Source organism: Bombina bombina, chromosome 9 (genome assembly GCF_027579735.1).
Source record: "Bombina bombina isolate aBomBom1 chromosome 9, aBomBom1.pri, whole genome shotgun sequence".
Taxonomy (NCBI): domain Eukaryota; kingdom Metazoa; phylum Chordata; class Amphibia; order Anura; family Bombinatoridae; genus Bombina; species Bombina bombina.
Window position 1 is genome coordinate 104,363,859 of NC_069507.1, and position 144,179 is coordinate 104,508,037.

At 37.9% G+C, this 144,179-nt stretch overlaps 1 protein-coding gene across 1 annotated transcript; it reads left to right on the forward strand.

Annotated features, from left to right (window-relative positions):
- Positions 1 to 1,004: 1,004 nt before the first annotated feature.
- On the forward strand, positions 1,005 to 103,555 carry LOC128640001 (cobalamin binding intrinsic factor). The gene is made up of 9 exons (XM_053692292.1): positions 1,005 to 1,157; positions 5,591 to 5,779; positions 8,936 to 9,085; positions 21,267 to 21,401; positions 24,167 to 24,342; positions 54,485 to 54,665; positions 65,402 to 65,546; positions 97,078 to 97,196; positions 103,240 to 103,555. The coding sequence occupies exons 1-9, from the start codon at positions 1,088 to 1,090 to the stop codon at positions 103,299 to 103,301; spliced, it is 1,227 nt and encodes a 408-aa protein (XP_053548267.1). The 5' UTR covers positions 1,005 to 1,087; the 3' UTR covers positions 103,302 to 103,555.
- The last annotated feature ends 40,624 nt before the right edge of the window (positions 103,556 to 144,179 follow it).

The window sequence follows — 144,179 nt, forward strand, 5'->3', positions numbered from 1 at the left end:
CATTATTCAGATAGAGGGTGCAATTTTAAGCAACTTTCTAATCTAAGGAATGTAATCTTAGGAGCCAGCCCATTTTTGGTTCAGAACCTAGATAGCGCTTGTTGATTGGTGGCTAAATGTAGCCATTAATCAGCAAGCACTACCCAGGGGGCTGAACCGAAAATGGGCTGGCTCCAAAGCTTAGATTTGTGCTTTTTCAAATAAAGATTCCAAGAGAATGAATAAAATTTGATAATATGAGTAAATTTGAAAGCTGTTTAAAATTGCTTTCTCTATCTGAATCATGAAATAAAAAAATTGGATTAAGAATAAAGGAACTGAGGAAATATATGATTTTTTTATAGACACATTGGGGGTGACTTATCAAGCTCCGAATGGAGCTTAATGCTCCTGTTTCCGTGCAAGACTACAGGCTCGCGGGAGACATCAATCCACCCAATCCAATACGATCAGGCTGATTGACCACCCCTGCTAGCGGCCAAACCTGCAGGGGGCGACATTGCACAAGCTGTTCACAAGAACTGCTAGTGCAATGATAAATGCAGACAGCGTATGCTTTCGGCATTTATCCATGTGCGGTGGACATGATACGCACCAGCAATCCATCCACCAATCAGCAGCTTGCTCCCAGTAGTGCACTCCTGCTCCTGAGCCTACCTACATATGCTCTTAAAAAAAGGATACCAAGGGAACAAATCAAATGTAATAATAGAAGTAAATTAAAAAGTTGTTTAAAAATACATGCTTTATTTGAATCATGAAAGTTTAATATTGACTTTACTGTCCCTTTAATAAAGTATTTTAGATAATGGGTCACAATCCAGCACAAACACAACTCAGTCAAATAAATAGAATGAATGAAATGTGTTATGCATTTATTTTTCTACCACTGCTAGTATTTATGTATTCTTATCTAAAGTTGTTTAAGATTTGCAAAACTTTTCAGTAAGTTGTTGTAAGGTGGAGGAGGATGTAATACTTCATGTAATTATTTGATTGTGACATAGAAAATGGCTAAAGGCCAAATGCTGCAACAATATAAATAAAGGAAGCAGGCTTGTTAGAATTAATTGTATAACTACTAAAGATGCAGTGGCTCGCTGTGTGTGCCGGGATTCTCCTATTCATCTGTTCTACCAGAGCTGATGCAGTCTGTAGTGAGTATTCTGCTATCAGGTTCATGGGATGGGGTGTTCATGGGATGCAATACTACTTCTATTTGCAGATTAGGTCACTGTAGCCTCTAATGAATAGCCCTAGTGCATTTAGTGTATTTATATAGGTTACAGTACATGTATATATACTGTATATGTTACGGGTAAAGTCCGAAATCCGGGTAATCCTAGGCTTACCCAGGTAATCCTAAAATTACCCAAGCAGCTCTGGGTAAAGCCCGAAGTAGTGAAATTCCCCAACTACACTCTGCTTTTTTGCTGGGAGTTCACTTTGCTGGGAGTTCAAGGAAGGCCCCCGTCGATCACAGTCACGTGGTCAGGGGGCTGGAAGAAGTTTCCTAGATACAAGGTAATCACAGAGGTAAAATGTTTATTAATATAACAGTGTTGGTTGTGCAAAACTGGGGAATGGGTAATAAAGGGATTATCTATCTTTTAAAACAATAACAATTCTATGGTAGACTTGTCCCTTTAAGCACTCACTGGTCTTCAAAACAAATGTCTTTATTCCATATGTAATAAAGACATTTTGGAATATAGAATAAAGACATTTTGTTTAGAAGACCAGTGAGTGCTTATTTCTACAGTTATATATATATATATATATATATATATATATATACACATACAGGGGCAAAACTACAGGGGGTGCAGAGGTCGCAATTGCGACTGGGCCCCAAGGGTGGGGGCCAGCTTTTAAAAAAAATATATATATATATATATATTTTTTACAATAAAAAACGTTGACCTGGCACTGCCTGTACTGATATCATGTGAATGTGACATGATGCTTCACTAGTGTCTCTGACTACAGAGGTTAGTGTTTCTGTTTTACCCATTGGTGTTTATGTGTGTGTGTATATATGTATGTGACTGTGTGTGTATTTATGCATGTATGTGTGTGTGTGTGTGTGTGTGTGTGTGTATGTATGTATGTGACTGTGTGTATATTTATGCATGTTTGTGTGTGTGTGTGTATGTTTGTATGTGACTGTGTGTGTATTTATGCATGTATGTGTGTGTGTGTGTGTGTGTGTGTGTGTATGTATGTATGTATGTGACTCTGTGTGTATTTATGCATGTATGTGTGTGTGTGTGTGTATATATGTATGTAACTGTGTGTGTATTTATGCATGTATGTGTGTATGTTTGTATGTGACTGTGTGTGTATTTATGCATGTATGTGTGTGTGTGTATGTATGTGACTGTGTGTGTATTTATGCATGCATGTGTGTGTGTGTGTATGTATGTGACTGTGTGTGTATTCATGCATGTATGTGTGTATGTATGTGACTGTGTGTGTATGTATGCATGTATGTGTGTGTATGTATGTATGTGACTGTGTGTGTATTTATGCATGTATGTGTGTGTGTATGTATGTGACTGTGTGTGTATTTATGCATGTATGTGTGTGTGTATGTATATGACTGTGTGTGTATTTATGCATGTATGTATGTGTGTGTGTATGTATGTGACTGTGTGTGTATTTATGCATGTATGTGTGTGTGTGTGTATGTATGTGACTGTGTGTGTATTTATGCATGTATGTGTGTATGTATGTGACTGTGTGTGTATGTATGCATGTATGTGTGTGTATGTATGTATGTGACTGTGTGTCTATGTATGCATGTATGTGTGTGTGTATATGCATGTGACTGTGTGTGTATTTATGCATGTATGTGTGTGTGTGTGTGTGTGTATGTATGTGACTGTGTGTGTATTTATGCATGTATGTATGTGTGTGTGTATGTATGTGACTGTGAGTGTATTTATACATGTATGTGTGTGTGTGTATGTATGTATGTGACTGTGTGTGTATTTATGCATGTATGTGTGTGTGTATGTGACTTTGAGTGTATTTATACATGTATGTGTGTGTATGTATGTATGTGACTGTGTGTGTATTTATGCATGTATGTGTGTGTGTGTGTGTATGTATGTATGTGACTGTGTGTGTATTTATGCATGTATGTGTGTGTATGTGACTTTGAGTGTATTTATGCATGTATGTGTGTATGTATGTGTGTATGTGACTGTGTGTGTATTTATGCATGTATGTATGTGTGTGTGTGTATGTATGTGACTGTGAGTGTATTTATGCATGTATGTATGTGTGTGTATGTATGTGACTGTGAGTGTATTTATGCATGTATGTATGTGTGTGTGTATGTATGTGACTGTGAGTGTATTTATGCATGTATGTATGTGTGTATGTATGTATGTGACTGTGAGTGTATTTATGCATGTATGTATGTGTGTGTGTATGTATGTGACTGTGTGTGTATTTATGCATGTATGTGTGTGTGTGTGTGTGTATGTATGTATGTGACTGTGTGTGTATTTATGCATGTATGTGTGTGTATGTGACTTTGAGTGTATTTATGCATGTATGTGTGTATGTATGTGTGTATGTGACTGTGTGTGTATTTATGCATGTATGTATGTGTGTGTGTATGTATGTGACTGTGAGTGTATTTATGCATGTATGTATGTGTGTGTATGTATGTGACTGTGAGTGTATTTATGCATGTATGTGTGTATGTATGTATGTGACTGTGTGTGTATTTATGCATGTATGTGTGTATGTGTGTATGTATGTATGTGACTGTGAGTGTATTTATGCATGTATGTATGTGTGTATGTATGTATGTGACTGTGAGTGTATTTATGCATGTATGTATGTGTGTATGTATGTATGTGACTGTGAGTGTATTTATGCATGTATGTATGTGTGTGTGTATGTATGTGACTGTGTGTGTATTTATGCATGTATGTGTGTGTGTGTGTGTATGTATGTATGTGACTGTGTGTGTATTTATGCATGTATGTGTGTATGTGTGTATGTATGTATGTGACTGTGAGTGTATTTATGCATGTATGTATGTGTGTATGTATGTATGTGACTGTGTGTGTATTTATGCATGTATGCATGTATGTGTGTGTGTATGTATGTGACTGTGAGTGTATTTATGCATGTATGTATGTGTGTATGTATGTATGTGACTGTGAGTGTATTTATGCATGTATGTGTGCATGTTTGTGTACCAGCATGGGGGACGGGGGGTAAACAGTGTCACTATAGAGTACCACTATATACATTACGGGGGGGCTGGACCATGTCACAGACTACTGTGGTCACTTTATTTTTTTAACATTTTTATTAATTTAAAGGAGTAAGAAAGCCAAAATTAATGGGATATAAAACCCAAACATTTTTTTTCTGTGATTCAGACTATGCAATTTTCCATTTTACTTCTATTATCAAATGTTCTTCATTCCCATGGTATTCTTTGTTTGAAGAGCTACCTAGGTAGGTGTCTGAATCACTTACATTACAGGAAATAGTGCTGCCTTCTAGTGCATCTCTTGCAAAACTGCTGCCATATAGTGCTCCAGACACATGCATACTCTTGAAGGTTTTTAAATAAAAGATATCAAGAAAGAAAATTTAATGATAGAAGTACAGTTGTTTAAAGTTTGGTTTCATGTCTCTTTATATTTGCCTGAATCAGAATCAGCAGGTCGTTTTAAGATAATTTTACCTTCACTCAAATTTAATTTGTTATCTTGGTATCCTTTGTTGAAAAATAATATGTACATATCTTGCACTACCAGGAGTTAGCTGGCGATTGGTGGCTAGGCACATTTGTCTCTTGTCATTGGCTACCTGGTGCTGGGGAAAGCGCAAACTAGGTCTTACTATAATACTGAAAAAGAGAAGCTCACACACGAGAATGCAGTAGAATAATAACAGTGTTTATTATGAACTTTTTAAAATAACAAAAAATCAGTTATCAGCTTGTAAATGTATTAAAACATAATGGCTATACTAAGCACTTAATAAACTGTAAATGCATTACTTATCTTTGGTTTTTTGAATAAGGCATTAATGGCAGCGTACAGTGCCACACAGGTAGGTTAGCACAATAGTTTAGAGAATCATCATAATTCAGTAAATACAGGCAGATAATCTTACAGATGTTGTATGAAACTTCTTTCCATGATATTATCTAGCAGACTCCTCAGCCCCCCTAAGATAGTCTAATAATTAAACCTACAGATGTGTCTAGCGGTATGGCGATCATATTATTTTATTAAAAAGGTATTTCAATTAGCTAAGAGTGTTTTTCATAACAAACAAATATTTTCACACTAGCCTAGCACTATCTGTCTCTGAATGTTACATCCCACTTTTTCTAGATAAGCTCTGCTATGAAAACAGAAAAGCAGAATACAAACTTATTTCTTAAAGGCAATACACACACACACACTATATATATGCATACTATGGGGTAGATTTATCATAGTGCAAGCAAGAAGAAAAATCCAGGGAAGGCCGATACTCCCCTTGTACCTCCATGTACATTCCCATATTTGCAATACTGTATGTTTATTTTATTTCTTTTGTTCCTCAGCTGTACCAGATGTTAAGAAGGGATTGGTTAGTGCCTTGGAGCTGGACTTAGCACATACTGTGGCACCATGTATTGCACCAGACCCAAGTGTCCTACTAGCATTGACTCTAGGAAAAAACTTCAACAGCAAAGCCATCAAAATGTTAAAAGAACAACTTGTGGAAGATGCAGTGAAAAAAGTTCAGCAGGGTAAGGGATTGTAAAACCGATACACAAGTTCACTCAACTCTGCCTCTTATCTATCACACTGGTCATTACATATACCTCAATAAAGTCTCATGGATTAAAGGAATAGTCTAGTCAAAATTAAACTTTTATGATTCAAATAGAGCATGCAAATTTAAGCAACTTTCTAATTTACTCCTATTATCATTTTGTCTTTGTTCTCTTGGTATCTTTATTTGAAAAAGCAAGAATGTAAGCATAAGAGGCAGTCTATTTTTGGTTTAGCACCTGGGTAGCACTTTCTGATTGGTGTCTAAATGCAGCCACCAATCGGCAAGCGCTACCCAGGTGCTGAACCGAAAATGGGCTGGCTCCTAAGCTTACATTCAAATTAAGATACCAAGAGAATGAAGAAAAAATGATAATAGGAGTAAATTAGAAAGTTGCTTAAAATTGCAAGCTCTATCTGAATCATGAAAGTTTAATTTGGAATAGACCATCACACTAATATTTATGTACTTATTCTCTTTCCTGTAACAGTTCTAGAGCCTGTGCGGTCTATTTATCAAGCTCAGAACGGAGCTTGATGCCCTGTGTTTCTGGCGAAAAGACCTAAAGACCGCTGCTCCATAACCTGTCCGCCTGCTCTGAGGCGGCAGTCAGAAATCGCCACAAATTAACCCGATCAAATACGATCGGGTTGATTGACACCCCCTGCTAGCGGCCGATTGGCCGTGAATCTGCAGGGGGCGGTATTGCACAAGCAGTTAACAAGAACTGCTAGTATGCTGTCGGCATTTATCGATGTGCGGCGGACATGGTTCGCTATAGAGGATCATGTCCGTCTGCACAATGATAAATGAACCCCTGTGAGTAATGCTACTTTAACCATCATAAATATTCATGCCAAAATATTAATCCTAACACAGCTATAGTTACATTCATATAAATGAATATGAAAGAAAAAAAAAAAAATTGATATCGTAATTTATAAAATACAATACACTTTCATTATGTATTTTGCCCCCTTTTCCTGTAATTTAAAAGGGAAACAAAAGTCCTCATCTAAAAATTCTCTATTATGTATAATACAGTATATATTATTTTAGTGCATTTAAAGAAACAGTCTAGTCAAAATTAAATGTTCACGATTCAGATAGAGAATGCAATTTTAAATAACTTTCCAATTTACTTTTATTTAAATCAAATTTGCTTTGTTCTTTTGGTATCCTTTGTTGAAGAGTAAACCTGCTAGGAGGTTAGGAGTGTTCAACTCTGTAGCACTCTATGGCAGCAGTGTTTGCAACAATGTCTAACATTGCTATAAACATTGTCGCAACCACTGCTGCCAGGTGGCTAAGGACATATGTGCACGCTCCTGAGCTCCCCTAGAATGACTCAAAGCATACCAAGAGAATTAAAGGGCCATAATACCCAAATGTTTAAACACTTGAAAGTGATGCAGCATAGCTGTAAAAAGCTGACTAGAAAATATCACCTGAACATCTCTATGTAAAAAATAAAGATATTTTACCTCAAAAGTTCCTCAGTAGCCACCTCCCATTGTAAAGGATTTCTAAGCAACATTTTAGTGTGTCTGTCCTGGGACATCTGAAGGGACTAGCATCGTGCACTCTCATATTATTTCACCAATCAGGTAAAGGAAGCTTACTATGAAATCTCATGAGAGTTATGTCAAATCTCATGAGATCACAGTAAGAGTTCATGACCTCAGCAATGCTGATGCTGATTGGCTGCTGTTCATTTCTTCATTTTTTTTTTATTTTTACCTGCAGCTGGGCAGTAACTGAGTATAACTTTTTACACAGAACTTACTCTGCTGAGCTGAGGAGATTGTGAGGCAAAATATCTTCATTTTTTACATAGAGATGCTCAGGTGATATTTTCCTGTCAGCTTTTTACAGTTATACTGCATCAATTTCAAGTGATTTAGCATATGAGTAGTATGCCCCTTTAAGAAAAATTGATAATAGAAGTAAATTGGAAAGTTGTTTAAAATGTCATGCTCTATCCAGTCCAGAATAGTTTAACATTGACTTTACTGTCCCTTTATGAGGCTCCCATTGGGTAATGTAATTAATGTTAATATAAAAAGTTTGCTATATCAGCTCTCTATGTCTCTCTCTGGTGTTTTTTTTTTTTTTTTCTTTTGTCCAATCATGGCTGTACAGCTTATTTGAAACTGCAATGATTACATCTGTTGTTAATTGAATGCAAGACTACCGAGAAACCTTTTTATTACAAGGTTTGCTGTCCCTTTAAATAAGCACTAAGGTGCAACATATCAAAAAGCACAATTGTCAGAGGTGTCAGGAGTATTTACAGCAAAAGCAAGCAAAATAAATAATAAAATATGCAAAACAATGTACATTTGTTAAATAAGATATGGGAAATTCATTTTTGAGTTTAATGTTCCCCTAAACTTTATTCTTGCCATATAAATTACCTACTAAGTTATCTAATGACCTAGTACAGGTAGCCCTCAGTTTACGTCGGGGTTAGGTTCCAGAAGGAATGGTTGTAAATCGAAACCGTTGTAAATTGAAACCCAGTTTATAATGTAAGTCAATGGGAAGTGAGGGAGATAGGTTCCAGGCCCCTCTCAAAATTGTCATAAGTAACACCTAATACATTATTTTTAAAGCTTTGAAATGAAGACTTTAAATGCTAAACAGCATTATAAACCTAATAAAATAATCACACAACACAGAATATATAATTAAACTAAGTTAAATGAACAAAAACATTTGCTAAACAGCATTATAAACCTAATAAAATAATCACACAACACAGACTTCACTTGCATTTTTCTGCAAACAGTTCTTTCTATGCATTCCAATCTGGACTGATTTATAGACAGGAAGATCTTGTTCCTTTGAAATCTGCTCGATAGCTCAGGTCTGATTAAACTGATTAATTTCAGCTTGCTTGGCTTTACTGCAACACAAGCGGACAGCTCCACCTACTGGCTATTTTAATAAATGCACTGCTTCTCAATGCTTTTCAATAGCAGTCACATGACTGGAAAAAAAGGTTGTTATTCTGAAACGGTGTAAATTGAACCGTTGTAAAACGAGGGCCACCTGTATTTCTAATAATAAGTCTTTCTATCTCTACACTAAAATATACGCATGCTTAAAAAATCTTCTCATTTCACAGGTTTGACCTTCACGTCAGGAAAGGTTGCACTCTATGTCCTCGCTCTCCGTTCTACCTGCTTTGATCCCACTAATCTACCTTGTTCCAGCGGAAAAATTGATCTTGTTCAAGTTCTTAAAAGGAAAACCCAAGATGAGATAACAAACATAAGTAAGTTGACTTACAGATAAGATTGTGCTAGCTTAAACGCTTACTAAATAAAGAATTAAAGCCCAGTATCTAAAAATACTCTTAAAAATAGGGGCACTTTAATTCATTAAACTTTACAATCACACTTTTTTGAAAAAAAAATACCATTTTGTTACAGTAAACAGACCGCCGATTCTCCACCCACTTCTCCCTCTGTATTTTGCATATCAATGACGAATCCGGCTTCCTCCAATCGTTGCGTGCCACATGAGCTGGACGTCAGTGGGGACACGCAGCAATTGGAGGAAGCCGGATTCGTCATCGATCTGCAAAATACAGAATGAGAAGCGGGCAGAGGATCGGTGCTCTGTTTACCGTAACAAAATGGTAAGTATTTTTTATTTTTTTTTAAAGTTAAGAAGTTAAAGAGTTAAGATTTAGAAATTAAAGTGCCCCTGTTTTTAAGAGTATCTTTAGATACTGGGCTTTAATTCCTTAAATTTTACAATCATTTTAATTGTGTATATACATACCCATACTAACTATTAATTTTATTGTATCCAATTGAGTGCTAATATATATATATATACTATATATATATATATATATATATATATATATATATATATATATATATATATAGTGTTCTCCACAAACAAAATGTTGCCAGCAGGGTGGCAATGTACTACTTTGCAATACTATAACCTTTTTCAAGTATTTATAAATGTTATTTAAGATATCCAAAGCACAAATTAATTGCATTATTTAACATAAATTGATTTAAAGATAATGGGCTAGATTAAAAGTGGTGCGCTAAAGTATGCACGCAAGTGATTTTCGAATATTGTGGGCACATTAATTTGCTTGCGTATTACAAGTTGAAAGTAAATGAGTTAACTCGAGCGCAATCGAATTTAACGCTGGTTAGCATAAAGGGGTAGGGATTAAATAAAAGTTGCACCAAACACAACATAAATACATTAAAATAAATTATTACACTCATATAAACACTATCTGATGAAATTATTCATATACATATTAATAAAAAATAATCATAAGATTTCTTGGTATATGGCCATGTTTATGACTGCAAAGGGCTATAATATTTATATATATACTAGTCCTAAAGCCTGTTCACACGGGCCATTTTTTGCAGTACAGCGGTCCCACCTCTTGCGCTCTCTCCCTCCCCCTCTCTTTTGCTCTCTCTCTCCCCCTCTCTTTTGAGCTTTCTCTCTCCCCACTCTCTTTTGAGCTCTCTCTCCCCCCCTCTCTTTTGCGCTCTCTCTCTCTCCCCTCTCTCTTTTGCGCTCTTTCTCCACCCTCTCTTTGGCGCTCTCTCTCCACCCTCTCTTTTGCGCTCTCTCTCCCCCTCTCTTTTGCGCTCTTCCGCCCTCTCTTTTGCGCTCTCTCCCCCTCTCTTTTGCTGTCTCTCTCCCCCTCTCTCTTTTGCTGTCTCTCTCCCCCCTCTCTCTTTTGCTGTCTCTCTCCCCCTCTCTCTTTTGCTGTCTCTCTCCCCCCCCCTCTCTTTTGCTGTCTCTCTCCCCCCTCTTTTGCTGTCTCTCTCCCCCTCTCTCTGTTGCTGTCTCTCTCCCCCCCTCTCTTTTGCTGTCTATCTCCCCCCTCTCTTTTGCCATCTCTCTCCCCCCTCTCTTTTGCTTCTCTCTCCCCCCTCTCTTTTGCGCTCTCTCTCCCCCTCTCTTTTGCGCTCTTTTTCCCCCTCTCTTTTGCGCTCTCTCTCCCCCTCTCTTTTGCGCTCTCTCCCCCTCTCTTTTGCGCTCTCTCTCCCCCCCTCTTTTGCGCTCTCTCTCCCCCTCTCTTTTGCGCTCTCTCCCCCCTCTCTTTTGCGCTCTCTCTCCCCCCCTCTCTTTTGCGCTCTCTCTCCCCCCTCTCTTTTGCGCTCTCTCTCCCCCCTCTCTTTTGCGCTCTCTCACCCCCCCTCTCTTTTGCGCTCTCTCACCCCCCTCTCTTTTGCGCTCTCTCACCCCCTCTCTTTTGCGGTTTCTCACCCCCCTCTCTTTTGCGCTCTCTCTCCCCCCCCTCTCTTTTGTGCTCTCTCCCCCCTCTCTTTTGTGCTCTCTCTCCCCCTTCTCTTTTGCGCTCTCTCTCCCCCCTCTTTTGCGCTCTCTGTTCCCCCTCTCTTTTGCGCTCTCTCTGCCCCCTCTCTTTTGCGCTCTCTCTCCCCCCTCTCTTTTGCGCTCTTCCCCCCTCTCTTTTGTGCTCTCTCCCCCCTCTTTTGTGCTCTCTCCCCCTCTCTTTTGCTCTCTCCCCCTCTCTCTTTTGCTGTCTCTCTCCCCCTCTCTCTTTTGCTGTCTCTCTCCCCTCTCTTTTGCCGTCTCTCTCCCCCCTCTCTTTTGCTGTCTCTCTCCCCCCTCTCTTTTGTGCTCTCTCTCCCCCCTCTCTTTTGCGCTCTTCCCCCCTCTCTTTTGCTCTCTCTCCCCCTCTCTTTTGCTGTCTCTCTCCCCCTCTCTCTTTTGCTGTCTCTATCCCCCCTCTCTTTTGCTGTCTCTCTCCCCCCCTCTCTTTTGCTGTCTCTCTCCCCCTCTCTCTTTTGCTGTCTCTCTCCCCCTCTCTCTTTTGCTGTCTCTCTCCCCCTCTCTCTTTTGCTGTCTCTCTCCCCCTCTCTTTTGCTGTCTCTCTCCCCCTCTCTCTTTTGCTGTCTTTCTCCCCCTCTCTCTTTTGTTGTCTCTCTTCCCCCCTCTATTTTGCGCTCTCCCCCCCCCCTCTTTTGTGCTCTTCCCCCCTCTCTTTTGCGCTCTCTCCCCCTCTCTTTTGCTGTCTCTCCCCCCTTTCTCTTTTGCTGTCTCTCTCCCCCTCTCTCTTTTGCTGTCTCTTTCCCCTTGTCTCTTTTGCTGTCTCTCTCCCCCTCTCTTTTACTGTCTCTCTCCCCCCTGTCTTTTGCTGTCTCTCCCCCTCTCTTTCTCCCCCCTGTCTTTTGCTGTCTCTCTCCCCCTCTCTTTCTCTCCCCTCTCTATCTCTCTCCCCTCTCTCTATCTCTCTCCCATCTTCCAACGTGCGACTGCGCCCGGCCACGCCCCTTCATGCCAGGCCACGCCCCCTCACAACCACTCACTCCAGGCCACGCCCACTGGCACGCCCCGGCCACGCCCCCGCCCACGTCCGGTCACGCCCACTCCTACCGCGGCGCAGATCGGATCACCAGCAGGAGCAGGAACTCAAAGGTCAGGTGTGTTTGTCCTCGTGCTGTCTGTACTGCGCATGACAGCTTCAGACAAACACACTTGGCCTTTTATATAATAGGATATGTGGTGTGTAGCACAGTGTTGGGCTCTTTTATGAGCCTATTAATTCAGCCTTTTTTGTTTTGTTAAGTAAAAATATTTTTTTTTTCTATGTGCTGTGTAGCACATACATAAGTCCTAATCCAATTTTTTTTTTTAACTAAAATATGTTTTTTCTATGTGCTGTGTAGCACATACATAAATCCTGAGGCAATTTTTTTTTTTTTAAACTAAAATATTTTTTTTCTATACATAAGTCTAGAACAAATGTATTTTTTTGTAAACTAAAATATTATGTGCTGTGTAGCACATACATAAGTACAGAGCAAATTTTTTTAAACTAAAATATAGCACAGTGTTGGTCTCTTTTATGAGCCTATATGTGCTGTGTAGCACAGTGTTGGGCTCTTTTATGAGCCTATTAATCCAACCTATTTTTTTTTTTTTATAATGTAAAAAAAAAAATTTCTATGTGCTGTGTAGCACTTACATAAGTCCAAATCAATTTTTTTTTTTTTTTTACTCAAATATGTTTTTTCTATGTGCTGTGTAGCACATACATAAATCGTGAGGCAATTTGTTTTTTTTTTAACTAATTTTTTTTTTCTATACATAAGTCCAGAACAAATGTATTTTTTTTAAACTAAAATATTATGTGCTGTGTAGCACATACATAAGTACAGAGCTTTTTTTTTTTTTTTTTTAAACTAAAATATTGAGTAAAATATTATGAGCTGTGTAGCACATACATAAGTACAGAGCAAGACCTTTCTATACATATAAGTCCAGACCCATTTTTTTTTTTTTTTAAACTAAAATATTATGTACTGTGTAGCAAGTTCTGTGTAGCACAGATAACTCCGGAGCTTTCAATGGAGTGTGTTGGAGTGTGTTGCGCAGTTTTAAGTTTTGTTAGGCTCGCGACGCTTTGAAATGGTAGTCACGCGACTAGTCGCGCCTGTGTGTATTGATCTTGCGCTGCGATGGTGCGAGGGTGCGCGTGCGCGTGCGGGCAAGTCATTTGTGGAGGGTGCGCATGCGCGTGTACGGCCAAGTTAGGTGTCTATTCATCTGGCGCTGCGTGCGGGCAAGATCTGTGTGTGGGTACGAGGGTGCGCGTGCGGCCAAGTTAATAATAGGCTGTGTGTGGGTGCGAGGGTACGCGTGCGCGGGCGGCCAAGTTAATTTTTGTGGGTATAATAGGCTGTGTGTGGGTGCGAGGGTGCGGGTTTGTGTGTTAAGGGTTGCTGTGTGTGGGTGCGAGGGTGCGCGTGCGGCCAAGTTTGTGGGTGTGTGGATGTGTGAGCTGTTAGCTGTGCGCGCGAGGTGTCTGGGATCTAAGGCCAAGTGTGTTTGTCTCTACTGCGGCTGCGCATGACGGCTTCAGACAAACACACTTGGCCTTTTATAATATAGGATATTTATATATATATATATATATATATATATCAAAATAACAAGAGTATTGCATTAAGCAATGATACTTTTTTTATTGGACTAACTATACATTTATAAGTTGACAAGCTTTCGGAAGAGTTTCTTCCTTTATCAAGTCTGAAGCAATACTGACCAATTCAATGGAATTTACAGATTGTATCTTAAAACACAGAATAGCTAAGAAGACAGAAAGTGCAGGGAGAGGAGGAGGTGTCGTAAAAATCATGAGGGGGACTTAGGTAACAGGCAGACAGTGTCCAGTGTAGGAGAACAGACAGGGGAAATATATAGCTTTACATAGAGCATATACTGACATAAAGTTATATATCAACATTGAATCAATATCTATAAAGATGTGAAATTGTATATACAGGGGGAATACAAAAGTTAAAAAAAGACAAAAGTGTGGACATAGGCTTACCTGTGTACCTATGTATAAAGAATGTATAAAGAATATATATATATATATATATAGCAGGAAATGAGGATGAACTCGCCACGGTTTTCAATGCTACCCTTTTAATGTAACCTTTCAAGGTGTTACCGCCTTCCTCAGACAATACAAAAAAATTTTGTTATTTTGTATTGTCTGACAAAGGGGGTAACACCTCAAAACGTTACATTAAAAGGGTAGCATTGAAAACCGTGGCGAGTTCATCCTCATTTCCTGTTACTATCAATACCATGGAAGCACCCTGGGTGGATGAAACTATAACTGTGAGTGCTGGCCTACCTGCTATATATATAGTCAAAGGAACAAAAGTGGCGCCAGCACAGTATCGTTGCTGTTTTTACCTTTATGTCACTTGAATAAAGATTACTTTTCTATGAAGATACTGTGCTGATGCCACTTTTGTTCCTTTGACTACATATGTGTGGAGCTGCAGGACGCTCAGGCTTGCGTACACTTAAGTATAAAAATTGAATGTTAACCTGTGAATTGGTGCTGGACCTATTACCATACCTCTTTTTAGGTTATTGTTATTTTAGATAGATATTTCTAGACATATCTGTATATACCTATATATCTATTCCTATATGTATTTTTTACAGTATCTATTAATATTTTATATTTAATATTAAAGGGACACTGAACCCAATTTTTTTCTTTCGTGATTCAGATAGAGCATGCAATTTTAAGCAACTTTCTAATTTACTCCTATTATCAAATTCTCTTCATTCTCTTGGTATCTTTATTTGAAAAGCAAGAATGTAAGTTTAGATGCCGGCCCATTTTTGGTGAACAACCTGGGTTGTTCTTGCTGATTGGTGGATAAATTCACCCACCAATAAACAAGTGCTGTCCAGGGTCTGAACCAAAAATTGGCTGGTTCCTTAGCTTGGATGCCTTCTTTTTCAAATAAAGATAGCAAGAGAATGAAGGAAAAATGATAATAGGAGTAAAATAGAAAGTTGTTTAAAACTACATGCTCTCTCTGAATCACGAAAGAAAAAAATTTGGGTTCAGTGTCCCTTTAACATAGCACACTTTAAGATAACTAACGGCTAGATTTAGAGTTTTGTCGGTAACGACCCGCGTAGCTAACGCTGCCTTTTTTTTGGCCGCACCTTTAAAATAACTCTGGTATTGAGAGTCCACAGAATGGCTGCGTTAGGCTCCAAAAAAGGAGCGTAGAGCATTTTTAACGCAACTGCAACTCTCGATACCAGAGTTGCTTACGGACGCGGCCAGCCTCAAAAACGTGCCCGTGCACGATTCCCCCATAGAAAACAATGGGGCTGTTTGAGCTGAAAAAAAACCTAACACCTGCAAAAAAGCTGCGTTCAGCTCCTAACGCAGCCCCATTGTTTGCTATGGGGAAACACTTCCTACGTTTGCACCTAACACCCTAACATGTACCCCGAGTCTAAACACCCCTAGCCTTACACTTATTAACCCCTAATCTGCCGCTATCGCTGACCCCTGCATATTATTATTAACCCCTAATCTGCCGCTCCGTAAACTGCCGCTACTTACATTATCCCTATGTACCCCTAATCTGCTGCCCCTAACATCGCCGACCCCTATATTATATTTATTAACCCCTAATCTGCCCCCCACAACGTCGCCGCTACCTACCTACACTTATTAACCCCTAATCTGCCGAGCGGACCGCACCGCTATTATAATAAAGTTATTAACCCCTAATCCGCCTCACTAACCCTATAATGAATAGTATTAACCCCTAATCTGCCCTCCCTAACATCGCCGACACCTAACTTCAAACATTAACCCCTAATCTGCCGACCGGAGCTCACCGCTATTCTAATAAATTTTTAAACCCCTAAAGCTAAGTCTAACCCTAACACTAACACCCCCCTAAATTAAATATAATTTAAATCTAACGAAATAAATTAACTCTTATTAAATAAATTATTCCTATTTAAAGCTAAATACTTACCTGTAAAATAAACCCTAATATAGCTACAATATAAATTATAATTACATTGTAGCTATTTTAGGATTAATATTTATTTTACAGGCAACTTTATAATTATTTTAACCAGGTACAATAGCTATTAAATAGTTAAGAACTATTTAATAGTTACCTAGTTAAAATAATAACAAAATTACCTGTAAAATAAATCCTAACCTAAGTTACAATTAAACCTAACACTAGACTATCATTAAATTAATTAAATAAAATACCTACAATTACCTACAATTAAACCTAACACTACACTATCAATACATTAATTAAATACAATATCTACAAATAACTACAATTAAATAAACTAACTAAAGTACAAAAAATAAAAAAGAACTAAGTTACAAAAAATAAAAAAATATTTACAAACATAAGAAAAATCTTACAACAATTTTAAACTAATTACACCTACTCTAAGCCCCCTAATAAAATAACAAAGCCCCCCAAAATAAAAAAATGCCCTACCCTATTCTAAATTACTAAAGTTCAAAGCTCTTTTACCTTACCAGCCCTGAACAGGGCCCTTTGCGGGGCATGCCCCAAGAAGTTCAGCTCTTTTGCCTGTAAAAAAAAACATACAATACCCCCCCCCAACATTACAACCCACCACCCACATACCCCTAATCTAACCCAAACCCCCCTTAAATAAACGTAACACTAAGCCCCTGAAGATCTTCCTACCTTGTCTTCACCATACCAGGTTCACCGATCGGTCCAGAAGAGCTCCTCCGATGTCCTGATCCAAGCCCAAGCGGGGGGCTGAAGATGTCCATGATCCGGTAGAAGTCTTCATCCAAGCGGGGCAGAAGAGGTCTTCCATCCGATTGAAGTCTTCATCCAAGCGGGGCAGAAGAGGTCTTCCATCCGATTGAAGTCTTCATCCAGGCGGCATCTTCTATCGACATCCATCTGGAGCGGAGCGGCAGCATCCTGAAGACCTCCGAAGCGGAACATCCATCCTGGCCGACGACTGAACGACGAATGACGGTTCCTTTAAATGACGTCATCCAAGATGGCGTCCCTCGAATTCCCATTGGCTGATAGGATTCTATCAGCCAATCGGAATTAAGGTAGGAATATTCTGATTGGCTGATGGAATCAGCCAATCAGAATCAAGTTCAATCCGATTGGCTGATCCAATCAGCCAATCAGATTGAGCTCGCATTCTATTGGCTGATCGGAACAGGATGGATGTTCCGCGTCGGAGGTCTTCAGGATGCTGCCGCTCCGCTCCAGATGGATGTCGATAGAAGATGCCGCCTGGATGAAGACTTCAATTGGATGGAAGACCTCTTCTGCCCCGCTTGGATGAAGACTTCAATCGGATGGAAGACCTCTTCTGCCCCGCTTGGATGAAGACTTCTACCGGATCATGGACATCTTCAGCACCCCGCTTGGGCTTGGATCAGGACATCGGAGGAGCTCTTCTGGACCGAACGGTGAACCTGGTATGGTGAAGACAAGGTAGGAAGATCTTCAGGGGCTTAGTGTTAGGTTTATTTAAGGGGGGTTTGGGTTAGATTAGGGGTATGTGGGTGGTGGGTTGTAATGTTGGGGGGGGGTATTGTATGTTTTTTTTTACAGGCAAAAGAGCTGAACTTCTTGGGGCATGCCCCGCAAAGGGCCCTGTTCAGGGCTGGTAAGGTAAAAGAGCTTTGAACTTTAGTAATTTAGAATAGGGTAGGGCATTTTTTTTATTTTGGGGGGCTTTGTTATTTTATTAGGGGGTTTAGAGTAGGTGTAATTAGTTTAAAATTGTTGTAAGATTTTTCTTATGTTTGTAAATATTTTTTTATTTTTTGTAACTTAGTTCTTTTTTATTTTTTGTACTTTAGTTAGTTTATTTCATTGTATTTATTTGTAGCTATTGTATTTAATTAATTTATTGATAGTGTAGTGTTAGGTTTAATTGTAGGTAATTGTAGGTATTTTATTTAATTAATTTAATGATAGTATAGTGTTAGGTTTAATTGTAACTTAGGTTAGGATTTATTTTACAGGTAATTTTGTTATTATTTTAACTAGGTAACTATTAAATAGTTCTTAACTATTTAATAGCTATTGTACCTGGTTAAAATAATTACAAAGTTGCCTGTAAAATAAATATTAATCCTAAAATAGCTACAATGTAATTATTCTTTATATTGTAGCTATATTAGGGTTTATTTTACAGGTAAGTATTTAGCTTTAAATAGGAATAAGTTATTTAATAAGAGATAATTTATTTCGTTAGAATAAAATTATATTTAACTTAGGGGGGTGTTATAGTTAGGGTTAGAATTAGCTTTAGGGGTTAATAAATTTAATAGAGTAGCGGTGCGGTCCGCTCGGCAGATTAGGGGTTAATAAGTGTAGGCAGGTGGAGGCGACGTTGTGGGGGGGCAGATTAGGGGTTAATAAATATAATATAGGGGTCGGCGGTGTTAGGGGCAGCAGATTAGGGGTACATAAGGATAACTTAAGTAGCGGCGCTTTGCGGTCGGCAGATTAGGGGTTAATTATTGTAGGTAGCTGGCGGCGACGTTGTAGGGGGCAGGTTAGGGGTTAATAAATATAATACAGGGGTCGGCGGTGTTAGGGGCAGCAGATTAGGGGTACATAAGTATAACATAGGTGGCGGTCGGCAGATTAGGGGTTAAAAAATTTAATCGAGTGGCGGCGATGTGGGGGGAACTCAGTTTAGGGGTACATAGGTAGTTTATGGGTGTTAGTGTACTTTAGGGCACAGTAGCTTTATGAACCGGCGTTAGCCCAAAAAGCTCTTAACTCCTGTTTTTTTTCTGCGGCTGGAGTTTGGTCGTTAGATTTCTAACGCTCACTTCAGCCACGACTCTAAATACCGGAGTTAGAAAGATCCCATTGAAAAGATAGGATACGCAATTTACGTAAGGGGATCTGCGGTATGGAAAAGTCGCGGCTGAAAAGTGAGCGTTAGACCCTTTTTTTACTGACTCCAAATACCGGCGGTAGCCTAAAACCAGCGTTAGGAGCCTCTAACGCTGGTTTTCACGGCTACCGCCAAACTCTAAATCTAGGCCTAATTCTTCATGTGTACTAACCTGATACCATGTTAGACCTAAAGCGCAAAACCTGAAGCACGTAATGCATATTTTACATTCCAATGTTCTTCAGATATAATTTTTTTTAAAATGTATTATTGTCTGCTAAGCCATTTCCCACCTGGGTGCTAAGCTGGATTAGAGCTTTTTTTTTTTTACTTTTTTTTAAATGTATTTATTTTTTACCTTTTTTTCCAGATCCCCAAGTCTTATACCATTGGAAAGGTTAGGCGATTAACCAGATTTCCAACTGTGGGTCTTGGGGGTCTGTAGCTGCCCCCATTTCCCTATATTGTCCATTGTTAATTTTAAATAAAGTTGCGCAGTGACGTCATCACATCATTGTGCGTGTCGTCACTGCACAAATCATGAAGCCCCGGCGATGCCTCTCACTATTCAGGCCAGCTCGCAGGTGTGGGAGTAGGTGGGAGCTCCAGATTGCCCTCAAGGTGGGTGAGTGCTAGCGACGGCTCTGAACCATCGTCCGCACCTGACTGGGACAATTTGCGACGGCTCAGAGCTGTTGTTAGCATTCAAAGGGTTAAATATATATTTCTACATATCTGATAATGTTAATGTAAAATATTTATTTATATCTATATATCTATAGTATTAGATATATTGGTATAGGTGCATATATTTTTATTATTATTTTTTTGCTACAGCAGCCTCTAGCTCTGAATATTTTTGGCAAATACCTTTTTTCTAGCACAGATCCTAATATATTATTAACAAAATTTACATCCTATTGTACCACGCTCATATCTAAAATCGCAACCTATCCAATCAAGTGTTTTATCAGCCCTAGTTTTTTAGATTTTAGATTTTTATCAACTACGAATTAAAGGATTTTTTAATAACTACGAATTCCAAAAAGTACTGTTTTTTTAACATCCTCTATATCTTTTCATAGGAATCATTAATTTATAAATATATATATATATATATTTGTATTTTTTTTTTTGCTATCCCCAATTAGTTTCATATTTATTATAGGTTCATATACAATTAATTTTTAAAATGTATCTCTTTTTTATCATATCTGATATTTTGTATCTTTTTTAATCTTTTTCAAGTTTTAATCAATTTGAATTAAATCAAATATTTTTTAATACCCATACACACACACACATCAGCTCATATTAATACAAACTACGCCTTCCACCCACCCTCTGTCCACATATATGGAGTGGAGCAAGAAAGGGGGGATCCTACAAAACCTTTTCAGTCCCAATTAGACTGTCTGGGTGTTATACTGCACCTAGGAGGAAGTTAACATCTGGATGAAAATATCCTAGTAGTTCTACATTGTTGATCACTGGTCCCTGTGATCCCACAGGTGAGTTAATCAAGTGCATTTGTCGTTACTGCCAAAATTCGGTTTCACTCACCGGGATATATGTACTTTTCTTTTGTATTTCCTTCTCTACATGCATATGAGGAATTACCATTGTAAGCGGTATTAGAAAACCCCTTTCTACTACCAACATATATATATTTATATATAGGAATAGATATATAGGTATAGATATATACAAATATATATATATATATATATATATGTGTATATATATATATATATATGCATTTACAATAAAAATAACATTGTCCTGTATGTGAAGAACACTGGAATGTGAAATATCAATAACTCCTGTTGGGTTAGCACGTGAGCGATAGGTGTTCTTCTGTGCTCTTCATTGAAGCTTATGGGGAGACCTCTGCTCCTTAATTAGTCCGCCTTCTCTGAGGCGGTGAACAGCAATCCGCCTGATCGAATATGATCGGGTTGACACCCCCTGCTAGATCTGCAGGGGGCGGCATTGCACAAGCAGTTCACCATTGCTTGTGCAATGATAAATGCCGACAGCGCACGCTGTCGGCATTTATCGATGTGCGGCGGACATGATCCGCTACAGCGGATCATATCCGTCCGCAGGATAATATATCGGCCCCTATAAGTCTATACATTTTTAAACGGAAGGTATTTTGCATGTACAAATGAAGGTAATATAAACCATTAATCTTTCATTTGCAGAAAAAAAAGGCTCTCCGCTGACCACCTACTATCAGGTGTCTCTTGATGTTCTGGCTCTGTGTGTGATGTCTAGCCCTGAAGCTTTTCAGGCTGGGGAAGCACTGGCTAAATATATTCCAAAAGATCCTGGTGTTGGTAAGTATCACAATATACAATTATTTCTTACACTATGAAGCTATGTTACCTCCTGAATCACACACAGGAATACCCCCCCCCCCCCTAAAAAAAATATCCTTGTAAAGTCTGCATGTATATAGGCCACAAAAATAGGTGTAAACAATAACTTTCTAATAACAAAAGCATTAATGCTATTAAATATTCCAACACACACATTCACTACCTCCTTTGATAATGAGTTCCACAATTTTATTGCTCTTACAGTGAAAAAACGTTTCCGCTGCAGGAGATTAGGGGCATATTTATCAAGTATGGAGCTTGATGCCCCATGTTTCCGGCGAGCCTCCAGGCTGCTCCATAATCTGTCCGCCTGCACTGAGGTGGTAGACAGACATCGCCAGAAATCAACCCGATCGAATACGATCGGGTTGATTGACACCCCATGCTAGCGGCCGATTGGCCGCGGATCTGCAGGGGGCGGTATTGCACCAGCAGTTCACAAGAACTGCTGGTGCAATGATAAATGCCAAGACTGTATGCTGTCAGGATTTATCGATGTGCAGCGGACATGAACCGCAATATCGGATCATGTCCACTCGCACAATGATAATTCGCCCCCCTAAATCTCTTTTCCTCCAACCTTAAATTGTGACCTCTTGTTTCAAACAAGTTTATTAAATTCATTTTTATCTCAATTTTACCGATACAAATTTGTAGATTTAATATCATTAGAATTCTATCACATTATTACTTTTAACATTTATGTATATATAGCCGATATGCAGAGCTATATATGAATACATTACATGCATAGGAGAAAGACAATACATATTTATGTAAACATGAACTAAAGTAGAGAAGGACTTTGTCCTTAAACAACAATAATTAGTTAATTACACAGAATGTGTTCTACATTCAGAAAGGCTCTCAAGCTTAGAGAGACAATGTATCACAGTCCAATGGGCAACAGCAGCTGTATCATAGGAACCTGAAGTGCCGATGTAGACAGGGCATGTGCCAATACCCCCAATGTAATAATTTGTATAGATGGGTCCACAGCACAGATGATAGAAATCTTTTATTTTATTTATACATCAACAAGGTACAAAATAAACGTGACGTTTTGAGACAAGGGGTCCTATTTATGATGGTGCGAGCAGAAATGATCAGATACAGCGGATCATGTCCGCTGCACATCAATAAATGCCGACAGCATACGCTCTCTGAATTTATCAATGCACCAGCAGTTCTTGTGAACTGCTGGTGCAATACCACCCCTGCAGATTTGCGGCCAATCGGCCACTAGCAGGGGGTGTCAATCCTCAGATACAGGTTATGAAGCAGCGGTCTTTAGACCCCTGCTTCATAACTTCTGTTTCCAGCAAGCCTAAAGGCTCACCGGAAACATGGGGCATCATTCTCCATACGGAGCTTGATAAATATGCTCCCAAGCTCTTAATCCTGCATGAGGCAAAATATCCCACTTTAATAAATACAAAAAAAAGAAAAAAGAAAAAAACAAGACACCTCGTCAGCTTTGAAAAAGCTTCAAATATAAGATATTTCACAGTAACAATACAGTCTTTGTGAATTTGGTATGTTGGGCCAAGACGTAGATGAATAATCTCAACTATGCCTCTAGGATATCCTGGAATGCACATGGAGTCTCTTTCTTCTATTCAGTGAGACTACTTTACCGTAACAAAAGACATTGAAATATTTTACAAGTGCAAATATTTACATAAACCGTTCTGCATTGTTTCTAAGTGCACTGTAATATGAATACAAATATCATAGGCAAGCTGAAAAACAAAAAGGTCAGGACTAACTGCTGTACATGTTTTAGAAAACAAAGATCCCTAATAGTAGGTTACCCCCCCTTACCTTGCCTCAGTTACCTGCCATGTCCTTTCTGTTCTATTGGGCCACTGATCTGCCCCCACCCCCGGCTCACACATCCACAGCAGGAATGTAGCAGCCTTTAAATATATAAGCTATTCATGCACACAAAGCTCGCTCTGTGAACTCCCGAGAGGCTCCCTCCCTCTGCCCAACGGACGTGGCCCTGCATTGCTGATGGTCCACTAGCTTACCAAGAAAATTCCCGGTATCCCTGTTGGCCAATCCAGCACTGAGTATTAAATAGAGTAATGTTTTATGATAGTACAGGTACAAATCACCAAATCAGGAATTCCAAAATCCAGACTTTTTTCATAAAAACAAAATTTATTTCACCAGTAAGATTTGATTGTTGTGTTTTAAAATGCAAAGGCTAGTCTATATTTATTTACAATTATAACTATTACCTTTCTGATTACAGTACTGTACTATTTTTCTGATGGTACAATGTATGAAAACTACCTTTAGGTTGTATGAATAAGCTGTATTATGACATGTGAATATTGCCTAAATGACATAAAGATATTGTTGTTTAAAATTGGTCCCATCCCCTTTCCAAGCTGTCCCATTTTACAGATGCAAATATGTAAATATTTTGAAATCCAAACTATTCCGAAATGTAAACCAGTTCCATTACCAAAGCAGTTTAGATAAAGGTAATGTAATAGGTTTATTATTATTATTATTATTATTATTTATTAGTATATGTAATACATTTATTATTATTATTATTTATTAGAACTTGTAATAAGTTTATTCTCAAATCAGAGAATCAATGGACAGTAATTACTGTTGCATGTGGAGATGTCATCTGTAGATGTCTTCTAATTATCTAAGTGGAGATAAGCACAGAGAATAACCACAGCACCATACACATTTCACAGATACAGCAGCTGTGGCAGTGATGGCATGTACCTGTGTCCTTGGGATGGACTCTCTTACTAGTAAGACGATGCAAGCATTGAAGTTGACTCTTTCACAGCTTATCACTTTGATTCTAAAAGCACAGAAGCCTGATGGAACCATTGGGAATATATACAGCACTGGCTTAGCTGGGCAGGTAAGAGATGAAAGTCACTTTTATAACACCTGGGAACTAACCTAAATTCCAATCTTTCTATTAATCACAGATGGTATTTTTTCAGACATGCTAGTAAGACAATACTCTATTCTAGGGATGGCCTAATGTTTTGCAAATGAAATTCATTTTAACACATTAGTTCATTCGTTTCGAATTTCAAATGTTTGCACAACATTCTAACATTCGTTTTATGTAAATAGTATTTCTAATGTTTTCTTTAACCCCTTAATGACCGGACCATTTTTCAATTTTCTTACCCTTAATGACAATGGCTATTTTTACATTTCTGCAGTGTTTGTGTTTAGCTGTAATTTCCCTCTTACTCATTTACTGTACCCACACATATTATATACCGTTTTTCTCGCCATTAAATGGACTTTCTAAGGATACCATTATTTTCATCATATCTTATAATTTCCTATAAAAAAAATATAAAATATGAGGAAAAAATTGAAAAAAACACACTTTTTCTAACTTTGACCCCCAAAATCTGTTACACATCTACAATCACCAAAAAACACCTATGCTAAATAGTTTCTAAATTTTGTCCTGAGTTTAGAAATACCCAATGTTTACATGTTCTTTACTTTTTTTGCAAGTTATAGGGCCATAAATACAAGTAGCACTTTGCTATTTCCAAACAACTTTTTTTCAAAATTAGCGCTAGTTACATTGGAACCCTGATATCTGTCAGGAATACCTGAATATCCCTTGACATGTATATATTTTTTTTTAGAAGACAACCCAAAGTATTGATCTAGGGCCCATTTTGGTATATTTCATGCCACCATTTCACCGCCAAATGTCATCAAATAAAAAAAAAAAGTTCACTTTTTCACAAATTTTGTCACAAACTTTAGGTTTCCCACTGAAATTATTTACAAACAGCTTCTGCAATTAAGGCACAAATGGTTGTAAATGCTTCTTTGGGATCCCCTTTGTTCAGAAATAGCAGACTTATATGGCTTTGGGGTTGCTTTTTGGTAAGTAGAAGGCCGCTAAATGCTGCTGCGCACCACACGTAAATTATGCCCAGCAGTTAAGGGGTTAAATTAGGTAGCTTGTAGGGAGCTTGCAGGGTTAATTTTAGCTTTAGGGTAGAGATCAGCCTCCCACCTGACACATCCCACCCCCTGATCCCTCCCAAACAGTTCTCTTCCCTCCCCCACCCCACAATTGTCCCCGCCATCTTAAGTACTGGCAGAAAGTCTGCCAGTACTAAATAAAAGGAGTTTTTCTTTTTTTTAATAAAAAAAAATAAAATGTTTTAGCTGTGATGGACTCCTGCCTTAGCCCCAACCTCCATGATCCCCCCCCAGCTCTCTAACCCTCTCCCCTACCTAATTGCCACCATCTTGGGTACTGGCAGCTGTCTGCCAGTACCCAATTTGCCCCCCAAAAAAGTGTTTTTTTTATTATCTTTTATTACCATTTTAATTTTTTCTGTAGTGTAGCAGCCCCCCACAATACCCCAACCCCCTCCCCCTCCCAGATCCTCATATATTTACTTTTTCCCCCCTCTTCCCACTCATTGGTGTCAGTGTGGGTAGGTAATCGCGCGCGCACGCGCACCCGCACGCTCCCGGCACCCGGCGTGCACATTGCACTAACAGGAGCCGGATGCCGGGTAGCGATGGGCCGCCCACCCGCCTCCCTGTTGCGCTCCCACCCACCAACGAACCGGCACCATCGCTACCGGTGCAGAGAGGGCCACAGAGTGGCTCTCTCTGCATCGGATGCTTTCTAAAGGGTATTGCAGGATGCCTCAATATCGAGGCATCACTGCAATACCCTGAGAGCTGCTGGAAGCGATTGCGATCGCTTCCAGCACTCTCTTAGACAAGTGACGTACCAGGTACGTCCATTGTCACTAACTGCAAGTTTTTGCAGGACGTACCTGGTACGTCACTTGTCATTAAGGGGTTAAATGTAATAATCCGATTCGAATTATGCAAGATTCAAATTCAAACATTCAAATCTATATATTTGTAATAGTATTTCTAATGCTCTCTTTAAATGTAATACTCGAAATAGAAACATTCAAATTGATATATTTGTATCTATTAGGTATCAATTTACTAAATTCCCTATCACATGAACTTTTGAACTTCTGAATAGTATTTGTTAAATCGAATGTTACATTCAAAATTTCGAATGTGGATATTCGATTTCATTATGAATATTAAAAAACAAACGGAACATTTGATTACTGAATTTTAATGGATTTTCATTCTTATCAACATTAGATTGTCCAAAAGGAAGGTCCATAGGACTATTCGTGCTACCAAATGAATTACACTTTTAGCACATTCGCCCATCCCTACCTATTCTTCCTGCTGCATTATTCATTGATCCTTTTAGTGTATGTGGTTAATTAATAAATTCAAAGGAATTTCTTGCTGGTGTTGATGAAAGCTAATTACAGATGAGGAGTGATGTGTTCACACTGAATTTCTTAGTTGAAGCAAAGTGGCAAATCAACAAAAATGGACACATTTTGAATCCTAGGTGACACCAAGTTTAAAGCCTCATTTTGATAGAGGAGCCCAACACCAAGCAGCTGGGTGCTATTAGATTATATTAGAAACTGTTACTGGCCCAGATTATAAATGGAGAGCTATTGAATTACCAGATAATGTTTAGCACGGCCAACATCCCTTAAGTTCGTCTTATACTTTCAATGGATATCACAACTGCGCTAAACATTGCTTATATAACAAGTTGAAACTTATGTGTGGTGCTTGAGCGCAAGCCAAAATAGCACTAGAATATTTAGTGCGACTTGAGACCTGGGGGCTGATTTATCACGGCCCAAATGGAGCCGTATACCCCTGTTTCCACGCGAGCTTCAGGCTCACCCGAAACAATAGTTAAGAAGCAGCGGTCTTAAGACTGCTGCTCCTTAACTCGTCTGCCGCCTCTGAGGTGGTGGACAGCAATCCACCCAATCGTATACGATCGGGTTGATTGACACCCCCTGCTAGCGGCCGATTGGCCGTGAATCTACAGGGGGCGCCATTGCACAAGCAGTTCACCAGAACTACTTGTGCAATGTTAAATGCCGACAGCGTGTGCTGTCTGCATTTAGCGAAGCAGGGCGGGCATGATTCGCTATAGTGAATCATGTCCGCCTGGGGTATGAAAAATCTACCCCCTGAAGTAAAGTGTTAGGGCTAGAATAAAAGTTGTATAAAACACATGTAAAACCTATTAAAAAAAAGTATTTTCTCATATGTAATGTAAAATATAACAAATATAAGTTCAATATCGATAACAATATATAAAAAGGGTTTAAAATGGTTAAAAAGGATATGGTATATATCAAGGTGTCAAGGTAAGACTGGGTATGGCTCATAAGTATATATATATATATATATATATATATATGTTTACATATTTTGTATTTGCATATGTATACATATATAAATATGAGCATACATGTTTAGTTATGTGTTTATATGTGTAAATATGTATATACACACATACATATATAAATACGCATATATAGATATGTATTCATATGTATATATACCTGTGTATATATATATATATATATATATATATATATATATACACACACACTTTTAAATACTACCCAGTCTAATACCTTGAAATATCCAATATATTTTTAAAAACAAATAAATAGAAATACTTAACTACCTATGTATGTTCTTTTTATGTTTAAATATATCTACATATACCTAGACTTGTGCTGCACCAACCCCTTAAAGGTAATTTAAAGAAATCCAATAAATACTAATGAATTTTGTCAGTATTCTTTTGTTTTCTTTAAATTTCATTGGTGCTTTCCTTCGGATATTCGTTAAAATGAATGTACATCTCTAATACACACACATATATATATATATATATATATATATATATATATATATATCCCAGACAAAGTGCACTCCAGAATTTTAGCACAACAGCCTTGGGTACGGCCAAAAAGATAAGTATAAAAACAGCGGGAGGCGCACTCCAAAGGTCTTCAATAATCAAAGGTCACTTTAATTGTGAACGTTTTCGAGTCCAAACAGACTCGTCCTCAGACAAACAGTGTACAATTGCACTTACCACCACCCAAAATATAACAGTGTCACAGCAAGATGTCACGTTCTCCTTAGTAGACACGCCCCCAACATGGGCGTCATCATCTAAAGCAGCGTGAGTCTGCATCTATAAAACCTATATGTGAAAAAGACATTAAAATACTTTAAGCGTCATAACAAAATTAACAGCAAGTAGTTGACATTAGAACAGGACAATTATGAAAGTACTTAAGCAAACAATGCCTGTGTGTATGTTCTCACTCTCCATTTCCGGACTCAAGGCGTTTACCATAGTAACAGACGCTGTTGGATCCTACTGTCATATCGGCAAATTTTGGGATTGTGTGATCATACGATCGGACATCGTTGCTAAGTCAATTCAATTAGCACAAGATAAGACGGCAAGGAGGATATGATGTGCCCCATGTCTGAGTCTCATATTCTCAATGGTAAATTCAGAGCGGTAACTACAGTAACTGACGCTCACAATTACACGGCAGGAACTGTAAGTGCCGGAGATATGAGAATAGACGGCCAGTCATGTTGGCACAGCCCAATCATATGTTATACATTGCAAATCAAACCGCATACAATCGGGACAATGTCCCTAGTCAAAGGGTAGATAACCACAGGGATGCACATGGAAAAAAGACATTACCTCTAAGTACAGGGAATTAATAATAGGAGACCCGGGAAAAGGAGATGTATAAACTATCAAAATAGAGGCTACACCTAAAAATAAGGGATGAATATCTATTAAGTGATGGAAATCCAATGAATTTAATCAAAGGACCCTGGTAATATAATTATAAGGATACTATTTGAGGCAATGTAAAATGGATCATGGATCGCAAATAAATCAATATGAACTATCACAAGAAGACCTGCCAATCTAAATGGGTATTGAGACCCTTTGGCATGACTGTTTCCAGATGGAAAGTCGACTTGGCCTATCTTTGTAGCAATGTTTTGTTGCGGTCACCCCCCCCCTATTCATAGGGGGGACGTGATCGATGATGGTATATTTAAGGTCAGTTACTTTGTGCTGGTGTTCCTGGAAGTGCCGGGCAACTGGTTGTTCCAATGTGCCCTTCTTTATAGCTGTGCGGATGGCTGAACGATGGTTCGCCATCCGCGTCTTCAAATCGTCCGAGGTCTTCTCCACATAATAAAGTCCACATGTACAGTGTAATAAATACAGGATGTAGGTTGTTGTGCATGTTAAACGGTACCTATGCTTATAGATCTTATGCCTATGTGGATGGGTAAAGGAGGGCCCTGTAATGAGCCCCCCACAAGTTGTACATTGCAGACATCGGAAGACGCTTGGCTTCTTAGTGTCCAACCACGTGGTTTGTTTATAGCATTGAGTCTGGTCAGTTTTAATTAGAAAGTCCCGCAATGATCCTGCCCCCTTGTACCCTATTCGTGGAGGTGTCATCTGGAACAGAGGCAGAGCTTTATCCATTTTAATGATATCCCAATGCTTATTAATTACATCCGTTAGTGTTCTTTTGTCACTAGTATAAGTGGTAACAAAAGTCATTCTGTTAGCTTCTGGGGTTCTTACACATCCTTGTTCCTCAAGCAGTTGTTTGCACTGGGTTTCCAAAAGTCTTTTGGGAAAATCACGTCTATGAAAACGTTGAATCATCTCCCCAAGTTGCTCATCTCTGTTTGTTTCCTCTGTGTTATTCCTCATTACTCTTAGTAATTTGGATTTGGGCAATGCTTTTTTGAGTGCCGGAGGGTGACAGCTGGTAAAGTGCAGTAATGAATTCCTATCGGTTTCCTTACGGAACAGTGTAGATTGTAGCCTGCCCCTGTGCTTGTAAAGATGAACATCAAGGAAGTCTATTTGGACTTTATCATACTGCATCTTGAACTTTAACGCCGGATTAACCAAGTTCAAATTTTGAAACCATCTTTCCAAACCCTCTGGGGTGCCTATCCACAACACAAAGAGATCGTCTATATACTTCTTAAAGAATATAATCTCGTCCACCATCAGTAGCTCAGTATCAAATTCTTCAAAAAAGGACATGTACAGATTGGCGTAGGATGGGGCCACATTGGACCCCATCGCCGTCCCTGTTAACTGGAGATAGAAGTGATGTTGGAATCTGAAGTAGTTTGTCATTAAACAGACCTCCAGAAAATAAAGTAGAACTTCTGGTGGTGGTCCCACATATGGATATCTCGCCAAATGGAAAGCAATAGCCTGTAAGCCCTCTTGGTGAGGGATCACAGTATACAGGCTCGTCACGTCTAACATGACCAGGAGGACATCCTCTCCTATCCCTTCCATAAGGGCATGTCTACTAAGGAGAACGTGATGTCTTTCCGTGACACTGTTATATTTCGGGTGGTGGTAAGTGCAATTGTACACTGTTTGTCTAAGGACGAGTCTGTTTGGACTCAAAAACGTTCACAATTAAAGTGACCTTTGATTATTGAAGACCTTTGGAGTGCGCCTTCCTATATATATATATATATATATAGGGCTTTTTTGTGGCGGTACTCACTGGTACCGAGTGCCACCACCTCTGCCATCTCATAACAGGTAATATTTGTAATCGTCAAATAAATACTCTAGTTTTCACAAGAAAGGGCTGCAAAATACTTCAGACATTCGGCTAGATTACAAGGTTTGCGTTATGGCTTTTAACGCTGAAAAATTGCCCATTACGCTGGAATGGCCAGGAACGCATATTACGAGTCATGTCGGTATACCTATACCGCAAGCATTTTAGTCTGTAAAGCAACGTCCATTCCACACTCAAAAAATTATGTTTTTGTGTGAGATTTTTATAGGGCCAGTATTAAAGGTTGTGCGTTCAGGCTAAAAAGCTTGCATTACAGCCTATACCGACACGATCCATACCGCCATCTGAGACCAGTAGTTATGGATTTTGCAAAACAAAAATGTTTCTCAAAACTCATAACTAAACTGTTACAAAGTACACTAACACCCATAAACTACCTATTAACCCCTAAACCGCCACCCTCCTGCATCACAAACACTATATTAACCCCTTAAGGACCAGACCATTTTTCAATTTCTTACCCTAAGGACCAGGGCTATTTTTACATTGTGTTTAGCTGTAATTTTCTTACTCATTTACTATACCCACACATATTATATACCGTTTTTCTCGCCATTAAATGGACTTTCCAAAGATACCATTATTTTCATCATATCTTATAATTTACTATAAAAAACCTATAAAATATGATGAAAAAAATGGAAGAAAAAAAACTTTTTCTAACTTTGACCCCCAAAATCTGTTACACATCTACAACCACTAAAAAACACCCATGCCAAATAGTTTCTAAATTTTGTCCTGAGTTTAGAAATACCCAATATTTACATGTTCTTTACAAGTTATAGGGCAATAAGTACAAGTAGCACTTTGCTATTTCCAAACCATTTTTTTTTTCAAAATTAGAAATAGTTACATTGTAACACTTATATCTGTCAGGAATCCCTGAATATCCCTTGACATGTATATATTTTTTTTAGTAGACAACCCAAAGTATTGATTTTACAAAAAATCTATGGACAAGTTTCCACAAACAGAAAATGCTTGTAAGCACTCTATGCCCAGACTAATGTTGGAGACGAGGTGTTTAATAAAATCTAACTTTTATTTAAATTATTAAAAGATGGGTGAACAAAAAACACTTAAAACCCCTATCATGAGCAAATAGTCTTATCAGTATTACTGTGTCCCTGGATAGTGGGCTATCTGGCCTTCTATTGTGATTATTGTCTCAGAAGACACTCTTGTATTATTACCTTCCTTATATTGTTGAAGACTATATAGTTTCTATATAGGAAATAGTTATGTTGCAGAGCCAGTACTACCTCTGGAAGTCAGTTGTCTGGTTAGATAATGTAGCTTCTAACTAGAACTTAGGAAGAGACGATATTGCCTATGTATTTCTATAGTGTAAATACCTTACTATTCCTATAACATACAAATCAGGTGTAATACGGGTATTTTATTTAAAATATCCCCAATTTTCATAACCTTTTGGTTTATAACAATAGTTATATTGATTGTACCAAAGATACTGAAAATATTGTTGGGTTGTGGTTATTGGCCACGTGTTACTTATGGTGATGATGTCACTTATAGAATTAGATATTATATACCAGGTAATGCCACCAAATTCAACTTACAATGCCATATCGGTGATTGAGCATTTGTATTGTGATTTATATTATGGTTGCAGTATCAGGTAATAGCACCAAAGTCGACATTCACTCTGATGTACGTTATTGAACGTTTAATTTATTCTCATTACGGTATCAGTGATTGAGCGTTTGTGTAGTAATTTATATTATGGTTTCAATATAAGGTAATGGCACCAAATTCAACATTCACTCTGATGTGCGTAATTGAACATTTTAATGTATATTTTATTCACATTATGGGTGCAATACCAAATAAATGTGTTACTATTTCGCCCATTGGCTTATTTTGTATTGTATTGATTGATATTTGGTGAACTGCAAACCCAAACATAAATAATTTAAGGTTTGCGTTTTTTATTTTGTATAGTAATAATATCTAGGGTGATTAACTGTTATATAGTAAGTCTAGGTAGCAATGTTGCCATCCACAATTGTGAAAGTTTGTGACCGTTCGTATTATGTATCTTAGGCAGTCGTATTAATAGTTGCAGGTCAATCTGTGACAATTCCACCTAAGGTATATTGTTTATACACTGTTTTCTTAATATCCCCCTTACAGATAAAGTAAGGTACCATCGGTTTACGTTGTATAGTTATATGATTATATCAGTGCTCCTTATTTATGCAAAACATGTATCTACTTATATACTTTAAACACAATGGCCTCTAGTTATCAAAGTCGGGCGGACCTGATCCGACAGTGCGGATCAGGTCCGCCGGACTTCGCTGAATACGGCGAGCAATAGGCTCGCCGTATTCAGCATTACACCAGCAGCTCACAAGAGCTGCTGGTGCAACGCCGCCCCCTGCAGACTCGCGGCCAATAGGCCGCCAGCAGGGGGGTGTCAATCAACCCTATCGTACTCGATTGGGTTGATTTCCGGCGATGTGTGTCCGCCTGCTCAGAGCAGGCGGACAGGTTATGGAGCAGCGGTCTTTGTAACCGCTGCTTCATAACTGCTAATGCGGTTTCAGTAAATAATGTTACAGTGCTTGTCGTGCATATTCGTTTCTTTGTTTCCAAAGTAGGAATGTGGTGTTGATCCACTAACAATATTTTATTGTATTTAGTTAATACTTAGCATACAATTCTAGCACTATTATTGTATTATGTTATATTATTTTCGATTCATGTATATATAAGCTCAAATGACTTCTTTGGTTTGTTAATATCTATTCATATATGCCGTTGCAGGTACTTGGCTCTGTGCATATACGTTCCTACAGTTACTCAAATAATATAACGCTATGTGTTCAACAACAGCTAGTTGTTTAGATATTGTTTAAAATTACACAAATTGGGACCCCATCGTCCCACACAACCCCCCTGACGTGTTTTGCCTAACAAGGCTTTATTAAGCTTATATATAAATGAAAATAATATAACATAATACAATAATAGTGCTAGACCACCATATTACCGCCAAATGCGATCAAATAAAAATCTTTTTCACAAACTTTAAGTTTCTCACTGAAATTATTTACATACAGCTTGTGTAATTATGGCACAAATGGTTGTAAATGCTTCTCTGGGATCCCCTTTGTTCAGAAATAGCAGACATATATTGCTTTGGCATTGATGTTTGGTAATTAGAAGGCCGCTAATTGCCGCTGCACACCACTTTTGTATTATGCCCAGTAGTGAAGGGTTTAATTTAAAAATATTAAAAAAATAAATAAAAAATAAATATATATATATATATATATATATACCCTTTATTTTAGTACTGGCATCCATTCTGTCAGTACTTAAGATGGTGGTGACAATTGAGAGGTGGGGGAGGGAAGAGAGCTATTTCAGAGGGGTCAGGAAGGGATCAGGGGGTGGGATGTGTCAGGTGGGAGGCTGATCTCTACACTAAAGCTAAAATTAACCCTACAAGATACCTATCTAGTAGGGTTAATTTTAGCTTTATTGTAGAGCTCAGCCTCCCACCTGACACATCCCACCCCCTGATCCCTTCCTGACCCCTCTCAAACAGCTCTCTTCCCTCCCTCACCTCACAATTGTCACCACCATCTTAAGTACTGGCAGAAAGTGTGCCAGTACAAAATAAAAGGTATATATATATATATATATATATATATATTTATATTTTTTCTGCAGTGTTGGATCCCCCTTAGCCCTTAACCTCCCTGACCCCCCCAAATAGCTCTCTAACCCTCCCCCTCTAACTATATGCCGCCATTTTTTGTACCAGCAGCTGTCTGCCAGTACCCAGTTTGTTAAAAATGGGGGCTTTTTTTATAAATACCCTATTTTTCTGTAGTGTAGCTGCGCACCCTCAATACCCTACCCCCTTACCCCTCCCAGATCCCTTTCCAAACAACAATTAATTTAATTATCCCCCCCCCTCCCTCTTCCTCCCTCTCCCTCCCTCTCCCTCCTTACCAGAGTGTAAAATTGTATTTAATAGCGCGCGCATTGCCCTAAGTTAAACAGCTCTTTTACCTGTAAAAAAATACGAAGTCCCCTCAACAGTAATCAAATCAGCCAATAGGATTTCAGTAGCTCTCATCCTATTGGCTGTTTTAAACAGCCAATAGATTTTAGAAGCTCTCATCCTATTGGCTGATTTGAATTTGAAGAATCAAATCAGCCAATATTAATGCAAGGTACACCATTTTGAAACGGCTACCTTGCATTCAACTTCAGTATATGGCGGTGACCATATGAAGAGGACGCTCCGCGCAGGGTGTCTTTCAGGATAGCTCCACTCCGCCTCGCCGGGATGAAGATAGAAGACGTCCCCGAGATGGATGAAGGTGTCGCCGCCTGGATGAAGACTTATCGCCGCTTGGATGAAGATGGATGTCCGAACTTCTGGAACCGTGAGTAGATTTTATGGGGTTAGTGTTAGGTATTTTTTTATATTTTTTGGGACGGGGTTTTTTTTTTTAGATTAGGGATGGGCACTTGTAAAAGAGCTGAATGCCCTTTTAAGGGCAGTGAAAAAGAGCTGAATGCCCTTTTAAGAGCAATGCCCATTCAAATACCCCTTTTGGGGTAATGGGTAGTTTAGGATTTTTTAGAGTTACGTTTTTTATTTTGGGGGGTTGGTTGGGTGGTGGGTTTAACTGTTAGGGGGACTTTGCATTTTTTTACAGGTAAAAGAGCTGTTTAACTTAGGTCAATGCCCATACAAAAGGCCCTTTCAAGGGCTATTGGTAGTTTATTGTAGGTTAGGGGGTGTTTTTTATTTTGGGGGGGGCATTTTTATAGGGCTATTAGATTAGGTGTAATTGTTTTTATTTTTGATAATTTTGTTATTATTTTTTGTAAGCTTAGTGTTTTTTATTTTTCGAATTTAGTGTTAGAATAGCTATGTTCGGTTAATTTATAGTTTAAATTTAGGATTTTTTTTTATTTCACAGGTAAGTTTTTATTTATTTTAAGATAGTTATATTGTAATTTTAATTTAAAGTTAGGGGTGTTTTAGGTTTAGGGGTTAATAGTTTAATTTAGTGTTTTTGCAATGTGGGGGGCTGGCAGTTTATGAGTTAATAGGTTTATTAGTGACGGCGATGTTGGGGAGCGAGCGGATTAGGGTTAATAGCTTTTCTTAGTGTCGGCGATGTCTGGAGCGGCGGATTAGTGGTCAATAACTTTATTTAGCTGTCGGCGATGTCGGGGGCGGCAGATTAGGGGTGTTTAGACTTGGGGTTTATGTTAGGGTGTTAGGTTTAAACTTAACTTTTTTCCCCATAGACATCAATGGGGTTGCGTTACGGAGATTTTTCATTCTGCACTTCAGGTGTTAGTTTTTTTTCTAACACTCTCTCCCTATTGATGTCTATGGGGGAAAGTGTGTACGAGCAAGTCAAATCAGCCCTCGACGTTTGTGCGATATGGACCTTAACGCAAAGAAAAAAAGAAACTGAAGGGAGCACCGGATAATGATGTCAAGTAGCCTTTATTGCGCCACAACATTAAAAAGCTCAAATACGGTTCCATATAAGGAACCATATAAAGAGAGGGAGAATCAGCGCTAATTTCTACCAAATGCCAAGTATAATGAGGGCTCCTCTCAAAAAGGCCCAAGGGGAGACAAGGAAATCAACAAAAGAATATATACTGGCGCTAGAAAAGCTAAGGTAGTGAACTATACGAAAAAGAGATATTCTCCAAAATATGCAAATAGATTATTTGATAAAGAACAATAAAATTATTTAATAAAGAACAATAAAATCATAAAACAACAATTAATAAATAACAATCAGCAAATAGTGCAAATAAGCAATTAAAATATATTCTTAGTATAGATTAAAACACCTAACCACTTAGGATGAGCTCGTAGAAAGCAAATTACAGAAGGGTGGTGTAAATTAGAATTCCCTAAACCATAGGAATATATAGTATGATGAGATGACAAGTATAAGGGCCCTATTGGTAATAATACTGGACGTCCAGTGCAACATATACAATTAAAAGTGTTCTATTAAATAGTGTTGATTCTATACAGTATAGAGGGTATGCAGTAACAACGTTTAACAGAGAAATATACACAAGCTGTGTCAAGATATAGCGGATAACTATGGCACAAACGTTATAGGAGGTCTGAAGGAGCGTGAGTAAAAGTCAGATAAAGTTGAACTCTCATATGTATATGATCATGCTCTATGAGTATCGGATCATATTAATTACTATATGAGAGTGGTACCTTTTTTACGGCCGATATAGAGAAATAGCTTGGGGCAAAAACTGCCAATCGTTTTTGTCCTGTGTAGCTCCGGGTGTGTTTTCTTCTTTACCGGTAACCCTGTGTCCAGTGCAGCTCGATGTCGTCTGTTCCCCGCCTGTGAGCGTTCCAATCCACGTGTGCTGCTGGCGTTGCAGCTTCTAATCTCAGCTGTTTACTAGCGTGGGCGTCTCGAGCAGCTGATGTTCGGTGTTAGTCAATTTGCGTGTAGCAGCTGACGTATTGTTCACGTCACCGGCTTAGTAGCCTCAGAACTTTCTTGTTAAAGTCTCTGCAGAAGGAACCATATAAGCACATGAAAACAGTTAGCAAGTTGTTTAGAAGACCCAATAGGAGGATAGATAGCAGCTGACGCATTTCGGCTCGTGGCCGTAGTCTAAGCTGATAAAATTTAAAATCAGAGCGCCCTTTTTACAGGGCTAACTATCCTCCCATTGGATCAAAAAACAATAACCATTTGGATCGCATGGTGTCAAAACCCATGCCAGTCAACTACAAAAACATCAATACAAAACCGTTACATAATATCCGTTTCCTTTTCTTACTAATACATAAATGCGATCTAGCTGATGTTAGTTTCATTGTAATCTCTAAAATTTTCAAAGTACATGCATATTAGTTTAACCATAAGAAAGGAAATAAACATATCATGATTCACTCATATTAATTGAGTACCGCTCTTAAATAATAAACTATTGCAATTTCCATTATCGCTCTTGTAACGCAAATGTCAGGTTAGGAAATGTCCAGAAGAAGACCCAAATGCTAGGGCGAACTTAAACAACACCCTTGCACTCTGAGTTTAACCCAGGACGTGACCCCACGACAACTTCTAAAAAATAAGGTACTCACGATATGGAACAGTGTTGGTCTGAGTCCTCTGGGAAGAGAAAAGGAATTCTAGATATCAGCCGGATAGCCTTCTGAATAGGGAGCTGCATTCAGGCAGTTCAGAAATAGTCCTCCACAAATCCAGGAATGCTGGGGTAGAGAACTTATACTCAGACAGAAGGAGGGTTAAACAAGAAACAGTCAATAATGCAGGAGTTGGAAACTTGAAATCAAGCAATAAGAGGGTTAAGCCCAGCGAAGTCAGTAATGCTGAATCTGGCAACAGGTTTATCAGGCAGTTTGAGGGTTAACACAGAGTAGTCAGTAATTGCAGAGTTTGGCAACAGGTAATCAGGCAGTTTGAGGGTTAACACAGAGTAGTCAGTACTTGCAGAGTTTGGCAACAGGTAATTAGGCAGTTTGAGGGTTAACACAGAGAAGTCAGTACTTGCAGAGTTTGGCAACAGGTAATCAGGCAGTTCGAGGGTTAACACAGAGTAGTCAGTACTAGTGATGTCGCAAACCTAAAATTTTCGGTTCGCGAATGGCGGACTCGAACTTCCGGTATTGTTCGCAAACCCACGAACCGCGCAAACCGCCATTGAATTCAATAGGCAGGCGAACTTTAAAACCTACAAGGACTCTTTCTGGCCACAATAGTGATGGAAAAGTTGTTTCAAGGGTACTAACACCTGGACTGTCACATGCTGGAGGGGGATCCCTGGCAAAACTCCCATGGAAAATTACATAGTTTATGCAGAGTCTGCTTTTAAGCCATAATGGGCCTAAATCAACTAACATTCCCAAATTGTTTGCAATAACGTGCTTTAAAACATCAGTTATGATGTCGTATCTATCAGGTAGTGTAAGGGTTACGGCCGCATCACAGTGACAGAGCAAACTCCAAGTGTTACGCACCGCAATCAACCGCAAACAGTCCACTTGCACAACCACGAGATAGATAGATTTGATAGATAGATACATAGATAACATAGCTCAATCGATGCAATATACATATGATCGATACACTGTACATAGCTCAATAGATGCAATATACATTCGATCGATACGAATTACATTGATCAATAGATGCAATATACATTTGATAGATAAGAATGTTATTGAATCAAAGATGCAATATACATTTTATAGATACGAATGACATCAACCAAAATATGTAATATACATTTTATAGATACGAATTGCATCGATCAATAGATGCAATCTACATTTGTCCGATACGTTTGATAGTTCGATTTGAAATATATATAATTTCCCTGACAGAGTATAACAATAAGACATGCGGTCTGTGACCTGTGGTGTGTTAAGTAGTACTATTCTTAACATTTTACTACAACCTGTTACTCCCCCTATCAGATGAGGTCTATATGGCCTTCATTTGTGGATATACATAGATTGATAGTTTGATCAATATGATTGGTGTAAATATTTTTCAAGTAGGCCTGGCACACAGGCTTGGAAGGCCGTAGAAAAGTGCAATTCTAGGGCACGAGCAAACTGAGGATTAAGATCAACAATCAAGAATTTTTTAATTTTAATTAGTAACTATACTGTGACAACAATTATGATTGGTGTAAATAGTTGGCAAGACGGCCTGGCACAAAAGGCTGGCAGGCAGGAGGTAAATGCAATTCAAGGACACTAGGAGACTGAATACTGACAGTCAAAACAGTGATGATTGACAATTTGTGCAATACTGTTAAAAGAAATATGATTGCTGGCAATAATTGGCTAGGTGGGCACACAGCAGGCTGCAAGGCAGGAGGAAAGTGCAATTCAATGGCACCAGCAAACTGAGGATTCACAACAACTATTACCAAAAATTTTAATTTTTAATTATTAAGAATACTGTGACAACAAATATGATTGGTGTAAATATTTTTCAAGTAGGCCTGGCACACAGGCTTGGAAGGCAGTAGAAAAGTGCAATTCTATGGCACGAGCAAACTGAGGATTAAGATCAACAATCAATTTTTTTTTAATTTTAATTAGTAACTATACTGTCTGTGACAACAATTATGATTGGTGTAAATAGTTGGCTAGACGGCCTGGCACAAAAGGCTGGCAGTGGCAGGCAGGAGGTAAATGCAATTCAATGTCACTAGGAGACTGAATATTTGCAGTCCAAAAAATTATGATTTTTATTTTTTTATATACTGTTACAAGAATTATGATTGGTGCCACTAATTGGCTAGTTGGGCCTGGCACACAGGCTGGCAGATATGAGTCGTGGATGGTAGGTAGGGCGGCAATTTAACACAGTATGCTGTGTGACAAAAACACAGGCCTGATAGAAAATTAAGTTAGATTACACTAGCAAAATATTTAAAAATTTTAGATTTTAATATTAAAATTATGTTAAGAAGTGCAATGCACATATGACTCTATGAGTGGTCGCACTGGCTGGCTGCTACGTAGGGCAGCAATTAACAACAGTATGCTGTGTAAGTCAGATAGACAGTTAGACACAGGCCTGATAGAAAATAAAATTAGATTACACTAGCATAATGATTTAAAGACTTGTTTTGGGAATTTAAAGAAAAAGGTTAAGCACATACATATGAGTCGTGGCTGATAGCCTTGGAAGGGCAGCTATTAAAAACAGTAGGCTCTGTAAGTCAGATACACACACGCCTGATAGAAAATACTATTAGATTACACTATAAAAATGATTTAAATTATTTTTTTGGGGGGGAAATTAAAAAAAGGTTAAACACATATGAGTTGTGGCTCATAGACTAGGGAGGGCAGCAAGTAAACACAGTAGGCTCTGTATGTCAGCAAAACACACAGGCCTGATAGAAAATTATATTAGATTACACCATCAAACACATTTTTTTTTTTTTTTTTTTTATATTTAAATTAAGGTGAAGAAGATATGAGTGCTGGGTGGCTGCCTGGCACAGACCAATTAACCAAATGACTGAAAAAAAATGAGGTATATTAATGCTGAGTGAGCCTGACAGACACAGGCCTGATAGTAAATGTAATTAGATTACACTAGCAAAATATTTTTTTATTTTTTTTTAAATTTAAAATAATGTTATAAACTAAAATATTAACACTGGTGGCTGGCACAGAGCAATGAACCAGAGTATATGCTGTGTGACACAGGCCTGATAGAAAATGAAAAAAATTACACTAGCAAAATAATTAAATTTTTTGGTTAGTTAAATTTAAACTAATGTTGTTAGGGAGATATCAGTGGTGGCAGTAATCACAGCATATGCTGTGAGCCTTAAACACACAGGCTGAAAGCCAGGCAAATGCTAATAAAAAAAAAAAACGAAAAAAAAAAAACGGCACGAAATATAGCCCTAAAAAGGGCTTTTTGGGGTGCTGTGCTTGCAGCAGAGATGAGTGGAGTCCTTCTGGACTGTAGTGGACACTAAATACACTAGTCTAGCTATGTTTTTCCTATTAATGTCAGGAGCAAAAACACAACTCGTCCTCTCATTAAGAAAGCAAGGTCGTTATTAGTCTAAAATGGCGGATTCCGAGTAGCTGTGAGGGTCTGTGAGGGAGTGTCTGATGTTGATTGGCTCTAATGTGTCAGACGGCTGTGACATAAAGGGTCAAAGTTTCCTCAATGATGACACATAGGGGCGGATCGGCATGTGTTCGCCCACAAACGCGAACGCGAACAAGCTATGTTCGCTGTGAACCGTTTGCGGGTGAACAGTTCGGGACATCACTAGTCAGTACTTGCAGAGTTTGGCAACAGGTTATCAGGCAGTTTGAGGGTTAACTTAATACAGAGTAGTCAGTACTTGCAGAGTTTGGCAACAGGGTATCCGGCAGATTGAGGGTCAACACAGTACAGTGCACACAGGAGCCACGAAGGAACAAACAAACGGGCACCGAAGACACCGGAAGCCCGGACTATGAAGCCTAATCGTGACGTCAGCTGAGCTAGACGTCGCCATGGGAACCAAGCACGCAAGGAGGGCCGCCGGAGCTCCCCGGCAGCCGAGCGTGACAGCAAACTTCTGATATTATCAATATAGATTAACCTATATATTTGTAAAATTTCTTTTATCTCTTATGAGTGTATACTGATTATTAACCCTATTTCACGCTTTCATATGAACTAACAAGCCCATATATGTTTCCTGTAGATCCTAGAATATACAAAATAAATAACCTAAACTTTAGTTCAGTATATTTAAGGAAGATGTTCAGAGTGTATAATCTTTACTCCAGGGTTTTTATAGTGAGGTGTGTGTGTAGGGGGGAGATATTGAATCAGTTAAATAACTATAATCCTAAAACTAAGACCTACTAAGGATAGGGTATATTCACTACACCAGAAATTAATCAGGTCATACGATGAATTTAATCCATCCGGTGTTCTGGTCTTTAACTTAAAGATCCAGAACACTTCTTGTTTTCCCAGAAGTTTCTTCCTATCCCCTCCTCTGATAGGGTTAGCTACTTTCTCAATGATACTCCATTGTGTGGAACTTTTTGATGGAGCACCATATCACACAGCAGAAGGAGGCTTTTCAGTAACAGCAGCGCTATGGAGAGTGAAATAACACAACTTTTTTGGAGTTAGTTTCGCACCCTATTTAGCCCAAAACTCATAATCTAGGCGATTGTAAATAACTTTGTACCTTTGCTTTTCTCAAAGTTACTGAGCACAATATTTCAATTAATAATCAGCGAGTACTGCCACCTTTTTTTTCTTACAAAATAGCACTGTATATAAATATATATTTATTTATTTTGTTTGTACAAAATATATACCTAAATATATAGAAATAAATATTTAAACATAAGTAAAGAACATGGGTATTTTAAGTATTCTTTTTTCTTTCTTTCTTTTCACATATCTATTGCATTTTAGATTTTAAACCACAAAGAAGAAACATGATATGTCTTTATGAATCACAATATTTCATAAGGATGATAGTAAATAAATAAAAACTCATAAAGTCTTTATATAATAAAGTTCTTAATGTGTAACAAAATAATAGTTACATGCCTTTATAATTAGGTCCAACCCCCCCCCCAAAAAAAACAAAAAAAACTACATATTGTGCTATAGTAAACCAGAAACAAAAAAAAACCCCAACAAAAACTAAAAACAATCATCTTTCTCACTGACCCCAAAAATCCTGTAAATCACCATTATAAATTGCACAACGCAAATATTCAGAGTCCTTGAAGGGTGAAATCAGTTGGAATTGAATATTACAAGGAGTAAAGTACATCACACTAGACCATTTGGTGAAAAAAATATATTTTTTTCTGATGTAATACGTGTTTCGTGTTGCTCCACTATAAGCTGAATGAACATTTTACTAACAAATTTTGCAATACCGTGGGCTTTAAAAGATTTTCCAATTTTTAAAAAATCTAATTTCTGCCGCAAAGATTTGCAGTATTGATCAGAGCAGAATTATCCAAATTAAAATTTATTTAGGCTAAAATGAAAACATATTTTGTCCCGAATAATATTATTACACGTACACTTTCTTTAAAGGGTGAGTATAGTCAAAATTACTCTTTCATGATTCAGATAGAGGGGTCAATTTAACAAATGTCGGGCAGACATGATTCGCTATAGCAAACCATGTCCCCCAACATCGCTAAATGCCGACAGAATACGCTGTCGGCATTTAGCATTGCACAAGCATTTCTTGTGCAATGCTTGTGCAATGCCGCCCCCGGCACATTCGTGGCCAATTGGCCGCTAGCAGGAAGTGTCAATCATTCCGATCGTATCTGATTGGGATGATTGCAGTCCGCCACCTAAAAGTGTTATGACCGCTGCTTCTTAACTGCCGTTTCCGGCGATCTGGAAACTATGGGCGGAGATAGCAGCATCCGCTGCTTATTAAATCTCCCCCTATGTATGCAATTTTAAGCAGCTTTCTAATTTACTCCTATTATTAATTTTTATTCGTTCTCTTGGTATCTTTATTTCAAAAAGCAAGAATGTAAGCTTAGGAACCGGTATATTTTTGGTTCAGCACCAGGGTAGCGTTTGCTGATTGGTGGCTAAATGTAAGCACCAATCAGGAAGTGCAACCGAGGTGCTGAACCAAAAATGGGCTGGCTCCTAACCTTACATTCCTGCTTTTTCAAATAAAGATAGCAAGAGAATGAAGAAAAATTGATAATCGGAGTATGCTGTATCTGAATCATGAAAGAGTAATTTTGACTAGACTGTCCCTTTAATAATTAACTAATTCTTCTTTATTTTAAATTTTATTAAATTTTTAACATAACAAAATGCTTAAAGGCATGTTACATAGATTAGTATGGCTGTCAATGTATGACTATTCTGAGGATGTTCATTGTCTCTTTAAGGGGCCCATTTATCAAAGGGCTTGCGGACCTGATCCAACACTGCGGATCAGGTCCGCAAGACCTCGCTAAATGCGGAGAGCAATACGCTCTCCACATTTAACATTGCACCAGCAGCTCACAAGAGCTGCTGGTGCAACGCCGCCCCCTGCTGACTCGCGGCCAATCGGCCGCCAGCAGGGAGCTGTCAATCAACCCGATCGTATTCGATCGGGTTGATTTCCGGCGGTTCCTGTCCGCCTGCTCAGAGCAGGCGGACAGGGTTATGAAGCAGCGGTCTTTAGACCGCTGCTTCATAACTTGTGTTTCTGGCGAGTCTGAAGACTCGCCAGAAACACGGCCCTTCAAGCTCCATACGGAGCTTGATAAATGGGCCTGTAACTGTTTGAATACAGTCTAAATTGTACATATTCTTCACATCTTTCCTTAGTCCTTGGTAATTCCAGCCAATTAACAATCCATATGCTGCAATGGAGGTATAGCAATTATCATTTTGTACTTTATGAAAGACTGCAGACTGTAGGTGTATTTAATTACATATCATTGCCAGCCTTTAACAACAACAAAAAACAAAACAAAAAAAAACAACTACATTTTACAAAAAATCAAATAAACATAAACATAGAATAAAATACATCTAAACGTACTCAATGCATAGTTAAGTTGACTGCTAAGCCTTATGGTCCTAGCTTAGTGAGTTATGTAGCAGGAAGAAACTTATTGTATGATTATATGTATCTAGTTGTCGCTATATATAAAGGATTCCCATAGAAATTAAATATCATGGAAAAAAGGACAATTGCCCTAATTTAAAATAATATAATCTCTCTAATGTTTAGTTTTTATTGACTAGGGGGCCGATTTATGAAAGTGAGATGTAGCGTATCATGGCCGCTTGTTTTTGCAATGCCGCCCCCTGCAGATTCACGGCCAATCGGGGGTTTCAATCAGCCTGATCGTATAGGATCGGGCAGGTTGATGTCGGCAGCCTCAGAGCAGGCGGACAAGTTATGGAGCAGCGGTCTTTAGACCGCTGCTTCATAATTGCTGTTTCCGGCGAGCCTAAAGGCTCGCACGGAAGCAGGGGTATCAAGCTCCATTTGGAGCTTGATAATTCGGCCCCTAGGTGTTTACATTCAGTGGTTGTGGGGATCTTTGTGGATTTCCAATATCTTGGAATTAATTGTTTTGCTGCATTAAGCATTATTATATTTACTTCTTAGTTTACATGTAATTTGGGTTAGGATGGTGTAACAAGATCATTTCAGGAATAGGAATTAATTGTGTTTGTAGGGCTAAATTAATGCATTCAAATATTTTTGACCAGTATAATTTAATGGGTGCGCAATCCCACCATATATGTCTCATGTGTCCTTTCTGGGAACACCCTCTCCATCATTGCCCAGAAGTCTTTTTGTATATGTGTTTAAATTTTCTGCGTCAGTGGACAGGAAAATGGCTGGGGTTTTAGTAAAGGTGATATGGTCAAGGAGATTAAGAATTTTGACTGTATTATATTTTGCCTTTCTATGGGGGGCAAAGCCTACTTGATCCTGATGAATAATTTGAGGGAGAAATTTGTTTATTCAGGATGCTAGAATATTGGCATAGAGTTTTAAGTCAGTATTTAGTAGGGAAATTGATCTGAAGTTGGCTGGGGTATTTGGAGGTTTGCCTGGTTTAGCCAATACAGAGATATTCGCTTGGAGCATAGTATCTGGTAATGGTAAATCCTCTGAGATAGAATTGAATAGAGAGGATAGGTAAGGATTAAGATATTTCGAAAATATTTTATAATATAGACCAGAGAATCCGACCGGGCCTGGGGCTTTTATTTGTTTTAGATTTTTTATTGCTTCTAGGACTTCTGTGGGTTGAATTGACTGATCTAAAATTTCTTTATGTTCTGACGTTAATTGGGGAATATGAACATTGTTTAAGTATTGCTGACAAAGCTGAAGGTGAGATTTGTTATTTCTGTTTGGAAACAGGTTGTATAATTTATGATAAAAGAGTTTAAATTATTCAGCAATAGCTTGTGAATCTTCAATTTGTCTGCCTTGTGTGGACTTGATGGAGTGAATATATGTTTTTTGTTGCTGTTTTTTTAAAGCCTTAGCAAGTAATTTCCCTGACTTGTTGCCTTCCCTATAAAAGGTATGTTGGAAAAACAGCATTTGCCTTTGATATTTTATGTGTAGACTCTTGTTCATTTGGTCTCTTTATTCATTAGATTATCAAGTATTTTAGTGTCATTAGGGGAATTTTTGTGAAGACAATCAAATTCTGCTATATCCTTAGCCAAGGAGACTAATACTTCTCTTTTGGTTTTGTTTATTTGCTCTTTAGTCTTAATAAATTCTCCTCTGATGGTGCTTTTATGAGCTTCCCAGAAGGTAGCTATGTTAACATCTAGAGTATCATTTATTGAGAAATAAGATTCTATACGTTTAGCAAATTTTTTTAACCTGAGTCTTCTCAAGCAATAATGTCTCATCTAGTCTCCAATGATACGCTTTAAGAGGAGCTAATGGCCAGCTGATTGTGCATGTAACTAGGGAATGATCTGACCATGTATTATGCTTTATGCTCAAGTGCTTGATATAAGATAGAGCTATATGGTCAACTAATATATAGTCGAGTCTGGTGTAATTTCTATTCGGGTGGGAAAAGAAAGTAAAATCTTTTTTTTGAGGATTTATGTATCTCCATGTATCGTGAATTCCCAGTAGTTTAAAGTTTTGCCAAATGTTTTAAAGGCGCAGAGTATTAATTCTCATGTCTGGATTAGTGCAGTCTATAGTAGGGTTTTGTCACGCCGCTCCGTCTCAGTGGCAGGTCAGCATTTTCGTGAATGAAATGGATGCTACAGATTCTACATGTATTAGGATGCTAACTCCATTAAGTGGGTTGGTACAGTGAAAATGCTGAGGGTAATGTGGGGAGAAAAATTTGGGGATGTGTTTAGATTTAAAATGTGTTTCTTGGAGCATTAGGATATGACCCCCTCTTTTTTAACCATTAACTAATTCTATTCCATTGAATGCATTGGGATAATTACATCTAGAGCAGGAATATACTGTATCTGGTTGTTATCCCATTTAGATAACATTGCTGGGGTAATGTGCACCTTATTTAAAAGTTTAATATGCGATTCACTTCAAACCATTGATTTTGTTGCAAAATTTAGATTTTTCAGACTAATTCTAATATTATGGGTTTCTAAATCCTCTAAATCCTATACCCATTTTTTAACAATATTGTTAATTTGCTTTATTGTGCCTGGGTAGGGATATTACACCAAATAGAGATTGAGCCCATTCCAGCTTTTATATATATTTTTTATTGAAGTTTTCAAAAGTGATACTACAAACAGGCTTTTCACATTACAACGTATAACATTAAAGTGAATGTAAATTTTGATGCTAAAGTGCCCGGTTTTTAAAACTTTGATTAAAAACAGGGGCACTTTAATTCATCAAAATTTACATTTCATTCCTGTTGTGACAAAAAAACTTACCTTTTAAACTTCACAGCAGCTCCAGCTTCCTCCGGTCTCACAAGCCATTTCTGATGTCAGAAATGATTGATAGGTCATCCTCCAATCACAGCTTCCCCCCCGGGGGATTCAGTGTCTGATTCACTACTGTGATTGGAGGAAGTCGGATTCCTCATTTTAGACCCAGGAAGAGGCTTTGAAACGGGTGGAGGAAGCTGGAGCTGCTGTGAAGATTAAAAGGTAAGTTTTTTTTCACAACAGGAGTGAAATGTACATTTTGATGAATTAAAGTGCCCCTGTTTTTAATCGAAGTTTTAAAAACCGGGCACTTTAGCATCAAAATTTACATTCACTATAAGTTATGTTACATATGACTGTTCATCAATTGCCCAAACCCAGTAGTTTAATAATCTGGCTATGAAATATTTCCCTTTTCTACCCTGGGTAGGCCATATATAGTGCCTTCTTGTGTAGTCCATAAGCCTTTTGAATGTTCAAAATTTACGCTTGAAATTGTGTCTTCAATATACAACATTTACAATTGCATCAAACCAAACTGAGCCCATTCCAGCTTTACGTGCTTTAAGAGCGTTATCTCTCTGTGCCCAGTTACTTATAAATCCAAATTCCATTTTTAAAGAGTATGAAAATGAATGTATTTGCAAATAGGAAATACAATTTTTTGTTACCAAATTACATACCTGTTCAAGAAGTTCAAACATTTTCACTGTATTGCGCTGAGAATCAAAAGGAAATGAGACCCTTTAGATATTTTAAAGAGACAGTCAACACCAGAATTTTTATTATTTAAAAAAAAAAAAAAAAAACCCTTTATTACCCATTCCACAGTTTTGCATAACTAACACGGTTATATTAATACGCTTTTTACCTCTGTGATTACCTTGTATCTAAGCCTCTGCAGACTGCCCCCTTCAGTTCTTTTGACAGACTTGCATTTTAGCCAATCAGTGCTGGCTCCTAGGTAACTCCACGGGCATGAGCACAATGTTATCTAAATGGCACACACAAACTAATGCCCTCTTGTGAAAAAATGTCAAAATACATTCAAATAAAAGGTGGCCTTCAAGGGCTAAAATTTAGCATATGAGCCTACCTAGGTTTAGCTTTCAACTAAGAATACCAAGAGTACAAAGCAAAATTAATGATAAAAATGAATTGGAAAGTTGTTTAAAATTACATGCCCTATCTGAATCATGAAAGTTTATTTTTGACTAGACTGTCCCTTTAAGTATTCTTAAAGCATCTTCGACTTTAGTGCAGTTGTCTTAGTGCACCTTCGGGTTAGCGCTCAAGTGAAGGCCAAAAAAGGCTTTTTTTTCTAATTTATTAGAGCATTTCATTTTAAAAAAATGTTTCCAATTTACTTCTATAATCAAATTTGCTTTGTTCGCATGATAATCTGTGTTGAAGAAATACCTAGGTAGGCATCTGGAGCACTACATGGCAGGTAATAGAGTTGTCATATAGTGCTCTTGCAAATGGATAACATTCTTGCAAAGCTGCTGCCATGTAGTGCTCTAAAAATTGGTCAGCTCCCTGCTTTTCAACAAAAAATACCAAAAAAATAGACAATAGAAGTAAATTCAGAGGTCAAGTCCAGCGGGAACGCATGGGAATTGAATTCTTGAACTATTTTTGCAGGTGGAACTAAGTTCCCCCTGGACAGAGAAGAGAAATACTTAAGTAAACACTGCTGCTACTGGTGGGAGGCGCTAGAGCACAGTCTGGTTAGAGGGATAGTGAAATCCTCTAGTAATGGGCAGAAACACTTCCTTCAATACAGTAAATGCAAGCCTGTCAGCGGTCCTGCTATGTGATCATCCCACACTGTGTGAAACACATGGTGCTTACATTTCTCTGTGTCTTGCTCTGGGGTTCCTGGAAAGGAAAGAAGGAAAGAAAAAAAAGGGAAAAAAAAGGGGACTAAGCGCCTACTTGTGTACCTATATCCGTGGGGGGGGGGGGGGTGATACCTAGCAATCACCAAGAGAAATAAATAGATAGCTAATGTGTGTGCCCAGGCACCTAACCAAACAGAGGCAAGGTACTATATGCAGACAAGTGGAATTACGTATAAAAATCAATTTATTACATAATATGATAACAATTTAATACATAGTAAAAGAATAAAAGTCATGGATCCATGATACAATACATAATACAATAAAATAATACAATAGTGTGATTCAAGCTATACTTAATATAGTACAGAGTACCAAGTACTTAACTAAGCAGTCACTGATTAAATGTCCTGTAAGGTGTAATTAGCATCCATACATAATCCTACTTCCAGACTGACAACTAAGGTGAAGGAGGATACACTGGAGAATCCTAATTGCATCCAATGAGGTAGATAGGTGAAATGTGAAAAAATCTCACTATAGTTAAAATAGTGGTAAAAAATAATGGTAGAAAACTGTGGTAAAACGATATATAAGTCAGTGTCCTGTTTACAAAATGCCAAAAAAAAAGCGAAAAATAACCAACAATATATGCCAGAAAATATAAATGTGTATCAAAAAATGAAAAAATATATATGAAAAAATAATTTAAAAATATATAAAAAATAAGAGTGTTTATATAATAATAAGTGAAACCAAGGTTTGTAAACATCCAAATCCAAAGATAGTGTAAGTGAAACAACTGCAAAAAGTTATTCACATAGCCAACATAGTGATCCTGATAGCTAATCCATAAGATGAAGATTTAGGATAAAAGTGCTTGTGCAAAAACTTGATAGAAGTACAATGTCACAAAGATAGTTGAAGATAGGTTATGAGACAAATGACGATATCCTCCTAGGGAAATAAATAAATATAGTGTAGCATGTACAACCAAGAAATAATATATCGAATAAGGCTTACCAGTGTCTTCGCGTTTCGGCCCGCAGTCTTGATAAAGGCCTATCACGGACCGAAACGCGTAGACACTGGTAAGCCTTATTCCATATATTATTTCTTGGTTGTACATGCTACACTATATTTATTTCTTTCCCTAGGAGGATATCGTCATTTGTCTCATAACCTATCTTCAACTATCTTTGTAACATTATTGTACTTCTATCAAGTTTTTGCACAAGCACTTTTATCCTAAATCTTCATCTTATGGATTAGCTATCAGGATCACTATGGCCTCGCTTCCATTGAGTCGTTAAAAATGGAGCCGTAAGCTACCGAAGCGGCCGACAGCTAAAAGTAATTTACGGCTGCATTTTAGTACCAGGTTTCCATTGAAAAGATTAGCGTGTTGCGCGCAGTCGCTCTTTTCGTGTAGCTGTAAATTAACGTTGTGTTAACGCTTCCATCTGACGTCGGATTTCTTGAAAATCAATTAGTTGCTAAGGTAACCCGACCTTACGCTATAGAATTTACGTTTAACGTTCGTGCTTCTTACCTGTGATCGCCTCTCAAGAAAAATAAAAAAACACTTATCCATATTTTTAATAAACAAATACTATTTTATAATATAATTATATTTAACACTTCATAAATATAAGTAATATTTATTGCTGCCCTAGGCATAGGTCTAGTTTGCATTCTGTAGATATGTTCTTGCATATATTATTATATTTAAATATATACTGATATTTCTATTAGAATATAAGTTCAACTATTTCTATACATGAGACAACAATAAATATTACTTATAACAATTTATTTCTACATTAAAACACTTGCATTATTTGCAAGTTTTATAATTTCAATAGAAAATAGGTCTCAAAAAGCACAATATTCCTCTTTTACACCTAGTTGAGCTGGGGGTAATATTTCTCAATGTATCGACAGCCTCCGACAATGTATTAACGGTTAGCGCTTTCATTGGAAACCTGGTATAATTTATCGATTAACGGCTTCTATTACTTTCTATGGGACGAGAAAATCTTTTCGGCAGCCGAAGTCCGGAAGCCGATATAGAGGTATAACGCGCCATTGGAAACAGTCGTTAAACGCTATTGCTTTCGACAGCATATTTAACGGTTTGCGAGTGCACGCAAACTGAATTACGACTCAATGGAAGCGAGGCCTATGTCGGCTATGTGAATAACTTTTTGCAGTTGTTTCACTTACACTATCTTTGGATTTGGATTTTTACATACCTTGGTTTCACTTATTATTATATAAACACTCTTATTTTTTATATATTTTTTTATATATTTTTTATATATTTTTTCATATATATTTTTTCATTTTTTGATACACATTTATATTTTCTGGTACATATTGTTGGTTATTTTTTTTTTTTTTTGGCATTTTGTAAACAGGACACTGACTTATATATCGTTTTACCACAATTTTTTACCATTATTTTTTTACCACTATTTTAACTATAGTGAGATTTTTTCACATTTCACCTATCTACCTCATTGGATGCAATTAGGATTCTCCAGTGTATCCTCCTTCACCTTAGTTGTCAGTCTGGAAGTAGGATTATGTATGGATGCTAATTACACCTTACAGGACATTTAATCAGTGACTGCTTAGTTAAGTACTTGGTACTCTGTACTATATTAAGTATAGCTTGAATCATTCCTTTATCACACTATTGTATTATTTTATTGTATTATGTATTGTATCATGGATCCATGACTTTTATTCTTTTACTATGTATTAAATTGTTATCATATTATGTAATAAATAGATTTTTATACGTAATTCCACTTGTCTGCATATAGTACCTTGCCTCCGTTTGGCTAGGCGCTTGGGCACACACATTAGCTATTTAGTTCCTGGAAAGGAAGATTGGGGGGAGCAAGGAGGGTGTGAGGAACTGAAGCTTAGCTGGCTATGCACCATGTCAGTTAAATAAAAGTATGGACACCCTGGATCTCGAGATTAAACAACAGGTGTTCATATTTGTCTAGTTTAGTTATTTTAAAGTTGTTTTAAAAAAAAAGTTCAGTCAAATCCTAAATTACAAATACATATTTCACCCATGCTATGTAAAAATGTAACCGTGTCCATTCACAGGTCCAAAGGCAACCATTCAGCCCTTCATTGGTTTTAATTTGCTTATATTAACCAGAGTGTATAGATTATATACATACAAATGCTGTGTGTGTGTGTGTATAAAACAATATTAATTGTGAGGGGGGGGTGAGTCTTTGTGAGTTCCCACACTTTATTTTGAAGGACTTGACCCCTGAGTAAGTAGAAAGTTGTTTAAAATTGCTTGCTGTAGCTGAGTCATGAAATAAATATTTTGGGTTTCATATCCCTTTAAGACTAGTGACACTGAACCTCTATGTGCTTAACTCCCACAAAGGGTTAAACACATTGAACAGTGTTTCCCAAACCCAAACAGTTATGGCAATCATCTGGCAGCTGGACTAGGCCACTCATGTCAAACATGAGTATTGCAGCTTAGTATTCCCATTTCTATACAAATCAACTGATACCTAAAGGACAAATCAAATAATAGAAGTAAATTGAAAAGTTGTTTAAAATTGGATGCTCTATCTTAACCATGAAAGAAAAAATGTGGGTTTCATGTCCCTTTAAAAGTGAGCATAAGGTTTGGAAAGTGCCTGACAGAATTTGTTAGTGTTAGTGAGAGCAATGTATAATATTACTAAAAACATTGCTTCAAATCCTAGTGCCATTAAGTGCTAAAGACATGTGGACAATCTTTCTAGGTTCACTCTTCAGCAGCGGATACCAATAGAACAAATCCAATTTGATTATTTAAAGATTAAAGTGACAGTCAAGTCCAAAAAAAACTTTCATGATTCTAATAGGGCATGTCATTTTAAACAACTTTTTAGTTTACTTTTATCACCAATTGGGCTTTGTTCTCTTGGTATTCTTAGTTGAAAGTTAAACCTAGGAGGTTCATATGCTAATTTCTTAGACCTTGAAGGCCACCTCTAATCTAAATGCATTTTGAAAGTTTTTCACCACTAGAGGGGGTTAGTTCATGTGCTTCATATAGATAACATTGAGCTCATGCACGTGAATTTACAGAGGAGTGAGCACTGATTGGCTGAAATGCAAGTCTATCAAAAGAACTGAAATAAGGGGGCAGTCTGCAGAGGCTTAGATATAAGGTAATTACAGAGGTAAAAATGTATTAATATAACTGTGTTGGTTATTCAAAACTGGGGAATGGGTAATAAAGGGATTATCTATCTTTTAAAACACCAACAATTCTGGTGTTGACTGTCCCTTTAACCCATTCCCTGCAATACAAATATCTTTTTTCTCTAGAGTATTTACACTTTCCTCAGAGGCCCTTGGGGGTAACCCTGGTGTCTGGGGGGCTTGGGTGACATAGTTTTTGAACAGCCGCCACTCAAAAGCGCAACTTTGAGCACTGGCAGGTGATATTGCCCTTCCATTCATTTGCCTGACACCTTGTCTCCCTGCCGTTTACACTGATTGGTTCCTGAAGAGTATCAGACCTTGGTGATTGGCAATATTTCAATCTAGGCCCTTTTTGACTGTGCGCCCTAATGATGCTATTGTTATTTCATTTTCCCCCCCAGGCTCTGACAGCAGCACAAGCCTATTACCCCAAAGGGGGATGGAAATGCTCCACTACAATGGATAAAGTCTTGAGTGAGATACCCAAGAACACCTTTTCCCTGCCAGGTCCTGCCTCTCAAGTTTTACCTTTCTTGCAGGGTAAAAGTTATGTGAGTGTGAAGGGGATGCTGTGTGCTCATGGTAAGTTGTGTACAGAGTGAGCTACTTGTGAATCCAACAGTAATTAAATGTTATCGGCTATTTTTATCATTATTTTTATATTCTATTTTTTTTCTTGAATAGTCAAATTGATATTGTAATATTATACATGTTTATAAATATATGTGACATAAAGAGGCAGTTAAAAAGAAGGGTTCACAGAGCCCCAGTATAGCCCCAAGATGGATTTTGCAATTATTCTTTAAATGGTCTCTTTCCAATTGTCAATCAGGCTTAGTGTAGGAGATCAGTAGAAGATCTAGAAGGAGAAGTCCAAAGTATGGACGTCCAGCAAGGGTGCCTCCGTGGCATTTGAACATTCCAGGGATGTTGAGAGGTTTTTTTAGGTTGACAGAGACATTGGCCTAGATTGAATAAAACACATCCTCTATAATGCCCAGAATGCACATGGCCATTGCGGTTGCGATTATTGTTTTTCCATGTTGCTAGCAGTTCTGGTTTGTTTTTTGACACCTACATACATACATAAATATGCATATATACGCGTGTATATATATATATATATATATATATATATATATATATATATATATATATATATAAAATCCAAAGGTAAACTAATCCTCCCTCCAAAGGTCAGTCACCTGGGTGCAAACATGCAATGAATAGTCTAATGAAATGAATAGTCCATTGGAATATATATATATATATATATATATATATATATATATATATATATATATTTATACACACTTTTGATACCTTCCTCATCAAATACTTTGAAATATCCAATATATTTTTAAAAACAAATTTAATATGTTTTTTGTTTTTTAAATAGAAATAGTTAAAATACATATGTATTAGGGATGCACCGAAATGAAAATTCTGGACCGAAATCAATACCGAAAATTCAGGATGCCCCTGGCCGAAAACCAAAACGAAACCGAAAATGACTTTTTTTCTTTTTTAACTACAGTGTGTGTAACTAAGAGAGCTTTTAGGCGGGAAAGCTCCAACAAATGGGCGTGATCTGCAGTGAAATTGGTGGAGCTCTACAAGGGAGAGCGTGGTTATAGCCAGACAACAATGCGAGGTGGACATGTTGTGTTTTGTATTTGGGTGTAGTTATCCGTGCGATGGGCGTGGCTGCACCTGATCTTCTCTCATCGTATCTCCGCCTAGTTCCAGGTTCGGGTCTCACACTGACCCGTCAGATTATGCATATATAGTGTGCACGCATATTTGCCTCAGGCGAATAGAATGTCTACGCACAAGAGGCTGATGTATAAGCACTGTATATAAGGCTTATACATATTCACTATGTGTGCTTAGGGCTGTGTCTGATAATATCAAGTGTTTATAAACTTGTTACTTATCCTCCTTTGAATACTGTATTTAGAGCTTTGGTTTCCTTCTAAAAAAAAAAATGTCACTGCTGGTTTCAAATATCATCATGTCATGGTACTTATGTGTGTGCTCTGTATACCATGCCAGTGCTGTGCTGCTCACCTTATGCTAAGGATAGACATGTAACTCAATAGAACAGGGGAGGGCTGTACATTTTTAGCCATTTTGGTCCTCTTTGGGCCGAAAATTGGAATTGGGGCGGCCCAAATGTTAGTGCATTGCTAGTATTATTCTTTATTTAGTTCTGTGTAACAGAATCAGATTTAACAGTTTTGTTTTTTTTACCAATTATCCAAATAAAGTATAGTCCTAGAAAACTATTATTATATGCAAAACAGTAAATCAAGTAACGAACCCAAACAGCAGCTCTAGGCTGGCATCAAATTTGAAATATGCTACACAATAATTTACAGGAAATAAAAAGTAAAAAAACCGAAATAACAAAAAATGCTATTTTCGGCCACAAAACATTTCTGCGGCCGAAATTTCGGTGCATCCCTAATATGTATGTTCTTTTTATTTTTAAATATATATATATCTACATATACAATATTTACTAGACTTGAGCTGCGCCAAAAAATGAAGTTCATCCAAATCTTTGGAAACAAATATTTGGGGAAATTTGTTTCCTTGAATATTCTGTTATGACAACAGGTTCTCGACGCATCCTTCTCGCATCCTTTTTCCTTTAAATGCCATTCAGTTTCTCAGTCTAATTGCCCTAGTATTGAGTGTATCTCGTGGGTGTGCCTCAAACAATATTTTTGAATATCGAATTCTGGCTTGTGACCTGGACCTCCTTTTGACCATTCTTCTGCCTGCTGATTCCACTGTGTTTCTTGCCCGATTGGTTCTGTCCTTGGATTTCCCTGACTAAGCTTTTGGACTCTGATTCTGTTTCCTGTGACTGTTTGGTTTGACCCCTGGCTTGTCGACTCTGCTTTGACCTCTTGGTATTTAGCTCCTTGCTATTCTCCTGATACTAAATCATCCTTCTCCTGGGTCCTATCGCTACTATCCTAAAGATTTTTCATTATCACTCTACTTGATGCTGAGATAACAAGACTACTGGCCAGGATTAGTTTGATAGTGAAATATCTGAAGGATTCTAACATATTCATTGGCTGCACTATTCGTTATTTGTTTTGTTTTAAACAAAACGAATACTGAATATTTGTGGAACATTTACATAATTTTTTGTTAAACAAATGTAAATGTTCCTTCTGCTACAGGTGAAAAAGTTCACCTGTAGCGCTATACTTAGCGCTAGTGCGCTGGAGAGCCACGTTTATCCAGATCCTTCTTCTCAGAGACCTTCTCCCTTAACACAGGTTCTGGGATCTGCCGCGCTAAGCTTCCTATTAACAAGACCTGGGGCTCAGAGACGATGGATTGCGGTTAGCATGGCTCGGGGCTCAGAGAAGAAGGATTACGGTAAGCACGGCTCGGGGCTCAGAGAAGAAGGATTGCGGTTAGCGTGGTTCTCCAGGCTAGAGGTTTAAAGGACTATAAAAATCAGTATAAATTTTCACAAAACAACAGATATCACATATAGGGCCAGATTACGAGTGGATCGCTTTCGCTAGTGCGCTAATTGCGATAGAAGTACAGCTGTGAGTACGTGCAAACCTGACGAGCTTTAACTTGAACTGTGCTCAAGCATTCACGTTTACTTTCAAATTGTAATATGAGCGCAATTTAACCTGCGTGAAAACAATCCCAAAAGCCTGATATCACTTGTGCGCAGACGTTTGTGCTCCACTCGAAATTTGGCCAATAGTTAGAACCATCACTCCACAGAGATAAAATGCATCTATGCCTTTTATTTCTATGGAGTGATGGTTCTAACAAAACAGTATGTAGCCAAATAGCACTGATCATGTTAAATGAAAGGGACGTGAAACACAAATTTCTTCTTTCATGATTCAGATAGACCATACAATCTTAACTTACTTTTTTTGGTATCCTTTGTTGAAAACCATACCTAGATAGACTCAGGAGCTGGGAGTTAGCTGTTTATTGGTGGCTGAACATATATGATGTTTTTCATTGGCTTAACAATGTGTTCAGCGAGCTGCCAGCAGTATATGGTTGTTTTTTTAATAAAAGATACAAAGAGAATGAAGCAAAATTGATAATACAAGTAAATTGGAAAGTTGAGAAGATACAGAACTCCGTTCTATTCAATATCTTTAGTTGCCATCTTGATATACACAGATCCATCTTACTGTTCTGTATACTGCACTAAACAACGCAAAATGCCAACTAGTAACCTGATTGATTGAACAATTAACCACCAATAATGTTTACAGGCATTTATCTGAATAGAAATGGAAACAACAATTAACATAAAACATATCCTTATTAATCCACATCAAAACATAGTTTAAAAACAATAAATGCAAAATAAAAAAAGTAGGTTCAGCTCAATATTAAAGGGATAGCAAAGTCAAAGTTAAACTTTGTGATTCAGATAGAGCATGTAATGTTAAGAAACTTCTGTGATCAAATTAAATTTGTTATCTTGTTATCCTTTGTTGAAAAGCATACCTACGTAGGCTCATAAGCAGCAATTCACTACTAGGAACTAGCTGGGGATTGGTGTCTCTTGTCATTGGATCACCATATACGTTCAGCTAGTTACCAGTAATGCTTTGCTGCTCTGGAGTTGACTTTAACAATGTGCTTAATATATATACTTTGGAGCCCTTCCAAAACACTTTGCTACATAACATAAATGTAGCCACCAATCAGCAAGCGCTACCTAGGTGGTGAACCAAAAATGGTCCGGCTCTTAAAGGGATAGTCTAGTCCAAAATGAACTTTCATGAATCAGATAGGGCATGCAATTTTAAACAACTTTCCAATTTACTTTTGTCACCAATTTTGCTTTGTTTTCTTGGTATTCTTAGTTGAACGCTAAACCTAGGAGGTTCATATGCTAATTTATTAGACCTTGAAGACCGCCTCTTATATGAATGAATTGTGACCGTTTTTCACCACTAGAGGATGTTAGTTCATGTGTGTCATATTAATAACATTCTACTCACACACGTGGAGTTACCTAGGAGTCAGAAATGATTGGCTAAAATGCAAGTCTGTCAAAACAACTGAAATAAGGGGACAGTTTGCAGAGGGTTAGATACAAGGTAATCACAGAGGTAAAAAATGTATTAATATAACTGTGTTGGTTATGCAAAACTGGTGAATGGGTAATAAAGGGATTATCTATATTTTAAAACAATAACATTCTGGTGTAGATTGTCCCTTTAAGCTTACATTCCTGCCTTTTCAAATAAAGATAGCAAGAGAACGAAGAACATTTGATAATAGGAGTAAATTAGAAACTTGCTCAAAATTTCCTGCTCTAACTGAATCATGAAAGATAAAAGTTGTGTTTTGTGTCCCTTTAATATCTAGGTTAAATGTATTTGTGTAAATATTTGTTATTTGTGTAAATACTTATGTCAACATGGCATTTGCCGTTTGTTGAATGTCCCTGAACATAGTACGCTTCCCAAACAGAAATATTGATTTAAAGGACATTTTTTTAATGAATTCCTCTTACTGTTCTGTATATCCGATCAATACATTAGTGGTGTGAATGTTAAGGTCTATGCACAGGAGGGATGTGAGAGTCAGAATAGTAAACAGGTGTTTTGTGAGTGAGATAAGACATATAGTGATTTGTTTGATCGTTCAAAAGAAATTTGTGTTAGTACATAATGAGAATATCAACGTATTGCACAGGTGCTGTTAGAGTTACTGCCCACAGGAATGTGTTAGATCAGTCTGGTTGAACTTACTGCACACTGGCCATAACCTAGCCCTTGACTGGATTGTACCTGGCCTGTGGAGACCTGTGAAACGTGAGAATAGGCTTGTCTTTTGGATGTGCCTACACAGGCACTAGTTTTGCCACCTCAGCCATGTTTTCCTGGATACTTATGAGTTACACAAGCTGCAGGGTGTGCAGGAAGGAACTTGTATTGTATTTCTGGACAGCTCTATTCTTAAATCTCCCTGCACACCCTGCAGAATGTGTAACTCATATGTGTACAGGACAACATGGCTGAGGTAACAACCCTATGTGCCACCCCACCTCCTACTTTATGGTGGTGCCAACACTGGCACAATTTTTTGTTGAATAGCTGAAATGTCCTAAGGCAGCCAGACCCAGAACTCTCTTTATCCTTTCCAGACCCTGCAGTGCCTTGCAAGTAGGAGTGTTTTAGGTTATAAGGCAGAGGGTACGGTTCAGACTTTAGGTCTGATGCAGGCATAATGTTACCTTATAGGGCTGCAGAATGCATGGATCTTGTCTACAGTATGAAGTGAGAAAATAGGTGAATAAAGTAGATGCTCAACCTGCATAAAGTTTGATAACTGAAGCATGTAGTAAGCAAAAAAGTATTTGCTGGGACATGCATAAGTCTTAAAGTGATTGTAAATCCTAGTTGTAAAACGCTAGTATTTACCATTGGAACAAATAAAGGGGTCTTTCAGTCATGAAGTATAAAGTAATTCATGCTGAAAGTTCCTTTATTTGTTTAAAGCATTCACTACACTAAGCGCCTCAGGTAACCCACAGCAGAATGCTATTTTGCTGAGAGGTGACGTTTCCACCTCTTAGCCAATAGCCATATGGGCTATCCAGCTTGGTGCCAGCTGGCCCACGTGGTTATTTGATCTAATGCTTGTGCACACAGTTGGAATATCATTGGACAGTGATCTAATGTTTGGACATATAGTTGGGATATCATTGGCCTGTGATCTAATGGTTGTACATACAGTTGTAATATCATTGGCCTGTGATCTAATGCTTGTGCATACAGATGGAATATCATTGGCCAGTGATCTAATGCTTGGACATACAGTTGTAATATCATTGGTCTGTGATCTAATGCTTGTGCACATAGTTGGAATATCATTAGCTAGTGATCTAATGCTTGTGCATACAGTTGGAATATCATTGGCCTGTGTTCTAATGCTTGTGCATACAGTTGGAATATCATTGACCTGTGATTCAATGCTTGGACATACAGTTGGAATAACATTGGCCAGTGATCTAATGCTTGTTCATACAGTTGGAATTATATTGGCCAGTGATCTAATGCTAGGACATACAGTTGGGATATCATTGGCCAGTTATCTAATGCTTGTACATACAGTTGGAATATCATTGGCCTGTGATCTAATGCTTGTGCACAGTTAGAATATCATTGGCCTGTGATCTAATGCTTGTAGATACAGTTGGAATAGCATTGGCCTGTGATCTAATACTTGTAGATACAGATGGAAAAACATTGGCCAGTGATCTAATACTTGTACATATAGTTGAAATATAATTGGCCAGTGATCTATTGCTTGTACATATAGTTCAACTAACATTGGCCAATGATCTATTGCTTGTACATATAGTTCAAATAACATTGGCCAGTGATCTAATGCTTGTTCATATAGTTCAAATAACATTGGCCAATGATCTATTGCTTGTACATATAGTTCAAATAACATTGGCCAATGATCTATTGCTTGTACATATAGTTCAAATAACATTGGCCAGTGATCTAATGCTTGTACATATAGTTCAAATAACATTGGCCAATGATCTATTGCTTGTACATATAGTTGAAATATAATTGGCCAGTGATCTAATGCTTGTGCATACAGTTTGAATAACATTGACCAGTAATTTAATGCTTGTACATACAGTTGGAATATCATTGGTCAGTCATCTAATGCTTGTACATACAGTTGTAATAACATTGGTCAGTCATCTAATGCTTGTACATACAGTTGGAATATCATTGGCCTGTGATCTAATGCTTGTGCATACAGTTGGAATATCATTGGCCTGTGATTCAATGCTTGGACATACAGTTGGAATATCATTGGCCTGTTATCTAATGCTTGTGCATACAGTTTGAATAACATTGGCCAGTAATTTAATGCTTGTGCATACAGTTGGAATAACATTGGCCAGTGATCTAAAACTTGTGCCTACAGTTGGAATAACATTGGTCAGTGATCTAATGCTTGTACATACAGTTGGAATTTCATTGGCCTGTGATCTAATGCTTGTGCATACAGTTGGAATATCATTGACCTGTGATTCAATGCTTGGACATACAGTTGGAATAACATTGGCCAGTGATCTAATGCTTGTGCATACAGTTGGAATAACATTGGCCTGTGATCTAATGCTTGTGCATACAGTTGGAATATCATTGGCCAGTGATGTAATGCTAGGACAAACAGTTTGGATATTATTGGCCTGTGATCTAATGCTTGTACATACAGTTGGAAAAACATTGGCCAGTGATCTAATGCTTGTGCATACAGTTGTAATATAATTGGCCTGTAATATAATGCTTGTACATACAGTTAGAATAACATTGACCAGTGATCTAATGCTTGTACATACAGTTGGAATAACATTGGTCAGTGATCAAATGCTTGTACATACAGTTGGAATAACATTGGTCAGTGATCTAATGCTTGTACATACAGTTGGAATAGCATTGGCCTGTGATCTAATGTTTGTACATACAGTTGGAATAACATTGGTCAGTGATCTAATGCTTGTACATACAGTTGGAATAGTATTGGCCTGTGATCTAATGTTTGTACATACAGTTGGAATAACATTGGCCAGTGATCTAATGCTTGTGCATATAGTTGGAATATTATTGGCCAATGATCTAATGCTTGTACATAGAGATTGAATAACATTGGCCTGTGCTTGTGCATACAGTTGGAATAACATTGGCCAGTGATCTAACGCTTGTACATAGAGTTGGAATAACATTGGCCAGTGATCTAATGCTTGTACATAGTGTTGGAATAACATTGGCCAGTGATCTAATGCTTGTACATACAATTGGAATATCATTTTCCTGTGATCTAATGCTTGTACATACAGTTGGAATAGCATTGGCCTGTGATCTAATGCTTGTACATACAGTTGGAATAACATTGGTCAGTGATCAAATGCTTGTACATACAGTTGGAATAACATTGGTCAGTGATCTAATGCTTGTACATACAGTTGGAATAGCATTGGCCTGTGATCTAATGTTTGTACATACAGTTGGAATAACATTGGTCAGTGATCTAATGCTTGTACATACAGTTGGAATAGTATTGGCCTGTGATCTAATGTTTGTACATACAGTTGGAATAACATTGGCCAGTGATCTAATGCTTGTGCATATAGTTGGAATATTATTGGCCAATGATCTAATGCTTGTACATAGAGATTGAATAACATTGGCCTGTGCTTGTGCATACAGTTGGAATAACATTGGCCAGTGATCTAACGCTTGTACATAGAGTTGGAATAACATTGGCCAGTGATCTAATGCTTGTACATAGTGTTGGAATAACATTGGCCAGTGATCTAATGCTTGTACATACAATTGGAATATCATTTTCCTGTGATCTAATGCTTGTACATACATTTGGAATAGCATTGGCCTGTGATCTAATGTTTGTACATACAGTTGGAATAACATTGGTCAGTGATCTAATGCTTGTACATACAGTTGGAATAGTATTGGCCTGTGATCTAATGTTTGTACATACAGTTGGAATAACATTGGCCAGTGATCTAATGCTTGTGCATATAGTTGGAATATTATTGGCCAATGATCTAATGCTTGTACATAGAGATTGAATAACATTGGCCTGTGCTTGTGCATACAGTTGGAATAACATTGGCCAGTGATCTAACGCTTGTACATAGAGTTGGAATAACATTGGCCAGTGATCTAATGCTTGTACATAGTGTTGGAATAACATTGGCCAGTGATCTAATGCTTGTACATACAATTGGAATATCATTTTCCTGTGATCTAATGCTTGTACATAATAAAAAACTGACGCACATTAAATTAGATTGTGCTGGAGCAAACATATTAACTTTAAACTTGAAATACATGCGCAAGTTAACGCAGTTGCGATATTGCGATATCGCGTACACGCTAATGATAGCGCACCACTTGTAATCTAGCCCACAGTTCATATGAAGGGTGTGAATTTCTGAAATAAGTACATGAGGTCATAGCCTGGTCCCTAAAACACCAGCAATTTCTTCAACAGTAAGCTTTTGACATCTGTAGAGGTTATAGATAATAATAATCAATGAGTAAAGTAAAAAAAAAACCTGGGAGGGCAGAGGTAGGGGGAGGGTATCTGTATAACTATAAAAAGGGTGAACGTTTTATAAAACAGCTATCACAGAAAATGTTTCGGACTCTGTTCAGCTTTGTGTGCTTGCTGTGTGTGACATACACAGGTGTGCGCGGATATTCAGGTAGGTACAACAGGAATTCTAGATACAGAGAAAGAGAGAGAAACAGCTGTGCAGGAGATACAATGAAATAGATACTACCATGCAATTTAGTTTCCTTTTTTTCATAATTTCTAAGCATTTATGTCCCAAGTTTTATCTCTTGGGTAATCACTTGTGTGTTTCCTGCTCTGTAAGAAACTTTTTGACACTTACTTAAAAGGACATAAAAAACAAAAAAGTTTCTTCCATGATTATGATAGAGAACAACTTTTCAAATTGTTTTTATATTCAGATGTTATTCTCTTGGTATCCTTTGTTGAAAGAGCAACAATGCCCTACTAGGAGCTAACTGAACACATTGGATGAGCCAATGACAACTACCTACATATGCTTCAACAAAGGATAGTTAGCGAACAAAGCAAATTTGATACAAGAAGTATATTGGAAAGTTGTTTTATATATATATATATTCTATGTTGTTCACTGAAAAGATTTAGTCATTTGTTACTTAGTTTGTTTCTTGTTATTGTCTTCTAATTATGTTTTTATGTATAAATACCAAATAATTTTGGTTCCATATGATTTAAATCCTCATCATTTGTATTTTATTATGTTAGGTCTCATTGTCCAAATTAAAGGGACATTATACACTAGATTTTTCTTTGTATTAATGTTTTGTAGATAATCCATTTATATAGCCCCTCTGGGAGTGTTTTTGTGAAACATTGTGCTGATTTTCAGACTCCTAACCAAGCCCTAAAGTATTAGATGCATACTGATGTATACAGACTTCAGATAGCTTCTGTTTGTATAAAGGGTCTTTTCATATGTATGGGAGGGGGAGGTTCTGTTATCAGCCCCTTTCAGTGGGTGTCCCAGGGTTATCTCATTAACAGTGTTAAATTGGGAGCTTCTAAGTAAGTTTTAACACAATTTAATAATGGATTTTTATATCAGTATCTGTGCATATTATTTTTTATAGTAGTTTCTATTACACGCAGTTAAATGAAAATTGGTGTATACTGTCCCTTTAATATTTCCTACTTTTTTTCAGTTCCTTCCATCACAGTTGAATTCACCATATTAAATGACCTGACTGGAGAAAACTTTAAATACTCTACAGAGGTTTCAGGACCAGAAGGTTCTACGCTGCTGCAGGTCATGGAGAAAGCTGCAGCGAACAACCCAAAAGATTTCAGGTGAGGATTCCCAACATTTTTTATCCTTGCATTGTCTTGTTATCATGCATCTATTCTACTGTATTTTATGGTCCTTTAAAGGGACATTCAAAACAAACTTGCAAAATACCGCTCCACTTGTAATCTGGCCCATAAAGGGCCAGATTATTAGTGGAATGCAAATGTTTGTGCCCGAGCAATAAAGGGTTTATGGGCTTGTCAGGTTTACCGCTGGTTTTATAAGTTGAAAGTAAATGCGATTACTTGAGCGCAATCTCGATTTACGCTAGAATGATTACCACAGCTTCATAGCTCTTGTCAACTGTTTTGTAAAACCAAAAAGTTCCACAAAGCACATCAAAAATACATTAGAAAGTACACTTACAAAAGCGCTATCTAATAAAAAATTATTTAAAAAAAATATTGCACACAAAAGTTATAAAGGCTCAAAGAGGTCTCAGGGGACAAATAAAGGCAGGCAAAGGGCTTTAACATAGAGATACAATCATATACATGTCTAAAGATGTATATATATGTATGTATGTATGTATGTATATATATATAGCAGAGCACATTAAAGCGCAAAAGGACTCCTTATTTTGTAAAACTTCCAAGTTTATTCGAAAAATACACAGAGTAAAAACATGACAGCTTCCAGTAGCTGTGTAAAGCACTAACATAAAAACAAACACAATCGGCTAGATTTAGAGTTTGGCGTTAGCCGTCAAAACCAGCGTTAGAGGCTCCTAACGCTGGTTTTTACCGCCCGCTGGTATTTAGAGTCAGTCAGGAAAGGGTCTAACGCTCACTTTGCAGCCGCGACTTTTCCATACCGCAGATCTCCTTACGTCATTTGCGTATCCTATCTTTTCAATGGGATCTTTCTAACGCCGGTATTTAGAGTCGTGGCTGAAGTGAGCGTTAGAAATCTAACGACAAAACTCCAGCCGCAGAAAAAAGTCAGTAGTTAAGAGCTTTCTGGGCTAACGCCTGTTTATAAAGCTCTTAACTACTGTGCTCTAAAGTACACTAACACCCATAAACTACCTATGTACCCCTAAACCGAGGCCCCCCCACATCGCCGCCACTCTATTAAAATTTTTTAACCCCTAATCTGCCGACCGTACACCGCCGCCACCTACGTTATCCCTATGTACCCCTAATCTGCTGCCCCTAATACCGCCGACACCTACATAATATTTATTAACCCTTAATCTGCCGCCCCCAACGTCGCCTCCACCTACCTACACTCATTAACCCCTAATCTGCCGAACGGACCTCACCGCTACTATAATAAATGTATTAACCCCTAATCCGCCTCACTCCCGCCTCAATAACCCTATAATAAATAGTATTAACCCCTAATCTGCCCTCCCTAACATCGCCGACACCTAACTTCAAGCATTAACCCCTAATCTGCCGACCGTACCTCACCGCTACTATAATAAATGTATTAACCCCTAAAGCTAAGTCTAACCCTAACACTAACACCCCCCTAAGTTAAATATAATTTAAATCTAACTAAATAAATTAACTCTTATTAAATAAATTATTCCTATTTAAAGCTAAATACTTACGTGTAAAATAAACCCTAATATAGGTACAATATAAATTATAATTATATTGTAGCTATTTTAGGATTAATATTTATTTTACAGGCAACTTTGTATTTATTTTAACCAGGTACAATAGCTATTAAATAGTTAATAACTATTTAATAGCTACCTAGTTAAAATAATTACAAAATTACCTGTAAAATAAATCCTAACCTAAGTTACAATTAAACCTAACACTACACTATCAATAAATTAATTAAATAAATTACCTACAATTAAACCTAACACTACACTATCAATAAATTAATTAAATACAATACCTACAAATAAATACAATTAAATAAACTAACTAAAGTACAAAAAATAAAAAAGAACTAAGTTACAAAAAATAAAAAAATATTTACAAACATTAGAAAAATATTACAACAATTTTAAACTAATTACACCTACTCTAAGCCCCTAATAAAATAACAAAGCCCCCCAAAATAAAAAAAATGCCCTACCCTATTCTAAAATTAAAATAGAAAAGCTCTTTTACCTTACCAGCCCTTAAAAGGGCCCTTTGCGGGGCATGCCCCAAAGAATTCAGCTCTTTTGCCTGTAAAAAAAACATACAATACCCCCCCCCAACATTATAACCCACCACCCACATACCCCTAATCTAACCCAAACCCCCCTTAAATAAATCTAACACTAAGCCCCTGAAGATCTTCACCATGCCAGGTATCACCGATCGCTCCAGGATCCGAAATCTTCATCCAAGCCCAAGCGGGGGCTGGAGATCCATCATCCGGCTGAAGTCTTCTATCAAGCAACGGCTGAAGAGGTCCAGAAGAGGCTCCAAAGTCTTCCTCCTATCCGGGCAGAAGAGTAGATCCGGACCGGCAACCATCTTCTTCCAAGCGGTCACAAGCGGCTCCATGTTGAAGACCTCCGGCGCGGATCCATCCTCTTCTTGCAACGTCCTAAGTCCGAATGAAGGTTCCTTTAAATGACGTCATCCAAGATGGCGTCCCTCAAATTCCGATTGGCTGATAGGATTCTATCAGCCAATCGGAATTAATGTAGGGAAAATCTGATTGGCTGATTGAATCAGCCAATCAGATTGAGCTCGCATCCTATTGGCTGTTCCGATCAGCCAATAGAATGCGAGCTCAATCTGATTGGCTGATTGGATCAGCCGATCAGATTGAACTTGAATCTGATTGGCTGATTCCATCAGCCAATCAGATTTTTCCTACCTTAATTCTGATTGGCTGATAGAATCCTATCAGCCAATCGGAATTCGAGGGACGCCATCTTGGATGACGTCATTTAAAGGAACCTTCATTCGGACTTAGGACGTCGTAAGAAGAGGATGGATCCGCGCCGGAGGTCTTCAACATGGAGCCGCTTGTCACCACTTTGAAGAAGATGGTTGCCGGTCCGGATCTACTCTTCTGCCCGGATAGGAGGAAGACTTTAGAGCCTCTTCTGGACCTCTTCAGCCGTCGCTTGATAGAAGACTTCAGCCGGATGATGGATCGCCAGCCGCCGCTTGGGCTTGGATGAAGACTTTGGAGCCTGGAGCAATCGGGGATACCTGGCATGGTGAAGACAAGGTAGGAAGATCTTCAGGGGCTTAGTGTTAGGTTTATTTAAGGGGGGTTTGGGTTAGATTAGGGGTATGTGGGTGGTGGGTTGTAATGTTGGGGGGGGTATTGTATGGTTTTTTTTACAGGCAAAAGAGCTGAATTCTTTGGGGCATGCCCCGCAAAGGGCCCTTTTAAGGGCTGGTAAGGTAAAAGAGCTTTTCTATTTTAATTTTAGAATAGGGTAGGGCATTTTTTTTATTTTGGGGGGCTTTGTTTTTTTATTAGGGGGCTTAGAGTAGGTGTAATTAGCTTAAAATTGTTGTAATATTTTTATTATGTTTGTAACTTATTTTTTTATTTTTTGTAACTTTAGTTAGTTTATTTAATTGTATTTATTTGTAGGTATTTTATGTAATTAATTATTGATAGTGTAGTGTTAGGTTTAATTGTAGATAATTTTAGGTAATTTATTTAATTAATTTATTGATAGTGTAGTGTTAGGTTTAATTGTAACTTAGGTTAGGATTTATTTTACAGGGAATTTTGTAATTATTTTAACTAGGTAGCTATTAAATAGTTATTAACTATTTAATAGCTATTGTACCTGGTTAAAATAAATACAAAGTTGCCTGTAAAATAAATATAAACCCTAAAATAGCTACAATATAATTATTATTTATATTGTAGCTATATTAGGGTTTATTTTACAGGTAAGTATTTAGCTTTAAATAGGAATAATTTATTTAATAAGAGTTAATTTATTTCGTTAGATTTAAATTATATTTAACTTAGGGGGGTGTTAGGGTTAGACTTAGCTTTAGGGGTTAATACATTTATTATAGTAGCGGTGTGGTCCGGTCGGCAGATTAGGGGTTAATAATTGTAGGTAGGTGGAGGCGACGTTGGGGGCGGCAGATTAGGGGTTAATAAATATAATATAGGGGTCGGCGGTGTTAGGGGCAGCAGATTAGGGGTACATAGGGATAATGTAGGTTGCAGCGGTGTACGGAGCGGCAGATTAGGGGTTAATAATAATATGCAGGGGTCAGCGATAGCGGGGGCGGCACATTAGGGGTTAATAAATATAATATAGGGGTCGGCGGTGTTAGGGGCAGCAGATTAGGGGTACATAGGGATAATGTAGGTTGCGGCGGTGTACGGAGCGGCAAATTAGGGGTTAATAATAATATGCAGGGGTCAGCGATAGCGGGGGCGGCAGATTAGGGGTTAATAAGTGTAAGGTTAGGGGTGTTTAGACTCGGGGTACATGTTAGGGTGTTAGGTGCAGACTTAGGAAGTGTTTCCCCATAGGAAACAATGGGGCTGCGTTAGGAGCTGAACGCTGCTTTTTTGCAGGTGTTAGGTTTTTTTTCAGCTCAAACTGTCCCATTGTTTCCTATGGGGGAATCGTGCATGAGCACGTTTTTGAAGCTGGCCGCGTCCGTAAGCACCGCTGGTATCGAGAGTTGAAGTGGCGGTAAATATGCTCTACGCTCCCTTTTTTGGAGCCTAACGCAGCCCTTCTGTGAACTCTAAATACCAGCGGTATTTAAAAGGTGCAGGGGAAAAAAAGCATGCGTAGCTAACGCACCCCTTTGGCCGCAGAACTCTAAATCTAGCCGAATGTTTTTTGATCAGGACCTCACGCAGACATGTTTTTTGCGGTTGCGCACTTGATCACTGCTTGTGTGTGGTCCTGATCGTATACAGCTTTATAGCATTTATTTCTTAAAGAGACAGTATATGTACCTGTAACATTGTGTTTAAATTCCCCCTAATTAAGCTTGAGTTATCTTAAGTGAAAGATTGTAAAAAATATGTATGCTTGCCTTATTTTATTTAAAGTGCAATAGTACTTTTATATATGCCTATATTTCATATCTGTCATATTTATGTAACATCACTTTCAATTGATACATTTTATAATAAGATTTAACATATGTTTTTAAGCTTTTGATATTTCGGAATCTTAACTTATTTTTTTTTTTTATTAAAGTGAAAGGAAAATTAATTTCTTAGATGTTATATTTTTAATTTAATTTACAAACAAGTCAAGGCATAGATCATGTCCCTATGTGGAAATGGCGGGGGGGGGGGGGGGGACAGAGAAGACAAACTAAATAAACGTGAAGTTTTTTGGATATTTAAATTGAGAACTAGCAATCCTTTAGGCTTAAATATGAGGAGAGACCTTGACTTGTTTGTAAATTAAATTAAAAATATAACATCTAAGAAATTAATTTTCCTTTCACTTTAATAAAAATAAAATAAGTTAAGTTTCCGAAATATCAAAAGCTTAAAAACATATGTTAAATGTTATTATAAAATGTATCAATTGAAAGTGATGTTACATAAATATGACAGATATGAAATATAGGCATATATATAAGTACTATTGCACTTTAAATAAAATAAGGCAAGCATACATATTTCTCCTACATTGGTGTATCCGGTCCACGGCTTCATCCTTACTTGTGGGATATTCTCTTCCCCTACAGGAAGTGGCAAAGAGAGCACACAGCAGAGCTGTCCATATAGCTCCCCTCAGGCTCCGCCCCCCCAGTCATTCTCTTTGCCGCTCTGAACAAGTAGCATCTCCACGGGGGTGGTAAAGAGTATGTGGTGTTAGTTGTAGTTTTTTATTTCTTCTATCAAGAGTTTGTTATTTTAAAATAGTGCCGGTTTGTGCTATTTACTCTACAGCAGAAAATGATGAAGATTTCTGCTAAGAGGAATATGATTTTAGCACCAGTAACTAAAATCCATTGCTGTTCCCACGCAGGACTGTTATCCAGAGAACATCAGTTGGGGGGAACAGTTTGCAGGCTTAACTGCTTCAGGTATGATCAGTCATTTTTCTAACAAGACCATGTAATGCTAGAAGACTGTCAGAAATTCCCTCTGGGATTGGTGAGCCATTTTTTTCTAATAGACTCTGTATAAAATGATGGTTTATATTTAGGGCTCTATGCTGGTTGACACTATTGTGGGCTTTAAAATCGATTGCTTTTTAGCATGTTTTTCACTATAAATAAGGTGTTTTTTCAGACTTTAAAACACTTTTGGGGTTTAATTTCGGCCTGGCACTTATTTGGACACCTAAATCTAGTCAGAAAGGCCCCTCCACTCTAGAATGAAGAGGGAGGAGGCCTAATTTTTAGGCCTAAATTGTGCAGTTGTTTTTGCCTAGGCAATCCATGCAGCTTCATGTGGGGAGTCAAGAGGCATCATAAAAGACTCCAGAGAGGCTTATTTCCTGCTAAAATAATCCCTAATGAAGGTAAAAGGCTACAGTGAAATTTGTGGCTAGTACTGTAGTGTGTTAACTGGTTAATAACTGTTATTAACTCCGGTTTGGGCATTAAGGGGTTAATTGATCTGAAAATTTGTGTGCAATCTTTTCAAAGCATTAAGACTCTGTGGTGAAAATTTCATTAAAATCGGATGTTTATTTCATGGTTTTTTTGATGTTTCAGTAAAAAAGTGTGCATTAAGGGGTTAATTGATCTGAAAATTTGTGTGCAATCTTTTCAAAGCATTAAGACTCTGTGGTGAAAATTTCATTAAAATCGGATGTTTATTTCATGGTTTTTTCATATTTCAGTAATAAAGTGTGTTTTTTTATTATTTAAAGAGACAGTAACGTTTTTGTCAAAAATAATTTTTATTGCATTATTGTTCTGTTTAAGTCTGTTAAACATGTCTGAGTCTTCAGATAGCCTATGTTCTGTATGTCCAAAGGCCAAGGTGGTTCCCCAATTAAATTTATGTGTGAAGTGTGTCATAGCGTCCAAACTGCTTAAGGACAGTACAATCACACTTAAAAATATAGCCCAAGATGATTCTTTAGCTGAAGGTAGTGAAAATAGCTTGCTTTCCTCTCCTTCTGTGTCAACACCAGCTATGCCTGCGCAGGCGATGCCCAGTACATCTAGCGCACCATTTGCGATTACTATGCAACAGTTAGCAGCAGTAATGGATAATTCTATTGCAGCATTTTTATCCAAACTGCCAGCTTTCCTAGGAAGCGTGATTGCTCAGTTTTAAATACAGAAAATGAGCAAGTAGACGCAGAGGATAATTTATCTGTAGTGCCCTCACATCAATCTGACTTGGCGGTGAGGGAGGGCTTGTCTGAGGGAGAAATTTCTGACACAGGAAAAGTTTCTCAGCAGGCAGAGCCTGATACCATAGCATTTAAATTTAAGCTAGAACACCTCCGCGCTCTACTTAAGGAGGTCCTGGCTACTCTTGATGATTGTGACCCTTTGGTGGTCCCAGAAAAATTGTGTAAAATGGATAAATTCTTAGAGGTCCCAGTACACACTGATGCGTTTCCGATACCTAAGAGGGTGGCGGATATAGTGAATAAGGAGTGGGAGAAACCAGGTGTACCTTTTGTTCCCCCTCCTATATTTAAGAAAATGTTCCCCATTGTTGACCCCGGAAGGGACGCGTGGCAGACGGTCCCTAAGGTAGAGGGAGCAGTTTCAAAGCTAGCTAAGCGCACAACTATACCAATAGAAGACTGTGGCGTTTTCAAAGATCCTATGGATAAAAAATTAGAAGGTTTATTTAAGAAAATTTTTGTTCAACAAGGTTTTCTTCTTCAACCAATTTCTTGCATTATTCCTGTAACCACTGCAGCTGCTTTTTGGTTTGAGGAATTAGAAAACTCGCTCCAGAAGGAGACTTCTTAGGGTGAAGTCATGGATAGAATTCACGCCCTGAAGTTGGCTAATTCTTTCATTACAGATGCCGCTTTTCAGTAGCTAAATTAGCGGCGATTTCGCAATAGTGGCGCGTAGAGCGCTTTGACTAAAATCGTGGTCGGCGGATGTGTCGTCCAAAACAAAATTGTTTAATATTCCTTTCAAGGTAAGACCCTATTCGGGCCAGAGTTGAAAGAAATTATTTCAGATATCACTGGGGGAAAGGGCCATGCCCTTCCACAGAATAGACCTTTCAAAGTTAAAAATAAGTCTAATTTTCGTTCCTTTCGCAATTTCAGGAACGGACCGGCTTCTACCTCTACAGCCACTAGGCAAGAGGGTAACGCACCCCAGCCCAAACCAGCATGGAAACCATTGCAAGGCTGGAACAAGTGTAAACAGGCCAAAAGACCTGCTGCTGCTACCAAGACAGCATGAAGGGGTAGCCCCCGATCCGGGAGCGGATCTAGTAGGGGGCAGATTTTATCTCTTTGCTCAGGCCTGGGCAAGAGATGTTCCGGACCCCTGGGCACTAGAAATTGTCTTTCAGGGGTATCTTCTAGAATTCAAGGACCTTCCTCCAAGGGGAAGGTTCCACTTGTCTCGCTTATCTTTAGACCAGATAGAGACAGGCATTCTTACATTGCGTAGAGTACCTTTTAAAAATGGGAGTGATAAACCCAGTTCCAACAGCAGAACAAGGACTGGGATTTTACTCAAACCTGTTTGTAGTTCCCAAAAAGGAAGGAACTTTCAGGCCAATTCTGGATTTAAAGATCCTAGACCAATTACTCAGAGTTCCATCATTCCAAATGGAAACCATTCGGATTACCAGTTCGTGGCTCTTCCCTTCGGATTGGCCACTGCTCCGAGAATTTTCACAAAGGTGCTAGGGTCCCTTCTAGCGGTGCTAAGGCCAAGGGGCATTGCAGTAGCACCTTAACTAGATGACATTTAATACAGGCGTCGTCTTTTCACAAAGCAAGGGCTCATACGGACATTGTTCTAGCCTTTCTAAGGTCTCACTGGTGGAAGGTGAACATAGAAAAAAGTTCTCTGTCCCCGTTCACAAGGGTTCCCTTCCTGGGAACAATAATAGACTCGGTAGAAATGAAAATCTTTCTGACAGAGGTCAGGAAACTAAAACTTTTGAACACTTGTCGAGTTCTTCAATCCATTCCTCAACCCTCCATAGCTCAGTGCATGGAGGTAACAGGACTAATGGTTGCGGCAATGGACGTGGTTCCTTTTGCTCGAATTCATTTAAGACCATTGCAACTGTGCATGCTCAAACAAAGAAATGGGGATTATGCAGATTTTTCTCCCCAGATTCAGATAGACCAGCAAACCAGAGACTCGCTCCTCTGGTGGTTGTCTCAGGATCACCTGTCTCAGGGAATGAGTTTCCGAAGACCGAAGTGGATCATTGTCACGACCGACGCCAGCCTCTTAGGCTGGGGCGCGGTCTGGAAGTCCCTGAAGGTTCAGGGTCTATGGTCTTGGGAAGAATTTCTTCTCCCGATAAACATTTTGGAATTGAGAGCGATATTCAATGCGCTCCAGGCATGGCCTCAACTAGCGGAGGCCAAATTCATCAGTTTTCAGTCGGACAACTTGACGACTGTTGCGTACATCAATCATCAGGGGGGAACAAAGAGTTCCCTGGCGATGAGGGAGGTATCCAAGATCATCAAATGGGCAAGAGGATCACTCCTGCCATCTATCAGCAATTCACATCCCAGGAGTGGACAACTGGGAAGCGGATTATCTGAGTCTTCAGACTTTCCATCCGGGGGAGTGGGAACTCCACCCGGAGGTTTTTTTGCTCAGCTGACCCAGCTATGGGGCATTACAGATCTGGATCTGATGGCGTCTCGTCAGAACTTCAAAGTTACACGTTACGGGTCCAGGTCCAGGGATCCCAAGGCGACATTGATAGATACCTTAGTAGTGCCTTGGTCGTTCAATCTAGCTTATGTCTTTCCACCGTTTCCCCTTCTCCCCCGGCTAGTAGCCAGGATCAAGCAGGAGAAGGCTTCGGTAATTCTATTAGCTCCTGCGTGGCCAGGTGAATATGTCATCGGTTCCACCATGGAAGCTGCCTTTGAGACAGGACCTTCTAATTCAAGGTCGATTCGAACATCCAAACCTAGTTTCTCTGCAACTGACTGCTTGGAGATTGAACGCTTGATTCTAGCTAAACGTGGGGTTTCGGAATCAGTTATAGATACTCTGATCCAGGCTAGAAAGCCTGTCACTAGAAAAATTTACCATAAGATATGGCGGAAATATCTTTGCTGGTGCGAATCCAAGGGTTACTCATGGAGTAAGATTAGGATTCCAAGGATACTATCTTTTCTCCAAGAAGGATTGGAGAAAGGTCTGTTAGCTAGTTCTTTTAAGGGACAGATATCTGCTCTGTCTGTTTGGTTACACAAGCGTCTGGCAGCCATGCCAGATATTCAGGGTTTGTACAGGCGTTAGTCAGAATCAAGCCTGTCTACAGACCTGTGGCTCCTCCATGGAGTCTAAATTTAGTTCTTTCAGTTCTTCAAGGGGTTCCGTTTGAACCTCTACATTCCATAGATATTAAGTTACTATCTTGGATTGTCTGCTTTGCAGTGTAATTCACCCTATCTGGTGTTTCATACAGATAAGGTCGTTTTACGTACCAAACCTGGTTTTCTTCCAAAAGTGGTTTCCAATAAGAATATCAACCAGGAAATAGTTGTTCCTTCTCTGTGTCCTAATCCAGTTTCTAACAAGGAACGCCTGTTACACCATCTTGATGGGGTTCGTGCTTTAAAGTTTTATCTAAAAGCAACTAAAGACTTCAGACAAACATCGTCCTTGTTTGTCGTCTATTCTGGCAAGAGGAGAAGTCAAAAGGCGACTGCGACCTCTCTGTCTTTCTGGCTGAAAAGCATCATCCGGTTGGCTTATGAGACTGCTGGAAGGCATCCTCCTGAACGAATTGCAGCTCACTCTACTAGAGCTGTGGCTTCCACATGGGCTTCCAAGAATGAGGCTTCTGTTGAACAGATTTGTAAGGCAGCGACTTGGTCTTCACTGCATACGTTTGCCAAATTTTACAAATTCATTACTTTTGCTTCTTCGGAGGCTATTTTTGGGAGAAAGGTTTTGCAAGCAGTGGTGCCTTCCGTTTAGGTTACCTGACTTGTTCCCTCCCTTCATCCGTGTCCTAAAGCTTTGGTATTGGTTTCCACAAGTAAGGATGAAGCCGTGGACCGGATACACCAATGTAGGAGAAAACAGAATTTATGTTTACCTGATAAATTTCTTTCTCCTACGGTGTATCCGGTCCACGGCCGCCCTGGCATTTTGGTCAGGTTTAAATTTATTTTTTGTAAACTACAGTCACCACTGCACCTTATGGTTCTCCTTTTTCTCCTAACCGTCGGTCGAATGACTGGGGGGGCGGAGCCTGAGGGGAGCTATATGGACAGCTCTGCTGTGTGCTCTCTTTGCCACTTCCTGTAGGGGAAGAGAATATCCCACAAGTAAGGATGAAGCCGTGGACCGGATACACCGTAGGAGAAAGAAATTTATCAGGTAAACATAAATTCTGTTTTTTTACAATCTTTCACTTAAGATAACTCAGGCTTAATTAGGGGGAATTTAAACACAATGTTACAGGTACATATACTGTCTCTTTAAGAAATAAATGCTATAAAGCTGTATACGATCAGGACCACACACAAGCAGTGATCAAGTGCGCAACCGCATGAAACATGTCTGCGTGAGGTCCTGATCAAAAAAACATTGTGTTTGTTTTTATCTTAGTGCTTTACACGGCTACTGGAAGCTGTCATGTTTTTACTCTGTGTATTTTTTGAATAAACTTGGAAGTTTTACAAAATAAGGAGTCCTTTTGCGCTTTAATGCGCTCTGCTATTTTAGATGTTCTATTTCCCTTTGACGCCGCTCACAGACCGGGTTTAGAGCGCACACAGCTGCAGGTCTCCTGAAATCAGCAACACTCCCACTCTCTACAGTGTGCCGTACTTCAGCGTGCTCTCAGGTACTGTTCACTTTTAATTTTGAATTACTCAGGGGTCCCGCTGTGCGCTTCTACTTTGCTATTGTTTGCATATATATATATATATATATATATATATAAGTATATGTCTATATATGTGTACATACTGTATGTATTTATATGTGTATATTTACAGACATATATACACATATAAACACATAAATACATATGTACACACATATAGACAAATATACTGTATATAAGTGCATTGGAGCCCTTTACAGTTAAGTAGATGAAAACATGAAAAAAAACACATTTATGCAATTTTCATATTTAATAAATGTCCGATCATTTTTAATAAAGTGTTATATATATATGCAAACAATAGAAAAGTAGAACCGCACAGCGGGACCCCTGAGTAATTCAAAATTAAAAGTGAACAGTACCTGAGAGCACGCTGAAGTACGGCACACTGTAGAGAGTGGGAGTGTTGCTGATTTCAGGAGACCTGCAGCTGTGTGCGCTCTAAACCCGGTCTGTGAGCGGGCGTCAAAGGGAAATAGAACATCTAAAATAGCAGAGCGCATTAAAGCGCAAAAGGACTCCTTATTTTGTAAAACTTCCAAGTTTATTCAAAAAATACATATGAAAACATATGTTTTTAACATTGATTTAAGGAATATGTTCTATGGATAGTGTGTTTTATTATGTGTATATACAGTCATGGCCAAAAATATGGCACCCCTGTATTTCTTTTAGATAATGCACCACTTCGCCCAGAAAATTCACACACATATATATATACACACACATACATATATATTTATATACACACTGCATATAACATATATCCAACAATATTTATGTTATATTATGATTTATCAAGCTTATTACAACATTCATTTATAATATATTTTAATAACTTACTATATACACACAGTAGCAATTGAATGCCACTGATACACATAAAGAACATACTATGACCCATATTACAAGCGGAGTGCAAAAATATTCGCACAGTCATTAGCAATAATATGTTTGCGCTCATATTACGAGTTGAAAGTAAATATTTTAGCTCTCGAGGGAAACACTAACATCAGGGGCGTGATCCGATAAAGATCGTAGTTTGCGGCGCAAGCGAGGGAACCCCCGCCGCCCGTAGTTTCAGCTCGCAACTCGAGCTATCCCATATATGGCGCCGTCAGAGGCTAAAGTGCCGTAAGTCTGACAAACCAGCGATGTCCAGAAATCTGCGTAAGTACAAATTTCTGGAGTCGCCAGTGACTTACGGCAATTTAGAAACTGCCGGCGCCTACAAAACCTGACTAAAGTTATTAAATCTCCCGTACTGTCTAACACGCCTCCCAAACATAGCCCGACACATCTAACCCTCTATCCGCTATCCCCCCTCACTATCCTAACAATAAAAAATGAATTAACCCCTAAACCGCCGCTCCCGGACCCCGCCGCCAGCTATATTAAATCTATAACCCCCTAAAGTGAGCCCCTTACACCGCCGCCATCTACCTTACCTACCCACTAAAGTGAGCCCCTTACACCGCCGCCATCTACCTTACCTACCCCCTAAAGTGAGCCCCTACCCCGCCGCCATCTACCTTACATACCCCCTAAAGTGAGCCCCTACCCCGCCGCCATCTACCTTACCTACCCCCTAAAGTGAGCCCCTTACACCGCCGCCATCTACCTTACCTACCCCCTAAAGTGAGCCCCTTACACCGCCGCCATCTATTTTAAAAATATTAACCCCTAATTTAATCCCCCTACACCGCCGCCACCTATATTAAACACATTAACCCCTAATCTAATCCCCTACACCGCCACCAACTATATTAACTATATTAACCCTAATTATATTAGGGTTAATATAGTTATTATATTATATATATTAACTATATTAACCCTAATTATATTAGGGTTAATATAGTTAATATAGTTATTATATTATATATATTAACTATATTAACCCTAATTATATTATGGTTAATATAGTTAATATCGTTATTATATTATATATATATTAAGTATAATAACCCTATCTAACTCTAACATCCTTAACTAAATTCTTATTAAAAAAAAATCTAATTAATATTAATATTATTAATTAAAATATTTAAATCTAAATACTTACCTATAAAATAAACCCTAAGATAGCTACAATGTAATTAATAATTACATTGTAGCTATTTTAGGGTTTATATTTATTTTACAGGTAACTTGGTATTTATTTTAACTAGGTACAATAGCTATTAAATAGTTAATAACTATTTAATAACTACCTAGTTAAAATAATTACCAATTTACCTGTAAAATAAATCCTAACCTAAGTTACAAATACACCTACACTATCAATAAATTAAATAAACTACAAATATCTAAACTAAAATACAATTAAATAAACTAAACTAAATTACAAAAAAAAAACACTAAATTACAAAAAATAAAAAAAAGATTACAAGATTTTTAAGCTAATTACAACTATTCTAAGCCCCCTAATAAAATATTAAAGCCCCCCAAAATAAAAAAAATTCCCTACCCTATTCTAAATTAAAAAAGTTAACAGCTCTTTTACCTTACCAGCCCTTAAAAGGGCCTTTTGCGGGACATGCCCCAAAGAAAACAGCTCTTTTGCCTGTAAAAAAAAAATATAATACCACCCCCAAACATTACTACAACCCACCACCCACATACCCCTATTCTAAACCCACCCAAACACCCCTTAAAAAAACCTAACACTACCCCCCTAAAGATCTCCCTACCTTGTATTCACCCAGCCGGGCAGAACTCTTCATCCGATCTGGGCGATGTCTTAAATCAAGCAGCATAGAAGTCTTCTTCCATCCGGGCGATGTCTTCAATCAAGCGGCAAAGAAGTCTTCTTCCATCCGGGCGATGTCTTCAAGCAAGCGGCAGAGAAGTCTTCTTCCATCCGGCGATGTCTTCAAGCAAAGCGGCATCTTCAATCTTCTTTCATCTTGGATGACTTCATTTAAAGGTACCTCATTCCTCGTTCAGTCTTCGTGCCGGATGGATGCTCCGCGGCGGAGGAGCGAAGAAAGAAGATTGAAGATGCCGCTTTGCTTGAAGACATCGCCCGGATGGAATAAGACTTCTTTGCCGCTTGCTTGAAGACATCGCCCGGATGGAAGAAGACTTCTTTGACGCTTGCTTGAAGACATCGCCCGGATGGAAGAAGACTTCTTTGGCGCTTGCTTGAAGACATCGCTCGGATGGAAGAAGACTTATTTGCCGCTTGATTGAAGACATCGCCCGGATCGGATGAAGAGTTCTGCCCGGCTGGGTGAATACAAGGTAGGGAGATCTTCAGGGGGGTAGTGTTAGGTTTTTTTAAGGGGGGTTTGGGTGGGTTTAGAATAGTATAGTATGTGGGTGGTGGGTTGTAATGTTGGGGGGTGGTATTGTGTTTTTTTTTACAGGCAAAAGAGCTGTTTTCTTTGGGGCATGCCCCGCAAAAGGCCCTTTTAAGGGCTGGTAAGGTAAAAGAGCTGTTAACTTTTTTTAATTTAGAATAGGGTAGGGAATTTTTTTTATTTTGGGGGGCTTTATTATTTTATTAGGGGGCTTAGAATAGGTGTAATTAGCTTAAAAATCTTGTAATCTTTTTTATTTTTTGTAATTTAGTGTTTGTTTTTTTGTAATTTAGTTTAGTTTATTTAATTGTATTTTAGTTTAGATATTTGTAGTTTATTTAATTTATTGATAGTGTAGGTGTATTTGTAACTTAGGTTAGGATTTATTTTACAGGTAAATTGGTAATTATTTTAACTAGGTAGCTATTAAATAGTTATTAACTATTTAATAGCTATTGTACCTAGTTAAAATAAATACCAAGTTACCTGTAAAATAAATATAAACCCTAAAATAGCTACAATGTAATTATTAATTACATTGTAGCTATCTTAGGGTTTATTTTATAGGTAAGTATTTAGATTTAAATAGGAATATTTTAATTAATAATATTAATATTAATTAGATTTATTTTAATAAGAATTTAGTTAGGGATGTTAGAGTTAGATAGGGTTATTATACTTAATATATATATATAATATAATAACGATATTAACTATATTAACCCTAATTATATTAGGGTTAATATAGTTAATATAGATATTATAATAACTATATTAACTATATTAACCCTAATATAATTAGGGTTAATATAGTTAATATATATAATATAATAACTATATTAACTATGTTAACCCTAATATAATTAGGGTTAATATAGTTAATATAGCTGGCGGCGGTGTAGGGGGATTAGATTAGGGGTTAATGTGTTTAATATAGGTGGCGGCTGTGTAGGGGGATTAAATTAGGGGTTAATATTTTTTAAAATAGATGGCGGCGGGGTAGGAGCTCACTTTAGGGGGTAGGTAAGGTAGATGGTGGCGGTGTAAGGGGCTCACTTTAGGGGGTAGGCAAGGTAGATGGCGGCGGTGTAAGGGGCTCACTTTAGGGGGTAGGTAAGGTAGATGGCAGCGGGGTAGGGGCTCACTTTAGGGGGTAGGTAAGGTAGATGGCGGCAGGGTAGGGGCTCACTTTAGGGGGTAGGTAAGGTAGATGGCGGCGGTGTAAGGGGCTCACTTTAGTGGGTAGGTAAGATAGATGGCGGCGGTGTAAGGGGCTCACTTTAGGGGGTAGGTAAGGTAGATGGCGGCTCACATTAGGGGGTTATAGATTTAATATAGCTGGCAGCGGGGTCCGGGAGCGGCGGTTTAGGGGTTAATAACTTTATTAGGTGACGGCGGGGTCCGGGAGCGGTGGTTTAGGGGTTAATACATTTTTTATTGTTAGGATAGTAAGGGGGGATAGCGGATAGAGGGTTAGACGTGTCGGGCTATGTTTGGGAGGCGTGTTAGACAGTACGGGAGATTTAATAACTTTAGTCAGGTTTTGTAGGCGCTGGCAGTTTCTAAAGTGCCGTAAGTCACTGGCGACTCCAGAAATGTGTACTTACGCAGATTTCTGGACATCGCTGGTTTGTCAGACTTACGGCACTTTAGCCTCTGACGGCGCTGTATATGGGATAGCTCGAGTTGCGAGCTGAAACTACGGGCAGCGGGGGTTCCCTTGCTTGCGCCGCAAACTACGATCTTTATCGGATCACACCTCTGCATGTCAGATAGCGTAGTGCCCTAAATCCCTCACATAGTAAACTTCTATAGAGGTGCGCTGAAAAACTAATGTGGGCTATAGCTTAAGAGCAAAGCCAAAGGTGCGCTAAACCAAAAGTCAAATAGCAGAGTTCTTTACTTCCTTTTAAACTATGTTTTAAACACTGCAAACATACATACATATACATACATATCTACCCACACACACATACACATGCATACAGTCATGGACAAAACTATTGGCACCCCTACATTTCTGTCAGATAATGCACCACTTTGCCCAGAAAATTGTTGCAATTACAAATGTTTAGGCATTCCCATGTTTATTTCTTTTGTTTGTATTGGTATGACACGAAAAAGTGGAGAAAAAAAATAGCAAAATCTGACACATTCCACGCAAAACTCCAAAAATGGACTGGACAAAATTATTGGCACCTTCTTAAAATTGTAAGAAATTATTGCATTCCAAGTTTGTGATGCTCCTGTAACTTGTAATTAAACTCACCTGAATCCATTAACAGGTGCTGACACTATAGAAATCACACCGGCAACCAGTTAAAATTGTGAAAAATGTACTCAACCTTTCTGTTGTGTGTTTATGTACCAAAATGCAAATAGTTTTGCAAAAAAGGGGACAACTGCCAAACTCCAATAATGTATTTAAGAAAAAGAGAAATTCTTGTCTCTCAAAATTTTAATCATTCTTACTAAAAAACGTTATTAGAGACAAATGAAAGTCCTCACCTGACTGGTACACGCACACACGCACACACACTGTTAAAATTAGCTTGAACTCAGTCCTATAATTAAAATAGGTATAAATAATTGTTATCACAAAGTCAGAGAAACAATATCTGATACTATGGCTATAAGGTAGGAAAATATAATAACCCTCTCATAAGGTATTACCACCTATCTAAGTATCAGGTAGGTAAGTTGTTAGCATGAGGTTAAATACTAATTTTATAATTGCTAGTGACTTGGCAAAAATTCATTTTTATGCAACAAAGTAAATATTGATTGTGGTGAGACACAGTAACACTATCTGATACTATTGTTATCCAAATGGAAATATATATTATCCAACCTCACACAAGGTGTTGTAATCACTCTAATATCAGATAGTTGTGTTACCAACTGTTCATAAGATTTTACTACTTGCCTGCATAAAATAGTTTCTTATCATAGATTTTATCAGCACATAGTGTGGCAAAATGTATAGCTACTGAATCTAAGTGTTAGATAGTGTAATTATCAGCTGTGAGGTAAGATACTTTCGGCTAGATTTAGAGTTTGGCGTTAGCCGTGAAAACCAGCGTTAGAGGCTCCTAACGCTGGTTTTAGGCTACCGCCGGTATTTGGAGTCAGTGATTAAAGGGTCTAACGCTCACTTTTCAGCCACGACTTTTCCATACCGCAGATCCCCTTACGTCAATTGCGTATCCTATCTTTTCAATGGGATCTTTCTAACGCCGGTATTTAGAGTCGTTTCTGAAGTGAGCGTTAGAGCTCTAACGACAAAACTCCAGCCGCCGGAAAAAAGCAGGAGTTAAGAGCTTTCTGGGCTAACGCCGGTTCATAAAGCTCTTAACTACTGTACCCTAAAGTACACTAACACCCATAAACTACCTATGTACCCCTAAACCGAGGTCCCCCCACATCGCCGCCACTCGATTAAAATTTTTTAACCCCTAATCTGCCGACCGCCAACTACATTATACTTATGTACCCCTAATCTGCTGCCCCTAACCCCGCCGACCCCTGTATTACATTTATTAACCCCTAACCTGCCCCCCACAACGTCGCCGCCAGCTACTTACAATAATTAACCCCTAATCTGCCGACCGCAAAGCGCCGCCACCTACGTTATCCTTATGTACCCTAATCTGCTGCCCCTAACACCGCCGACCCCTATATTATATTTATTAACCCCTACTCTGCCCCCCTCAACGTCGCCGACACCTGCCTACACTTATTAACCCCTAATCTGCCGAGCGGACCTGAGCGCTACTATAATAAAGTTATTAACCCCTAATCCGCCTCACTAACCCTATCATAAATAGTATTAACCCCTAATCTGCCCTCCCTAACATCGCCGACACCTAACTTCAATTATTAACCCCTAATCTGACGACCGGAGCTCACCGCTACTATAATAAATGGATTAACCCCTAAAGCTAAGTCTAACCCTAACACCAACATCCCCCTAAGTTAAATATAATTTAAATCTAACGAAATTAATTAACTAACTCCAATCGGAACAGCCAATAGAATGCGAGCTCAATCTGATTGGCTGATTGGATCAGCCAATAGGATTGAACTTGATTCTGATTGGCTGATTCCATCAGCCAATCAGAATTTTCCTACCTTAATTCCGATTGGCTGATAGAATCCTATCAGCCAATCGGAATTCGAGGGACGCCATCTTGGATGACGTCCCTTAAAGGAACCGTCATTCGTCGGGAGACACCGGAAGAAGAGGATGGATCCGCGTCGGCTGCTTCAAGATGGACCCGCTCCGCACCGGATGGAAGAAGATCGAAGATGCCGCTTGGAGAAGATGTTTGCCGGTCCGGATGTCCTCTTCTTGCCGGATAGGAGGAAGACTTTGGAGCCTCTTCTGGACCTCTTCAGCACCGGATGCCAGGACGGATCGGTGATACCTGGATGGTGAAGACAAGGTAGGAAGATCTTCAGGGGCTTAGTGTTAGGTTTATTTAAGGGGGGTTTGGGTTAGATTAGGGGTATGTGGGTGGTGGGTTGTAATGTTGGGGGGGGGTATTGTATGTTTTTTTTTACAGGCAAAAGAGCTGATTTTCTTGGGGCATGCCCCGCAAAGGGCCCTGTTCAGGGCTGGTAAGGTAAAAGAGCTTTTAACTCTATTAATTTAGAATAGGGTAGGGCATTTTTTTATTTTGGGGGTCTTTGTTATTTTATTAGGGGGCTTAGAGTAGGTGTAATTAGTTTAAAATTGTTGTAATATTTTTCTTATGTTTGTAAATATTTTTTTATTTTTTGTAACTTAGTTCTTTTTTATTTTTTGTACTTTAGTTAGTTTATGTAATTGTAGTTATTTGTAGCAATTGTATTTAATTTATTTATTGATAGTGTAGTGTTAGGTTAATTGTAGGTAATTGTAGGTAGTTTATTTAATTAATTTATTGATAGGGTAGTGTTAGGTTTAATTATAACTTAGGTTAGGATTTATTTTACAGGTAATTTTGTTATTATTTTAACTAGGTAACTATTAAATAGTTCTTAACTATTTAATAGCTATTGTACCTGGTTAAAATAATTACAAAGTTGCCTGTAAAATAAATATTAATCCTAAAATAGCTACAATATAATTATAATTTATATTGTAGCTATATTAGGATGTATTTTACAGGTAAGTATTTAGCTTTAAATAGGAATAATTTATTTAATAAGAGTTAATTAATTTCGTTAGATTTAAATTATATTTAATTTAGGGGGGTGTTAGTGTTATTGTTAGACTTAGCTTTAGGGGTTAATCCATTTATTATAGTAGCGGTGAGCTCCGGTCGTCAGATTAGGGGTTAATAATTGAAGTTAGGTGTCGGCGATGTTAGGGAGGGCAGATTAGGGGTTAATACTATTTATGATAGGGTTAGTGAGGCGGATTAGGGGTTAATAACTTTATTATAGTAGCGCTCAGGTCCGCTCGGCAGATTAGGGGTTAATAAGTGTAGGCAGGTGTCGGCGACGTTGAGGGGGGCAGATTAGGGGTTAATAAATATAATATAGGGGTCGGCGGTGTTAGGGGCAGCAGATTAGGGGTACATAGGGATAATGTAAGTTGCGGCGGTTTACGGAGCGGAAGATTAGGGGTTAATAATATAATGCAGGGGTCAGCGATAGCGGGGGCGACAGATTAGGGGTTAATAAGTGTAAGGTTAGGGGTGTTTAGACTCGGGGTACATGTTAGGGTGTTAGGTGCAGACGTAGGAAGTGTTTCCCCATAGGAAACAATGGGGCTGCGTTAGGAGCTGAACGCTGCTTTTTTGCAGGTGTTAGGTTTTTTTACAGCTCAAACAGCCCCATTGTTTCCTATGGGAGAATCGTGCACGAGCACGTTTTTGAGGCTGGCCGCGTCCGTAAGCAACTCTGGTATCGAGAGTTGCATTTGCGGTAAAAATGCTCTACGCTCCTTTTTTGGAGCCTAACGCAGCATTTTTTTGAACTCTCGATACCAGAGTTAATTTTATGGTGCGGCCAGAAAAAAGCCAGCGGAGCGTTAACAGCCCATCTACCGCCAAACTCCAAATCTAGGCCCACCTGCAGTGAATGGACAGCTACACACATTACCTGCTTGTGCAGCAAGATTTAATGCAAGTTGTAATTAAACAGCATACCACAGTTAAATGCAGTAAGTATTAGACTGGTAATAGATTATAAACCACTCATACGTTATTACCGTTAATATAATAACAAGAAATATTGTTCATAACTTAGCATATATTATCTTGTAATTGTTATTAATGTCACTGCAACAAACTACTGCCTCCAGCTCTGATAATACATTACAGAGTTAGATAAGCGTTGCTGTACTACTGAGAGTTAAGGTAGAATAAGAGTAGCAATACCACTTAAAAATAAACGCTAAGAGCCAAGATTTATGAATGAAATAACGTCCAGCTAAACTGAAAAAGCCTCTTCTATAGCGGAGGCTCACATTTTCATTAATCTGACTGATAATATAGTAGTACTGAGATTAATATAATAGAGTACTGAGTAAGCACATAAAAACTAGAGGTACTATGACCTTGTGAGAGTGCCCCTTGATGTGCGTTTCACATAACGCTTCTTCGGAGGGTTACACGCCGGCCGGACTGGGCAGTTTATCTCACAATATTGTGCCCGCCTCTATTTTGTGATAGGATCAAAGTTTGACAGTAAGTTGTACTTGATTCGTTATAGGAAATGTCAGCTCCTGACGAATAACCAATAGCAAGTTAGTTGATGACATCATAGGTTGTCAGCCAATCTATCAGGTTCACTGAAGTTGTAATTAAACAGCATACCACAGTTAAATGCAATAAGTATTAGACTGGTAATAGAAGAGTGATTAAAAATTCCAGTAGGGAGGTGTAAGAAACTCATTAATGGTTACAGGAAGCGCTTGATTTCAGTTATTTGTTCCAATGGGTGTGCTACCAAATATTAAATTGAGGGTGCCTATAATTTTGTCCAGTCTATTTCTCCTACATTGGTGTGTCCGGTCCACGGCTTCATCCTTACTTGTGGGATATTCTCATTCCCTACAGGAAATGGCAAAAAGAGCACACAGCAAAGCTGTCCATATAGCCCCCCCCTCTGGCTCCGCCCCCAGTCATTCTCTTTGCCGCTCTGTACAAGTTGCATCTCCACGGAGATGGTAAAGAGTATGTGGTGTTAGTTGTAGTTTTTATTTCTTCTATCAAGAGTTTGTTATTTTAAAATAGAGCCAGTTTGTACTATTTACTCTACAACAGAAAGTGATGAAGATTTCTGTTAAAAGAGGAGTCTGATTTTAGCACCAGTAACTAAAATCCATTGCTGTTCCCACGCAGGACTGTTGAAACCAGAGAACTTCAGTTGGGGGGAACAGTTTGCAGACTTATCTGCTTCAGGTATGATCAGTCACTTTTCTAACAAGACCTAGTAATGCTAGAATACTGTCAGTTTTCCCTTCTGGGATAGGTTAGCCATTTTCTTAGACTCAGTAACAGAATTAAGGCTTATAACTTGGGCTCTATGCTGGTTGACACTATTGTGGGCTAAGTCGTTTGGTTTTTATCATATTTATGTGACATTTGGAGTGTTTTGCAAACTTTAAAACACTTTTGGGGAACTTTATTTGCGCCTGGCAGCCGTTTAGACACCTAATCTTGTCAGAAAGGCCCCTTCACTCTGGAATGCAGAGGGAGGAGGCCTCATTTTCGCGCCTCAGTTGCGCAGTTACTTTTCACTAGGCAGTACATGCAGCTTCACGTGGAAGGTCCAGAAGCTTAGAAAAGGACTTCAGAGAGGCTTATTACTGTTGTGAATAACCCCTAAGGAAGGTAAACGCTGCAGCAAAGACTGTGGCAGGGACTGTAGTGTGTTTAAACCGGTTAATTGTTATTTTAGCTCCGGTTTGGACATTTAGGGGTTAAGTGGCTTGAAAATTGGTGTGCAATACTTTCAAAGCATTAAGACACTGGGGTATAAATTTCATTAAGATTGGATATTTCTTTGATGTTTTTCTATCATTCAGAAATAAAGGGTGCCCTTTTTTATTATTTAAAGAGACAGTTACGGTTTTGTTTAAAATTGTTTTTATTGCATTAAAAGTCTGCCTAAGTCTGTTTAACATGTCTGTACCTTCAGATAGCCTATGTTCTGTGTGTATGGAGGCCAAGGTGGTTCCCCCATTAAATGTATGTGAGAATTGTGCCATGGCGTCCAAACAGATTAAGGACAGTACTGTCACATTTAATAATGTTGCCCAAGATGATTCTTTAAATGAAGGTAGTGGGGATAGTTCATCATCCTCTCCTTCTGTGTCAATACCAGCTTTGCCCGTGCAGGCGATACCTAGTACATCTAGCGCACCAATGCTTGTTACTATGCAGCAATTAACAGCAGTAATGGATAATTCGCTAGCAGCTCTTTTATCCAAACTGCCAGCATTTCCTAGAAAGCGTGATTGCTCAGTTTTAAATACAGAGGATGAGCAAGGAGGCGCAGAAGATAATTTATCTGTTATGCCCTCACATCAATCTGAGTTAGCAGTGAGGGAGGGTCTGTCCGAGGGAGAAATTTCTGACTCAGGAAAAATATCTGAGCAGGCAGAACCTGATATTGTGGCATTTAAATTTAAGCTAGAACATCTCCGCGCTCTGCTGAAGGAGGTGCTAGCTACACTTGATGCTTGTGATACTTTGGTGATTCCAGAGAAGTTATGCAAAATGGACAAATTCTTAGAGGTCCCAGTGCACGCTGATGCATTTCCGATACCCAAGAGGGTGGCGGACATAGTGACTAAGGAGTGGGAGAAGCCAGGTGTACCTTTTGTTCCCCCTCCTATATTTAAGAAGATGTTCCCAATTGTCGACCCCAGAAGGGATGCATGGCAAATGGTCCCTAAGGTAGAGGGGGCAGTTTCAACGTTAGCTAAGCGCACAACTATTCCTATAGAGGACAGTTGCGCTTTCAAAGATCCTATGGATAAAAAATTGGAAGGATTGCTTAAGAAAATTTTTGTTCAGCAAGGTTTCCTTCTTCAACCAATTATTCCTGTCACCACGGCGGCGTCTTTTTAGTTCGATGAACTAGAAAATTCGCTCCAAAAGGAGACTCCATATGATGAGGTCATGGACAGAATTCACGCACTAAAGTTGGCTAATTCCTTTATTTTGGATGCCGCTTTTCAATTGGCTAAATTAGCGGCGAAAAATTCAGGTTTTGCAATAGTGGCGCTCAGGGCGCTTTGGCTAAAATCTTGGTCGGCGGATGTGTCGTCCAAAACAAAATTGCTTAATATTCCTTTCAAAGGTAAGACCCTTTTCGGGCCAGAATTGAAGGAGATTATTTCAGACATCACTGGGGGAAAGGGCCATGCCCTTCCACAGGATAGGCCTTTCAAAGCAAAAAATAAGTCTAATTTTCGTTCCTTTCGCAATTTCAGGAACGGACCGGCTTCTAACTCTGCAGCCTCTACACAAGAGGGTAACGCTTCCCAGCCTAAACCAGCATGGAAACCATTGCAAGGCTGGAACAAGGGAAAACAGGCCAAAAAGCCTGCTGCTGCTACCAAGACAGCATGAAGGAGTAGCCCCCGATCCGGGACCGGATCTAGTAGGGGGCAGACTTTCTCTCTTTGCTCAGGCTTGGGCAAGAGATGTTCCGGACCCCTGGGCACTAGAAATTGTTTCTCAGGGGTATCTTCTAGAGTTCAAGGAACTTCCTCCAAGGGAAATGTTCCACATGTCTCGCTTATCTTTAGACCAGATAAAGAGACAGGCATTCTTACGTTGCGTAGAAGACCTAATAAAGATGGAAGTGATACACCCAGTTCCAACAGCGGAACAAGGACTGGGTTTTTACTCAAACCTGTTTGTAGTTCCCAAAAAAGAAGGAACTTTCAGGCCAATTCTGGACTTAAAAATTCTAAACAAATTCCTCAGAGTTCCATCATTCAAAATGGAAACCATTCGGACAATTTTACCAACGATCCAGGAGAGTCAATACATGACTACCGGGGACTTAAAGGATGCGTACCTGCAAATTCCTATCCACAAAGATCACCATCAGTTCCTGAGGTTCGCCTTTCTGGACAAACATTACCAGTTCGTGGCTCTTCCGTTCGGTTTAGCCACTGCTCCCAGAATTTTCACAAAGGTGCTAGGGTCCCTTCTAGCGGTGCTAAGACCGAGGGGCATTGCAGTAGCACCTTACCTAGACGACATTCTAATACAAGCGTAGTCCCTTCCCAAAGCAAGGGCTCATACAGACATTGTTTTAGCCTTTCTCAGATCTCACGGGTGGAAGGTGAACATAGAAAAAAGTTCCCTGTCCCCGTCCACAAGGGTTCCCTTTCTGGGAACAATAATAGACTCCGTGGAAATGAAGATCTTTCTGACAGAGGTCAGGAAGTTAAAGCTTCTGAACGCTTGTCGAGTTCTTCAATCTATTCCTCAGCCCTCCATAGCTCAGTGCATGGAGGTGATAGGACTAATGGTTGCGGCAATGGACGTGGTTCCTTTTGCTCGAATTCATTTAAGACCATTGCAACTGTGCATGCTCAAACAGTGGAATGGGGATTATGCAGACTTGTCTCCCCAGATTCAAATGGACCAGAAAACCAGAGACTCACTCCTCTGGTGGTTGTCTCAGGATCACCTGGCTCAGGGAATGAGTTTCCGCAGGCCAGAGTGGATCATTGTCACGACCGACGCCAGTCTCTTAGGCTGGGGCGCAGTTTGGGACTCCCTGAAAGCTCAGGGTCTATGGTCTCGGGAAGAGTCTCTCCTCCCGATAAACATTTTGGAACTGAGAGTGATATTCAATGCGCTCCTGGCTTGGCCTCAACTAGCGAAGGCCAAATTCATAAGATTTCAGTCGGACAACATGACGACTGTAGCGTACATCAATCATCAGGGAGGGACAAAGAGTTCCCTGGTGATGAGAGAGGTATCCAAGATCATCAAATGGGCGGAGGATCACTCCTGCCATCTATCTGCAATTCACATCCCAGGAGTAGACAACTGGGAGGCGGATTATTTGAGTCGTCAGACTTTCCATCCGGGGGAGTGGGAACTTCACCCGGAGGTCTTTGCCCAGTTAACTCAACTATGGGGCATTCCAGATATGGATCTGATGGCGTCTCGTCAGAACTCCAAGGTTCCACACTACGGGTCCAGATCCAGGGATCCCAAGGCGACACTAGTAGATGCATTAGTGGCGCCTTGGTCGTTCAATCTAGCTTATGTGTTTCCACCGTTTCCTCTCCTTCCCAGGCTAGTAGCCAGGATCACACAGGAGAAGGCTTTGGTGATTCTAATAGCTCCTGCGTGGCCACGCAGGACTTGGTATGCAAACCTGGTGAATATGTCATCGGCTCCACCATGGAAGCTACCTTGGAGACAGGACCTCCTAGTACAAGGTCCATTCGAACATCCAAATCTAGTTTCTCTGCAACTGACTGCTTGGAAATTGAACGCTTGATTCTATCTAAGCGTGGGTTTTCGGAATCTGTTATAGATACTCTGGTTCAGGCCAGAAAACCTGTGACCAGGAAAATTTACCATAAGATATGGCAAAAATATATCTGTTGGTGCGAATCCAAGGGTTACTCATGGAGTAAAATTAGGATTCCAAGGATACTTTCCTTTCTCCAAGAGGGTTTGGAGAAAGGTCTGTCAGCTAGTTCTCTAAAGGGACAGATATCTGCTCTGTCTGTCTTGTTGCACAAACGTCTGGCAGCCGTGCCAGATGTACAAGCGTTTGTACAGGCGTTAGTCAGAATCAAGCCTGTCTACAGACCTATGACTCCTCCATGGAGTCTAAACTTAGTTCTTTCAGTTCTTCAAGGGGTTCCGTTTGAACCTTTACATTCCATAGATATTAAGTTACTATCTTGGAAAGTTCTGTTTTTGGTTGCTATTTCTTCTGCTAGAAGAGTTTCTGAATTGTCTGCTTTGCAGTGTACTTCATCCTATCTGGTATTCCATACAGATAAGATAGTTTTACGTACCAAGCCTGGTTTTCTTCCAAAGGTGGTTTCCAACAGGAATATTAACCAGGAAATAGTTGTTCCTTCTCTGTGTCCGAATCCAGTTTCGAAGAAGGAACGTTTGTTACATAACCTTGATGTGGTTCGTGCTTTAAAATTCTATTTAGAAGAAACAAAGGATTTCAGACAGACATCATCCTTGTTTGTCGTCTATCCTGGTAAGAGGAGAGGTCAGAAAGCTACTGCTACTTCTCTTTCCTTTTGGCTAAAAAGCATCATCCGATTAGCTTATGAGACTGCCGGACGGCAGCCTCCTGAACGAATTACAGCTCACTCTACTAGAGCTGTGGCTTCCACATGGGCCTTCAAGAATGAGGCTTCTGTTGAACAGATCTGTAAGGCAGCGACTTGGTCTTCTCTGCATACATTTGCCAAATTTGACAAATTTGATACTTATGCTTCTTCGGAGGCTATTTTTGGGAGAAAGGTTTTGCAAGCAGTGGTGCCTTCCGTTTAGGTTACCTGACTTGTTCCCTCCCTTCATCCGTGTCCTAAAGCTTTGGTATTGGTTCCCACAAGTAAGGATGAAGCCGTGGACCGGACACACCAATGTAGGAGAAAACAGAATTTATGTTTACCTGATAACTTTCTTTCTCCTACGGTGTGTCTGGTCCACGGCCCGCCCTGGCTTTTAGTCAGGTTTAAAATTTTTGTTTTTTGTACACTACAGTCACCACGGCACCTTATGGTTTCTCCTTTTTCTCCTAACCTTCGGTCGAATGACTGGGGGGCGGAGCCAGAGGGGGGGCTATATGGACAGCTTTGCTGTGTGCTCTCTTTGCCATTTCCTGTAGGGAATGAGAATATCCCACAAGTAAGGATGAAGCCGTGGACCGGACACACCGTAGGAGAAAGAAATTTATCAGGTAAACATAATTCTGTTTTTTGGAGTTTTGCGTAGAATGTGTCAGATTTGGCGCTTTTTTCTCCACTTTTTTGTGTCATACGAATACAATCAAAAGAAATAAACATGAGAATGCCTAAACATTTGTAATTGCAACAATTTTCTGGGTGAAGTGGTACATTATCTGACAGAAATGTAGGGTTGCCAATATTTTTGTCAATGACTGTATGCATGTGTATGTGTGTGTGGGTAGATATGTATGTATATGTATGTATATATGTGAGCAGTGTTTTAAGCATAGTTTAAAAAGAAGTGAAGAACTCTGCTATTTGACATTCAGTTTAGCGCACTTTTGGCTTTGCATTTAAGTTATAGCCCACATTAGTTTTTCAGCGCACCTCTATAGAAGTTTACTATGTGTGGGATTTTAGGGCACTATGCTATCTGACATGCAGATGTTAGCGTTTCACTTGAGATCTAAAATATTTACTTTCAACCTGTAATATGAGCGCAAAAATAATATTGCTAATTACTTTGCTAATATTTTTGCACTCCGCTTGTAATCTGGGTAATAGTATGTTCTTTATGTGTATCAGTGGCATTCTATTGCTACTGTGTGTATATAGCAATTTTGTTACCATTATATATTATAAATGAATGTTGTAATAAGCTTGATAAATCAAAATATAAGATAAATGTTGTTGGATTATGTTATATGCAGTGTGAATATAAATACATATGTGTGTGTGTATATATATATATATATATATATATATATATATATATGTGTGTGTGTGTATATATATATATATATATATATATATATATATATATATATATATACAGTATCCCACAAAAGGGTAGTACACCCCTCACATTTTTTTAAATATTTTATTATATCTTTTCATGTGACCACACTTAAGAAATTGCACTGTGCTGCAATGTAAAGTAGTGAGTGTACAGCCTGTATAACAGTGTAAATTTTCTGTCCCCTCAAAATAACTCAACACACATCCATTAATGTCTAAACCGTTGGCAACAAAAGTGAGTACACCCCTAAGTGGAAATGTCCAAATTGGGCCCAAAGTGTCAATATTTTATGTGGCCACCATTATCTTCCAGCACTGCCTTAACCCTCTTGGGCATGGAGTATACCAGAGCTTCACAGGTTGCCACTGGAGTCCTCTTCCACTCCTCTATGACGACATCACTGAGCTGGTAGATGTTAGAGACCTTGTGCTCCCCCACATTCGTTTGAGGATGTCCCACATATGCCCAATAGGGTTTAGGTCTGGAGACATGCTTGGCCAGTCCATCACCTTTACCCTCAGCTTCTTTAGCAAGGCAGTGGTCATCTTGGAGGTGTGTTTGAGGTCGTTATCATGTTGGAATACTGCCCTGCGGCCCAGTCTCCAAAGGGAGGGGATCATGCTATGCTTTAGTATGTCACAGTACATGTTGGCATTCATGGTTCCCTCAATGAACTGTAGATCCCCAGTGCCGGCAGCACTCATGCAGGCCCAGACCACACTCCCACCACCATGCTTAACTGTAGGCAAGACACACTTGTCTTTGTACTCCTCACCTGGTTGTCGCCGCACACGCTTGACAGCATCTAAACCAAATAAGTTTATCTTGGTCTCATCGGACCACAGGACATGGTTCCAGAAATCCATGTCCTTAGTTTGCTTGTCTTCAGCAAACTGCTTGCGGACTTTCTTGTGCATCATCTTTAGAAGAGGCTTCCTTCTGGGACGACAGCCATGCAGACCAATTTGATGCAGTGTGCGGCATATGGTCTGAGCACTGACAGGCTGACCCCCCACCCCTTCAACCTCTGCAACATTGCTGGCAGCACATTTGTCTATTTCCCAAAGACAACCTCTGGATATGACACTGAGTATGTGCACTCAACTTCTTTTGTCGAGGCCTGTTCTGAGTGTAACCTGTCCTATGAAACCGCTGAATGGTCTTGCCCACCATGCTGCAGCTCAGTTTCAGGGTCTTGGCAATCTTCTTATAGCCTAGGCCATCTTTATGTAGAGCAACAATTCTCTTTTTCAGATCCTCAGAGAGTTATTTGCCATGAGGTGCCATGTTGAACTTCCAGTGACCAGTATGAGAGAGTGTGAGAGCGACAACACCAAATTTAACACACCTGAGACCTTGTAACACTAACGAGCCACATGACACCAGGGAGGGAAAATGGCTAACTGGGCTCAATTTGGACATTTCCACTTAGGGGTGTACTCACTTTTGTTGCCAACGGTTTAGACATTTATGGATGTGTGTTGAGTTATTTTAAAGGGACAGAAAATTTACAGCAAATTTACAGGCTGTACACTCACTACTTTACATTGTAGCAAAGTGTCATTTCTTCAGTGTTGACACATGAAACAATATAATAAAATATTTACAAAAATGTGAGGGGTGTACTCACTTTTGTGGGATACTCTCTCTCTCTCTCTCTCTCTCTCTCTCTATATATATATATATATATATATATATATATATATATATATATACTGTATATATATATATATAAGTGTGCTGTGTTCATTGGGTGTTGGAATATTGAATATAGCTGTATATGCCACCCGCTTTTATCAAATGTATGAATTATGTGTACATAACAGATGATGTTATCTATTTGTTTTATTGACTGTAACCATTTGCTTGCAATTTGTATTTTTGGATAAGTATATTTTTAAAAAGAGGGACTTTGTGTGGAAGAGGGACTCTCTAGCATTACTATATGTCTGGAACAAGGTTAAGGCATAGGCGGCCATGTTCGGCATTTGTTTGCTAATCCCAAAACTTTGAACATGCCTAGTAATTTTCTTGTATTAAGTTGATAAGTGTTTGAGTATAACATCATATTCCTAAGGGGTACTATGGACAGGACTGGCTCAAAATATTGTGCTTCCTGGGTCTGAGAATTAAATGAAGTCCCCCCCCCCCCCAGTAGTAACATTACTGATTAGCAGATCAACCTACTAGACTGGCCACTGACATTACTAAGCCTGCCTACCTGTATGCAACCAATGCTTTTGTACAATAAGTGGGATAGAAGTTAGGGAAGAGATGCATTTGTCCTACCTTGAATGTCACCCCTGACCTGTTCTGTGTCTTTGTGCATGATGAGGTTATGCTTTTGGGAGCCTGAGACTTCCCCCCTGGAAAAAGAGGATAGGAGTGGTCTGGGTCTGCCAGTGACTCAGTCACTGAAGTGCTGCCCCTTGTTAAGTGCTGCCTGGGTCCGTTGGACCCACTTGATCCCATAGTTCAGCCAGCCCTGACTATGGATATTTATTTTTTCTTAGTTTGTTTTTTTATGTGTTTATCTCAAGTGTGTTTCATGGCAAAATTCTTCATTTGTAGTGTACAATACAATATGTTAATATTTCAGTGATAATTAAATTATTTTTGTTTTCCAGTTTCACGACAGAGCAAAGCTCGTTTGGCGCTTATGTGACTTCAATTAATCATCTTTATGGAAGCACAAATGAAAGGACGTACTGGCAGTTTTTAAGTGGACATGTCCCCTTAGACAAAGGTTAGCAGTATTAGTTGCTTAAATTGTCACTATAATCATTTAAATATAAAATATAAATTTATGGAGCAAAGTTAGATTGCATAGGGAAGTATGTAAGTATGGGAAATTTGGACCTCATTAATGCTTTAAAATATGTATATAAATTTAATTAAAACCTTAAGAAAATATGAAATATTAGCGCTGATTGGCTAATTGGTACAAGTATTAATGCTCATTGGCTGACAAGAACAACTCTCACACCACAATATTCAGTCCTCCAGAACAGGGGTCAGCAACCTTGGGCTCTCAGATGTTTTGGAACTACATTTCCCATGATGCTCATACAGCCTAAAGAGTGTCTCAGTATCAAAGGAAATGTAGTTTCAAAAAATCTGGGGGCCCAAGGTTGCTGACCCCTGCTCCAAAATATACAGCTGATAGGAGCATGTTGTAGTAGTCCTTATTGCTGAAGATGACTAGTCTATAAAGAAAAAGAAAGAAAACCATCAATTCCATTTTTTGTAAGAAAAGTTCATGAGAAATATTTTTTACTCCCACCCAAAAGAATATTTTATTAAAAGGACATGGAACCAATCCTTTGTCTTTCATGATTTAGACAGAGCATGTGATTTTAAATAACCTTCCTTTTTACTTCTATTATCTAATTTGCTTCATTCTCTTGTAATCCTTAGTTTAAAAACATATCTACAGGTAGGTAGGCTCAGGAGCAGCAATGCATTACTGGGAGCTAGATGCCGATTGGTGGCTGCACATAAATGCCTCTTGTAATTGGTTCACCATATGTGTTCAGCTAGCTCCCAGTAGTGCATTGCTGCTCCTTCAGCCAAGGATATCAAGAGAATGAAGCAACTTTAATAATAGAATTAAATTGGAAAGATGTTTAAAATTACATTCTCTTTCTGAATCATTAAATAAAAAAATGCATGTACCTTTAAAAGGATTTGCTTTAATCAGAAATGCTTATTTATATTCTGTCTTTTTATGCAATGCAATGCACTAGAAAAGTCCTACCTGTGTATTCTGTTTTGGTTTATTGAATGACTGTTTAGTGATGACTATTTAGAAGTTATTGGGCCCCTATTTAAATTAGAATTTGCCATGCACATACTTCATATTTATTTTTGGTAGTTGTTTAATTCCTTTTTCTATTGAAATTTGATCCATTAAAACACAGTTAAATTAATATAGTTTTCTTATGGATTAGATAAACAGATGAAGATAAATAAGAAACAGGCTTTTCTTTATACACATTGCGGAATCAAAACATGTGATGACCTAAAAGTGAAAGGATTTAATATTGTTGATGACTGCATAATGTTGCATGTTTTATCACTGTACTAATAAAAGCAATATATGACGTTTATACAAGAAACTCTAAATCTGCATGAAAGGGACAGTCTACTTGAAAATTCTTACGCCTAGATTTAGAGTTTGGCGTTAGCCGTCAAAACCAGCGTTAGAGGCGCCTAACGCTGGTTTTGGGCTACCGCTGGTATTTAGAGTCAGTCAGGAAAGGGTCTAACGCTCACTTTGCAGCCGCGACTTTTCCATACCGCAGATCCCCCTACGCCATTTGCGTATCCTATCTTTTCAATGGGATCTTTCTAACTCCGGTATTTAGAGTCTTGGCAGAAGTGAGCATTAGAACTCTAACGACAAAACTCCAGCCGCAGAAAAAGCCAGGAGTTAAGAGCTTTCTGGGCTAACGTCGGTTCATAAAGATCTTAACTACTGTGCTCTAAAGTACACTAACACCCATAAACTACCTATGTACCCCTAAACCGAGGACCCCCACATCGCTGCCACTATAATAATTTTTTTAACCCCTAATCTGCCAACCGCACACCGCCGCAACCTACATTATCCCTATGTACCCCAAATCTGCTGCCCCTAACACCGCCAACCCCTATATTATATTTATTAACCCCTAATCTGCCGCCCCCAATGTCACCGCCACCTACCTACAATTATTAAACCCTAATCTGCCGACCGGACCTCACCGCTACTATAATAAAGTTATTAACCCCTAATCTGCCTCACTCCCGCCTCACTAACCCTATAATAAATAGTATTAACCCCTAATCTGCCCTCCCTAACATCATCGACACCTAACTTCAAGTATTAACCACTAATCGGCCGACCAGACCTCGCCGCTACTCTAATAAATGTATTAACCCCTAAAGCTAAGTCTAACCCTAACACTAACACCCTCCTAAGTTAAATATAATTTAAATCTAAAGAAATAAATTAACTCTTATTAAATAATTTATTCCTATTTAAAGCTAAATACTTACCTGTAAAATAAACCCTAATATAGCTACAATATAAATAATAATTATATTGTAGCTATTTTAGGATATTTATTTTACAGGCAACTTTGTATTTATTTTAACCAGGTACAATAGCTATTAAATAGTTATTTACTATTTAATAGCTACCTAGATAAAATAATTACAAAATTACCTGTAAAATAAATCCTAACCTAAGTTACAAATACACCTAACACTTCACTATCAATAAATTAATTAAATAAAATACCTACAATTATCTACAATTAAATCTAACACTACACTATCAATAAATTAATTACATGAAATACCTACAAATAAATACAATTAAATAAACTAACTAAAGTACAAAAAATAAAAAAAGCTAAGTTACAAAAAATAAAAAAAATAATTTACAAACATTATAAAAAAAATTACAACAATTTTAAGCTAATTACACCTACTCTAAGCCCCCTAATAAAATAACAAAGCCCCCCAAAATAAAAAAAATGCCCTACCCTATTCTAAAATTAAAATAGAAAAGCTCTTTTACCTTACCACCCCTTAAAAGGGCCTTTTGCGGGGCATGCCCCAAAGAATTCTGCTCTTTTGCCTGTAAAAAAAACCATACAATACCCCCCAACATTACAACCCACATACCCCTAATCTAACCCAAACCCCCCTTAAATAAACACTAAGCCCCCTTAAATAAACACTAAGCCCCTGAAGATCTTCCTACCTTATCTTCACCACACCGGGTATCACCGATCCGTCCAGGCTCCGAAATCTTCACCCAAGCCCAAGCGGGGGCTGAAGAGATCCATCATCCGGCTGAAGTCTTCTATTAAGCGGCAAGAAGAAGTCCTGAAGATGCTCCAAAGTCTTCATCCTATCCGGGCAGAAGAGGAGATCCGGACCGGCAACCATCTTCATCCAAGCGGCATCTTCTATCTTCATCCATCAGATGACGAGCGGCTCCATCTTCAAGACCTCCGGCGCGGATCCATTCTCTTCTTCCGACGTCCTAAGTCCGAATGAAGGTTTCTTTAAATGACATCATCCAAGATGGCGTCCCTCGAATTCCGATTGTCTGATAGGATTCTATCAGCCAATCGGAATTAAGGTAGGGAAAATCTGATTGGCTGATTGAATCAGCCAATCAGATTGAGCTTGCATTCTATTGGCTGTTCCAATCAGCCAATAGAATGCAAGCTCAATCTGATTGGCTGATTGGATCAGCCAATCGGATTGAACTTGAATCTGATTAGCTGATTCCATCAGCCAATCTGATTTTTTCTTCCTTAATTCCGATTGGCTGATAGAATCCTATCAGCCAATCGGAATTCGAGGAACGCCATCTCGGATGACATCATTTAAAGGAACCTTCATTTGGACTTAGGACATCGGAAGAAGAGGATGGATCCGCGCTGGAGGTCTTGAAGATGGAGCCGCTCGTCATCTGATGGATGTCATCGGATGGATGAAGATAGAAGATGCCGCTTGGATGAAGATGGTTGCCGGTCCGGATCTCCTCTTCTGCCCAGATAGGATGAAGACTTTGGAGCCTCTTCAGGACTTCTTCTTGCCGCTTGATAGAAGACTTCAGCCGGATGATGGATCTCTTCAGCCCCCGCTTGGGCTTGGATGAAGATTTCGGAGCCTGGACGGATCGGTGATACCCGGTGTGGTGAAGATAAGGTAGGAAGATCTTCAGGGGCTTAGTGTTAGGTTTATTTAAGGGGGGTTTGGGTTAGATTAGGGGTATGTGGGTGGTGGGTTGTAATGTTGGGGGGGTATTGTATGTTTTTTTTTTACAGGCAAAAGAGCAGAATTCTTTGGGGCATGCCCCGCAAAAGGCCCTTTTAAGGGCTGGTAAGGTAAAAGAGCTTTACAATTTTAATTTTAGAATAGGGTAGGGCATTTTTTATTTTGGGTGGCTTTGTTATTTTATTAGGGGGCTTAGAGTAGGTGTAATTAGCTTAAAATTGTTGTAATATTTTTATTATGTTTGTAATTTATTTTTTTATTTTTTGTAACTTAGCTTTTTTTATTTTTTGTACTTTAGTTAGTTTATTTATTTGTATTTATTTGTAGGTATTTTATTTAATTAATTTATTGATAGTGTAGTGTTAGGTTTAATTGTAACTTAGGTTAGGATTTATTTTACAGGTAATTTTGTAATTATTTTATCTAGGTAAGTATTAAATAGTTATTAACTACTTAATAGCTATTGTACCTGGTTAAAATAATTACAAAGTTGCCTGTAAAATAAATATTAGTCCTAAAATAGCTACAATATAATTATAATTTATATTGAAGCTATATTAGGGTTTATTTTACAGGTAAGTATTTAGCTTTAAATAGGAATAATTTATTTAATAAGAGATAATTTATTTTGTTAGATTTAAATTATATTTAATTTAGGGGGGTGTTAGTGTTAGGGTTAGACTTAGCTTTAGGGGTTAATACATTTATTAGAGTAGCAGTGAGGTGAGGTCCGGTCAGCAGATTAGGGGTTAATACTTGAAGTTAGGTGTCAGTGATGTTAGGGAGGGCAGATTAGGGGTTAATACTATTTATTATAGGGTTAGTGAGGCGGGAGTGAGGCGGATTAGAGGTTAATAACTTTATTATAGTAGCAGTGAGGTCCGGTCAGCAGATTAGGGGTTTATTATTGTAGGTAGCTGGCGGCGACATTGTGGGGGGAAGATTAGGGGTTAATAAATATAATATAGGGGTGGGCAGTGTTAGGGGCAGCAGATTAGGGGTACATAAGTAAAATGTAGGTTGCGGCTGTGTACGGAGCGGCAGATTAGGGGTTAAAAAAATATGCAGGTGTCAGTGATAGCGGGGGCGGCAGATTAGGGGTTAATAAGTGTAAGGTTAGGGGTGTTTAGACTCTGGGTACGTTAGGGTGTTAGGTGCAGACTTAGGAAGTGTTTCCCCATAGGAAACAATGGGGCTGCGGTAGGAGCTGAACGCTGCTTTTTTTGCAGGTGTTAGGTTTTTTTTCCGCTCAAACTGCCCCATTGTTTTCTATGGGGGAATCGTGCACGAGCACGTTTTTGAAGCTGGCCGTGTCTGTAAGCACCGCTGGTATTGAGAGTTGCAGTGGCGGTAAATATGCTATACGCTCCCTTTTTGGAGCCTAGCTTCTGTGAGCTCTAAATACCAGCGGTATTTAAAAGGTGCAGGGGAAAAAAAGCCAGCGTTAGCTATGCGGGTCGTTACCAACAAAACTCTAAATCTAGCCGTTATTGTTTAAAAAGTTTGATAATCCCTTTATTACCTATTCCCCAGTTTTGCGTAACCAACATTGTTATATTAATATACTGTACATTATAACCTCTAAGTTTGCCTGTTTCTAAGACCCTAAAACCCGCCCTTTACTCTGTGCTTTTTAGAGCCAGGCATTGCTAGTTCATGTGTGCCATTTAGGTAACTGCGCTCACTTCCATGGAGAATTATAATGGTAATGCAAGAACCAGCACCAATTGGCTAAACTGCAAGGTTGTAAAAAGCACTGAGATAAGGGGCAGTCTGCATGGGGCTTAGATACAAGTAACTATGGAGGTAAAAAGTATATACATATAAGTGTTGGTTATGCAAAACTGGGGTATGAGTTAAAGGGATTATCTATCTTTTTAAACCATAACAATTTTTAAGTACACTGTCCCTTTAACCAAACAATGTCTCTTATTAGTTATTTTAGTAAATTTGTTTCTTAAAGCATTTTCTTTTGAATTTACCTTACCTTTATCTTCTGTTGTTTTTAGGTGTTAGTACGTACATACCAGTGAATGAAGAGCACATCCTAGCCATCTTCAGCAAATACTGATTATCTACTGCTTGTTCTGCTGGATATTTTATCCTGTCTGTTTGTTATCTGTGATCTCTCTCTATCATCTCCCTCATACCCTAAGATATGCTACACTGTCCTGAAAAAATATTTTTATTTGTTAACAAATACGTTAATATTTCTTGAAGTTTTTGGATTGTTATTTGTTGAACGCGATTCTCCACCTTTATCTTGTGATGAGATTGTGTTTAAACTGAACCAACAATAAAAAACAACTGTGAATAATGTAAAAACTGTACATGTCTTTGTTGATAAGGTATTTGCAGCTGGATCTACCAGGTCTATGATTTAAAAGGACAGTCTAGACCCAATACGCATTCTTTATTACTTATTGTTACATACCAGACAAGCATCTTACAACGGGTTCCACATCTATTGTTAGCCGAAAATGGCTGTCATACTCCGCCCACAGCTTTCTTCTTGTCCAGTTAGCTGTTTTCTTGTATGACAGTTTAGCAGTGCACGTTTAATATTTTTCATTACGCTATTTCAAATTGCACATTCACAAAGCAGTGTGTGCAAGTAGAAAAACATATTTATGAGTAGATCGGGAAACATATCAAAATATACATGCAATAGCTGGGTGAGGCTTAATTGGCAAGAGTCCATGAGCTAGTGACGTATGGGATATACAATCCTACCAGGAGGGGCAAAGTTTCCCAAACCTCAAAATGCCTATAAATACACCCCTCACCACACCAACAATTCCGTTTTACAAACTTTGCCTTCTATGGAGGTGGTGAAGCAAGTTTGTGCTAAGATTTCTACGTAGACATGCGTTTCTCAGCATTTTGAAACCCGATTCCTCTCAGAGTACAGCGAATGTTAGAGGGATGTGAAGGGAGTATCACCTATTGAATGCAATGATTTTCCTAACGGGGGTCTATTTCATACGTTCTCTGTTATCGGTCGTAGAGATTCATCTCCTACCTCCCTTTTCAGATTGATGATATACTCTCATATACCATTACCTCTACTGATAACTGTTTCAGTACTGGTTTGGCTATCTGCTATATGTGGATGGGTGTCTTTGGGTAAGTATGTTTTTTATTACTTAAGACACTTCAGCTATGGTTTTGCACTTTATCCATTTATATAAAGTTCTAAATATATGTATTGTACTTATATTTACCATGAGTCAGGTTCATGTATTTCCTTGTGCAGACTGTCAGTTTCATATTTGGGGAAAATAAACATATTAAGAAATATTTTTTCTTACCTGGGGTTTTAGTCTTTTTTCTGATTGACTACATTTTTCTTGCAGTACTAGGCCCGCGGGTGTGTCAAATGCTAGACTTTATTGCGTCATTCTTGTCGCGATAATTTTTTGGCGCAAAAGTACGTCCGTTGACACAAGTTCGTCATTTCCAGCGTCGTAGTTCACGCCGAGTCCTTACACAGAGTTGCGTCATTAGTGGTGCAAGTGTGTCATTTACTCTTGCCTTTTTCTATGTCAGAGGGCTATGCTATTTGCATTTTTTCCCATTCATGAAACTGTCATATAAGGAAATTGATAATTTTGCTTTCTATGTTGTTTTTTCTTTTACATTTTGCTAGATGTCTCAATCTGATCCTGCCCCAGAAGTATCTGTTGGAACTTTGCTGCCTGACATCGGTTCTACCAAAGCTAAGTGCATTTGTTGTAAGATTGTGGAAATTATATTTCCGAATGTCATTTGTAATAGTTGTCATGATAAACTTTTACATGCAGAGAATGTATCCATCAGTAATAGTACATTGCCAGTTGTAGTTCCTTCAACTTCTAATGTACATGATATACCTATGAATTTTAAAGAATTTGTTACTGATTGTATTCAGAAGGCTTTGTCTGCATTTCCGCCTTCTAATAAACATAAAAGGTCTTTTAAAACTTCTCTTAAAGTTGATGAAATTTCAAATGACCGACAACTTAATGATTTATCCTCCTCTTATGAGGATCTATCTGATTCAGAAGATCCTTCCTCAGATATTGACACTGACAAATCTACTTATTTATTTAAAATAGAGTATATTTGTTCTTTATTAAAAGTAGTGTTAATTACTTTGGATGTTGAGGAAGCCAGTCCTCTTGACATTAAGACTAGTAAACGTTTAAAAGCTGTTTTTAAACCTCCTGTGGTTACTCCAGAGGTTTTTCCTAATTCCTGATGCTATTTCTGATATGATTTCTAAGGAATGGGATAAGCCAGGTACTTCTTTTATTCCTTCTTCAAGGTTTAAAAAATTGTATCCTTTACCAGCAATTTCTATAGAGTTTTGGAAAAGGTCCCCAAAGTTGATGGGGCTATTTCCACTCTTGCTAAACGTACGACTATTCCTATGGAAGATAGTACTTCCTTTAAGGATCCTTTAGATAGGAAGCTTGAATCTTATCTAAGGAAAGCCTATTTATATTCAGGTCATCTTCTCAGGCCTGTAATTTCTTTGGCTGATGTTGCGGCTGCATCAACTTTTTGGTTGGAAAATTTAACACAACAAGAATTGGATTCTGACACATCTAGCATTGTTCGCTTACTGCAATATGCTAATCATTTTATTTTTGATGCCATTTTTGATATTATCAAAATTGATGTTAGGTCCATGTCTTTAGCTATTTTAGCTAGAAGAGCCTTGTGGCTTAAATCTTGGAATGCTGATATGACATCTAAGTCTAGATTACTATCTCTTTCTTTCCAAGGTAATCATTTATTTGGTTCTCAGTTGGATTCTATTATTTCAACTGTTACTGGGGGAAAGGGAGTTTTTTTGCCTCAGGATAAAAAACCTAAGGGTAAATCTAAGGCTTCTAACCATTTTCGTTCCTTTTGTCAGAATAAGAAACAAAAATCTAATCCTTCCCCCAAGGAGTCTGTTTCCAATTGGAAACCTTCCTCAAATTGGAATAAATCCAAGTCATTCAAGAAACCAAAGTCAGCCCCTAAATCCACATGAAGGTGCAGCCCTCATTCCAGCTCAGCTGGTAGGGGAGGGGACAGATTAAGGTTTTTCAAGGATGTTTGGAGAAATTCTGTCCAAAATCAATGGATTCAGAGCATTGTCTCTCAAGGGTATCGAATAGGATTCAGAGTAAGACCTCCTGTGAGAAGATTTTTTCTCTCACGCATCCCACCAAATCCAGTAAAAGCTCAGGCTTTCCTGAAGTGTGTTTCAGACCTGGAGTTTTCAGGGGTAATCATGCCAGTTCCTTTTCAGGAACAAGGTCTGGGGTTTTATTCAAATCTATTCATTGTCCCAAAGAAGGAAAATTCATTCAGACCAGTTCTGGATCTGAAAATTTTGAATCGTTATATAAGAGTAACGACTTTCAAGATGGTGACTATAAGGACTATTCTGCCTTTTGTTCAGCAAGAACATTATATGTCTACAATAGACTTGCAGGATGCATACCTTCATATTCCGATTCATCCAAATCATTATCAGTTCCTGAGATTCTCTTTTCTAGACAAGCATTACCAATTTGTTGCTCTTCCATTTGGCCTAGCAACAGCTCCAAGAATCTTTTCAAAGGTTCTAGGTGCCCTACTCTCTGTAATCAGAGAACAGGGTATTGCAGTGTTTCCTTATTTGGACGATATCTTGGTACTAGCTCAGTCTTTACGTTCTGCAGAATCTCACACGAATCAACTAGTGTTGTTTTTTTCGAAAACATGGTTGGAGGATCAATTTACCAAAAAGTTCCTTGATTCCTCAGACAAGGGTCACCTTTTTAGGTTTCCAGATAGATTCAGTGTCCATGACTCTGTCTCTAACAGACAGGAGACGTTTAAAATTGGTTGCAGCCTTTTGGCACCTTTAGTCTCAGTCATTCCCTTCAGTGGCTATGTGCATGGAAGTTTTAGGCCTCATGACTGCAGCATCGGACGTGATTCCTTTCCCTCGTTTTCACATGAGACCTCTCCAGCTTTGTATGCTAAATCAATGGTGCAGGGATTATACAAATATATCACAATTAATATCCTTAAATCCCAATGTATGATGCTCTCTGACGTGGTGGTTAAATCACCAACGTTTAGTTCAAGGGGCTTCTTTTGCTCGTCCAACCTGGACTGTGATAACTACAGATGCAAGTATTTCAGGTTGGGGAGCTGTTTGGGGATCTCTGACAGCACAAGGGGTTTGGAAATCTCAAGAGGCGAGATTACCAATCAATATTTTAGAACTCTATGCAATTCTCAGAGCTCTTCAGTTTTGGCCTCTGTTGAAGAGAGAACCGTTCATTTGCTTTCAGACAGACAATATCACAACTGTGGCATATGTCAATCATCAAGGTGGGACTCACAGTCCTCAAGCTATGAAAGAAGTATCTCGGATACTTGCTTGGGTGGAATCCAACTCCTGTCTAATCACTGCGGTGCATATCCCTGGTGTAGACAATTGGGAGGCGGATTATCTCAGTCGCCAGACTTTACATCCAGGGGAGTGGTCTCTCCATCCAGATGTGTTTTCTCAGATTGTTCAGATGTGGGGTCTTCCAGAGATAGATCTGATGGCCTCTCATCTAAATAAGAAACTTCCCAGATACTTGTCCAGGTCCAGGATGTTCAGGCGGAAGCAGTGGGTGCGCTGACTATTCCGTGGTGCTATCATCCTGCTTACATCTTCCCGCCTCTAGTTCTTCTTCCAAGAGTGATCTCCAAAATCATCATGGAACAATCGTTTGTGTTGCTGGTGGCTCCAGCATGGCCACACAGGTTTTGGTATGCGGATCTGGTTCGGATGTCCAGTTGCCAACCATGGCCGGACCTTCTGTCTCAAGGTCCATTTTTCCATCAGGACCTCAAATCATTAAATTTGAAGGTATGGAAATTGAACGCTTTGTGCTAAGTCATAGAGGTTTCTCTGACTCAGTAATTAATACTATGTAACGAGCTCGTAAATCTGTTTCTAGGAAGATTTATTATCGAGTTTGGAAGACTTACATTTCATGATGTTCTTCTCATAAATTCTCTTGGCATTCTTTTAAAATTCCTAGAATTTTACAGTTTCTTCAGGATGGTTTGGATAGAGGTTTGTCTGCAAGTTCCTTGAAGGGACAAATCTCTGCTCTTTCAGTTTTATTCCACAGAAAGATTGCTAAACTTCCTGATATTCAATGTTTTGTACAGGCTTTAGTTCGTATTAAGCCTGTCATTAAATCAATTTCTCCTCAATGGAGTATTAATATGGTTTTGAAGGCATTACAGGCTCCTCCATTTGAGCCTATGCATTCTTTGTACATTAAACTACTTTCTTGGAAAGTGTTGTTCCTTTTCGCTATCTCTTCTGCTAGAAGAGTTTCTGAGCTTTCTGCTCTTTCTTGTGAATCTCCTTTTCTGATTTTTCATCAGGATAAGGCGGTTTTGCGGACTTCACTTCAATTTTTACCTAAGGTTGTGAATTCTAACAACATTAGTAGATAAATTGTTGTCCCTTCCTTATGTCCTAATCCTAAGAATTATTTGGAAATATCCTTACATTCTTTGGATGTGGTAAGAGCTTTGAAATATTATGTTGAAGCTACTAAAGATTTCAGGAAGACTTCTAGTCTATTTGTTATATGTTCTGGTCCTAGGAAAGGTCAGAAGGCTTCTGCTATTTCCTTGGCTTCCTGGTTAAAGCTTTTGATTCATCAAGCTTATTTGGAGTCGGGTATGACTCCGCCTCAGAGAATTACAGCTCATTCTACCAGATCAGTCTCCACTTCGTGGGCTTTTAAGAATGAAGCTTCAGTTGATCAGATTTGCAAAGCAGCAAGTTGGTCTTCTTTGCATACATTTACTAAATTCTACCGTTTTGATGTATTTGCTTCTTCAGAAGCAGTTTTTGGTAGAAAAGTTCTTCAGGCAGCTGTTTCAGTTTGATTCTTCTGCTGATGTTTTAAGTTTTTTTGTCATTAAAGAATTAACTTATGATTTGGGTTGTGGATTATTTTTTCAGCAGAAAAATGGCTGTATTTTATTTTTTATCCCTTCGTCTCTAGTGCCTCTTGCGTGGAGTTCTACATCTTGGGTATTTGATATCCCATACGTCACTAGCTCATGGACTCTTGCCAATTACATGAAAGAAAACATAATTTATGTAAGAATTTACCTGATAAATTCATTTCTTTCATATTGGCAAGAGTCCATGAGGCCCACCCTTCTTATGGTGGTTATGATTTTATGTATAAAGCACAATTATTCCAAATTCCTTTGTTGATGCTTTTTACTCCTTTCTTATCACCCCACTTCTTGGCTATTCGTTAAATTGAATTGTGGGTGTGGTGAGAGGGTGTATTTATAGGCATTTTGAGGTTTGGGAAACTTTGCCCCTCCTGGTAGGATTGTATATCCCATACGTCACTAGCTCATGGATTCTTGCCAATATGAAAGAAATGAATTCAACAGGTAAATTCTTACATAAATTATGTTTTTGGGCTCCTAACAAACAACGAATATTTAAAGGAACAGTCTACACCTTAATCATATTAAAGTCTTACCTTAGCTTAAGCTGCAAATAGCCTCCTGCAGGTTTTTTCTATATCATGCAACAGGAACAGTAAAAAAGTTAGACATACTAGATTGTTTTATTATGTATATAATATCCCATTCCAAAGCAAATTCACATGTGTTATATTTTACTTTATTTTTAAAACATCCACTCTGTTGTACTGCTCAGTGCCAGACAGGGAAATCAGACCAGCCTTGAAAATTTGTGTAGACCGGCCCAGCTCCGCCCATTGGTACACCCCTCCACAGTCACTCCCCCACTCAGCCCAGCCAACCCCATCACATGGATTAGTAACACTTCATGTGTGCCGATCCCTTGGCCTCCAGCCCAATCCGGCTCTGACTGTCTAACAGGCAAGGCAGGGCAGGGCAGGCAGTGCAGCAGCCGATCCCCCTAACAGGAGTGTTGCTACTGTCCTTAACTTACTGAGTCATGTGTGTCCTGCTGCTCCCTGTGCTGCACCCGCACTGCCGGCCTGCGCCAGTTCCTGCTCAACTCCCTCCTGTCATGTGTGCTGTGCAGTTTCATATGATTGTGTCCTCTGCCCAACCCCTCTTCAACTCCCCGCTGTGCATTGCTATTGCCTATTGGAACAGAGCCACCCACTAGGCCACAAACGGATCCCTGGCCTGTAGTGCGGGGATCACCAAAAACAGTGTTTTAACAATGATTCCCCTGCATGACGAAAAGGGCTCGTCATGAGCATCGAAGAGGTTAAAGGGACTGTCTAGACACAATACATAATTTTGATTACTTATTGTTACATACAAGAGAAGCATCCTGCAACTGGTTCCACATCAATAAGCTTGTAAGAAGTACATGAAACATTTAAAGGAACCGTCTACACCATCTAGTCATTTAAAGGAACCGTCTACACAATCTAGTCATCTTAAATTCTTACCTTAGATTAAGCTGCAAATAGCCTCCTGCAACCCTTTTTATATTATGCAGCACGAACAGTAAAAAAGTTATTTTAAAATGAATATTGTTTCTGGCCACTTTGAAATGGCTGCCAAGCTCAGCCCACTGATGACATCGCAATCTGGGCTGTATATGGCATCCAATAACAAAAGGCTCATTAGTTCAACAGACTTTCATTTCTATTTAGCAGAGTACCTTGATGTAGCCCAGATTCTGATGTCATCAATGGGCAGAGCTTGGCAGCCATTTGAAAGACAGGCACTGGCAAATCTATCTAAAAATGATTCCATAGTAATTTGTCAGGCAGACAAAGGGGGGGGGGTATAGTTCTACAGAACTATCAGGATTATATAAAAGAAGCAGATAGAATCCTGATGGATACTGATTATTACAGGCCATTAGATCAGGATCATACATCCATATTTACTAAAAAATGTATTTAATTAATTATGGTTTTGGAGAAGGGATTTTATCATTGAAGGAAAAACAATATCTGACCCCCAAAAATCCTGTTACCCCTTTCTTTTACCACCTTCTGAAAAGCCATAAAGATCTGAATAAACCTAGGTAGGTCAATAATAGCAGGAATTGTCTGCTTATGTAGATTATTTCCTACAAAAATACGTGAGACAATTACCCTCTTTTATTAGAGACAACACAGACCTATTACAGAAATTGTCCCATATTAGGAGAAGAGATCATTACTTATGGATGACATGTGATGTCAACGCATTATACTCCAATATATCGCATGAAATAGGTTTAAGATATATTACAGACTACTTGTATGATGACATATATATGCCTGTTGTACAAAAAGAATACTTACTTGAATTGATAGATTTTATCCTCAAACATAATAGCTGGAGGGAGAACCTGGTCTTCTTTGGTAGGTACATCGATGACCTGTTAATAATCTGGAATGGGTCTACCAATTCAGCTATGGAATTCATTTCTAAACTCAATGATAATGATTTTGGGCTTTATTTTACCCACAACATAGATTTAGTGAGTATAGACTATTTAGATATAGTATTAACATGGGATGCGACAGATTCAGTTCAATCTATGACTTACTTTAAATCAGTGGACAGCAATAACTTTCTGAACTAATCATCTAGAGAGTTAGAAAAGGAATATTCCTTTTAGCCAATTTAGACGTATCAAACGCAATTGTTCCCTATTAAATATGTATGATGAACAGTCATCTATCCTAAAAAAGAGATTTATGTAAAAGGGGTACCCCCAAGAACTTATAGAGGAAAGCTATCTGAGAGCAAGGAAATTGGAAAGAGAGACTATCCTCAACCCCCCATATGTTAATGCTAAAAATGTTAATACTCATAATAGTAATAACAACAGCATGTCATTCATAACAAATTATAATTCCAATTATAGAGCCATCAAAAAGATACTTAATAAACACTGGCATCTTTTAAAAAGAGATCCAATCCTGAAAGGAATATTGGATGAGAATGCCAAAATAACACATAGAAGAGCTCCCACTATTAAGCAGAAATTAGCTCAGAGTAAAATAATAATGACCAAAAAAACCAATAAGAGCATTAAAAAATCTATGTAAAAGAAAAATTATCTATCAAAAGGAGCCTATAGATGCAGAGTAAAGAGGTGTAATATGGGTAAATACATTACACACGGGGTCACTAACGTGACCTTGAACACATCGGGCTATACACACCAACTAAAAGACAGGTTAGATTGTAGCTCTAACTATGTAATATATCTGTTGACCTGTTTTTGTGGGGTGCAATACTTAGGAAGAACAATTAGGAAGGTTAGATATAGATTGGGAGAACATTTTAGAAATGTCACTAGGGGTAGCTTGAAACAAGGTGTATCAAGACACCATATTCATTGCCACCAAGGCATGGAGTGCCAGTTTCGGATAACTCCCCTGTAAAAAATACCTGTAAAACAAGGTGCCAATAGGTTTATTAGATTATGCCAAAGGGAAACCTATTGGATTTATAAATTTAACACCCTGTTTCCAGTGTGGTTAAACGAAAACATTGACATGGCCGCATTTTAGGGATGCTTTCATCTTATCTCCTTACCACTCATTTATTGTTTCCTTTTCCTGTAAAAAAATAATTATGCATTTTTTGTTATTTATTGAATAGTATTAATTCTTATATTGTTGCACACCTTACATGTATGTATCATGATCATGGTTGCTACACATCCATCACTTAATAAATTACTTCTATCACTAATATAAAATAAAGGTTATTTATTATTTTTTATTATTTAATACATTTACACACACCCATTCAGGGGTCTACACACACCACTTTATAACACATAAATATTATAAGCTCATATAAATGATATCACACCTTTATCTGTAAAGGACAGATTAGGTTATAAGACAGTTTAGTTAAACACTATTATAAAGAATAGCTCGTATTGGTTTCTATTCTATGTACAGCAAACCACTAGCTTATCACGTGCACTCTCACACAATTAGTTACACACCATATATAGCCTTATTATTATTTTTCTGTAACACAATGGATCTCATTGTTATGTGATAGGGAAGTTTATATTTAGAATATGGTAATTTTTAGCTTAACTATATTAATATAAAGTTATCTTAGACATTGTATTGTTTGTTTAAGGGTACAAAATGTGATCTATTAAATAGGAGTTAATGATAACAACAATAGCCTACTAATATAGGAAGAAATATCTTTTTAAGAAATAATAAATTGATGTCATGTCCCCTGAATTTAACATAGTTACTTAGGTATCATAACTCCGAACAAAACTTGCTAGTGGAGACAAAAGGGTATATCTATTAATATATATAGTTTATAATAACTTCTAACTCAATTTTAGGCATGTATTATCACACTAGCTTAAAAGACAAGAGAAAGTTTATTGAACAAGAAGGGGTTTCATGGAACAGGTATATCCAATTTTTATTTAATAGTCGTAAACACCCCAAATTGTTAGCACCCGATTGGTTGATAAGAACAATCCCCTTAAAACTAGGGTCAATCGATATATATAAAAAAAACACCCGTGAATTGGTAGCACCCGATTAGTTGATAAAAACAATCCCCTTAAAACTAGGGTCAATCGATATGTAACAAACCAACTGGAGATGGAAAATAAATGAAAATTTGACTCCAGTCTTTACACATAACTCTTTGAATATTTACAAGTATTAGTAAGGAGTCAATCACATACTACAATATGATAAAGACCGTTTTTAAATATGTGACAGCATTGGGACAACCCCATTAGAAATCAAGGGTTTTCTGTCTGGCCAATGGGGAGGGGTATTTCTTTTTTTTTTGCCGTTTCTGATTGGCCTGATAGAAAAATTTGTAAGCAAAATTTGTAAGCACTGTGAGTCATAATGATGCAACCATCGTCATTCATGGAAGTAAAATTATCTGTGTATCGTAGTTCCTTCTGAAAAATGAAAAAACATCAGGTCCACATTTTAAAGATTATAGTGAGAAAATAACGATACACAGAGATAAGGGTAAGTAGATCTGACTAAGTGTTGATCACAGACTGCTCCTATACAATAAATGAGGAAGTTGTTCATATACCTCGATAGAGTGGATACGAATATCCACAGCCAAAGATACAAACATATTTTATATAAAAAGGGAAAATAAAATGTTTGATAAGTCTGACATTATTATGTATGAATAAATTTGGTATGAATTAGTAGGATTAGCTTACAAGACCCCTAACAATAACAGATCAAGGGTTTAGAGCGCTATAATGGAGCACATATAAGAAACATAAAGGATGACATGATATGTATATTAAAGGTATTTTCTACTCTTTTGATAATGTGATGCTAATTGTGGGACAATATAAATTGTTGTATATAGTCCCATTGTATTTTAAACATTGTTAATAAATGGGGTTGGGATTGGGAACCTACACACCTGTGTTAGAGGTGTGTCGGTTTGAGCTGATCAGGGATTGGTTACCTGTGTGTTTATTAGCCAGTACTCTCATTTAGTTTACAGAAGCCTGATGAAACAGAGTTCTGAGAAATGCGTTGCTTTCTGTTTTTAACTTACAGGGTCTATCTTAGTCCCCTGTTTTTAATGTGAATTTTATTAAATTCGAGCTATTGTTATATTTGAGAGTCTGAGTTTTTTTCCCTTTGAGAAATACCTGGGAGTATGGTTCTCATGCTGGGACAGTGAGCTGGGACTGCATTACTCAGCACAATTGGGTGCTGCTACTTTTGTGAGTATATTTCTTCATCTAATTATGAAATAGTGCCATGACGTTATCACACTAGGAGGCGCACTTGTCTTGTGATTCCTCTCACAGATTATCCTGCATTCTTATCCTATACTTTAACAAGGAGCTGACTCATCTGACTAGATTTGGGAAGCGTGGAACAACACTAGTCTGGTTCAGAAACCTGACACCTCACTAAAGGACTGTCGAAATTGTACATCCATTACAGGACTGACATTTTGTACAGCTAAGATATATTGCAGTATATTATTTGTTACATCTCTATTATTTGTGGTTTATAGGACACTTATCAAGCTGATTTTTTTTATATATTATAGTATTATACTTCATTGAATGTGGATTATTTGCAATAACAACTTTTTTTATAGTAATACTCAATCGCCCCTGGTACATATTTTGAGTGCCCCCTAGTAGTTGACACAGGTTAGTGTGTATCAACAGAACAGGAGGACAGGTTATGGAGCAGCGGTCTTTAGACCACTGCTTCATAACTGGTGTTTCTGGCGAGCCTGCAGGATAAATGGGCCCCCATATCTTTGTTTTGATCAAATATTTTATTAAAAAAATAATTAAAGGGACAGTATACTACAGAATTGTTATGGTTTAAAAAAACAGATAATCCCTTTATTACCCATTCCCCAGTTTTGCATAACCAACATGGTTATATTAATACACTTTTTACCTCATGAGATTACCTTGTAGCTAAGCCTCTGCAGACTGCCCCCTTATCTCAGTTCTTTTGAAAAAACTTGAATTTTAACCAATCAGTGCTGACTCCTATGTAACTCCACGGACGTGAGCACCATGTTATCTATATGGCACGCATGAACTAGCACAGTCTAGCTGTAAAAAACTGTCAAAAGAGAGGCGGCTTTCAAGGACTTAGAAATTAGCATATGAGCCTACCTAGGTTTAGCTTTCAACTAAGAATACCAAGAGAACAAAGCAAATTTGATGATAAAAGTAAATTGGAAACTTGTTTAAATGACATGCCCTAACTGTATCATGAAAGTTTAATTTTGACTATACTGTCCCTTTAAAGGTTAATGGATGCTCTGAAAAAGGATCAGTGCCATACAACAAATGTAGTTACATTTTTTTTATTTTTACTATTTTTATTGAAGACAAGATTGAACATTATACAGCAGGCATATTATTAGAAAAGAGAAACACAATAAAAAAAAACAACAATACAGACTTGAGATGTGTGTTATAAACCAATAGAAAAGTCCGCTCTGATGAAAGTTGATGGCTGTAATACAATTAGAAGAGACGTGAATTTGACTCAATCCATTGAAAGATACCAATGTTCATAGTCCATAATATGGGCTAGATTACAAGTGGAGTGGTAGTTTGTACTCCAGTTTGCGCATTAACCTGGCTTGACTTAGCCTATTTGTGTGTGTTGGGTACCGCGGGCATTACAAGTTGAAAGTTAAAAGTTTTCACTCGCACGGTAACCCAACGTGTAAGAAAAGCAAAACTTTGAATATCACAACCGCATTTACCTATTCCCCGATAGACTTTAATGGAGTGCAAAAAATGAAGAAAAACAAACACTGAGCAAGTTGCGCAAAACCGATTGCGTTTTCACAAGTGCACTAACCCGACATGAAATATTATTTCACATTCCAATGTTCTTCACATAGAAGATGTTCAATTTATTCATAAATAAATATTTCTTTATATATCTGATGTTTTTTTTTTTGTAAAATATATATCTATATGATTATATATAGTTATAGATATTCAGATATATATAGGAAAATCTATTTAAAATACTTAAAACATATTCCCCTATGTGGAGACCATTGGAATGTAAAATATTTACAGTAAACACACAGTTGAACACTTTATTAAATATGAATTTTCAGTCCGTGGTGCCCAGGGTGCACTTCAGCGCACAATATATCAACAGAAAGAGAAGGCACTCACTGGGTCTTGTCCATGAAGAAATTACCTTTAATAACTGTAACTTAGTAACTTATTAAAGTTTATTTCTTCATGGACAAGACCCAGTGAGTGCCTTCTCTTTCTGATGAGATATATATATATATATATATATATATATATATATATATATATATATATATATATGTCTTTATTTGTAAACATATGTATTTATGTATTTATATGGGTATATATGTATGTAAATACATATATATATATATATATATATATATATATATATATATATATATATATATATATATATAAATTCATGAGTGTATTTAAACACACATATATACATTCTATATTTACACACACACACACACACACACACACATATATATATATATATATATATATATATATATATATTTTATATATATATATATATTACAGTGGATATAAAAAGTCTACACACCCCTGTTAAAATGTCAGGTTTCTGTGATGTAAAAAAATGAGACAAAGATAAATCATTTCAGAACTTTTTCCACCTTTAATGTGACCTATAAACTGTACAACTCAATTGAAAAACAAACTGAAATCTTTTAGGTAAAGGGAAATAAAAATAAAAAACTAAAATAATATGGTTGCATAAGTGTGAACACCCTTTTATAATCGGGGGTGTAGCTGTGTTCAGAATTAAGCAATCACATTCAAAATCATGTTTAATAGGAGTCAGTACACACCTGTCATCATTTAAAGTACCTCTGATTAACCCCAAATAAAGTTCAGCTGTTCTAGTAGGTCTTTCCTGACATTTTGTTAGTCGCATCCTACAGCAAAAGCCATGGTCCGCAGAGAGCTTCTAAAGCATCAGAGGGATCTCATTGTTAACAGGTATCAGTCAGGAGAAGGGTACAAAAGAATTTCCAAGGCATTAGATATACCATGGAACACAGTGAAGACAGTCATCAAGTGAAGAAAATATGGTGCAACAGTGACATTACCAAGAACTGGATGTCCCTCCAAAATTGATGAAAAGACGAGAAGAAAACTGGTCTGGGAGGCTGCGAAGAGGCCTACAGCAACATTAAAGGAGCTGCAGGAATATCTGCCAAGTACTGGCTGTGTGGTACATGTGACAACAATCGCCCGTATTCTACATATGTCTGGGCTATGGGGTAGAGTGGCAAGACAGAAGCCTTATCTTGCAAAAAAAAAACATCCGAGCTAAATTTTGCAAAAACACATCTGAAGTTTCCCAAAAGCTTGTTGCAAAAGGTGTTCTGGTCTGATGAAACCAAAGTTGAACTTTTTGGCCATAATTCCAAAAGATATGTTTGGCGCAAAAACGAGCACTGCATATCACCAAAAGAACACCATACCCAGAGTGAAGCATGGTGGTGTCAGCATCATGCTTTGGGGCTGTTTTTCTTCAGCTGGAACTGGGGCCTTAGTCAAGGTAGAGGGAATAAAGAACAGTTAAAATTCCAGACAATATTGACACAAAACCTTCAGGCTTCTGCTAGAAAGCTGAACATGAAGATGAACTTCATCTTTCAGCATGACAACGACACAAAACATACATCCAAATCAACAAAGGCTTCACCAGAAGAAGATTAAAGTGTTGGGATGGCCCAGACCTGAATCCAATTCAAAATCTGTGGGGTGATCTGAAGAGGGCTGTGCACAGGAGATGCCCTCACATTCTGACAGATTTAGAGTGTTTTTGCAAAGAAGAGTAGGCAAATCTTGCCAAGTCAAGATGTGCCATGCTGAAAAACTCATACCCAAAAAGACTGAGTGCTGTAATAAAATCAAAAGGTGCTTCAATAAAGTATTAGTTTAAGGGTGTTCACACTTATGCAACGATATTATTTTTTATTTTTTATTTTTATTTCCCTTTTCCTAAAAGATTTCAGTTTGTTTTTCAATTGAGTTGTACAGTTTATAGGTCACATTAAAGGTAGAAAAAGTTCTGAAATGATTTATCTTTGTCTCATTTTTTTACATCACAGAAACCTGACATTTTAACAGGGGTGTGTAGACTTTTTATATCCACTGTATATATTTAGACATGTTTATATATGAATCTCTATGTTAAATACCTTTGCAGTCCATGTTATTCTATTATCTGAGACCTCATATCTTTGAGCCTTTACATTTTTTATGCAATTTTTAAAATAATTTTTGTTAGACAGTGTTATTATAAGTGTAACTGTGCCTTTTAAATGTATTTTTCATGTGTTTTGTGACACTTTTGTGACTCCTGTCACAGTTAACCAGAGCTCTGAAGTTGCGCTATATTCAGGCGCACATTAAATTCAATTGTGCTCAAGCTCATTTTCGTTATACACAAAAGTTAGTGCGCCACTCGTTATCTAACCTTATAATGGCCAAAGCCACAGAAAACAAGAGATAGAGGGCGCCACATAGTGCAGATCAGACAAATAGGTATAGGATATAAGTGTAGCCAAATTACTACTCATGTGATGGAATGCACAATTGTGCAATTCAGGCAGACCGGATCCAATAAGTCGCCCGGCAGACACCTAGGCACGTCTGGAACTGGAGATATCCTCGTCCCACCAGAGGGAGTCCAGGGATAAAGAGTAGTTCCCACAGAATATATCCGGCCACAAGTAGTGGTAGAAACCGGTCCTCTTCTGAGCTCACTAAAAGATATGTGGATTCCACAGGGATGGCAAAGATGTTTCAAATCCAAAAAGGAAGAATAAAGAGTAGCAGCAAGGTGACAGATATTAAAAAGTTTATTAAAAAAGGGTTTAAAACAACAGCAACGCGTTTCTCCGTGTCGCAGCACGGTTTCATCAGGCTATTGTCCTTCACAGAAGCAAGAAGAGTCCTGGTTCTCCCATTTTAGCGATTAAATTCAAACAATAACAAGAAAGCCGTACTTTCTCACTAAACGCATTTAACATGTAAAAGAACAATAAGCAGAAGTAATTGAGGGAGGAAGCAGTAGGCACTGCACCACAGCCAAGTATGCGTTTCGTGCCCCCTAGCGGCGCTTACTCATAAATAGAAGTAATTGTTAACGTGGAACAACTAACATTAGTAAGGGCGCAGTGACCAGAAAGAAGCCGGTTATGGTAAAAATGTCAGTGTTATGCAATATTCTCACTATGATTTAATTAGTTATTAGATGATTATGATTTAATTTTGGTATTATGTTTAAATTAATTGAGTCAATCAGCTTACATTTAGCTTTATTTTAGTTTTTCAGGGCAGCTGTGGAAAAACAAAAGGCTAGTGGGTCGGAGGAAACCAAAGGAAGATTTCCACTTTAAGGGGCCTTTTTATCAAAGCGTCAACTGAAAATTCTGCGTCGTAATTGTCGCAAGATTGATCCACTGTAGTTATCAAAGCATCAACATCGGCAAATGTTGAAATTTGTGACGTAACATACGATCCCGCACTCTCAATCCGACGCGAGTTGAAAACCCATGGAATTCGAGTGGAATCTTGTTAATTCGCCCTCCTATTCAACACTATTTGAAACTCTCATGAAGTTATCAAAAATTCTACAATTACGCTCACGTCTTTTCCGACTCAGCGTACCTGGTTTTCAATCCGCCACCCTTCAGGTCGCAGATGCCATAGAACTCAATGGAAGTCAGAAAACACAGAAAGCTTATGTTCGATGCTGCAAGAGAATGACGTATATTACATAATAAAAGTAAATTAGAAACTTTATTACATTTGTATACCCTTTATAAATCAAACAATATTATTGATACACATTTGGTGCACTAGTAGATATAGGGATACAAATGAAAAATACATTACTACTTATGGATTATGTTACAATATTTTCTCTCATTACAAAGCAAGCGGGCAATATTTCTCAAAATTTATTGAAAAGTTTTGAACCAAATATGTTGCTACTTGCTATATTCGCAATTAGTCCTGCTTAGAAAAAGCATACATTTACACTATATACAATAATGTGCTAAAGAGAAATGTGCTTGTTCGTGGACAGTAATGAAATTGTATAAATAAAGTTGGGAAAAACCCGAATAGACGCAAGATCGATGACTGTTAGTTAATAACAGTCCGATGCTCTTCGCATCGTACTTGATGCGTGTGTTTTTAACGGCTTTTTTCATAAATAAGGAGATCGTACTCAGATCTGCGGCCGCAATGTTTAGCTATGTTTGGCGAGTGTATTGACGTCCGCGAATGCAACAAAGTTGACGCTTTGATAAATAGGCCCCTAAGTTTTATCTAATTTGCTTCATTCTTTAGATATCATTTGTTGAAAAAATAGCAGTGTACCTGGGTGAGCCAATCACATGAGGCATCTATGTGCAGCCAGCTACTGAGCCTATTTAAATATGCTTTTCATTCAAATTAGATAATAGAAATAAATTGGAAAGTTGTTTAAAATTGCATGCTCTTTCTAAATCATGGGGGAAAAATTGGGTTTCATGTCCCTTTAAGTAAAAAGATTTTCTAGTGCTATTGATTCACCACTAGATGTTATTTCTTCATCCTAACTATAATATAAAAACCCAATGTCCCCGTAAAGAAGCAGTTAACAGGATTTCTGTATGAGCAAAGGGCATCAGAATGAGGCTCCCATTGGAGCCTATAGAAGCGCGCTTTCGAGTTTGCATTGCTGTCAACGTGTAATACCAGCGCACATTAGCATGCGCTGGTATTACAAAGTGGAGAGCAAGTATAGCTTTTTAATGAAAGTGATATTTAGCGCTCCATTAATTGTCTTTAATGCAATTATTGGGAATAGTTCAGGTTACCCATTTGCCATCCATTTACTCTCTTTCAATACATTTGTATATATCTGTTTTCACTTCTAGTGTACACACATTTTACTTCCCTGCTTGGTATACATTCTGTATTCTATGCAGCATATGCATGTATTCATTAGAATTGATTATAAGTACTTCCGTATTTCATGTAAAACAATAGACCCATATCTTTGAATATAACTACTAACATACCTGTTTAGTTAATTGCCAGTCTTTTGTGTGAAGTCACTTAGAGGCATTGCAGTGTTCTATATTATAGTACCATCAAGATTATGATTATTCATTTCATATATGCATCATTTTTTCTTTATACAGTTCATTCAGGGTCACTGTTTTCTGATCATAGGAGTGTGTATCAGTTAATCTTCAGTCCATTTTAATATGCTAATACTCCTGCCCTTTAAGAACTAGTCAGATTGTCTGTGGTTTGAGGCATCACACATGCAGGCAATTATTTAGCTTAAAGAAACCAGGGTACAGTGGGACCTATGGACTTTAAATCGATACATCAAAGCACAAATGATACCAAGAGGCCTGAGAGTTTTCAAATTTCCCACCTTTGAGGTGGATGCTAATGACTGAGTTTGTTGAAGCCTGGAACAATGTTCTTTCAGAGTGTTCTTCTAGGCTAATGTTGTTACTTGTTGATTATAAAAAGAAGCAGTTGATTGAAATTAGGGGTGACCGACAAAATGCAAACAGAAATTAACAAAAAAATGAATGACACTGATTTTCCTAGATTTGATAGTCTCCTTAGAGACACTCTAGCTTCTAACAAGAGGGCAGTAATGGAGAACAAACATACTAAATATTTAAGGGACAAGGCAGATTATGATACGAAAACAGTGTATATATGTAATAGAAAGCAAAGGGCTACCTACAGACAGAGAAATAATAACACAAATAAGACCAAAAACAAAAATAAAAATAAGAATAACAAACACAAACAAGGTAATAGAACAGGAGGGAAAGCAGTCTCTTTCTCCAAAAGTGAACCAGACTTCTCTTCAGATGATAGGTCATCTGGCAATGAGGAACAGAATACCACAGTGGTAGGGATACTTAAAAATATTAAAAATATGAATGCAACACAAGCAACTGAACAACAGTTAGCTGTTAGGCCAAGAGAACAGCGAACTCCTGTAACTAAACCTACAGGTACTAAATATACACCTACAGTACAAAATATACAGGGACCACCCCTTTCTGATATTGAACAGATTTTTCCCATGAATCAGGCCCTGTCATCAGTTCCTGTAGACCAACACAAGACACAAGACGTGGACCACAAGTACAAAGCAAATACAAATAGGGAATGTAATAAATCTATCTGAAAGGGTCCTGACCATGGAACAATTAAAAGTCTTAAGTTATGGTCTTACATTTTCCCCCACTGATGAGTTTGATGTCTTTCAAACAATGATAGATGTCAATCGTCTAATTAGAAACATAACCCTAAAAAAACACTTTTCAGGGCAATGGGAAATTGAACAGACATCAATGGGGAATTTCTGTTCCAACATAAACAGACAGATGGAAAGGTAATATTTTCAGGAAACTTGTAATGCTATGTCATTACAGGAATTACAATTCGAAACTAATGATTACCAAGGCAGCATTACTAAAGGAACATCAATGAAACCTAAATCTCAATTCTACCCTATCCATTCTAGAGACGAGATCATAGAAACCTTTTACAATAGAATTGAGAGAGATTTGATAGATTTAAAAACATTAGATAGCGCTTACAAATCCAATATTACAAACAAAGAAAAACTAGCCCTCACACAACTGCAAGAAGATACAAACATTGTAATAAAAAATGCAGACAAGGGGATACGGTTGTAATAATGGATAAGACAATGTATGTCAGAAGCTCTTAGACAGCTCACCAACACTGACAACTATAGGATACTATCAGGGGATCCCACAATGAAGTTTAAAATGGAGTTGTGTCACCTTGTGGATGATGGGATGGAGCAGGGGTATATTGATGCCAAAACAGCCGAATATCTACTTGTTGAAAATCCAAGAATACCCCTGTTCCATCACCTTCCTAAGGTTCACAAATCCCTGAGTAACATCCAGGGTCATCCCATTGTGAGTGGAATCGGTTCATTGTTAGAACATTTGTCTCAATGGCTTGATTCCATCTTATAACCTTTTGTGGTATCAATGCCTTCATGCATCAAAGACACAAAACATGTGCTCAATCTGATGAAAGATATTAAATGGGAAGAGCATTTTTGTTGGGTTGCAGTAGACTTACTATCACTGTACTCTTCGATACCCCACGACGAGGGCATTAAGGCCATACAGTTTTATCTAGGGCAGTACTCTAAATACTCATATGACTTTCAGAAATACATTGTAAGGGTCACCAGATTTCTCCTCACTCAAAAAATTTTTCAGTTTCAATATGTTTTCTAGCTCCAGAGGTGTGGAACGGCGATGGGGGCGAAATTCGCCCCCTCCTACGCCAACCTATTTTTAGGTTGGTGGGAACATTTCCACATCTTTGAAGATACAAACATTCATAAGAACGACATATACACAAATGGTAGATATATAGATGACCTCCTCTTCATATGGAAGGGGAAGGAGCAGGATGTTCTTTCTTTTGTGAATAAGCTAAATCAAAATCAAATGGGTCTTAATTTCACGTTTGACACTAATCGTAAGGAAATCAATTATTTGGATGTTACCCTAATTGGTCTTAGGGGAAAGACAGTGGTGACCAAAATTTATAGGAAGCCTATATCAGGGAATTCATTGCTACATGGTAAAAGTTGTCACCCTAAGCATACAGCTGTGGCAGTAGCCAAAGGAGAATTTATACGGCTCAAACGCAATTGTACTCAATCAGATGACTTTTCCTGTGAGGCAATTGACTTAGAATATAGGCTGAAAGCAAGGGGTTACTCAAACAAGATCATTAGTACTGCAAAAAAACAGGTTGAAAGAATACAAAGATCCCCCCTTTTGGGGGAGAAAGAGAATCGAAAAGAACCTTTTAGAGGTGTAAACTTTGACACCAATTATAGTGTACAGTTTCCTGAAATTTCAAAAATAATACAGAAACATTTCCACATCCTTGAAGAGGATGACAAATTGATAGATTTGGTCAAGAATGGTGTTAGGTGTAGTTCTAAAAAATGCCCCTCTTTGGGGTCGCTTTTATCTCTCACTCTTCTCAAATCTGAAACTTCCATGGCCTCCTCCTGGTTGACCAATACAGGCATGTACCATTGTGGTCACAGAAAATGTAGGCCCTGTAAATTTTTGGACAAAAAATAAGAACTTTCACCTCACATATAACAGGGGAAAGATTCAGATTAAATCATGTTTTAATTGTATGTCTACAGAGGTTATTTATATGCTGTACTGTCAAGCTTGTGGGGTCCAATATATAGGACTCACCTCAAGGGACATAAAGTCACGCATTAGAAAACACCTGTCTATAATTTCTAGAGGTAGATCTACCACACCACTAGTACGGCATTTTTTGGAAAAGCACCAGGGAGCCATACACTCTCTAAGATGGTGTGCAATTGAAAGAGTAAAGTTGCCCAAGAAAGGGGGTGATTTGGATAAATTATTGGCAAAAAGAGAGGCTTATTGGATGTTTACGCTTAGAACCAGACATCCGGAGAGTCTAAATTCCAGATACGACTTAATAAATTACCGGTAATAGTTCAGGATACCCATTTGCCATCCATTTACTCTTTTTCAATACATTTGTATATATCTTTTTTCGCTTCTAGTGTACACACATTTTACTTCCCTGTTTGGTATACATTCTGTATTCTATGCAGCATATGCATGTATTCATTAGAATTGATTATATGTACTTCCGTATTTCATGTAAAACAATTGACCCATATCTTTGAATATTACTACTAAAATACCTGTTTAGTTAATTGCCAGTCTTTTGTGTGCTATATTATAGTACCATCAAGATTATGATTATTCATTTCATATATGCATCAATTTTTCTTTATACAGTTCATTCAGTGTCACTGTTTTCTGATCATAGGAGTGTGTATCAGTTAATCTTCAGTCCCTTTTAATATGTTAATACTCCTGCCCTTTAAGAACTAGTCAGATTGTCCGTGGTTTGAGGCATCACACATGCAGGCAGATATTTAGAGCTAGGGGAGGAGCACATGATAGGAGCACATGATAACCCAATCATTTTACCTCTTAGGTCTTTTAAACCCAGGGGTAGAGCAAATAATCAGGCTATAACTACGGCACTATACTGAAACGCGTAAGCCGCTTTTTGCTACGCTCCTACTAGCTACTTGCAATATGGGTACTGCTGTCCTGTATTTTTTAACCATTTTTTGGAATAAAGTTGATATTTTTTAATGCAAACAAACATAATAAAAAGGGAGTCCTCGATATAAATAGGATCTGTATCCCAAGATTAGCGCTGTCCTGAAATATCCAAAAATAAAGTCACACAGAATGAGCTTCAGATGAGGCATGTGGTAGTCACTAGGTACGGACAGCAGCCTCGTGTCAGTGGGTTCCCTCAAATTTACCCTACTCCAATTCTCTCAACTTTTAATGGGTAGGAGGTCATAGTCACTCAAGCAAGTAACATACCTGTGAGCAGATATAATTTTGAAGGCATAGAAAGAAGTGAGCTGAGTTGTAAAACTAGCAATATAATATCACCTTTCTTGTGAAGTGCAATTGCACGCGAAAGCAGATGGTCGACTGAGCAGGTGAAACTACTGTCTGTATGCTGCTCTCCTCATCTATACCATATTCACGCATGAAGTCAAAATTGGGGACAACAGATGAAAACTCGTTTTCTTGCAAGAAGATCCATATGCTGACATCAGGTAGAGCCAAATAAAGGGCCAGATTATAAGTGGACCACAATATATTGCTTTTGCTGAAGCAATATTTGTGCTCCACTTTGTAATATCAGCGCACACTAATGTGCACTGGTATCAGAGACGGCATCAGAACCTTGCGCAGCGAAAGGGTAAGTAAAACAGCAATGGCAGCATATGTTTAAATATATATGTATATTATTATAAACATATTTATTATATATATATATCAATGTAAATATTTGCATAGGAAATTAGCACATCTAGGCAAGAATCCCCGCTTGCTTTTTCCCAGAAATACCTCATAAACAATGTTACCAATGCACAAGAGAATTCTGGGTAAGATATGCAAATTAGATATGCAAATTCTCAGTTTTTTTGCTTCAAAATACTGTTTTAACACAGCTATCCTTTTAACAGGATTAATGCAGCAAACAAGAAATCACTCACTAGACAGCCTGTTTCGTTATTTTTGGAACTCATCAGTAGGAGATAGATTTCTGGTTGCTGCATTGGTAAAGCTATTTTCAAGGTTAAACCAAAATTCATTAAAATTATGGGGGGAGATAAAAAACTGAAATTAAAATCCTCCATGTCTCAAAATTAAATCAATGTAAATATTTGCATAGGAAATTAGCACATCTAGGCAAGAATCCTTGCTTACTTTTTCCCAGAAATACCTCATATACAATGTTACCAATGCACAAGAGAATTCTGGGTAAGATATGCAAATTAGATATGCAAATTCTCAGTTTTTTTGCTTCAAAATACTGTTTTAACACAGCTATCCTTTTAACAGGATTATTGCAGCAAACAAGAAATCACTCACTAGACAGCCTGTTTCGTTCTTTTTGGAACTCATCAGTAGGAGATAGATTTCTGGTTGCTGCACTGGTAAAGCTATTTTCAAGGTTAAACCAAAATTCATTAAAATTATGGGGGGGAGATAAAAAACTGAAATTAAAATCCTCCATGTCTCAAAATTAAATCAATGTAAATATTTGCATAGGAAATTAGCACATCTAGGCAAGAATCCTTGCTTACTTTTTCCCAGAAATACCTCATATACAATGTTACCAATGCACAAGAGAATTCTGGGTAAGATATGCAAATTAGATATACAAATTCTCAGTTTTTTTGCTTCAAAATACTGTTTTAACACAGCTATCGTTTTAACAGGATTATTGCAGCAAACAAGAAATCACTCACTAGACAGCCTGTTTCGTTCTTTTTGGAACTCATCAGTAGGAGATAGATTTCTGGTTGCTGCACTGGTAAAGCTATTTTCAAGGTTAAACCAAAATTCATTAAAATTATGGGGGGAGATAAAAAACTGAAATTAAAATCCTCCATGTCTCAAAATTAAATCAATTAAAATCAAATTTATCTCCCCCCCATAATTTTAATGATAGGGGTTTATTTGGGGGGGTTGGTTGTGTGGGTGGTGGGTTTTACTGTTGGGGTGGTGTTTGGGGCAATGCCCCGCAAAAGGCCCTTTTAAGGGCCATTGGAAGTTTAGTGTAGGCTAGGTTTTTTTTTTTATTTTGGCGAATCTTCTTTATTTTGATAGGGCTCTTAGATTAGGAGTAATTCTTTTTTATTTTTGATACTGTGGTTTTTTATTTTTTGTAACTTAGTGTTTTTTATTTTTTGTAACTTAGTTGTTATTTTTTTGTAATTTAGTAAATTTTAATAGTAGATTTAAATAATTTGAGTAGGATTAGGTTTTAAAATATGTAATATAGTTAATTTAATTGTTAGTTTAATGTAATTTTAGTATAATAGTTAGGGTAGGTTAATTAATAGTTTAATATAGTTTAATGTAATTTTAGTATAATAGTTAGGGTAGGTTAATTAATAGTTTAATATAGTTTAATGTAATTTTAGTATAATAGTTAGGGTAGGTTAATTAATAGTTTAATATAGTTTATTTTAATTCTAAAGGTAAGTTTAAATGTATTATAAGATAGGGATGAGGCAATTATAATGTAAAGTTAGCGGCTTGTTAGGTTTAGGGGTTAATAGCTTAATTTAGTTTATGGCGATGTGGGGGGCTGGTGGTTTAGTGGTTTATAGGTTTAGTAAGTGATGTGGGAGTCCAGGGGTTTAGGGGTTAATACATTTATTTAGTTGCGGAGGGGTCCGGGAGCGGCGGGATAGGGGTTAATAGCTTTATTTAGTTGCGGAGGGGTTCGGGAGCAGCGGGATAAGGGTTAATAACTTTATTAAAGTTGCGGCGGGGTCCGGGAGCGGCGGGATAGAGGTTAAACATTTTAGTATAGTGGTGGTGTTTAGTGACAAGGTATAAATAAAGTTGGTAAAAAGCCGAACAGCAGCGAGATCGATGACTGTTAGTTAACAACAGTCCGCTGCTCGTCGCCCATACTTGGTGCGCGGCTTTTTGCCGGCTTTTTTTATAAATATGGCGATCATATTCAGAGATAGGGGTTAATAACTTTATTAAAGTTGCGGCGAGGTCTGGGAACGGCGGGATAGAGGTTAAACATTTTAGTATAGTGGCAGTGTTTAGTGACAAGGTATAAATAAAGTTGGTAAAAAGCCGAACAGCAGCGAGATCGATGACTGTTAGTTAACAACAGTCCGCTGCTCATCGCCCGTACTTGGTGCACCGCTTTTTCTGGCTTTTTTTATAAATATGGCGATGGTATTCAGGTCCGCGGTCGCGATGTTAGGCGAGCGTATTGGTCCCGGTGAATGCAAGTAAATTGACGGCTTGATAGATAGGCCTCATAGTCACAATTTGTTGTTATTTAGGTTTTTTTTTTGTTTTAAAATTGAACGAGATTGATGATTGTTATGTATGTTCAAAGACCTATAAGGTTACAGAGTTATAATAAGTTACATCCATGAAATATCAAAAATTATTTATTTGAACAATTCTCAGATATAATACATGGATCCATGCATAAAACAATAGATACTATAGAAAATTAAATGTATATGAAAAGTCCAAAATATTAAAAACAAATGCCTCTATTCCTTGATTGGATATAGAGAATACCAGTATAAAATCCTCTAAAATGAATGATATGTTTAGATATACATTTTATGCAGATACTTTTATTAATTGTAATATTTTTATATTCTGTAGATCTTAAGGTATTTGATGACATATCTATAAGAAAAGAACAAAGTAGAGCGCACAAAAGAACTCTAAATGCAGTAGATTAAAAAATATATACATTAAAAAAAAACTTGAGCCCAATCCCCTATCTGAAACTACTCATGAGAGTCAACCTCAAACAAAATGAGAACAAAGAGAGTACAAGAAGCGCAAACAAGCTTGCGTAATTTATTATGTATATATAATAAAAATAAACATAGTAACTTACACTTAAGTAAGCAAATTCAATCTCCAGATTAGATCAACGGCAGCAGCAGCCTTAGTCCCGATCGACAGGCAGAAATATGTCCAAAGTTTGCGGTGGACAACCGAACACAAAGCCGGCGTCTGACGTCACTTTAGGCCTCAACCTCTCAGCTGCAAACACTGTCAATGAAGGCAAACCACACTTCACGATATCCCTACGTGTTTCGTCCGGAACCCGGCCGGACTTCTTCAAGGGTAAACTTACAATAGTTCAAGTGAAATGTTCACGATAATGTTGGATTGTTGATTTATACCAAAGGGAAAAGCGCCCTCTATTGATATATTACCATCTAACACCTGTTAAAGACTTAATGACCTAACTATACAGATTGAAATACACAAAAATAAACCATACAAACAATATATATTATCTGAAATAAAACATAATTCATAGAGATAATTTCAACAATATATACCCTACCTAAAACATATAATAATAACTAATAATGACAAAATTATAAATATACAATCATAAACACTCAAATATACATATAATTATGCACCATAGTGACAAAATTTGATATACACAAAAGATAAAAAATTATATTGGGATTCATATACTAAAATTCCATCTATTAAATTAATATATTCAACAAATTAATCTAATCTAAAAAACACTTAAAAGAAAGTGGACAAAAGCTCTGATAGAATAACTCATTATATGGATGAACTTGTTATTGAACTCACACGAACATAAACATATATAAACACATACCCACACACAACACACATACCACACAACATATATACACATATCAGGACAATTCCCTCAATCAGATCACATATAAGCAACATATATAATTATGCACCATAGAGATATAATTTGATATACACAGAAAGTATAAAATTGAATTGTCATACAAGTACTAAAATTTCATCTGTTAAATTTATATCTAAAACAAATTATTCTAAAAAGCAATAAGATTTATATTAACTGTAATAGTGGACAAAAGCTCAGATGGAATAACTCATTATATAAGTCCGCTTATTAATTGGACACACACAGACATCAACATATAAAAACACATACCCACATACTCACACATACCACGACATATATACACCTACCAGGACAAAATCCTAAATCATATCACATATAAGCAGCAAGATCCAAGTCAACATTCAAGCCTCTAGGTTGCAAACTACCTATTTTATAGATCCAATAGGTCTCCTGCTGTCTCAAGGCAAGGAGCCTATTATGAATGTTTGGGGGGATCCAATCAATAACCTTAACTTTAAGGGAAGAAGAATTACAATTATGCATTTCAGAAAAATGGATAGGGATACTATGTTTAACAGCTCTTTCTTTCTTGGCCATTTTTATGTTATATAGGTGCTCGTTAGTTCTAGTTCTTATTTTCCTTTTAGTACGCCCTACATAAAAGAGGCCACATCCACAGTTGATTAAATAGATCACAAATGTAGAATCACAGGTAGACCTAAAATTGATATTAAACTTCTGGGTTCCACCCCAATTGGTAAATGTAGAGGAATTATCAACATGACTACACATATTACATATAGTTTTCATACAGCTAAAGGTTCCTTTTTTTACACTTAACCAATTGCATGTGTTGTCTACAGATAATACTGGATCCCTAAGCTTACTTGGAGCCAGTATATTCTTCAAATTTTTTCCTTTTTTGAAAAAACTGGAGGCTTGTCTGCCAACAAATTACCAAGAATAGGGTCAGTTTTTAAGATGACCCAGTGTTTCCTTAGAACACGTTGTATAGTGGTAGCGCCTTCATTGTATCTCGTGATAAACCTTGGAGTATCCGTGGTTATGTTATCCCTTACCCTGGCAGTTTTAGTCTTATTAAGTAAATCATATCTGTTCGTTTTTAAGGCTTTATCTTTAGCCGTCTCTTAAAGCTCTTTTTATACCCCTTATCAGAGAATTTCTTATCTAAAATAGCAGCCTCAGAAATAAAGTTTGGCATGTGAGTACAATTCCTTCGCATACGTAGATACTGGCCATATGGAACATTTGAGATCCAACTCTTTTTATGACCACTTGTTGCTTCTATGTAACTGTTTTTCTCAGTCGGTTTTCTGTAATTGGTAATGGCTATCTGGTTGTTATCATCCACATATAAGAGAAGATCCAAGAACTCCATCTTGATGTTAGACATATTCACAGTAAATATAAGATTATAGCTGTTGTTATTCATAAAATTAATAAACTTATCAATATCTGCTTTGTCTCCCTTCCATAAAATTATAACATCATCGATATATCGATGGAATTTAATGAGATTTTCATGAAACGGATTATTGTACCATATATACTTATGTTCAAAACTATTGACATATAAGTTTGCATACGAGGGCGCAAAGGTTGTCCCCATTGCTGTCCCCTTTATCTGTCTGTAGAATTTTTTCTCAAATAGAAAATAATTATGCTCAAGGATAAATTAAATAGACTCAGTAATAAAGTCTGAGTGATATCTGGGTATATTCCATCTTGATAATTCAGTGGAAATAGCCGTGATACCTTGTCTGTGGGGAATGCAGGTATATAGAGAAGTCACATCACATGTGACAAACCAATAATCATCTTTCCATGCAAAGCCCTCAAAGTTGGTAATAACTTGTGTACTATCCCTCAGGTAGGCCCTAGTTTTCTGTACCATAGGTTGTAAAAAATAATCCACATATTGGGATAAATGGTTACATAAGGAATCTATACCAGAAACTATGGGCCTACCTGGGGGATTAGTAGGGTCCTTGTGGACTTTCGGTAAATGATAAAATCCTGCAATTTTAGGAGATGCTTCAAAGAGAAAGGCATATTCATCATTTGTTATAACCATCCTATCCTTAGCTTTGCACAAAAGATTTTTTAGATCTCTAACATACCCAATAGTGGGATCCCTCTCTAGTATTGAATAGGTGGTTTTGTCTTCCAATGAACGGTGGGCTTCTTTTAGATATATTTCTCTATCTTGAATGAGAATCCCACCACCCTTGTCCGCATTCCTGATGACAATATTTATATTGTCCTTAAGACACTTTAGTGACTTGCGGTCAAGGGTGGTGAGATTGTCAGAATGTTTATTCAAGGATTTCTTGGATTTATTGAAAACCTTATCCAGATCATCCATAACTAGTTTCCCAAAAACTGGGATCTGATCCCCTTGGGCCCCTATAGGATAAAAATTGATTTATTTTTAAAACAAGAATGAATAATGGATTGTTCTTCTTCATGGATGGATAAGTCCATGAGATCTATTGTTGGTGTAACTTCCTCACCTAATGGTTGTGTTAAATCAAAGTTATTTCTTTCCAGATCCTGTAGGATTTTTAAGGTATCTAGATCCTTGCATTCTAAATATTCAGGGTTATGATTACCTCTATTGCAAGGGTTCTTCAGAAAGTAGCGTTTTAAAGTGAGTTTACAAAGAAATTTTTGAACATCAAAAAAACTTCAAATTTGTTAGGTGGTGCCTTGGGTGCGAAATTCAACCCTTTACTTAATAATTTAATATCAGTGTCGTCTAAAACGACACTGGAAAGATTGAAAATAGTTGATTTCCCTTCTTCTAATATCTTGGTCTTCTGTCTGCTTGTCTGCAGTCTCTGTCCTGCTCTAGTTCCCCTTCTTGTTCTAATGATCTTTTCCTTAAGTGCATATTCCTTGTCCCTGAATTTACTCTCTCTTCCTCTATCGCTTCTGAGTTCAATCTGTTGGCTGTTACAGGCCCTCTTGGTCTGTTCACTTCTAAAAAAACTTTAGTTGGCTTATGATAAAAATCTTTCATTTGTTTGTTCTGTTGCCCTTTCGGTCTAGCGCCCTGGTTGTCCCACGATTGGTTGTTATTTTCATATGATGAACTCACATCTTGATCTAAAATTTGAAATCTATTATTATGTGCAAACCTACTGGGTTGATTGCTCTCTCTATCATGAATAGGACCTGCCTGTCTAAAATCTTTTTCTGCCAAATTCAATGGCCTCATATCTTTTGCTTTTTCTTCTCTGACTCTCCTCCAGTTATTACCATTACTGTAATTAAACCTATCCTGTTGATAATTCCCTTGATATGTTTTATTATTATTATAAAAATTCTCATTTCCAGGTTTATAGTTATGGGACCTGAAATTACTATTACCATAAGGGGTTCCACTATTGGGTCTCCAACTATTATTGTGCATTGATCCTTCCTTATAGTTGTAACTAAAATGTCTATTCGATGTTCCATTCGCTGGAACATTTTCATTATGATTGTTTATGGCAACATTACCTTCATACCTATTGTCAAATTGAATCTTCATATTGGACCTTCCAGTCTCACTGTATGGAGGTTTACTGTTAAACTTAGAGATTTTCTCTTTAAATGTATAAACGTTGTCCTCTTTGAAGTCATTTAAATCCCTTTTGAGTTTTTTTTCAAGGCTGCTAATCCTTAGCTGTATATTATTATTTCTGGCTATCCATTATTCATCAGTTTTGTATGATTGAATTTTGGGAATAACCTCATCAATTTCTGTTTTCACCTTCCCTAATTTATATTCACAGTATTTAATTAAAATCTTAATTAATTTAATAGAACATTCATGTAAGGCACTTTCCCATTCGGAAGTATATTCAACCTCCTCTAGATCAAAAGATGGATATTTAAAGATTCTCAATCCCCTTGGGACTACATCATGGAGGATATAATTATCTAACAAGATTGGATCCTGCCAATCTTTAGTATCTTGTTGTAATAACTTTTCCAATTTCTTAAATAATTCATTGGGGTCATTATTAGTGGAAGCATTATCTATATCTCAAACAAAATGAGCTATGTATAAAATGAGTCAGCAAGATCCTCCTTGGATCAAATAGTTGTGAGAGCGATATCCCCACGATGTCCCAAGGAAACCTTGCTATTCAAATGTGTAATCCTTGAAGCCAAAGGGGATTCACTATTCAGAAATGCAGCCCGCAGTCAACTTAGGGTCAAAGCAAAAGAACAACTGACCTTAGACAATAGAGGAGGAGGAGATCGTTTATTAGCATTAAAGGGACACTGAACCCAAATTTTTTCTTTCATGATTCAAATAGAGCATGCAATTTTAAGCAACTTTCTAATTTACTCCTATTTTCAAATTGTCTTCATTCTCTTTGTATCTTTATTTGAAAAGCAAGAATGTAAGTTTAGATGGCCGCCCATTTTTGGGGAACAACCGGGGTTGTTCTTGCTGATTGGTGGATAAATTCACCCACCAATAAACAAGTGCTGTCCAGCATACTGAACCAAAAATTGGCTGGCTCCTTACCTTAGATGCCCTCTTTTTCAAATAAAGATAGCAAGAGAACAAAGAAAAATTGATAATAGGAGTGAATTAGAAAGTTGCTTAAAATTGCATGCTCTATCTGAATCACAAAAGAAAAAAAATTGGGTTCAGTGTCCCTTTAAGAAGGAGGGAGAAGTTCTGGATTCATGCCCTCAAAACCTTAGAGCCTAATGGAATAGGGAAGGGGATTTACAGGCTTTTTAATTTGATCCCCTAAAATAAATATATGTATATAATTTTTTTGCAAAATTCTCATTTGTGCTATTAAAGAATACCTCATTAAAATACACTCTATAAGATATAAAACATTTTAGATTCCCATCCTTATTTATAAGAAATGTCGATGAGGCCCATTTATCAAGCTTGAGAACCCGTGTTTCTGGCGAGTCTGAAGACTCGCCAGAAACACAAGTTATGGAGCAGCGGTCTAAAGACCACTGCTCCATAACCCTGTCCGCCTGCTCTGATGAGGTGGACAGGAATCGCCACAATTCAACCTGATCGAGTACGATCGGGTTGATTGACACCTCCCTGCTGGCGGCGTTGCACGACACCTCCCTGCAGGGGGTGCTGGTGCAATGCTGAATACGGAGAGCGTATTGCTCTCCGCATTCAGCAAAGTCTGTCGGACCTGATCCGCACTGTCGGATCAGGTCCGACAGACACTTGATAATTCGGCCTCGATGTGTCCATCTAATATCATTATTGATAATTTCTGCATTTGCACATTTAATATTAAGAAATTCATTTGGATTGGAAATAATAATATCAATGTAAATATTCTAACAAAAAAACTTTCTAAAACATTCTTTGTTATATTTTCCCTCTAATATGCTGTTTTAAATTCAATAGAAAAACATTTTAAAGCAAATTTATTTTTAAATATGCGGTCTCTTTAAAATGTTAGCAAGGTGTTTTATGTAAATATCAAGCCGTTTTTTAAATCCATTAGATTATTTGTTAATTTGACTTTAGTAAAATAGCTTATTGAAACTTTAACACTCACAGTGTTCTTTGTATGGTTGGTAGTAACGTATAGGGGTGTTTCCTTTATGTAGAAAAATCCTTTAAATTAGATTTTGGAGAGGGGGAGGCTTGTATTACCTCTGATGAAGCGGAGTTACATCCAAGAAACGCGTCAGGCACGCCCCCTTCACGTCACGACACAGCAACACCTTACCGAGCGTCTTGCTTTCAGCCAAGGAGTCTTTCGGACTTTCTAAACAGCGGGCAGAATTTCTGAATAGTGAATCCCCTTTGGCTCCCAGGATTACACATTTGAATAGCAAGGTATCCTTGGGACATTGTGGGGATATTGCTCTCACTATTATTTGATCCAGGAGGCTCTTGCTGACTCGTTTTATACATACCTCATTTTGTTTGAGGTTTACTCTCGTGAGTAGTTCCAGATAGGGGATTGGGCTTTCGTTTTTTTTTACTGTGTATATTTTTTTTAAACTACTGCACTTAGAGTTCTTTTGTGCGCTCTACTTTGTTCTTTCCTTATACTTAATTTATACACCTGATTTGGCTGTCAGGCCAGTGAGAGCTGCAGGACTCCATGATAGTGCTTTGGTTTGGGACTCATTCCACTACGGACTCTACATTTGACTGTTTGCATGGCTCTAAAAAATTGTAGATTTTAAACTATAGGTGTGCGCTGTTACATTTAGGATCCTAGGGAATTTTTTTGTTGTTGGAATTCCATTTGGGATAACCCTTCTTTTGTATTACATAATTTGATGATATATAGAGGAGTTTCCACATAGCTTTCCATATAAATTTGTGTATAAAGAATCGTTCTAAAAGCTCATATATTAGATAATGTTATCATAAAAAATGTAAGAGTTTCTATCAATAATATTCAGCTAGATTACGAGTTTTGAGCGTTATAGGGAAATTAACGACCACCACAAAAGCGGCGTTAATTCACCTCCCTATAGCGCTGCTATTACAAGTTTTAAAAAAGCAGGCTTGTGCGGGCAATATGGTGGCATTGAGTTCCTTACCACACCGAAATCAAGCGCTGCTTTGACGTGTTCGGGCACGATTTCCCCATAGATATCAATGGGGAGAGCTGGGAAAAAAGAAGCCTAACACATGCGATCGTGGAAACAAAAGCTCCGTAACGCAGCCCCATTGATGTCTTTGGGTAAAGAAAAAGTTAGGTTTAAACCAAACACCCTAACATAAACCCCACGTCTAAACACCCTTAATCTGCCGCCCCCGACATCGCCGCATCTAATTACAGTAATTAACCCCTAATCTGCCTCCCCTAACATCGCCGTCACTTACATTACAGTTATTAACCCCCAATCTGCTGCCCCTAACATCGCCGCCACCTACATTACACTTAATAACCCCTAATCTGCTGCCCCTAACATCGCCGCCACCTAAATTACACTTATTAACCCCTAATCTGCTGCCCCTAACATCGCTGCCACCTACATTACACTTATTAACCCCTAATCTGCTGCCCCTAAAATCGCCACCACCTACATTACACTTATTAACCCCTAATCTGCTGCCCCTAATGTCGCCGCCACTATAATAAAGTTATTAACCCCTAAACCTAACCCTAACCCTAAGTCTAACCCTAACCCTAACACCCCCTAACCTAAATATAATTAGAATAAATCTAAATAAACCTTACAATTATTAACTAAATAATTCCTATTTAAAACTAAATACATACTTACCTGTAAAATAAAACTAACGGCTAGATTTAGGGTTTTGTCGGTAACGACCCGCGTAGCTAACGCTGCCTTTTTTCTGGCCGCACCATAAAAATAACTCTGGTATTGAGAGTCCACAAAAATGCTGCGTTAGGCTCCAAAAAAGGAGCGTAGAGCATTTTTAACGCAACTTCAACTCTCGATACCAGAGTTGCTTACGCAAGCGGCCAGCCTCAAAAACGTGCTCGTGCACGATTCCCCCATAGGAAACAATGGGGCTGTTTGAGCTGAAAAAAACCTAACATCTGCAAAAAAGCAGCGTTAAGCTCCTAACGCGGCCCCATTGTTTGCTATGGGGAAACACTTCCTACGTCTGCACCTAACACCCTAACATGTACCCCGAGTCTAAACACCCCTAACCTTACACTTATTAACCTCTAATCTGCCGCCCCCGCTATCGCTGACCCCTGTATATTATTTTTAACCCCTAATCTGCCGCTCCGTAAACCGCCGCTACTTACATTATCCCTATGTACCCCTAATCTGCTGCCCTAACATCGCCGACCCCTATATTATATTTATTAACCCCTAATCTGCCCCCCACAACGTCGCCGCTACCTACCTACACTTATTAACCCCTAATCTGCCGAGCGGACCGCACCGCTATTATAATAAAGTTATTAACCCCTAATCCGCCTCACTAACCCTATAATAAATAGTATTAACCCCTAATCTGCCCTCCCTAACATCGCCGACACCTAACTTCAAACATTAACCCCGACTCTGCCGACCGGAGCTCACCGCTATTCTAATAAATGTATTAACCCCTAAAGCTAAGTCTAACCCTAACACTAACACCCCCCTAACTTAAATATAATTTAAATCTAACGAAATTAATTAACTATTATTAAATAACTTATTCCTATTTAATGCTAAATACTTACCTGTAAAATAAATCCTAATATAGCTACAATATAAATTATAATTATATTGTAGCTATTTTAGGATTAATATTTATTTTACAGGCAACTTTGTAATTATTTTAACCAGGTACAATAGCTATTAAATAGTTAAGAACTATTTAATAGTTACCTAGTTAAAATAATAACAAAATCACCTGTAAAATAAATCCTAACCTAAGTTCTAATTAAACCTAACACTACACAATCAATAAATTAATTAAATAAAATACCTACAGTTACCTACAATTAAACCTAACACTACACTAGCAATACATTAATTAAATACAATATCTACAAATAACTACAATGAAATAAACTAACTAAAGTACAAAAAATAAAAAAGAACTAAGTTACAAAAAATAAAAAAATATTTACAAACATAAGAAAAATATTACAACAATTTTAAACTAATTACACCTACTCTAAGCCCCCTAATAAAATAACAAAGACCCCCAAAATAAAAAAATGCCCTACCCTATTCTAAATTACTAAAGTTAAAAGCTCTTTTACCTTACCAGCCCTGAACAGGGCCCTTTGCGGGGCATGCCCCAAAGAATTCAGCTCTTTTGCCTGTAAAAAAAAAATACAATACCCCCCCCCAACATTACAACCCACCACCCACATACCCCTAATCTAACCCAAACCCCCCTTAAATAAACCTAACACTAAGCCCCTGAAGATCTTCCTACCTTGTCTTCACCTCACCAGGTATCACCGATCCGTCCTGGCTCCAAAATCTTCATCCAACCCAAGTGGGGGCTAGACATCCATCATCCGACGGCTGAAGAAGTCCAGAAGAGGGTCCAAAATCTTCATCCTATCCGGGAAGAAGAGTAGATCCGGACCGGCTCCATCCTGAAGACCTCCAGCGCGGACCCATCTTTCTCCGGCGACGTCCAACTGAAGAATGACGGTTCCTTTAAGGGACGTCATCCAAGATGGCGTCCCTTGAATTCCGATTGGCTGATAGGATTCTATCAGCCAATCGGAATTAAGGTAGGAATATTCTGATTGGCTGAGGGAATCAGCCAATCAGAATCAAGTTCAATCCGATTGGCTGATCCAATCAGCCAATCAGATTGAGCTTGCATTCTATTGGCTGATCGGAACAGGGGTTAATAGGTTTCGTTCATGTCGGCGATGTTTCAAAATGGCGGTTAAGGAGTTATTAGGTTTAGTTAGTATTGGCGATGTGGGGGTTGCGGTTTAGGGGTTTATAGGTTTAGTTTGTGTCAGCGAAGTGGGGGTGCGGTTTAGGGGTTAATAGGTTTAGTTCATGTCGGAGATGTTTTGGGACGGTGGTTTAGGGGTTAATAAGTTTAGTTAGTGTCGGCGATGTCGGGGAGCGGTGGTTTAGAGGTTAATACCTTTATTATAGACTTAGAGTTAGTGTTGGGGAACTGCAGTTTAGGAAGGAACAATGAAAAATTCCGAATTTTTCGTAATTTTTTGGGATGTGCCGATTTGGAAATTCAGATGCATCCTTTCATAATCCAAATTTGTCCGAAACAAAACGCACATGTCTAAATCTTACTGTATCTCCTATATCGCTAGCTGGTTCTTGTATGTATGTATGTATGTATCATCTGATATACTATTTTGTTCAATAGTTTCTATTTTGCCTTCTAGTAGGACTTCTTTACCCATTTCTAGATAATCCCCTTTGTCTCTCCTATATTTTCTCCATTTAGTGTCTAGCAATTCCCTATTCAAAATGTTTAATCTTTGTAATATACTTGTCTGTTTTTCTTTGTACTTTTTGTCTTCCTTAAGGTTATTTAGTTCATCTTTTATTTGGGATATATTGTTCCCTATAGTCTCAAGTGAGTCTTCCCTAGACCTCTTTAGTATATTCATTAGTATTATGGATGTATTTTCCAGAGCATCATCCCATTTTTTTTTGAAAATTGCTTTTTAATTTGTATGTACAGTTCTTTTTTACCCTTAGACCCCTAGGTACAAGATTGTTTTTAATGTACTAGTTCTGGTTTTTGCTTCAGTTCACTAGTCATGTTTTTTTCTAATTTTTTTTAAGTGGAATCAAGATATATAGGAGATTTATTGACTTCAGTGAAAGTGTCATTACCCATATCTTGTAATATTATATCCCGCCAAGTGAAGATATCATCCTCCATGACTATGCAGCCTCTGTTCCGGCTCACAAGAACAACGGAAGAAAATAACAAGTATTTAAAAAAATGGAAACAGGGCGCACAGAAATATCCTCTATGAGCTCCTATCTAAACCAACCCTTCCCTAGGTATAGTATGTAAAAGTAACAGAAATATAAATATATAGAAATAAGGAGCGCTTAACAAAGAGCAATAGAGGGCTGGAGAGTGAAAACACAGATATTTATATATATAGAACCACATTTTATTACACAATTAATAGCAAACAAAAATATTAAAAATACTAAATAAAATAGTATATGTCTAAAAAGGGACGTCTCACTGTAAATGAATAGAACCACAATGATAACAAATAATCAGATATATAAAGAACCAAATTGTTCTCTAGATAAATCCATAGACAAAATGTTCAACAGCTCTGGGAAGCAGATAATAAATGTGCATAAAATAATTAATGAGCATAAGAAATGTTGATCCTGTTGCTAAATTAGTGTATCTAGATCTACCCCTATAGAGTTTGATATATTTTCATCTATTCTTTCGTTTTTTTATTTCATACTCATGTTATTATGATTGAACTCATAAAATAAAATGTTTACCACTTTGTAAATTTAATCTGTGCATAAGATCCTATATACGTTCTTATCCAATCTATTTTATATATATTCAATGTAAAAGGAGGGATAATTGTTCTTTTTAGAATTTATGTTACTTAATGTGGCTATTTTTTACGCGATGGAAAAAGAAAAATCCACCTTAAACAGACATTCCACCTTTTAACATCAGGTGCCAAGAACCAATGAATGACAAGTATTTAAAAGATAGAAAAGGATGACACAGAGTATGTTTTGATAAATCCTGTTCCAAGGGCGAAATGCGTCAACAATACCCGCAACACTTTAGAACCTGCACTTTATTCCCTAACCTGAGGAGTCTGTATACATAGACGGAGGTTTAAGGGATCAAAAAGACTTTGAATGGCCGTTAACACACTTCTATACTTTAGTGCTTCTATTATGCTTTCAGCTTTTAGCTTGCAACAGGTTTGACATTTGACCAATAGGAAAGCTAGAGGTCATAGCACCGTCCCTGCTGGAAACAACGGTCGGAGTAAGGACACCGAGATAAGTCGCAACTGTGGCCAAGGGTCCGTAAGTAGCACCCTACTACTGCTGTTGTAAGAGAACACCCGGGTTAGCTGTGAATGTAGCGAAGGGTTCTTTGAACATTACACTGACAGCGGTCAATTAGCATTAGCACTCACACTTCTGACACATACTTTTTATGCTACTATTAACTCTGAGGACAGTCCATTTATCTTCACGTAATTGCTGTGGCAATCTCTGAGACACTCTAATACACTTAGGGCCGCTGCACTCCTTTTTGGATTCCTAAGACTTTTCATTACATTGGCCACCCTATTGGATTTTTATTTGTGTACCCATTTGATGCTATTTCTTATTTGTTTTATAGCCTTAGGTAATATAGTTGCCTACAGTTGTCAACGGTCATTCAGCACTGGCTAATATAGCCAATATATCAGCACTTTATTTTTATGCTTTTAAGGTCTTATGCTCATAATTTTTTTTTTTTTAATGCAAATGAATTATTTTATGCACATTTATTATCTGCTTCCCAGCGTTGTTGAAAATTTTGTCTATTAATCTAGAGAACAATTTGGTTCTTTATATATGTGAATATTTGTTATGATTGTGGTTCTATTCATTTACAGGGAGACGTCCCTTTTTAGACATATATTATTTTATTTAGTATTTTTTATATTTTTGTTTGCTATTAATTGTGTAATAAATTGTGGTTCTATATATATATATAAATATCTGTGTTTTCACTCTCCAGCCCTCTATTGCTCTTTGTTAAACGGACACTGAACCCAAATTTTTTCTTTTGTGATTCAGATAGAGCATGACATTTTAAGCAACTTTCTAATTTACTCCTATTATACAATTTTCTTCATTCTCTTGGTATCTTTATTTGAAATGCAAGAATGTAAGTTTAGATGCCAGCCCATTTTTGTTGAACAACCTGGGTTGTTCTTGCTGATTGGTTGATAAATTCATCCACCAATAAAAAAGTGCTGTCCAGAGGTCTGAACCAAAAAAAATCTTAGATGTCTTCTTTTAAAAATAAAGATAGCAAGAGAACGAAGAAAAAATGATAATAGGAGTAAATTAGAAAGTTGCTTAAAATTGCATGCTCTATCTGAATCATGAAAGAAAAAATCTGGGTTCAGTGTCCCTTTAAGCGCTCCTTATTTTTATATATTTTTATATTTCTGTTACTTTTACATACTATACCTAGGGAAGGGTTGGTTTAGATAGGAGCGCATAGAGGACATTTCTGTGCGCCCTGTTTCAGTTTTTTTAAATACTTGTTGTGCAGCAAAATTCATGTCAGATATCGCTCGAGGGCTAAGCTGACAGCGCACAAAAAATCAACTCATGTAGTGGAATTCTTCATATAATTCTAACTATTTTAACAAATGTGGAGCATGTGTTATAATGCAAACTAGCATGAGATAATGGTTTACTTTGGTCTCTAAAAGCAATACATTTTACATGTATATTTTGTATTGTACCTGGGGGCAACATTTACAGAAAAAGGGTTCTATGAAATTTTCTTCCCATTAATGTATTCCTGATGATCGGTTTTACCAGCTGGAGGTTATTTAATTATTAACAAATAGCTCCTTTATTTTTATTTTGTCATTTGAAAAAGATGATTTTGACTGTTGTATCCCCAACTGTACTTAAAATGTCAGTACTTAAGTATTGCCTGTATTAAAGCAAAGCTATGAAAACAAGAAAATTCTAAAGAATTTACACTCCCAGGAGTGGGAAATATTTGTGCTAAAATTTTAATTTTTCATTGCACTTACTTTTGTGCAATCAGACAGCGATAAGATAAGGAGGCCATAGTGTATATAGAGAATTTTTTTTTTAGAATGTCTGCTCTCTGCAAGTTCAGCCCATTTAAATGGGCTGTGGTTTCAATTAGCAAAAATAGCTATTTTATATACAAAAATAAATAAAGAGCAGTTTATGATACTCTGTAGTTAAAATACCAACCCATTGGAAACACATTTGGAGGAAACTAATTTTACAATGCACTGTCCCTTTACCTTGCCACAAGTACAATGAGCATGTTAATGCACTCTGCATTATCCATTAAAAGTAGGCAATACACCTACATGAAATTCTTAACATATAACCTTT

What these genes read in the sequence shown, in the direction of transcription:
- LOC128640001 (XM_053692292.1), top strand. Translation starts at nt 1,088, where the DNA reads ATGCAGTGGCTCGCTGTGTGTGCCGGGATTCTCCTATTCATCTGTTCT. An exon ending in AGTGAAAAAAGTTCAGCAGG is followed by an intron (nt 5,780 to 8,935) that starts GTAAGGGATTGT and finishes CTCATTTCACAG; the next exon opens with GTTTGACCTTCACGTCAGGA. An exon ending in GCACTGGCTTAGCTGGGCAG is followed by an intron (nt 24,343 to 54,484) that starts GTAAGAGATGAA and finishes TTTCCCCCCCAG; the next exon opens with GCTCTGACAGCAGCACAAGC.